Source organism: Lepisosteus oculatus, chromosome 19, assembly GCF_040954835.1.
Source record: "Lepisosteus oculatus isolate fLepOcu1 chromosome 19, fLepOcu1.hap2, whole genome shotgun sequence".
NCBI classification, from domain to species: domain Eukaryota; kingdom Metazoa; phylum Chordata; class Actinopteri; order Semionotiformes; family Lepisosteidae; genus Lepisosteus; species Lepisosteus oculatus.
Genome location: NC_090714.1, coordinates 7,640,543 through 7,784,721, shown reverse-complemented (window position 1 = coordinate 7,784,721; position 144,179 = coordinate 7,640,543). Strand labels below are relative to the sequence as shown.

Below are 144,179 nucleotides of genomic sequence, written 5' to 3'. Positions count from 1 at the left end.
AATTAATGTAGTTCACAGCTTTCAACTACAATATGGATAACAAAGGTTATCTAGAGTCTTTTCATTTAGAGCTCAGAGCTCAAAAGAAAATCAACAAGAAAGGCTTACAGATAATAGTAACCTAATTAAACTACTTGGTTACCTACGTTTTTGTCAAAATAATAGAGCTAAACAAAGTTCTTGAAGACAACAAGGAAAGGTTCTAAACAAAAACTGTTTATTTTGCCCATTCAACTTGTTCCCATTACATCATCAAGTCATTATGTATTACTTTTGGGAACCTAAAAACCTAAGAACAAGTTGGCACTTTAGCTTTCACTGAAACAGTTCCAAATCTTGCACACAAATAGAAATCCACTGAAAAAAAGTTAGCAATTCCTACCAATTGTATTAAGACCAGAGAATACAATCTGGCCCCGAAAGTTTTTCTCTGAATATCCCGATTAATAATTTTTGAGATCTTAGCCATCATGCTCACACTAAGTTAATACATGTAGGTCTGACAAAATCACTTCCAGCTTTGATCTTTCTCTGCTCATCCCAAACATCTACAAGGAAGAGCCAACTTCAAGAATTTTCACAACTGATGGCTCTTCCAAGTCTCATCTTCTCAAACACTAGGTTGTGTTCAAGCTATGGGACTATTTTTTGCTGACAGATCATCTTAAAAACAAAAATGCACTAGATAAAAAAACACAATGTACTGTACAAAAGCATAAAACAGCCTGTTTTTTTTTATCTTGTGTGCACTGCACTGTTGTGTGAGTAATACACTGTGATTGTACTCCAGTTCGCCTTGAGGCAAAATTTAATTGCTTCACACAGCTGTCAATAACTCCTTCTTTAACTGTCACATGGCAACTGGCATCTCACCCAAACAGGCCTTGACAGCAACCTTTTACCTCCACTTCTGTACTAACTTTCATCGAAGCAGACACTACAAATTCCTAAAGATATACAAAAAAAGGGTTCTTTAACAATGAAATAAACTAGCAATTACTGAACCGCCACCAGATAAATATATTTATAAATTGAGTCAAAGAACTGCTTGCTAGATCAGCTTTTTTTGCAGTGTACTCTGACATTTCCTGGGATCGTTAATGCAATACATTTACAAGCATCGGGTGTCAGGATAGAAGACATCCGCTCCTGGATGTCTCAAGCCAGAACCCGTTTTAAATAAGATCGGTCAGCTTGACTTTAATATTCTTGTATTTTTTTAGTACATGTCCACAATACGATTGTCTTGTTATGGAAAATGAGTAATTAAGTGGTCAGTAAACACAACCATATCTGAACTGATCCTGCCAGGAACGTGTTTTGCTTTCAACCCACTGCTTAAGACAAGTGTGAAAAGGCCTTGTTTTTAAAGCAGATAAAAACTTTGAAGGAAAGAGCCACAGTACTATTTAAAAGTACCGTGATGAACCTCGAGAAAGGACTATCGTTTGTTCTACAATCCTTGCTTGCCCATCACTGAATACTGAAGCAAAGGTGTCTGTTTGAATGTTGCAGGTGTGCAGGAAGGATGCTTCCAAGAATTAATGACAATCCATTTTTTAATCGCATAATTTAATACTATATTGATATATAATTGTATGTTAACTAATGTTAAGTGATGGCTTATGACTTCCAATAAAAATTTAATAAATGACAAGATCAATGGGAGTGCAACAAAATTAATTTCAATATTAGATGAAAAAACTCAACTTACTGTATAATATATCCTACATTTACTGTGATAGGATGTGGTTCTAAACATACTCGAGGAGACATGTCACTTCATAAAAGTAAATAATTGGAAAGAAACTGAGATCGCCTTTTCACCTTAAAATTAAAAGCAAGTTTATTTTTTGTTAAACATTAATTGATAGTAATCACGTAATAAGGAATTATGTAGGAAATCAATGCTAATTTCTACTAGCAATTTATTGTAATTCTTAAACATGTCCCAAAGAATTGTACATTTTTCCCAAAACAAAAAGTTTCATACATGTGCTCATGCAATTGTCTTAAAGATGCATCCTCCTCATAAATTAAATAGTAATAAGAACATTTTTCTTTCTTTCTTGGAAAACATTCTACCTTCCTCCTTCTCTTGAGTTTTCATTATTTTATGTTTGATAGGTCAATTATATTATTAATTTATATTAATTTTATTGTAATTATTTCACTCTCAAACATGCATTCAACAAACATTCTGGCTGTTTTGCCCACAAAATATCTGTCGCATTTGCTTCATATTCACAGTCATTGACAGAGAGAATATTAAGCATTTCACTGGTGTTATTGTTTTCTGTCTGGTGATTTCTCTTTCATCCCTTCAGATTATGCTCAAACTATTTTATTTTGGAAACATTGAAGGAAATAAAACACATACTGTATACACATACATTGCTCACTTTTCTTTTTAACTTCTATAAAGCTTTTCAGTAATCAAATTCTTAATGTAATAATTTAATAAATGTTTGAAGGCATATTTAAGACCTGTTAAAGAGGCTCCTAAGTCAAAGGCAAATGCTATATCAGGAAACCTTAAAGACTCTCCAAAGCATAATTCTATCCAGGCGTGCCTGAGTAAAAGCAATTTGAGTCTCTTAGTTGAGGTTCAGAATTTTTCTAATGATAATTGACTTTATTGCTTGGAGTTTGTTCTTATCACAGCTTTGCTAGTAATTATCAGAAAATGCTTTTTAATACCTAGGGACCCGTAATCGACTGCAGTAATGACTTAGAGTGGCAATGATGGCCTTATAAACAGGAGAGGCATTATAACTAAGGACACCACTAATATACTGTACAAGGACAGATAAGGCATCAAGGACAGCAGAGAGATTTATTTCAGTTTTCTCCGGACATGTTTTCATTAGCAGATTGGAAATATTATGGAGGAGTTCGGGCAATGTTTCCACACCAGCTAGACGGGTTCCAAGTTCAGAGTTTTATTTTTGGGAAATTACCTTAACTTTATTGCTCCTTATGCATTAAGGATGGCAGTTTTAGGCTGTTTCAGTGCACACAGCATCTCAGTGGTAGGAGAGCTGTCAGGACCTACGTCTGGCTTTGAGCAAGAGAAAACTCTCAGTGATGACAAGTAAGGCACATTTACCATCTAATGAAACTAGTGGGATCTACAGGTACTTAACTGGAAGATCTGTTACCTGACAGAAACAGCCATTGTGATAGCTGTGTTTTTTACAATAAGATTTAAGGACAAAGAAAAGCAGGTCATTCATGTAGAAACAAAAAGCAAGGTATATATTTTTTAGAAATTCTGCTTTTGTGTTAGGTGTGTTGATCGCAGCTATCACAGCTTACAATGACGTGACTTGTTTTTGTCTTCCCTGAGCTGTAAGTGGAATTTAAGCCACATAGGGGCCAGCACTGCTCCTGTTTTGAGATACAGTATACGAGTGAAAAAAGGCTCAGATGGTGCACTCCCTCTGTGTATAGTGGTGCTGGGGAGCTTTCTCCACTCAGAAGGTACTGTACTGCACATTCAATCTAGGACTGATCTTTTTAGAAGAAGTCAAGAGCAGATAAGTGACTGAATCCCAGCACTGAGCGTTAAGACAGTGTTGGACACTTACCACAACCTATACAATATTAATGTATCCAACATTCATGCAAATGCTAATGTAAAATGCGGAACATTTACTTATTTGTGATTTTTAGAATATTTCATTGATAAAGCAAAGCGTTTTAGAAACTTTCATTAAAAAGGGTAATCAATAATTTAATTCTACACTTTATCATTCCAAATAACTGAAAATGACTTTATTTTGCAGAAATGTAACTGTAAACAAACTAGAGCGCCCTTTGAGAGATGTTCGTTGGGAACTTTGGAAGCGCTTTCCCAGCAGTGCTTCTGACTTGTCTAAGCCCATTGTTTTAGGATGGAAGGAAAATTTGCCTGTGGCAGACATAACCTAATTAGCAAATCATAACCATATCTCTGTCTTCAGATAGTCAGTCTGAAAACTAAATTCCCTTTAATTAAGGTGTTATTATACTATCTGACAGGATTATTAAATCCCAATAAGATTGAAAGATAAAAATTATGTAATTAAGAGCCAATTAAACGCTAACCACCAACATCATTAATTATGAAAAACCGTCTAAGATAAATGTTTCATATAGTTTCGGATGTTTGGATGCAATTTGGAGTTTTAATATTGTTTCGACCGGTCCTACTTCCTGAGGCATTTTTCATGTGTACATGGCAGATCTAATATTGGTTTGGAATTTCTTTTAATGTTATTAATTTTCACTGTGCTTGTGAGCCAAGAAAATCTAAGCAATCTTAGCCATGTGCTGTCCTTTCACAGCTCATATTTGTGAACTGCACATGCCTTGACCAGTATGTGTTAGGGACCCTTAGGCATATTTTAATGTACACCTGTCTTTTTTAATTCCTTCCTAGTTTTATTAGCATTCCAAACTCATGGGAGTCCGGTGTGTTTTCTAACATTGTCTAGTAATTTCTCAAGCATCCTGCTTTGGATGTGAATCAGGCAGAATTGCTGCAGCTAGAGCTCTAAAACCTGGAGATTACCATCACAGATGGAACGGGAGATTAGAAAAATAAAAAGCATGAATTAGCTCTTGTGATTTTTAGCATTAGGATTTCGAACAAAAGTGTTTTTTTTCAACAGATGCAGCAGTAACTATATTTTGGAACTGGTAAGTTCAGACATCACCCTAGCAATCCATCTTAATAAACTTGGAACCCTCTCTACTGGCAGTTTCTGAATTTAGTTTCAAAGGAAAGATACCTCCAAACCGTACTTTGAACTAGAAAAGGTCATTTAGTTCCGACAAGATGTCAGTAAAATATCTGTCTTGTGTCTTGTTTTCAAGACAGTATTACCATGGAATTAAAGTAAATAGTGATGACTGCTGTTTTTCTGTTAGGTATTTGAGGAGTTAGTGTGTTCATTCACTTATCTCTTGTTTTGAAAGTGTATAAATATACAAGTGTATATTTTAAAACATACAATACTAAGATACACTACTAGTCAATACTATTAAAATACACATTTACTAAAGTCGAGATGGGATATTAGAGTCCAGTTACCATAGCCTGCATTGTTTCCAAAATGATAACCTTAGAACACCTTCTAAGTGTAAACAATGTTTTCCACCACAATCAGCACTAAGAAACCATAATAAATTAAACTGCCTATTTCCTGTGTCCAGTTTAAGGTAGGTTTGGGTGAGGCTGTAATCTAAAGCATATCCTGTATGGATCTCCCAGGAAATAGAACCCTAGTAAAGAAAACACATTTTATGCAGAGAAAGAACTAGGCATTTTAAGTGGGGCTGTTAATACGGCGGACAAGGGCATCGGGAGATGGTATCTGTTTCCTGAAAATGGGGTGGTTGCATGAAAATCCATACCTGCTGCTGACAGCTGTAACATGTGTCCAATGTTCCCCTTATTTCACATTGTCTCAGGCTATTATCTGTGTACTCTTGCACACAGATTCAATAATGTCTAACCTTTACATGATGAAAGACAATTTTCTGGCTGTATTCCGCTTTGTCCTTAAAATCTATCACGTGTTGCTGGCTCAGTTCTCCCCATTATGGGAGAGTTGTTATTAATCTTATTGCTCTCCATTGCTTATTTGAACTGCACGCTCCCTTCCTATTTGATGACCTGATGGTGCTCTAGGACCAATGTTAAGAGGTTGCATCTCCACACTTGCACCCCCTGTCTGGCCTTTCTGCAATGAAGTTTAGCCATTCTCAGCTGGGGTTGAATCAGGCATTTTGTGACTTAAGATATTACCTTGGCCGTACTTAAAAGTCTGTTTGTGCTCACTTCATGAAAACATGTTCCCTACAGCTTACTGACATTGATGTTTATATATTAAGACAAACTGTCTTTTTCCAGGGTCTACACTGACAGGTTGAGTCCCTACAGAGACTGACATTAGAACCCCATTAAGTCAGACATGGCGGATTTGGCAGATCCTGTCCATTAGAACCAAAACCTCTTTTAGAGTAACCACGACTAAATCAGGTTCAGTGTGAATCCTTACAATTTTAGCCTCTAGAAAAAAAGAAGTAGGTGTTTTAAAGAGATGTGTGCTGTAGCTCTACATCGTCCAGAGGTCACAAAGCTAGTGTGAAACATTTTCCTCTCTTCAGGTGCTTGCCAAGAATTCAATTCCATTTTAGTCATTTTAATAATGTGTAAATGTACCCTGTACTTCTCTCTAGCACCTCTCTGTGCCTTTATCACATGAGGCCTGTGTTTCTGCCAGCAAATGTAATGATATGTCAGAGCAGTGATCCAGCTTCCCAACAGCCTGCTTCAATCATTTTCTAGGGTTATACCTCAGTCATAAATACCGCATGTCAAGTGGCTCCAAATGTAATATAACATGCAGAAATGGCAAAGGGTTCACTGGGTAATCAATTCATGATCACTGATGATAAATTGGTAATTAATTTAATCTTTATTAAACTATTTATACAACTTAAACTAATGCATGAAAAGAAACACATGGACTTTAAGGTACTCACTCCTAGCAGGGTATGTCACCCCTATACAGATAATTATAAAGGTAAATAATTTAACAATGCTTAACTTCTCTTCAGAGATCCCCTAATATCTGAACATGTGGAGGGTATACTGTAGCTTTCACAGAGTCCCATTACTTTTTAAACTGAAAATCTGAGAAGTTTTCCTTCAAGAAAACTTTTCATTGTCTGCCACTGAGAGACTTCATTCATTCAACAGAATGATTCTACATTTTTAGATATAACATGTACCACATGTGAGCAGCAGGTGACGCAGTGGTCAGCATTTCTGCCTGGCAGTGCTGGTGCCCTGGGTTCAATCCCTGGGATGCTATCTGAGTGGAGTTTGTATCTTTTCCCCATGTTTGTCTGGGGTCACCAGGTACTCCTACTTCCCCCCATAGTCTAAACACATGCTGGTTAATTGGCTTCTGTAAAAAATGAACCTGATGTTTGAGTCTGTGTGTGCCCTGCAATGGATTGGCATCCTGTACAGGGTATTTCCTGGCTTATGCCTGTTGCTTGCCAGGTTAGGTTTCCAGCTCCCCCCAAGAGCCTGAACTGGATAAAGCTGTTTAGAAAATGGATGTATCTTCTTAATGTAACTCTGGTTTATTTTACATTAAAAAGAAGGGTCCATACAATCCCTATAATCATACAAGCAAAAAAAAATACAAAATGCATTTTCAGAGGTATCAGAGCCTTGGATCATAGGGGATGCACAACATTGTTCAGTTTTCTTCATAGCTCTGTTTGCTGTCTGTCCAAAGCTCAGCCCTGCTGAGTCTCGAAACAATACTTTCCAGTCAACACAGTGTTAATGTAAATACATTTGCACTAATTACTCATTTTTATATTTTTGTGTTCAATTAGGTCTTCATGTTAAAACAGACAATTGTAAAACAAATTAATAGTGTGTATTAGGGAAATACATACAATCATCCTTAATGAACAACTCAGCTACATCCAATTATCTTTAATTTACTTGGTATACATAGAATTCTGAAGTCCCAGTACAATTGCAATGAGCAGATTTACTGATGTGACCAACTCAATTATTTCTGTCCCCTACTGCAAATGCCTGTCATTCAAGGCTAGATAATTGAATATTAGCTATTTTTATCATTCAATCAATAATGTAAAATGATCCTATTTATACCATAGATTGTCTTAAAATAGCAGCTCAATGCTATCATGTAGTCCAGGCTCACTCATTATGAGGTTTTGTTAAGCTTTGTAATAATGGGAGTGTATTATTGGTAAAATAGGAAAATATCCTGACAGGGTAACAAAGATGGTAAGTAAGAATCATATGCACTGTTGCTACTGTTGAATCCGTCAGAAAAAGAAGTCTTTATTGTGTACACAAGGAGCAAACACTTAGTGGGATAACTGCAGTGGATCTTTCCAGCATATACTGTACTGTATATAGTATAATGAGCAGGTTACAAAGTTCTTATCATTAAGGTTGCTAAGCAGCAGAGCTCGATCCATGAGAGTACAAGTACCGAAATGAGACAAACGAGTGCAGGTGTCATGCACTTGGGAACTAGGCAGAATGCCCAGGACCTCAAGGCCACGGTATTTACTGAACTAGAAACGTAGACTAAACTTGCTAAAAACTTTGTGAACTCTTTATGACCTCAATACCAATTTTGCCACTGTACTTTGAGACAAAAGAACTTGCTTATCTAACTTGTTTTTTTTTAAGTTGTATGGTATTGTAACGCTTACGGCCGACAGGCACTGTGTAAGAGCCGGCGTACCAGAGCAGGTGATGTCACCGCCCTTCCCTGTGATAGCAGGACTACAGCCACTGGGCTATGGAGAGATCTCTCTTTAGCTCACGGGGCTAGGTCGCTGCAGAGAGACGCGGAAGTCCCGGGTTCGAGCCTCAGTCAGGATGGGGCTGACCAGATGCGGCAAGGCCGCCCGCCTGAGCCCCTGTTGCGTTATATTAGTGTCAGAAGCGGGGTGGGATAGCCCTTCGCCGGGGACGGCAATTTAAGCGGGGTTGAGTGTTACGCTTATGGCCGACAGGCACTGTGTAAGAGCCGGCGTACCAGAGCAGGTGATGTCACCACCCTTCCCTGTGATAGCAGGACTACAGCTACTGGGCTGTGGCGAGATCTCTCTTTAGCTCATGGGGCTAGGTCGCTGCAGAGAGACGCGGAAGTCCCGGGTTCGAGCCTCAGTCAGGATGGGGCCGACCAGATGCAGCAAGGGCGCCCGCCTGAGCCCCCGTTGCGTTACAGTATTTAACTGTTAGTTGCTGCTGCTGTTCTGTATTTATGTTTTGGTGTTTCTTTAATGTGTTTGTATCGTAACATACATGTACATAAGCATTTCATTGCACTTGTGCATATGACAAATAATCTGAACTGAAAAAGTCAAACATTTTTTACCAAAAGCAGGCATTCAGTACTAAGAATTTAAAACACTCACATACTAAAGGAGCTTGCTTGGAGTGTAGGTTGAGCCCAGGTGGTAATCTGAATATTGTCTTAGGGTCTCCCTGCCCTAGATTCTCTAGGTGGTGCTGGACAATTTGGACCAGGGAGGCAGGGTCAGCACAAGCATGCTGTGCAGCAGAAACGACCACAGAGAGACACAATTTGATTATTTAAAAATCATTACTAGCATTGACAAAGAAAACCCACTGAGTTCTTCAGAATCAACAGTGAAAAACAAATCAGAAGTCACAAATGGAAACTAGAGGGAAGTGCATTCAAAACTAAAAACAGGAGGTACTGTTTTAAACAGGTTTTCTTTTAAATAAGGGCTGGCTTAGATTCTTGTATTAACTAGCTATTTGCAACCAAGTAAGATAGATGAGAGGGGCCAAATTGTCTCCTCTTGTTTGAAACATTTCTTATGTAAATTCTGTGAATTGCTTGTCTCCTATAAGTGTGCAGCTCAGTCAGTAACAGTTCCCTCATTCCTTGTATTGGTGCTAACTTTGCTGTGGACTGTGGCACTCACAATGTACATAGAGTGAAAGGATCTGAGAATACATGTTTTAGCAAAGTAAATTTATGAACCTCATCCCTCTTTTTTGGGTACAGTAGTGTTCCAGGGCTGATTAACAGCTGGTAATCCTACATCGAGGAGGAATAAAATAGAAACACACTAAAATAAACATATTCATTCACAATATTCACAATAAAATAAAGATACAGTACAGTCTTTGTATTAAACTTGATTTACTACACTTTTACTTTTTGAAAAACAAATGCAAAAGATTTCAAAGTGTTTCTTTTTTCGGCTGCAATGTTCACATCTCTTAATCTTGAAGCTTTGAAGGTGGTTTGTGCTCTGATGTGAGAGTGAAGTGTTGGAATTTGCTGAGGGGAGGAGAATTCTAATGCCCTGGTAGCAACTGGGGTTCCCCTTGGGTAGTGAGGAAATCCATAGGATAGTTTAATGCTCAAAGAAATGACAATGCGATTGTTACCAGGGTGTTAAGCACTTTAATCGACAGCGGCTTTTCAGTTTAGGACTTAAAATGTTTAAATCTGTCTTTCAGCCTTTTGTTTGGATATCTGGAAGCTATTTGCACTGCATAGATAGATAATTCATTTTCTGTTGTATAAAGATACAGAATAAATCATTATGTTCATTCATGCGTAATACTTAGACTACAAGATCTTTTCTTCAGAAAAGTTAAACGTATATCCAGACTGAACAGGGGAAAATTAAGCTGCTGTATACTAAAATGTGGTGGTTATAACAGAGATTATAGTGTATAATAAGTGTGTTATAGTGATATCACTCCACTGAGCTCTTAGTAGTGTTAACATATGGGTACTGGCATTTAAGTGTAGTGGGCTTGATGCTTCTGTGGGTTCAGGGACTCCTGAGTCTCCCAGACACTAGAGGATGGAATCAAGGATATTTTCCAAAAAATGTTTCCTGAGAAACAGCACAATGTTTGGGTCTTCTGTGAATAGCAGTAACAAATTCTACATTTTATTATCCATCACTGCTGAAGTAAATTCAATCAATAATGCTCCTATAACTTAATGCTTTGTGAGACCATACCCTTTGGAGGATGTAAAATGAGCCTCTTTTTTCATCACTTATTTTTGTGAGGAAAGAGATCTGATTGAAATGGGAATCATGTTCAAGGTGATTTAAAAGTATGTTTCTTTTGGAGGTGTTTGAAAAAGGTTAATGAGGCAGTTGGAACTGAGCTGTAACATGAATGAATGATGCAAGGCTGTCTGCTGAGGGCTGGCACATTGCAGCTGATCATGCTGAAAGAGCTGGGTGCTGACAGCTGAAAGACAGGTGCACAATTCAAGAGGATTTGGGGGTTAAGTAAAGGAACCGAGACATCATGGAGGCATGGTGATTTGTTGGGTCCTGGGTTAGATTCTGCACTGGGATACATTCTATACATTCTGTGTGGGGATTGGCAGCAGCCATATCACCCCGCAACTCACAACAGGAAACCCACTAAAGCTAAGCAGGTGTGAGCCTGGTCAGTACCTGGATGAGGGACCTTCTGGGAAAACAAAGACTCCTGCTGGAGAGGTGTTAATGAGGCGGTCTATGTGGGTCTTATAGTCCCAGTAGAGTGATCAGGACACTATACTGTAAAAAACAGGAGGCATACAAAGAAGTCCTACCTCTCTGTGGTCATTAAAATTCCAGCATGTTTAAAAAATTGTAGGGGTATTAAATTTCCCCCTGGCTTTTACCAATCACAGTCTTCTAATAATCCCTAAATAAGCTTCATCACTCTGTTCTCCTTCCCACTGATAGCTGATGTGTGGTGAGTGTACTGTCACATCATCCAGGTGGGGGCTGCACATTGGTGGCAGTGGAGGGAAGTCAACATTACCTGTAAAGCACTTTGAGTGGAGTGCAGATCTCTGCACTGTGCATGGGTTGTATCATGATTGCAACCTTTGTTTCCAGCATGGTCTCTAGTTTTCTGCAGCCCTAAGGAGGAAAATGATTTATGGATATACAGTATACTTGTATATACCATGTACTTTGTTTGCTATCTACTGTCAAGAAAAAAAAGCAAAAAGGAACTGATCAAAGTATTTAAATTCTCTTTATTCTCTTGATCTGTGGATTTTCTAACACAAAAGTGTTATGTAGTTCTAAAACAAGATTACAAACTCTTCACAATAATTTTGGCCCAGAAAGCTCTAATTCAGGTTCAGGTCTACTTCGCCTAAAAGACAATGAAATATAAAGATATGAAGATGACATATTTGAAAGACTTCCTTGTCTTTATCATATGTATTAGTATTTACATGTGAACTAAACTGAGAGTGTGGATTAGTCACTAAATTATATATTACAGCCGTGACTAGTTGTGCTGTAACTGTACAACATCAGATAACTCTCTGAAGAGAGAACCAGAGTCATCAGCAGGCGTATTGTCTTAAGGTCCCAGACACTCAGCAGAAACAAGACCAGATCAGCGCCATGACTGCTCATTGGAGATACCACTTGGCTACATGGTATCTGCTGCAGTATTCCACAGAAGAGAGAGGTACTGTCCAGAGAATATCCCGCAGCCATATCACCCTGCAACTCACAACTGGCAACCCACTTAAGATAAGCAGGCGTGAGCCTGGTCAGTACCTGGATGGGAGACCTCCTGGGAAAAACTAAGGTTGCTGCTGGAAGAGGTGTTAGTGGGGCCAGCAGGGGGTGCTCACCCTGAGGTCAGAGTGGGTCCTAATGCCCCAGTATAGTGACTGGGACACTATACTGTAAACAGGCACCATCCTTCGGATGAGATGTAAAACCGAGGTCCTGACTCTCTGTGGTCATTAAAAATCCCAGGGCTTTTCTCGAAAAGAGTAGGGGTGTAACCCTGGTGTCCTGGCCAAATTTCCCATTGGCCCTTACCAATCATGGGCTCCTAATAATTCCCAACTATGAATTGGCTTCATTACTCTGCTCTCCTCCCCACTAATAGCTGATGTTTGGTGAGCATCCTGGTGCACTATGGCTGTTGTTGCATCATCCAGGTGGATGCTGCACATTGGTGGTGGTGGAGGGGAGTCCCCATTACCTTTAAAGTGCTTTGAGCGGAGTGTCCAGAAAAGCGCTATTTAAGTGTAAGCAATTATTATTATTATTAACAGGAGCTGCACGTGGTTGACCACCAGGAGAGGTTGAGATAAATTAATTAATAATTAATTGAAATAGTTTTCATGGCTCACTTGGAGAACTATGAGGAAAAAACCCAGTCAACTGGTGAGCTGCGTGGTGTAATAGATGTGGCAATTAAAAGAGAGGGAACACCAAAGGATGGTTTAGTCTTTTTGTTGTTTTGTTTCTCTAATTGATTAGCATGACGAGGAGAATCTCCACTCCATCATGCCAGTCCAATTTTTCCAAAGTTTGTTGGTCTGGCCAAAGTAACAGTGCTGCAAAACTTTGATCACTCACTTATCATGGGCCACTATTTAAAGTGAACTCATTCAACTGGCAGCCTTGAGCCAGTAATCCCTTATTGCTGTTAGAGAAGGCTTGTGGAGAGACTGGGGTTGAGAGTTAACCCTTTGGCCTCCTGCTAACTCCTGGTGTCTGCAAACGCCTTGAGACCTACTACACAGACCTTTGAAGAGATTAAGGTGGAAAGCAGACAAGTGTCACTCAGCAGCCTCAACAATAATCACATCACTGCATTGTGTGGCCTGCAGAGCCACCAGGAATGCAGCCAGAATTATGCCAGGATGATCTTCATCTGAGGCAGAGAGGAACCAAAACAATTTGCTCTACAATCCCCTTGCATTTTCTGTAAGAAACTAGTTTTCCTTTCATTCATATATTTAAAGCAGCCTCGTTCATATAGCCACAGCTCTAAATACATTAAAGAAAGGAGTACCAGGTAAGTCCAAATTGTGTTCTACTAAGCTAAAATTTGTGGTTGAACATTTTAGGGCAGATCTGTTTGTTTAATAGCTTGGTCCTTTTCACATTAAAAAAATATCCTTACTTGGCTGATCCCATTTTCTAAAGTAGCTACTTTTATGCATGAGAAATCTCTTTAATATTATTAACAATAGTAAAGTAATTGGCTAAAATGTGGCCTTTTATTTTATAGTGACTTGACAAATGCATTGTACTACACAACAGGGTGAAACACATTGCAAATAACAATGAAAACATGTATTACAGCATCACAAGTCACCATCAGCAGGAATTTCACCAGTGCTGACCCCTTTGAAGACAGCACATCATGGTATAAACCGTCCACCAATGTTTTTAACATTTTCAAAAATTTGAATGTCTACAATAATATTTAACTATCATAGATACATATTGTACCCCTCACAGAAGGAGTAGTCTGATATTCTGAAGATTGCAGGTGCTAACATTTTGCAAAATTATATTAAAATGTATTTTTTCTCATTGTATGTATTACAGACGTTTGGGTTAATGTGGTCCGTTTCATTACACTTGTCATCTGACGGACCAGCTGTAAGATCACCAGCACTGACTTATTTACATTGTGTTTTCATTGATAATGATGTCTGGAGTTTAAGGAGTTCCTATTCATCCAAATACAACTACCAGTTCTAACAATTTGTGTTAATACCTTGTAAAGTATATTAACTTGTCAAATGCTGCATGATTAATAGTAACAACAGAGGTTCTAAAATGAGCAGTGAATGATGTCATTTGAAAGATGAATAGTCTCCATATCTCTGTGCAGAGCTGAGTTAAAGCAGATAACAGAAATATATGTTGTGATAAAAACTTCCCATCAAACAGCAGTCCTGTATATTTCTAAATATCTCATTCATAACATTGTATCAGTTGGAGTGTGGATAAGGATCTGATATGAATAATGTGAAGAAAATCCCAAGCAATTAACCTTAAAGCCACTGAAAAAAATTCTCATGAGCCTCAAGATGGTGCCAAGAAGAAAACTACTTGTTCTGTCCCCCCGTAACCCCGCCTATTCAAATGTCACTCCACTTAAGCCACGCCCTATTCACCTGTTCGCCAGGTGCTGCATCGAAGAAGGTTGTTTGGAGGTGTTTTCCCCATGTCTGTGGTAAGATTGCACGTTTTCGATCACATTTTTCACACATCACATCACACACTTTTTTGTTTTATAGACATAATTTTACTAATGATGTTATATATTCCAACTCTACGAATCCTATGGTATGAAACAAGTTGTGTTACTTTTATCCTTGGGAACTAAATGACACTTATGCAAATGTAATCCTCCCGTTTCCTTTAAAATGCTCCTACAGCATTTTATGTGAAAATGTTGCAGTATATTTGATTCAAATTACTGTCGGAATGATGACATACCACGGTTTAATCAGAATAAAGACATTGCATTTTAACTTGTCTTTAGAATCCTTCCTTATGCAATCTTTACGACATTTTGAGAAACAGAAATATTCCAAATTAAAGCACAACATAATTTCCACATTTTAATCTGTGTATGTGTGACGTGAGGTTGTATGATTTGTATGCACTTTTCATTTAATAAATTACCTGTAATTGCAAAGTGTTTTGTCTTTTTTAACTTGCTTTTTTAAGAAATTAGTAGTCCTTCCCTCTTGAAACAGCCCTGTTTTTTGCAGTTTCTAAGAAACAATGCTATATGTTGTTTTTTTCCCTTTATGTCTTTGACCGAGAGGGGGCTTCTTTTATTTTTTCTTGGAAACTGCACAGGCTAGCCCCTTTTTAACGGGGAACTGCTAGGCTATTTCTATTTCAGGGTTAGAAAGAAACGAACTGAAGAGTGCATTTCAAACCATGATGAAAGTGAAATGTACACAGTAACGTGTAAAGCCTCACATCACAAAATAGATGACATTTCCAGTTATACACAGCGCCATATTGCCGTCAATGTCTGTGATTCAGATGAAGCAACAAAACTTCTGGTAATGTAAAATGGCCTATTACATTGTAAACAAGCAGGCTTGTGAATACATCTGTTTTAAACCAATAGAAATATTGCTCTCGACTTCGAGACAGTTTTGCCAACCAATACTACTTGTTATGTTTGCATGTAGATCACATTGGGACATTTACATTGCATTACATTAGTCATTCTGGTGACTAGTGAGCAGGGAAGTCTGCTTCATGTCACAATTCACGTGAACATTCGCTCTCACCTGTGGTCATACAATCGTTAGCAATAACATGGGGCCCATAGAGTACTTTCACAAAGTTCAAGATTTTGTGCTTAATTCCTAATTTGTAAAATTTTGCGATACCATCAATTATTAGGTTCTACCAATTAAGGGTTGAAGGACAAGTCCAGAAAACTGCCAAGAGTAACCAAAGCCATCACCAACCCGTTCATCCCTAGCACTGAGTGACCCCACACGACTTTCTGTCGGGAAAATCTGGGGCCTGTTAAAAAGAGTGTGGCCTCTGCAGTTTCCAAGAAAAAAATGTGATAGGGTGCCCCTTGGCGGTCAAAGGCGTAAAGAGAAAGAACAATCTATCGCATTGTTTCTTAGAAACTGTACTGCACAGTTCAGAAGTTCAGGATTCTCCAGTCAAAAAAACTTACAGGGTTGAGACATTTCCTTGAAAAGGCAAAAGACAATTCAGGGTGAAATAACTTTTATTGCAAAACACAAAGCACTTACAGTTAACAAACATGGTAGTAATATTTATTAGTGGTATTATTGGAGTTCACTAAAACATTTCGTAAGGTAAATTAAACATTGAAAAACATAATAAATACATCATTGCTAAAACTAACTTTAAAATAAAGCATCACGCAAAGTTATGAAAAACATTCCAAGGTATGAAGAGTTCAGTCGCTGATGTCAGATTGGAAATTGTGTCTTCGGAGAGCTGATTGCTGGGAGCCAAAAGAATCGACCAAACATCTCTTTAGGTTGTATAAAATTTTAAAAATCCATGCATTTTTTACATTAAATGTTTATTAAGTGTACATATTGTGATATTTAATAACATTAGACCAAAAATTAATTCAGAAGAAACTAAAGTCACAGAAATGGCAAAGTCCACATGCGCCAATTTTTGGTTGGCACCAAATTTGACACATAGCGATTTTACACTACTGATCAATTGCCATCTGCTGTACATCTTCGATCTTTCTTCATTAGACCGAATTTATAGGCACTAAAAATTGATATTGTACTGTATATTTTAAGACCCGTCTCGAATTTTAAGTAACAATGAAAAGATAGCCGAATCATTTTAAGAATTCAGGCGAGTTACTTTCCTATTCATATTTTAGAGCTACAAATAAAACATACAAAATGTTTAGCATTACCCGTTCATACCTTAAAAATTGAGACATTGTCTAAACAAGAAATTGTTTTACGCGTTGTTTACTCTTAAATCATGTTGCTGCAATACACGAGACATGATGCATTAAGAATAACAATATATAGAATAAACATTATTTACCGATTAAAAATACAACATTCTCTTGTTCTTGCAATCCATGCAAAAAACACTGGGAAAAAAAAAACAAATATACGGTTTAGTAGGTTTTCTTGCACCATTATAGTATGGTTTACTTTGGGAGGTCAAAGTTTTAGACAAGCCTAATCAAGTTAAGACAGATCCGACTTCCGAAAACTATAAAATAAACAGCTGGGGGCAAATTAAAGCCTGTTTTAGCTAACGGAAAGTAGCCCAAAGAAACAGTAATGTTATGGTTATCAGATGAAAAGAGCCGTAAGTTTAAAAGCAATTAAGAGTAAACGAAAAATGTAATGCAAACTTTTAAAACTCGAAGTGCACGCTCAGACGGACTCAACTGCTTGCTTATTTTGGCGTCCTTAACTGCAAACTTACAAGACAAAAACAATACCAAGAGCAGAAAAACGTAAACACTCTTATATCTAATATAACTCGTTCGTGAATAATTAAAATAAGAAGTTAAAAAATGGAATCACACCTAAAGCACAAGAAACTCATCCCCCCGCCATCTTGCCGAGCGCACCTGTTGTACAAATGAACAGTGTGTGCTCGGGAAGGTCCTGGAAGCAGGCGCGTTGCTTTGATTGACAGATGTGAATTCTGCGTTTCTGATCTGAAATCGTGCCATAACATCATTACACACCAGATCGTGCTATATATCTATTATATACAATGGCAAAGTACTTCAGGTGCATCGTTCTCTCCTGTGTCTGTTCTAGCAAGTTGGCAGGGGATTAAATAAAGCATTTCAATTTTAAAATAATGTATTTATATATTCTAGCTCAGCACGCCTTCCTTCACGGAAGAATGACCCTTTTAATGTACAGTTTTAATTCTTGTCCTTCTCTACCCGACCCACTGAGTGTTTCAGCGGCCCGGTACGGGCTGCCTCTTTGTGTCTGTAGATTATACCGGTTTTTCTCCCCAGAGCGATATCAGCTCAATCCCTTTACGGTTTGCACGATCATTCCCCCATTTTGCATTATTATTAATATTTTACGATGCTTCTAAAATGACTTTATATTTGTAGCTATTTGTGGAGTTGGTATTTGTCGTGAGCAAGTGTAAAATGAAGCGAGGAGCTCACTTTAGTGAAAGAACACTTTTACAGTACTTGTGCTTGCTATTACATATTTAATATGATATATTTATCAGTTTTTTTCTCTTTGTGAAATTGCACTTCTTTCACAAATGCACTATTTTAGAATATCAGAACCCTAAATTTTAGTCTTTTGTCTCTCGTATAGCCTGACAGATACTTTTTCCCCCCATTTCCGTCCGGATGTCACCCTTGCTTCAGGGTATTTCTACTTATTCAGTTTGTGCCCTCCCTGACAAACGGGTCACAGCACACAAGGAGCGTGGCTGACGCTGACCATCAACCTGTGACACCAGCACCCGCAAGTGTTTTGCGTACGGCGAGACCAAACAGTCACCGAATGTGCTCGGCAGCTCCCGCGGGAGGGCGGCCGCGGGGGTTGCCGTGAGGGGAGGAACAGTTTCACGCTTGGGTCAGCATCTGCAGGGCCTGCCCGCGCTTCCAGTAATGAAAACACTCCTGGAGTTGTAAGCAGTGTGTAAATTTTAACATCTGTCACGATGCTTGAGCGGGGCCATGCATCATTTACAGTGTGGATGTGCAGAACGAACAAGCGAGTACATGCAGCCCCACAAGTGACATTAATGTCTATTGTGGAGTTTTTTCCCCATAGTCCTGCAGTTAATGATAATCCTCATTATACAATAAACATATAAGAAACTGTACTTATATTACAATGCAAATACAGTACTTCTCTACCATTAGATGTCTAGAATGCCCAGGAAACAATACTGATTATGAAGTTTTAATATTTCCTGGTTTGACAGTTTATTTCTGAAGAGTTTGTTGGCCATTGTAGACTAATACATTGCATTTTCATTGCTCTTCACAAGCTAATCCAAGCTAATGTTTTGTGAAAATGGGTTTTTCATATTTCTCCACGGATACCTCACTCGTCGTGAAACAGCCAGCAAATAGACAACTCTTCAGCTATAATTCCTGCATACAGTGAATGCCTTGTTTCTGAAGGTTGCTTAAATTCTTAAATCTAAATCTTCTCCTGGTGTATGTGGGGTGGAGGACCAACTCTTGTGAGTCACTAGGTGGTGCTGTCTATTAGCGATGATAATATCATGCCACCTAGTGGCACCCCAGAGTTGGTCCTCCACCCGGCATGTGTTCTAAAATGTTGTATAACGAAGAAGGTGTTATAGCGACATCACTGCCATGATGCCCAGATTCAGATGAGGATTTTATGCAGTTACATTACTGCAAGAAAATATCTGGATTGCTTTTACCGGCACAGTTTAGGTTTTGAACAGATAATAATCATTTTTACACTTATATAGATTATTATTTTTTTCCACTCATAGCGCTTTACAGGTAATGGGGACTCCTCTCCACCAACAACAATGTGTAGCCCCACCTGGATGATGAGACAGCAGGTAAAGTGCACCAGTACTCTCACCACACAGCAGCTGTGGGGAGGAGAACAAAGTATGCTATTTCATTAATGGGGATTATTAGGAGGCCATGATTAATGACTACAGAGAGTCAGGACCTTGGTTTCATGTATGAAGTACTGCATCTTTTTTTACAGTATAGTGTACCCATTACTATGAGCGGGCATCAGAACCCACACACACTGCAGGGTAAGCATCCCCTGCTGGCCCCAGTAACATCTCTTCCAGCAGCAACCTTTTTCCCAGGAGGTCTCTCATCCAGGTACTAGCCAGTCTCCCTCCTGCTGAGCATCAGTGTGTTTCCAGTTGTGAGGTACAGGGAGATATACTGTAGTTGCTAGTACAGATCGGATTAGGAATTCTGTAGATTGAAGCATATTTATCCATGTCCATAGGCATTAATGGAGACAAAGCTTTGTATTTGTATTGCTACCTGGTAGTTCTGCCATACAAATTTTACAATCCTCAGTGACCATCTGGGTGCTTCTCAGCTCTTGACAGTATGACAGTATTTGTTCCTATGCTCTGACAATATTTAAGATCTGCAGAGCCAAAAAACTGACTTTAAAAGCACTTTATAGCAATCTGCCATGCCTTCAGGGTGAGCTGATTTCTGCAGCAACATACTGTAGGTGCATTGCATGTGGTGATTAAGTACTGTCCTTAATGCAGAGCTTTCCTTCTACATCTCAGGCAGTTTCCAAGTCATTCATTCACCTTGTCTTCCTACTTCTCTCCCAGCTAGTTTACAGTCCTGTGCTGCCTGGTCATATAGGTGCCATCTGGGTGGTATCAGAAGTTGTGGGTCATTTAAGCACTGGTTTCCTCAGTATCCTAGACCAAACTGAAAATGTATATTTAATCAGAGAATGGCTTAAAGTTAAAGTTGAGCCAAAACGTTGTACCCACTGTACCAACTTTGTGTAAAAAAGCATGAAATGTGAATATTATGTCACAGAAGCATTGCTGAATGTTTCCTGACTTATTTACCCTAAAGAGAGTAACATTCAGACTTTAAAGTTTATTTCATACTGGATAATAAATTACAAGATCACATTTTGAGATGAATAATAGTACTTTTACTCTTGAGTAAGCTGACAGTAATGATTAATGTAGTGTACAGAGAAGAATGTGTTTTTGTGCCACACTGAAAGTTTTTTTTAATTTTTTTTTAAAATCATTACGGTATGTGGAAGGTAAAAAAATATCTTCAGCTGTGTAGATTCAAATATTTTACAATACCACTCAAAAGAAATGAGTTGCTTCGGATTCCCTCTTCAGCTTCAGAGCAAAAAGGAAATTTTTCACTTGAAAAAAGGGCCAAAATAGAAAGCTTATTAGAGATTCAGGGCCATTCTGCTACAGTAAATCAATGGCAGATTCACTAGAGAATATATCTTTTTCATCGCTGCTTGATGAATTATGTAAAGACAACCTGTAACCCTGTCTTGGCTATATACTCTAGCAGAAATGGTATTGCTGTCCCACATGAGATTCAGCATTAATTGATTTTCAAAGAGTTCTCTGGACAGTTGTATTTAAGTTTGCAAGCAGCTCGTTAATGAATTAATACATGCGTGGTATGGTTATCCCAGTCAATTAGTTTGAAGCTTCATTTCCTTTTATAGCTATTATTGATGCACTGCATGTAAAACATAAATCCAGCCTGCATAATCAGAAGGCAGAGATAGGAGGAATTTCAAAGATGGTCCTGACAACTCTAAATGCGAGAGCTCGACCACAGAGGAACATTCTCAGTACGGGAAATGATTTAAGGAAGAAAAGTGTATAAAAAATAAATCATCTGTAATTTAACAAGAAATGGGATTTAAATGCAGAATTCAGTAAGTGAAAAGAAGGTTGTTTTTCTCATTAATGAACTGTTGGATTGCATCACAAATTCTTCTTTTATACAAAATATAGAATTCAGTAGAAGTGAAATCACCGGGGCATCTGTATTAAATGTGCAATACAAAACTTTTAGAAAAACAGTAATTGGTTTTAAATGAATGGATCGCATTTTTTTGCTGGCCTGGATCAGTTATGGCTATTTGTTAGCACTGCAGGAAAAGTTTTTTAATGATATACTGTACCTATTCCATTAAGATCAGAATGTGCCCCTTTAGCTGGGCTGTTCCAAAAGGAATGTCATTATCAAGCCAAATAGCAGTGCAGCTGGCATGTGGCCTCATAAGAAAATGGCACAACTCTTTGTCACACCAAAGCTTTGAACTGTAATATCAGGCAATGTACACTCAATTACAAATCCTGAAAAAAAAAAAGATTTTCTTTTCAAGTGGGAACAAATACAAAAACGGAAAAAAAATCTTCCCACACTTACAGCATGTGTTTGAGAAGAGACACATACTGTATTATATGTACAGTCATGAATCATAGATTGGTGGAAACATGATTGCTCCAGTACTGGTCTTCTACTATCTATTCAAAAAACTTTGGAGTTATGGCCAGAAAACCTTGTAAATGTGAAGAATAAAACTAGGCAAAATTAAGAAAATGGAGCTGACTAATGTAAGATGAGATAAGCTGTGAGCTTGTTAACTTATCTGCATTAGTTCATAAAAACATAGTTTGAAAATGGGCTCATCTTGTCACCATTCATTGTTGTGGAGTGCTAAAAAATGGGAGCGCAATTTTATTGTTTAACAGTAAATTTTCATGAGTTTTGAGTCATAATGGAAACAACCAAGAGTCTCCAGTAATATAGGGTGTTTGTTTTCTCAAAATGCTGTTTTCTGCAGCCTTGAAAACACTACATCTACATTAATTTAACCACTATAAGTCAGAGAAGAGAAATTCTTTTCTGTGCAGAACACAATAGTATGGGTGCACATCAACTTGTCAAAAGAACTAATATCATCCTCTAGCTGTCAAGGAACATAGAGATATATTGCTGGGCAGTGTCTCTTGCATTGGCTGAAATGAAGAGTACACTGCTGATAGAAAACATTAGATTGACAAAAGTTAAAATTTCTTTCATGGCACTTTTCTTTGGATTTTTCTGTTGTTGTGGGAGGGGAAGAGGGGAAGGCATCAGAAGGAAAGAGAATAAATTGTGACAAGGCAATGAGAGCTTGTCAGCGGGTTTCATGCAAAGGGCACAGACAGGGGCACTGAAATGGATGGTAGGCGTGCCAATTCACTGCAGGCACCTCTGTCTGGGCCGTGTAGAAACCATGTGAAAGCAAGCAGTGGGCAATGCCAAGTGAAAACTAACACAAGAGAATCTGCCAGCTTGGCTCAAAAGCGTTCTCTTCATCTTCAAGTTCTTTCTGAGCTGAGTCGGTGAATAACAACAATCCTGATTCGTGCACCTTAACTGTGCAAGGTTTGTGTCAAAAACAGAGCTAAAGATACAATATAAATGCACACAGTGATGTCCAAACACCTCATTAATTCTTGAAAACCATTTTAAATAAATAAAGTACTATTGAAAGTGAGCCTGAGACGAGGGGAAAAAATCAATATGGTCTCAGAACCGTACACGGTCTGATTTTTTAAACCCATGTTTGTTGCTGTTTTCATGGTATTGGCAGCTCAAACCTAGACATGAAAAGAGTTCAGAGGGCAGCTGGCAGGGGGATATATATACAGACACAGAAGTAGTATTTTGATGATACTATTGAGCTGTAGCCACAAACATAACTAATCTGCACCCAAACCATGAATGCACATATGAGCTGTTTTTACAATTGGATTTTTCAGGACTAAATTGGCCCGGCTGTGATGACTTTGCCCTCAGAGGACAATCGGAAAGGGGATGTGGTCTTCCTCCTCTGAAACAAATGCACTCTGGTATTCGCGAAGCACCAGATGGATGGAAAGAGTTCCATTGTCACACACTGGAGAAACACACTGCACAAACATACAGCATATCATAATACTAGAGCAGTAAGAAACACTGTATAAGGACTTAGGAATGCAGAATGCGGTGAAGTTAGAATGATCACTGGTAGCACAAGAAACAAAGGAAGAAACTCATTTTTTTATCATTGCAGCATTTGAAATGTTTTTAATCATTTGGCACTAATATTCTATGTGTAAGCATACAAGTCTGAAATATAACATCCTTGAATGTCAGGCATACAGTGTATTTAACTGTTTCCCTAAGGTAGTACACAGTCTGCTTTTATAATGCCTGATTATTTGGCATACGTAGAATGCAAGCATTTTACTGTTCAAATGCAAGATTTTGAACAGTAAGGATTGACTTGTCTTTCTGTTCAAAGTCCTTATCATCAATTCTTCTTCTGTTACCGCTTTATCCTTAAAGAGGCATGATGAGCTTGAGTCTAAGCCAGCAGACACCAGGTACTAGCTGGAACTGGAGGGGTCAGACACACAAGAACAATTTATAGACACAGTATAATTAGACAGTATGTCTTCCAGCATGGAAGTGAGAGAAACCGGACCACCTGAAAAAAATCCACACCAATGCAGGAAGAACTTACACACATCACACCCCAGTATGGAATTGAACCTAGGACCCAGGAGCTGTGAAGCTGTAGCACTAACCACTGTACAACACCATCCATAATTCTTGTCAATGACATCAAATTAACTAAAGGATTGTATGATAAAGGCTGCAGGACCAAAATCAAAGGTACTATATATTATTTGTACTTGTCAAATTCCCACAGTACTCAAGCTATTCTTACAGCTTTGAACTCTCCTGTTTTGACTGAAACATGCAGAGAGATAGCAGTTTAAAATAATTCCCCACTAGATCTCCCTACGAAAGATCCAATATAGCAAAATTGATATTACAGTTTTTATTGGAAAAGAACAATTTATTCCACACTCTTAGAGCCTCGTAAGTGCACATTTCAGTGCAGTATCAGATGAGCTTCTAGAAACAGCTGAAATCACTCATTTCCCTTGCCAGTTTTCTCTTCCCTGGACTGTGGCAAAACTGCAATTCGTGGTCAATTTAGATGATTCATGGTATATACAGACTCTGGTAAAGATGAATCTGATACGATTCACTTATAAAGTTTGAAAATGAGAGAGAGGGGAAGAGGGGGGAGGGGGAGCTCGCATCTGCTATCAGCAAGGAAGAAGAGAAAGAATTATACCTCAATCTAATCCATTTTATAAATCCAACTAATTGAGAGGTGCTGTTTAAAGGCAACTATTGAATACCATTAGTTTTTAGAAATTACAACAGGGAATGACACTGAGGAAAATGATGACTATGGTAAGTAGGAATGAATCTGTGGGATCTTGTTGAAATACGCTACCCGCAAAACATTAAAAATTGCAATTGAGAAGAAATGGGCATTCTAGCAATGAGCTTTGAATGAACAGTAGCAGGGAAGTGGAGGAAAGTCAGCACCATGGACAGCAGTCTCCTTGAAACACTAGGAGAGGACTTGCTCAAAATCCAATGGGATGATAAGAACAATTATACCTTCATACCACACGGAGATTTGTAATGCCACCAAGAACTATGACTTTAAGCTATCTAATGGAAGACTTAATGTTTTGGTATGCTCCATAAATTCTTCATAAATTCGGTTTACAAATCAAGAAGAACAGTCGCTATCTACTAACATTAAATACAGTATATCTATCACAGATATCCGGTAACTATGTCAATACCAGCAGTGAAATCTAACTGGCACTGTTTGTAGATCTTGCAAGCAATACCCAGTTAGAGTGTGCAAGGTTTCGAATGAAGAAAGGGAAGGAACAGTTAAGAATGGGAAGGAACAGCTATACAGCAAATCCAGCCACCAGCTGCTCCCCATTTGCAAACAAAGTAACCTGGAGATTTTGTGCAGTAGTGTTTCCACTCCTTTAGGTTCCTGGGTTTAATTAGATATTCCTTGAGCTCCCCTTGGGGCTCACACTAAGACAAGAGCTTTGATACAATTGCTTTTCTAAGACATTTGCCTACATGTCACTGGAGACTAAAAGGAAAAGAGATGCAGCACTAGGCTTTGAAATTGGTAATTCTGGGGATCCAAGCTGCATATTTAAACATTGTGTGCCTATTAAGGTGTATTCCTTTTAACAGTGCAATGGAGGATACATATCACAACGCAAATGATTTCACTGTTGATTTCAGCACATAATCCGTCATTCTGCACTGATTAAGCAGGAAAGCAATTAAACTTTCATTGCAATATTAATTGCTTGCCTCGACATGGTAGAGGTAACATCTTACGTCAACCAAATTGTCAATAGGGGCTCCCCCTGTAATATAGTCAGTGACTTTGCTGGAGTCCAGCACAGAAGCTTAGAGATCATTATGAATCTCTGTCTGTCGCAAGTAATTCTTTGCTGCTGTTTATAAAATCTGTTTACGCATCTCTCACCAGATCCTCAGAATTTACCCCTCCTTATTTATGCTATTTCTACAGAGGCACACAATTTACTTTAGCTAACTGAACTGAAAAAAGCTGACTGAACTGGTCATCCACTCACTGTCTAAATTACAGGGAACCTCTATCAATGTGTTTGGCATAACAGTGTGGGAGACTGAATGGAACTTTCCTGGCTGCAATATTCCTGGCACTATTATCTGGCTGCACCATGTTTTAGCAGGACTGAGATCTGCATATTGATCCAGTCACAGAAGATGTAGAAGTTAGTCTTATTCACCTCAAGCTAAACATATTTCTTACCACTGAAAGACTCCATTCTTTTGGTGGAGGGTTCCTAATATTTTGATTAGTGTACATATTGTTTATCAAAGCAAAACAATTGGTCAAATTCACATATATTGCATATTTGCTTATTAAACAGATTCAGGAATTATTTGTGTTCTTAGGGTAATGATAAATAATACTCCATGCACCCTTAGCTCATTTTGGGAAGATTAATCACATGGAAATTGGTCTTAACAGGGAATCACTGTGGCAGTAATATGCATACTGTATCTAGTGTCTACCCTCCCGACATACTGTACATCCACTGAGTCAGAGGCCAGACAGAACCTCACATCCAGCATGTTCCAGCTTCTGAGACCAGTCAAGATTTCAATAGGACAGATGATGAGATGATGTTTTGGGCAGTCTGGCACTGCCAGTTCTATAAGCCTTCTCCAACAATTGTTCTTGGTCCTGTCCCTGTCCCTGTTTGGCTCCCAACAGAGCTCTTAGGCACTGAGAATAATTTATTTTGGATTACAAAATACCCTGCTCAAGTAGTCTTGCTGCAAATACATCATCTGAAAGATATCTTTAAAGTTCCATCCTTTATACCTTCAGCTTACTAATTAAAGCCACTTCCTTATTTCTAATTAAACTGATCATATTAGCTCTTGACCAATTAATTCTGTCCAGACACATTTTCACCAAACAAAGGTCTGTGTTCTTCATGTCTGAGTTCTCCAGGAACTAATATCCCACACTCTTGAATGAGGTCTGTAGGCGTGACTCTCAAAAATGTTTTTTCAGGGATGGTGCTATTTTGTAACCTCATCCAACATCTTAAGAAAAAAATCTTAATCAATTAAAGATCTATAACCCTGATTGATTAAGAGATCAATCGTAGCATAACACAAAGGGATGGGAGGCAGTCCAGGTTTGACAATCACTGCTCAGCAGAAAGGAAAAAAAGCTTTTCACTTGTCAGACTTCAAAAAATGTTTAGGAAAGCTAATGGAATCATCAGTCTGTTCAAAAGATATAGAGGTTTTTACAAGTACTGTTGATTTTTTCAAACACAGTAAGACCCAGAGCACCACTGCATATTGAAGCCTTGCTTAAGAATTCAAATTGACCGTGATTTGAGACCAAGCATGTCATTGGATATTCTTCTTAATGTCTCTATAAACTAAGGACATATACTGTATACTGCACATAGCCAGCAACCATATCACCCTGCAATTCACAACTGGCAGCCCACTGAAGCTAAACTGGTGTGGACCTGGTCAGTACCTGGATGGGAGACCTCCTGGGAAAAACTAAGGATGCTGCTTTAGGAGGTGTTAGTGGGCTAGCAGGAGGCACTCACCCTGCGGTCTACGATGGGGACAATATACCGTAAAAAGGTGCTATCCTTCAGATGAGACGTAAAATCGAGGTCTTGACTCTCTGTGATCATTAAAAATCCCAGGGTGTTTCTTGAAAAGAGTAGGGGTGTAGCCCCAGCATCCTGTCCAAATTTCTCATTGTCATTAACCAATCATGGCTCCTAATAATCCCCATCTATAAATTGGTGTCATCACTCTGTTCACCTCCCCACTGAGAGCTGATGTGTGGTGAGCGTTCTGGTGCACTATAGCTGCTGTTGCATCATCCAGGTGGAACTGCACATTGGTGGTAGTGGAGGGGAGTCCCCATTACCTGTAAAGTAATTTAAGTGGAGTGTCCAGAAAAGCGCTATATAAGTGTAAGCAATTATTATTATTACATAGTGAGACTTCAAGTTTTCTAACTCCTGGGTCTCACAGAAGACAAAAAATGGTCCAGGCCCCTGACCATACATTAAGGACCCTGTTACTGTATAGTCCAGTAACCCACACATACAGATTATCTGTTTATGATTCCACCTGAGATTCCCCAAGTGAAAGCATACAAAGAGTTGAAAAGCACTATTTCAAATGGAAGAGCTCCGCAGTCATTTGAGGACCATATGACTCTACTTTGGATAAGATGAGGAACCAGGTGTCTTGGTAGACTATTTCAGAGGAGGCCAAGCTCAGTCCTCAACTCTCTTGCTCTTCAATGAGGGTATAATGGCTTCCTTTTGAAGGAAGTCCAAAAAATACATTGTACAGGTAGGTGCTTTAGAAACAACCTAGTCCACAGCCAGAAACATAACATAAATGAAAAAAACTTTGCATCAATAAACTTGTATTTCCCTTTCACTTGACATTCAAACACCTTTCAATATCTACCTCGGACACAGAAGTAAGACCTCAGTGCTGTTATAAATATGTATGCCTTGGAGCAGGCTTCTACAGCTCTACTGTAAGCATCACTCACCTTAATAGCTCTTGTCAGTCAGAGAATTGAAAGACAGGTCAGACTACTAACATTTTGGTAGTAACACAAAAGTGTTTTGTCACTTCTTGATTGGACATACCAGGGCCATCCAGCCAAAGCAAGGAGTAAAGAGACATTGTTTAATTCAATTGCACTGGTTGGGGCTGAACTTATTAACCTTTCTTAACCCCAAGTAATTGCTACTAAACCTTATAATAGCTAAGACCATGAGTGGACAGCTATTATACAGCTACAGACCACATGAAAGCTTTCTTCAGAGACTTCTTTAATATTTATACTTTGTCTGGCTACTTGTCAGAAGCAAGATATATTTCCTCACAGAGAATCGGATTCATATATTCACATGTTATCAGGGTTCCCTTGTATAAAAGGTCTCCTTGATGATGTCCTTGGATTAACAAAGAGAAACTGGGTCCTTCAGGAAGGAAACTCCCCAAATGCTGAAGTATTTGGGGAGTTTCCTTCACTCTTCTTGCTCAATGAAAAGAAATTCTGAAACTCTGTGGTCTTCTCCTGTGTGGAAGTCCATTGTTTTGTTCCAATGGATTATGGAGGTTGAGAACAACATGCCCATAGTGTTGTCTGGGTGCATGATTTGTCCGCCCTTTTTATTTTTGTCCAAGCAAAGAAAAAAGCATCACTTGAGAAACAAATAATGCTTGAGGGGAAAACTACCTCTGAAACAGGTAACAGACTTAGAATGTACTGGAGTCATTTCAGAGCACTCTAGGCTTAGGTCACATGGGGTATGCTTAATTTTCTGTGAAATGACTGAATGAATGCAGTGGACCAAGAATCCGATTCAGATTTGAACATTTATCACTCCTGCTAGCTTTATTTTAAAGGTTGAAGGCCATTAATATTTTGAAAACTTTTTCATTCACACTAAAAATGATTTATATAATTGCAAAACAGTTGTAGTATAAGTGCTGGGTAGTAGATGTGACAACTAATTTAACACTTGTATATTTAATCATTTAACTATAGATTCATATGAGCAGACGGTTAAATTTTCCCTGTGCCACAGGCTGCATCACAAGTTGAACAGGTTCTGACCTATGCTGGACTGACCGCTCACCCTAAAACTCAATGGATGGATGGAACTATGTCTAAAAACTGGTCAAATTGTTGGAAAACTGCAGATAAAGTGCAAACATTCCAGCATATGCAATCTGCCAGATTAGTTATGACTATCAGTTATGAGCTATCAGTTCGGAATCAATGATTTAGTATGAATCCTTAGCCTGGAGAGGCAACACAACAGGTAAATTAGGGGTGAGAGAGCAAAAGGTTCATGAAGAATGTTCTCTATGTTTGTCATGTAGTGAAAAGTGTAAATTTCTCTTGAAATGTGAATACATAAGAAACGCCAGAGCCCTAGTGGTTAAATTATAAAACCTCAGTATCTCAGTGTGTAATTCAAACACAACATGCATATGAAGTGTAAAAAAGAACCTACATAACAAACAATTAGCTAGAATTAAACATTAATGTTTTACATTGGGCTTAGCTCTTCAAATTTGCTGTGAAAAATTGAATCAATATAATCCTTTCACCATGGAAAAAATGTACTGTGCATATGGCAAAGTCTAAAATCAATGGAAAAGTTCACACACCAGGAATAGCAGCTACTCAGAAGCTTTCAGACAGACAGTGTGGAAGATGCCCAAGCCAGCTTGTACAACCTGTGGGTCTATATACAAGTACATTATATTTTTTATTCATTATATTGAATTTATATTATATTGAATTTTGCATGATTGTTCCTGTGTTATTTAAAAATAAATAGGTTTGTCTGCTGACCTCAATAAGAAGAAAATCAATTTTCTGCTTTCTGCATATATGATTTATCCTTAAAGGTTCTCATTGAGGCAGATCCTAACCCAGCAGGCATTTACCTAAAGGCAGGTCATCTGTTCTTTGCAGGAAACACACTCACTTTCACAGAGGTGGGTTGCTTTTTCGTGACAAAAGCACCACAAGTCACTAAACTTAAATGTGAAACTGACATGAGGTGAAGCAAATAAATAAAGATGGTATCTTACTAGTATAAACACATTCCTTTATTCTTTATCCATTCCATTAACAAAGTTGTGTTGCTATTTAATTGTGTTGTTATTAAGACAATCTTTAATATTAATTGCATAGAGTAAGTGAACGATTGCTTTTAGACATGTTCTGTCTCACATATACTCTATCTGATTTTTGAAAGTCTAATATACTTAACATACAGTCAGCGGGTTATTAAAAAGCACACAACACCTTTGCAAAGTCAGACAGCTGCACAACATGAACTGAGGTGTAGAAATGCAGTCACTGACCTACTGTGACTGAAAATCACCTGGCAGTGGCATGCAATTTAACAAGCACTTCAGGTTTGGTGAACTTGATTTGGACAGTGGCAGCCACCCCTGCAACTCACCAGGAGCATTTTAGCATGCAGGATTGTCCACGAGAGCCAAGTCACTCACTGATGTTAACTCTCCTGCAGGCAGTGTGAAAAACAGCAGATGCCTCTCACCGTGCTCATTCCAAAGGATAGCACATTCTTACAGGCAGGTCTATTTGTTGTAACAGCTGCTGTTAGGTAGGGACCTGTGAGAGACCTGAGCCATTGGAATGGGATAAAGTCCAAAAACCTGGACCTGCTTTATTGCAGTGTTAGACTGTGGGAGACACCATTCCACTGACTGGTAAGGGAGAAACAGTTCGCAATCCCCCCCAAAAAAATTCCCAAACTTCAAGGAAATTTATGGGAATTTTGAAAACTAATTCTGAACAAAAGTTTTGAAACTAGGTGTTGGGTGATTTCAAAGTAAGAACAAACAAGTGAATATGGAGCTGTATAACAGTGGAAGCATAAATGTATTGGCTGAAAATGTTACGGTTATATTTAGTTTAAAGATAACATTTGGTACAAATAAAATTTCTGTCAAAGTTACATAAATTGTACCTTCATGGATCATTATGCTGTACATAGAGACACTGGGAAAAGTTTGGTGGCATTTGTTTGTTTGTTTGCACTGCAGTTGTATTGCAGTTGCACAACAAATAAACAAGTATGAAACTATTTATTAGTCGTAAGACTATTTGTTTCTCAAGTGATGCTTTTTTCTTTGTTTGGACAAAAATATCTTTCAAACAAAATAAGGGTGTGAATGTTTCCTGAAGTGTTAGTTATGTGTACGTAGGCTTATAGCTTCATTCTGCTCCCTGTGAGAAAGATGGCTTTATCAGGACTACTTGGCTGAGGGAAGTTTGAAACAGTTGTTGTGTTACTTGAAGCTAAATGCTGCCCTACCAAAATATTAGAAAACAACTCTTATACTGAAGTGGTTGATTACAGCTTTAACATGTCACAGTATTAATTTCACTGGATGGTCGCCAGTGTGCACAGAGAAATGGAACTGCTCAGTGGTCTTTTTGCACAGCATGAAACCTGCCATCTGTTCCTTCGGCTCAGTAGCTTATTGCACCCTAAGCTACACTTCTAGTTGGTGCCTTTTCCAACTGCCAACACTGCCTGTAGACCCTTGAGGCTGTCTGAATTGACAAATTAGTCAGGTTTGCTGTTGCCTTCAACAGTGGATCAGAGACACTTGTGAAGTAAGCTTACATTGTCCCCCTTTTCCATAGCATGTTAGACGGAAGAAAATGCCTGGTACGCTACAACTTTATAGTTTTCAGGCCACCTGCTTAGCTGCCTCCATTGCTTAGAACAGGAACAACAAGAACATGGAAGGATTGAGATTATACCTAATATGAAAGGAAAGGAAAAAATTAAAAAATAATGAACAACTCCTATAAAGTAGCATGAGCTGCTACAACTCACCCTTTTCGATATATAACAATGTTTTTTTTGTTTAGATTTTTATTTAGGGAGCTTGACTTTAGCCTTCTAAGTCTTAATATAGGCAACCTGCTTATGTGGAAATTTTCACTGAATAGCAAATACACAAACCTGTGGTTTTATAGAATCTGATTACATACTTCTCTGTTATGCTTGATATATTCTCCCTTAACAAAAAGGAAAAAAATGGTTCTGAAAATCTGCAGGTGGAAGCTTCAATGTGTTCAGAGCAGCAATGTGGTAATTTGCATGTGAATTCCAGTGATGCCATGGCAGATGCATATCAATGCAAACTCCCAGCCTTAGGAATTATTTCAGATGGGCCCAGAAATGTGATTACAGTACTGCAAAGCTGTAAACTTCCCCACCTTTAATAAATGCCATTATTACAGTTCATATTGAATTAGGAAAGTAGTTTGGAGAATTTCAATTCGTACTTTGGCATTCCAGGAAGTTAAAACCCAATTACAGTACACTTTGCCTAAGGGACTATATGAATCATTGAGCAGAGACACTTCACAGTACAAAATTAAAGGCTGAAACAGAAACAACGGGAGGATATTAAGCTAAGACACAAAGGTCAATTTGAGTAATAGAGAATCGCCACCGCTCTTACTTTTGCGCTAGAGTGCACAGATCTTGTTAAAAGGAAAAACCGAGGCCATTTTCAATTCATATCTGCACCCGCTCCACTCTGCCGGGTGTGAGCGGAGCCACTTCTGATGTTCGCCTGTGGCAGCAAATAAAACAACTTAATGTGGAAGAAAATCAATTTTGTGAGACAAAAGGAAGCCACAGTGTGTGGGCCCAGCTTCTAATGTGCAGGTGTCACTGCTTTCAGTGATTTAGGAATGCGTTACGCTAAGGGTTATGAGGCAGATTTGATTTGGAACTTTAGGGTGGGGGGGGGGATTCAGATGCTGCAATTGCATTTATCTTCTGACTTTTTGAAAAGGGTTGTATGTGAATTATAGTCCCGAGCCTGTTTAAAACCTATTTTATTCCAGCAAATAGGGCATTTGCTGGAATATGAGAGCCCCAGGAAGACGAAAACAGAACACACTGTACAAATTCAGCATACAGCTTATCGTACTTTCAGCGGCTCTGTGTGTAAAGACATTGTGATGCCCAAGCATTTGAAATGAAAAAGTCATATTTTTTGTTGTTGCTTAAAGCTGCAACTGCATTCTTTCCATCTAGGAAAAACAAATACCCAAATGAGCTCTTTGGTAAATGGTACATCAATACAATTACTTGTGTAAACTGTTGTGAAACTTTATCTTGGAAGATTCACCACAGTATATTGTGGTTTTGATTTGGATGTTTTATAGTTTCCTAGGACTTTAGCAACTACCATAATATACTGTAGAAATGTTTCTAAGAGTTCACCACAGTATTCCCATGGTTCATTGTGGGAAAGCACAATGATGCATAATTGGATGCAGTAGGAGACCACAGCACAGTTACTAACCCTAAACATCTACAGCATTTACTTGGGGAGTAATCCCTCCAGGTTGAACACTGTGAACACTAAGGTATAATTACTACATAACTTCAAATTAATTAAGGTAATAATTTAGTTTTCTTACAGTTTCCTATAAATGTTTCAGTTCCCCTTGGTTCAAACAGAATAAATATGTTCTTCCCTTGCTATCTAATAACCTTCCAAATCCACCAGGGCCTTTGGATTATAGCTTCCCCTGATATCTTCATTACAACCAGTGGAGTGTTCCCCATTAGCAAAATTTACAGCAACTCCATATGGGCTACTGTCTTTAATATCAGATCATAAATCTTCTTTATAGTAGTGAAATTCCCTCACAGACAATAAAAATAAAGTGGTTTGTTGTCATTCCACCTGTGCAAACAAATTCCTTCTTCAACTTTGTACTGTACCACTAACAATGCATTCCTCATTAATTGGCCACATCCTGCCTCTGATGCAGCTGTCACCCTGCGCAACATGGAAATCACATCCTATAAGCTGTAAGAGGCTCAGTATTTTCTATGGTGAAGTGCACTTTGTGATAAAAAAGAAAAGTTATGTAACAAATTACATGATCATGCACGTATATACACACATATACTGTACAGTATATACAATTAATGACTAAAATGAGATCACTCTCTGGTCCTCACAACGGGAGATGCATTTTAATTAGACAGCATGTTCCAAACCATCAAGTTGAGAGATTTACTGTTCTCAGTTTGAAATCCCCTTCGGCACATTGACAAACAGATCTGTTTGCTGGAGTCTTGTTTTAAAATACAAATGAACTACTGTAATGTTCTACTAGATGGAGAATACAGGTTCCTCAAGCATTGCCCTGTGCCTCTATAGTGACAAGAGTCGAGTAGGAGATGCTGGTGTAATTTTAAAATTCAGTAAAATGCTTTTAATCCATCCATTCTCTAACAGCTGTATTTTATACAGGGATGTAGGGGACACGGGGCCTATCCTAGCAAGCAATGGGCACACTGAAAAGGTAAGGTGTTAGAAATGCCAGAGATTATACGAGCTACCAATTTATTAGCATTGTGCTGTAAATGGCACTCAGATAGACTACCTTCCATTTTAACGTTAATGTACTAATTTTTTATGAGTCAGGTTTATTGGGTGTTTTCATTACAGCAAATGGGGTGAAAACAAGTTTGCGTTTGCAGTTCTGTGCTGGAATAAGGCCTTCACTTGCTTGCAAACGCTATCAGCACTTAGATGTTGTGGTGATTGAATTAACCTCATAAAGACCACAAGGCCAGAAATTTATTCCTGCTATAAATCCAAAAAGACAGGTTAACGTGTCTGTTATTGAATTTGCTAGGATTTTAAAACATTTATTTTGCAGAATGCATTGAACCCACCTTATTTAGCTATGGTAACGTCCTGTCTTCAGGGCAAATAACTCAGAAAACAGATCCGTTTTCAGCTCACACACAGCAGCTCGCTGATTACAAGCAGTCAACAAGTGATGTGCACAAAGAATTATTTTTTTTATTGTGTTGACAGGATACATTTTAACAGTAATTTTCATGTCGCTATTAAAAGCAGTCCTATTTATTTCAAAGCCCTTTTTTCTGCATACAACTTTCATGATCCTGTTCAATATTTCTTTGGCATAGTAGCCCTCTGGTTCCATGCCTTCAGCGCGACATGACACAGAGCACAGCAGTATTACAAAAACAGGCAAAAATAACAGCAAGTTGGTGCTAATGCTTTAATCAAATGCTGCATCAATTTCAGACAAGATCAAGACATTATAGCAAGATAGTAGTTCAGGTGGATAGCTGCGTCAGCACGCGTAGGCTGCAAAGGAACCAGTAATAGGTTTATTCCATGCTGAAAAAAAGAAGAAAGAAAACACAACGTCTCGGCCATGGAGTCTTCTTCAGGTGTGAGAAAGACAAGGCAGTAAGCAAAGGTAATGTAGCAGGAGAACAAAGGCTGGGAGAAAGGAGAAGCGAGAGGCGGGAGCAGGGAACAGAAAGAGAGGCCAATCAAGAGGTGTGAAGTCAGAATAGGTGTAGAGAGGTGCGAAATGAAACCTCCAGTGAATGGAGAAAATTTAGAAGAAAAGTATTCTGTCGTTAAGAGAAGGGGGAAGGTGTGATCCTAGCTGCAGGATAATTTGGGTTTCTGTAGTCTTTCTGATGTATGAGTTCAGAAAACCGTCTTTGAGAACACAGATGGAGAGATAAGAGTGGTCATGGCCGTCAGAGGTGAAATGGGAAACAATGGGCTTGGAGAGATCTTTAAACTTCACAGCCTTAACATGTTCTCTGAAGCTGTCTCCGAGTCTCCTTTCTGGTTCTCCAATGTAGTTGGCTGGGCATTTACTGCAAGAGATACAGTAAATAAGGTTGCTGGAGGTACAAGATGCCATCTGGGTGATCCGGAATTGTCCTGAGGGGCCTCAAATGAGTGTGGTGTTAGATATGTACTTGCAGGTCATACAGCAAGCTCTGTTGCAAGGGAAAGTGCCTGGTGTGGATGGTTGCTGAGTGCAGTCAAGTGAACAAGAAGGTCACACAGATTAGGTGGTCGGCGATATGAGATGATGGGATGGTCAGAAAAGAGGGCCCCAATGGAGGGATCATCCTCTAGGATGGAAAAGTTGTCATTAATAGTCCTGGGGATAGAAAATGTGTTGGGGTGGTAGGGAAGCACCAAAGGAATGCAGTTGTTACGGCGGGGTTCCTGATTGAGTTGATGGTTCGAGGGGTGTTTTTGGCTTGGTCAAGGGCCCTGTCAATAACAATGTCGTCGCTGCATAATCGTCGTAGCTGAAAGAACTGTGAAAAAGGGAGAGAGTTTTAGTGTGTTTGGGGTGAAACGAGCTATACAGGAGATAGCTGTGTGAATCCATGGGTTTGTAATAAACCGAAGTGGAGAGTCGGGGGTAGTTGAAGGAGAAGTTGATTTCTAGAAACGGAAAAGTAGTGGAAGATATGTTAACCGTATATTTGGAAGGGTGGAAGTTGGTGAAATGATGCAGAAAGCACTCAAGCTGGTCATTGGAGCATGTGGCGGCACCGACACAGTTGTCAATGTATCGCTTGTAGAGGTCAGGAACATAGCCAGTGTATATAAAGTTTTCCAGTTCTACACGTATAATACTCCAGTACTTTGAATACAGTATGCTGAACATTGGATGTTAATTCAGAGCCTATTAGTCATGGTCCAGAATGACCATTAAAACACAAACCAGAGACAACAAGTGGAAACTACGTGAAAGTGTTTTTAAAACCAAGAACAGAAGGCACTTCTTTACCCAAAGAGCTGCAGGAGTACGGAATAACCTGCCTAGCTTTCCCTGCCCTGTTTCCTTTCCAGAAACAGCTGGATGAGATCCTTGGTGCAATTTGCTACTCTCATTTGAAACTAGTAGTGTGTACTTATGGTTTGGAGAAGCACTAGAGTACAGAACAGCAAAGACAACAAAGGAAAGACACTACTACATTCATCCACTTTCTAACCACTTCTTCCAATACAGGGCTGTGGCAGAGCCAGAGTCCATCCAGACAAACAAAGGATGCAAAGCAGGATTCACCCTAGATGTGTAACAAGTCTATCGCAGGGCTAAGAGACACAGACATACACACTTACTCCAGGGACAAGTTTCCCTAAAGCCTACCATGTTTTTGGACTGTGGGAGAAAACAAGAGCACCCAGAGGAAACCCAAATTATCAGTGGGAGAATATACAAACTCCATGCAGACAGCACCCGAGGTCCATAATTGAAAACAGGACTCCAGCGCTGAGTGATGCTAACCGCTGCACCATCCTGCAGCCCCTATTCTTATTTTTCTATAGATTAGGTTTTATCAAGCGCTATGACTCAGCTTTAAAATATTCTGATGATTGAACATCGCTTGTCATCGTTGTCCACAGGGACTAAAAAGGCAGAAAACAGTGGACATGCAATGCTGTTAAAAGTCATTTAACTCCAGCAAATCGGTTCAAACCAAGAATAAAGTAAAGAGGTGAACTGTGAGTAATGTGCTTGCTGGCAGGGAAAGCTACTAGGCTTTACAACATTAAAAGGCTTTGAGAGGGTGGAAACCACAAAAAAGAGCACAACATAAACTCAAACCTGCTTGAAAGGATTGATTGAAACAGTAGCGTGACATTGCTGAATCCCACACAGAATTCTGTCTCCTTCTCCAACTGGGTTTTCTGTTACAGAAGTGAGCTGTTATACGACCAGCAGGGGTCAGTATTTTCAGCTGTCTGTAACAGATAAAGGCAAACTGACAACTGAAAGGGGTTGAGATTGTACAGTAGCCCCTGTAGGCTCTCTGGTGGGCTCTTAAGAATGAGAAAAATGAATTTAGGCTAATTTATTTCCAATGAAAAACTTTGGCTTCACCGCACCATCATCTGCAGTATACAGGAGGGTCAGAGTCTAACCATTCACTTGTGTCCCTCATCACATCACTCAAAATGACCTGTAGGAGGACACATCTTCAAATACACACTGTCTGCCCAGATAATATGGGACTCTACCCAATAACAAAGAAACAGTAACATTTGTTAATGGTCATAGTAGAACAAGAAGGTGGGGATAACAATTACACATTAATACAGAAACCTTCAGAACAGTTTACTCACAACCTATGCTCCAAAGGTAATTGGATCCCTGAAACCCAGGCTATACTTCAATCTTCCGCCTCCAGGCGTCTGTTGTTACAGAATGAACAGAATCCAAGACTGGCTATCTGTGACACTATCACCTATCTCTCTCTAACATATTCCAGCGCTACAGAAAAATAATCATTGTAATTCTAAGTGAGAAGGAGTTAAAACACCTGTGCTACCAGTTCAAGGAGGGTGGCCATGCTTGAGTGAGCTTCTCATCCAGGGTGAGTTCTGCTACCAAATTAAGAGCTTCTATTAACCCTTCTATCCATGGGTGGACTATAAAAATGTTGTTTTACTTCAAAAATAATTAAAGTTCCTACACTGATTACCATTAACCTTTTTCTGCACAGCTCTGGTACTCAAGGGCTATAGTCCTGCAGGTTATATGGGTATTTCTTAATCAACAACTGATGAAGACCTATAGAAACCGATGATTAAGATGAGAGGTGAAAAGGACCCTCAAGTCCCTGAAAACTGGAATTGCCAATCACTCGATTAGCATATGATGTTTCTATTTAATTGTGTGCCACTCAGTCTGTACCCTTCAATTGCACTGCATACCCTCATGGCCACCACTAGTGACGTCAGTACCTCTGGCATGTACTGTCTTTGCCCATGGGGATATGTTCTCATTTGTATTTCATTGTGCCACAGTGGCCACCTTTTATGGTACACTTGTTTTATAATAAGTCAGCTTACTTTACAAGCAAACTAAACAGTTGAATACATTGTTTCCTGTCTTAGTTACTTATACAGACTTCCTTTATTGTGTCAAAAACCCAGTGTTTTACTCCTGAACTGCATGTGTTCTGTAACTTCCTGTACAAGCAGAATAAATTATTTTTGGAAAATCCTGGATTATTTTTTTTCTGTTGCTTCAGTTTATTGTGTCTTAACACAGAAATACATACAAATCTATATGGGGCAAAGGAGAGGATGTTTGGAATTTATTGATCTGCTAGAAATGTCCTAGGTAACTTTTTCTAAATTGTTCAAAGAAGCCTTCACACGGTATGCACTGCCAAGTGTTGACATTTATCATCTTAATTAAGTCTTAAGATCAGAGTTTTAATATTTAAGCCTAATTATTTTTACAAGCATACAATTATTTTTACAAGCATACAAGACTCCCAACATACTTACACCCTTCAATATAATACATTGAGTGTAGGAATCATTCTTTGTGATCTGATAAAAAAGCTCAGAGCACTATTTAATAGTAATAGACTTCTCTGCCAAGCTTTGCTTTTTATTTATTATTTAATATAATTTTATTATGTTAATAAATAAAAACGATGAGCAATTCTAAATGTTTAATCTTACACAGAGATGACATATGACAGACATTTCCTTGCCAATAGCCACTTGACACCTTCCAGGAAGAACCAGTTACTAAGTTAAACTGCTAAGGTTTTGCTCCAGGAAATTTCTATTTAAATTTAGCTGTGGGCTAGTAATGTGATCTCACTCCATTCAAAGATATGATAGTGGGTATAAAAAAACATATTTGTAAGCATGTTATGTTCAACAAGTTCAGTGCATTCTTCACATATAATGTTAAATTTGAAACTAAAAATTGCTCCTTTTTTCCACACAAGACTGAGCAAACCCAAAAAGTGGTGCTATTTAAATGTGAAGCTTTTGAAATACAATATAGAGATACTTAATATTCAATTTTAATATAGTATCTATATAACAATATAATGCATATCAAGCCGTTGTATTTTTATCTTAGGTATATTTCTAGAGATTTCCAATTGGAAATTATGTTTCCTATTATTCTTCTCTCCCAATCTGGATGTATCTGATCTGCTCAGATGACTGCTACAATCCCTATAGCATTCAAGGTGAATGAGGACAGACTGGGAGCTCCAAAGTGCCTCACAGGAGAGTTTGCAGTAGCTGGAGGAGCAATGCATCTATCACTGACTCTCAGTGTTCAAAGTTTTCCCTGAGGCACTGCTGTCCAGCAAAGCAATGAGGCTCTGGTTGCCTCTTGCAACACTCAACAGTGCTGCTTCTTAACCAAAAGAGTGCAGCCACTTGTGGGATTCTGTTCATCTTTAATTTTCCTTTCTAAAAAACACAGAACATAATGCATTACTGTACATCAGTTAAAGCTACACCATGACCACAGTCTTCCTAACCCAGCCCCTGTAGTTGAATGTCCTTCAAAGTGGTCTATAGCTTCTTGAAATCCAACATTAAGGGTTTCCTATAGTTCAATTGAAATATCAATAGACAAGTAAGCTGCCCTGTGCTGGATAAAGAAGTTGGAAAATGTGTGGATGGAATTGTCTAAGTCTCATTGATGAAAAGACCCCCTTCCTATTTTTCTATACAAAGATCTCTCATGCAGTAAACAATACAAAGAATGACATGTGAAAACACTGAGAAAATGACACCCCCAAACAGGGAGATGAAGCAGTATTGGTCCTGGTCTTAATTAACAGATTCTACGGTCCCAGGACTTTTCTGTACTAAGGTTTAGTTCAATCAATGCAATGGTGCAATAGAATTATAATGATTTTAATGGTCTTATGCAAATACAAATAGGTATTTTACATATTTAGTTATACATGTAACGAACATCATTATAATTTCATTAAACAAGAGCTAATGGTCTTTTTTAAGCATGGGTGAGTACATTAAAGAATCTAGAATAACTAGATGAAGCTGTAACCCGGTCATCAAAGTTCTGCAATAAAATGATAAATTACAATAGTAATTTGCCTCAGGCATGTTTTCTAATATATAAGAGGAAGAAGATACACCTCAGCAGTATATTAATAAGCTGCATCATGATCAATGCATGGTACACAGAGCTCATTTGTTACATTAGTAGGATGCATTTTAAATAAATTAGCCAAGTTCTATTACTTTTTCCCTTTGCCTGAAAGTAGGACAATGTGGATTTTATCATATCTACACCCCAGCATTAGAAAGACTCAAATGTAACTTGTGAATCCCAAGTGGATTTGTTGTTCGGGTCACATTGCATTTATAATCAAAAAGATTTTACACCTGCTTTCTGCCAGTAAACTAAATGATGTGAGCTTACCAAGGGTCACCAGTGTGACTATTATCCCTAATCTATCAAGAATGCACAATTATTCCGGTTTAAAAATTAACATTGCAGGTCACTAGGAAAGAAATGCTAATTTATCGGTGTCACCTAGTACAAGGAGAGCTACACCCCAGCTTTTATTACACAGCGTGCAATAAATTACGTTTTACATTCAATTATGAAGTGCAATTTCGGCAATGAGCTGGGTCAGGACCCACAGTTTTAGTCTGATTGCTCAGCGACGTTTGGAAGATTGCTGCAAATAACAGAGTTAAATAGTTCAGCTCCATGGAGTTTAATTAGAAGGTTTTTTTTTTCTGACTTGAGACAATGTTTTCACTGCTTGACTAGCCAACCCCACGTTTACCAAAATAAAATCACAGCTTTAAATACTCTAGGGAGGGAAGTGTTTGGTAAACCTTTGCTTGCAGCCAATGTCTAATGAACAAGCATAATGCAGAACATGACTGTCATACCCATAAGCTACAGAGCGTCTGGCTACCGCTTCCCTCTATGGTGCAGCTGGTCTGTCACACGAGAAATTATTATACTCTTACTGGGTCCGAGTCCCTGTTGCAGACAAGGGGACAAATACCTCTTGAGTGAGGTGCTTTACCACAGTGGCTCCAGCTGTATGAATAGGGACCAGTGTTGGCAAAGGATAGGCTCTGTGATAGACTGTCTTCCCATCTGGGGGGGAAATCTTGTGCCTTCTGCTCGCTTAACACCAATGAACAACGGATCAAGTTTGGACCACTGGGCCGTTGTGGCTCTAATACACAACTACTGTACCTACCTATACTTTCTTAAAGGTAGATCTCCATGAATGAAAAACTTCTTTCAAACATTGGTTGGTGGATCAGAACATGTACAGTAAGTGCTGATCCCTGAGTATTTCAAGTGTTTGGGGCTGGACTAGGACAAAATAGAGTTTATTATAGCCCTTCTACGTTAAATAGAGTATAATTCACAGTGTGAACAGGTCTGTGTCAAAACTAGGCAGACACAAGCTCATTCATATGAGTTTGTTAATGCACGAGTATTAAGAAGAACCTAAAGCTACTGTAACTAGGCTTTAGTTAGCTTTGCACAGTGGCATGAATTAATCGATTTTAGCCTGGAGTGCTTTCAGTATGGAGTTTGCATGCTATCTGCTAATAATGGTGGTGCTATGTCTAGTTTGTGCATCCTGCTAATAATGGTGGTTTGTCTCAATTTGTATTTTAATGACTACGGATTAGGTATGATATTTTTATACCATTTGTGCCAACAATAGGCTTATGGACATGAATGTAATAAAATAAACAAGAATCCCCTGTTTTCTGACCTTCTGTCTCACTGCCTGTTGCCATCCTATCTGGCCCCTGTAGGGAAGAATTCCTACAGCTCTAAACACTTTGGGTTTCCAGGAAAGACAGACTCCATTACACACAGTTTCAATACACCACTATAACTCTGGAAGAGTGTTTGCCAGGCACTTCATCTACAGTTCGTGTCAATGCCAGTGACTACTCATTCCCATTGACAGTGCAAGGACAGCTGCAACAGCATAAGAGCAAGAGGCACGTTACACCAATTGAATGGCTCAGAAGCACATCGTATTTAATGCCTTAACTGTATTTATCTTCACATATGAATTATCTCTTGTGTTAACGGTATGATCACCTTTTTATAAAAATTTAATTAAAAAATTAAAAACTAGTTTGTACCTGCAGTTCCCGCATAGGAAAAACCTAGGGTAATGTATCACTCTCCAGCTGTGGGCACTGCATTACTGCTCCTGTGAGCTCTGAAAAAACAACATTTAGCAGGGCTCTGATCTGGTTACAGCTGTGTTGTCTGCAGCAGACTGAAGATGCGGCTGTAAACCTGTGTAATGTATAAAATGGAGGCTGACTTTAAGGAAGCATTTTTGCTGAATAAAATATTGAAAATTATTTAGTCTTTGTCAACTGATCAAGTATTGTTTATTTCTTAGATCTGATTTGTGTACTTTATCTAAGAGAAAATTCTACTTTTTTAAAGGCCGGTTAGAGGAAAAGTGGAGTTACTGTGAAAAGTAAAATTGTAAAAAAAAAACACATATCAAGAAAGTTTTTTGAAGGAACTGGGTTAAGTAACGTATACTTCTCCCAGGACAACAGTACCTGTACATCTACAGTACTGTATATGCCTACCAGGACAATACTGACTTTTGAGAGCAAACATATCCTGACACCTAGTGGCTAGTTTGTGAAATGTGTTGCTGTTATAAACAGAAAGGTGATGTATATATGATATGTGAGTAATTTCATGCAAAAGCCAAATGAAAATAGCCAGCCTAACCCCAGGTTAGAGTTTGGAATCATTAATCACTACAATGTTTCTACAAAAGGACATTAGTAGGCCTAGTTCTTGTGTATGTATATATCTCACAATGGCAGAGGGACACATTAGTTCTCACCCTTGAGTTAAGTAGTTTGAAGAACAGATACTTTCATTTAATGCTCGATGATCCTGCATGCCAACAAGTTGCAAAGGTAAATGAGTTTTCGTGGGATTTAAACTACTGCGAGAGTCAAATGGGGCTTGTGTGCAACATACGAATCACCTGGAATGAACAAATTGACAAGCCCAGTAAATCTGGAGTTAGTGCTTGCTAATTAGGAGACTTGAGGTTAGCCCTGTGGGGAGGCCCATTTTTGGGATTTGGCAGCTTTCAAATGCTCAATAAAAAAATCACCTTTCCAAAACATCCATATTAGTCTTGGTCTTCAGGCGGTTTCTTCTTTCCTCCTTCACTGGCACATCTGAGAAGCGGCCAGCCAACCCTTCAGCTGTTGCCCTGATGTTTCTTCTGATGGATAGTGTGTTTTCTAACCTCTCCATAAAAGCAAACATGGATTTTGTTTCAAACTATTGAATGTTACAAATTACCCATCTTGCTTGTCTGAGCTTAGTAGCTAATATATCCCCAAATTGTACCCAGTGCAGCCAAGAACGACCTATTCAACCATGTTGTTGATACTGAAACACTGACTGCTTTCAAGAAATATCTGAATAGGATCCTCCAATCAATTAGCTACTAAAAGTCTAGATGGACTAAATAGTCTCCTATTGTATGTTACTTTTCTTAGGTATCCTAGTTCATTATGGATCACTGAGACTTTCTTGCTGTTTTCTCTACTTTTCAACCCTAATTTTGTAAGAAGTAGTTGAAGCAGGGGAAGGGGAGACTACAATGTACCTGACCCTGCTAACTAGTTACTGCAGTTTTGGAGGAAGTGATTGCCTTCATTTTCCCTGGCAGTCCAGCAGGATGTCTGTAAAGGTGTTGGGGGAGGGGATCCTTTCTCCTTCTACATGTTCTACATGAATCACAATTCATTTCCCATGAACGTTTGCGTTCTGCATCACAGAAACAGAAAGGTCATCATGATGGGCAAACAAGCTAAAGCACAGATAAGCTGTTAGTATTCACTGCAGCTGTTATTATAAAAAATGAGAAAATAGCAATAATATACCTCGCTGTGTAACAAAACAAATAAGGAAAATGACTGCTGAGGGGATGCAGTTGTTTAAGGAGGCCTTTGTTAACGCAGAAGGGGATGCAAACAGACAGGTAAGACAAGGTGGTAATGTCAGGTTTGTCTCGGGGCCCAGAACTTGGCGTTATGAATTATTAATGGACGCAGCAGTATCATCATTAGAGGGCCCTGCTTAACTCAGTGAGTTAGTCGAGACTTGCGGAAACCTCCTGAAACTCAATAACTACCACAGCCTACCCCCTAATTAGAGCTTCCAGCTGCAACAAAGGATATCGAGAGGCCTTTTGTACCCAGACTGACTAAGGCAGCACACACCAGTCCATCCTGATCCTCTTCAGAGCACAGCACGACACCTTCTCTAGCAAACAGTAGGTCTAGCATCACACAGCCTGGGCGTTGATTAATTATTACAGTTGCTCAGTGGTTATTTGACCTGCTGGGACTGATACTGAAAGTGCAACATCCCTTGTCAGATGCACTCCCAGTACTACGAAGTTATATCCAGCTATGGGAGGCCCTGAATGAAACAATTATTCACTCCTGCTGTTATCAAATATCAATGTGCGGTATTCAAAATTCAGGTGTTTAATACAAATTACAAACCCCAAGCTTACAAATATAGAAATCTACAAACTCTGCCAGATGCAGAGGACATCGTGCCTGCATATAAAAGAAATATCATGGTGATTTTTCTATTTCTTGATTGGTATCACTAAGTGATAAAAACCTGTAGGGATTAGTACAAAATAGGAATTCACCTTGAAAGGCTAGCAAGCACCACTGGCTGTTGCTTTCAGCAAAAATTGGTTTCCATTCTTTTCAGACACTCTTACAGCTAAATCTAAGGGATTTTGTAGATTAGTACTGTATATTATTAGCTAATTAAAACCACAAGTCACCAAACTATGGCAAAAGGTCCAGCAATTAACGACAAAATAGATTTTGCAGTGGTGCAAAAAAAGGAAGAAAAAAGACAGGAAAAGTATTCATTATTAATCAAACCAGAGCAATTATATCATGGCTTATTTACAGTTAGTTAGTAACTAAAGCTATCACTGGCCCCGGGTGGCAGCGTCTCACATCCCTCACTGTCCAGTTATGTCAGCACTATCCAGATCACGCTCACTGGCTACAGAGCTCAATGCTTTCATTAGGCACTGAGCCAGGCCCTGAGGAAGAGTGGGTAATGGACCTTTATTTGATTAATAAAGGCTGCTAACCACAACATTTGATTTACAAGAGCATTAAGGCACCTGGGATTCACTGAACACAGAAGGTGCCAACTTGGGTCTAACATAAAAAAAGTGTTTGATAATTTTACCCAAAACAGAAACCGCCGTGGCTCAAAGAAAAACTTCAGCTGAGTGAAAGTTAATCCATGGTGTTTTGAAAAAATAGCATGAAGCTGCCACTTGAAACTTAAGATTCTTGTCTGAGTTCTCTCTTCTTCAGTCCGCCCCCTACTAAGTTCAATCTCTCATCTCTCTTTCCTCCCTCTCTCATGCTTTCCTCTCAACACCTGCTGGTTGCTTAGCTGTTTCCCCTGCCACACTTCTTAGCTGCCATCTCTTTTCAGGCCTGTGGTGGGCCCATCATGTCTGTATCGTGCCTCATTGCCTTCAGGCACCTCCCTGAGATCACACCATTTCAGGGTGAATCAACAGATCCTACGAACCCTGCCTTGTATTTACTGTAAGTACTCTATTTCATCTTGCCTGTTACTGTACTGTGTTGAATGTTAAACCTTCTTCTTGTACATCCCCATATTTCATTCTTTCTTCTCTATGCTAATTTTTATAGTTTGGTTTATGAATGCACACACATTTGAATGAAAGCATCTGCTAAATAAACTCATGAAGATGAGATGTTGTATGAGTTCAACACATGTCCTACAAAACTCATAACAGTAGAAGCAAAGGTCTTTGAAAATGTTATAGCACTAAAGTGTCAATGCACCTACTGTGTATTTACTTACAAAGGGATACTGTTCATGCATCATATCAAAACTTCATGCCAGTGGAATATCATTCTCATGGCTATGAACCTCAGTGAGTACACTAGTCTTTTTATATTTCTTTTCACCCTTTTATGTACTGTACATTAAACAGCTGACATGACAGCAGCTGACATGCTCAAGTAGTGAAAGCTTAAATTGCTCCTAACCACAACGTGCTAAAACCACAGCTTTTTAATTTTTCACAGCTAGTGGATATCTCTGTGTTCTATGTAAAACAGTGGGTTTTACTGGTGTAACGAATTTTGTGACTATGAAAGTGGACAGCGTGATTGCATAAAGCACTAAGAATTTTAATAAGCTTTTTATAAAAGTAGCGGTCTATGTTAAAATGTTCCATAGGCCAAACAGTCATTTTTAGACAGATACCTTTCAATGTAAATAGGATGACAGGTCGGACTGTTATTTTATTTTTTGGAATAAATTTGCACTCCGGAGAGATCTCTAGCAAATCCTCCTCGGTGTTTCTTGATATTAAAATAAGTGCTTTAATGCCTTTTAAACTAAACATTTTTATCAGGAACAATACTTCAAATCACAATTTACAGTCTGAATCAAAAACAGAAACATAACGAACACTATCAGGCAAAACACAAAGATTTCAGTCTGAACAGTCAGAAACATACATCAAAAATCGGCATCACTACTATCTTTGATTTTGGTGTTGATGTAGGATTTCATACCCACAACATTTTGTTTGTACACTCTTTTCACATAAAAAAATCTGTCATCAAATATAGGTTTACCAGCCTATATGAGGCTGCAAAAGTGAATATTTTAATATAATACAAAGCACTGAAGAGTTCAGTTACACTGCAGCGAGGTTTTTTTATTGTGTGATGAGGGAAGCCATGCACAAATCTCACAATCAACACTTTTGATGGAACAGTAACTAGGGTTACCAGTGAAAATTACTTTTTGGTGGCTATGTGACATGTGAATTAAGAACTGACAAGAAATTTTGAAACCTGAGTGGCTGGTCTCAGGACTCTTACCTTTTTAAACTCTGGCTTCAGTCTGAAATCCACAGAATGCTATATTAATTACTATTATTACTAATAATGTATTTGTTTGGCAACAATTACCTGCTCTGTACACATGGATTTTAGGTACCATTTCTGCAGCTGACTTTTCTGTCACAATGAAGCTTTGGTACTTTGCTAAGGATATAGCAGCAGAATCATCTTCTAAGAGTTAAAACCACACCCCTCTGGTCAGAAGGCCAGGGCCTTAAGCACTCTGCTTCAAAATGCTGCCCCTTAAGCCTTTAGAAGACAAGGTGTGTCTATTTCATACCTGCATTTTAGTATTAAATTGCTTCTAGCTAGAGTCTGGTGGGTGAATCGCAGATTCCAGTCTGCTGTTTACTTTTTAATCATCAGCATTGTACCCAACATATGTTAGAGCAGTTCCCCATATCTATAAGATTCATGATTCTTAAATGAGCTTTTCAAGCCTACTTATTGATGCCAATCAATCAGTGTCTCAGCCACTTTCCTGCTATTTCTGGTAATGTTTTCTTAAAAAATAAAACACTAATTTAACACTAAGAAAAAACAGTATAATCATGAAATTAGCTTTGCAGCTGAAATAGAAATTAAAAGTATGGCTTACAGGAACAGAAATAAGTCAAACCAAACGCTATTTTTTATATTCCTAAAATATATGTCTGATTTCTGGCATTCTCATCAATATCCAGAGGAATCATGGGAAGCTCCCTGCACATCAGTTTTCTGTATTGCTCATCTGGAAAAGGATATATTCTACTGTAAAAATAAGTTTTGCCTTTAAAGTCATTAAATGTCATTCTTTTGATGTGTTCAAAATGAATTCTAAGGCAAAGCCACAATCACCTCACTGTGTTCTATGGAAGTCACTGCCAGGAGACAGCATTCACTTTCCTCGGGTGTTGCCTCTGAAGCAGGCTAAGCAGACACAATGATAGGCACTGAGGTTTCATATCTGACAAGACTGGTGGTAAAAATCAAATATAATTGTTGTTTCCCAACTAATTTTCCTGAGCCATAAAGCTGCTACATCAATCCCAAACAGCAACGGCAAATGCATAGTTCCTCTATCCCTGTGGTAAAGCTCATTTAATTATTTCAGTTGGTTGTTGTTCCTTTAATGGGGGCACCCTGGCTGTGAAGAAAATGTGATGTTCATTGTTTGATGTGCAATATGGGAACAGTGAAAAACACTTATAAATCTTGCATAACCGTCCATAAATCAAAGAAAAAAGGCCTTTCTCCAGGCCTCAGGCTCTTGCTAGGATGTATTATCGAGCAGATAAAAGTCCTACCCCAACCCCTCCCAACTCCTTAAGTCAGCCGGGGGACTCTGCAATACTAATTTAGCACACGCTTGTGGGTTATTTAGCTCCCTGAATTATTAAGCAGTCACTTAAACTGAACTTTCTTTATGAAGGGGAAAATGGATCGAAAGAGCGTCTATAGTGATGGCAGATGCCTGCAAATAGGCAGCAGGAACTCCTGCCAATGCACCAGAAAACTAAAAAAAATTGTATGACCTCACCCTGCATCCAATACCATTTCCAATTATATCATCAGTGTCAATCAAGCAAATCCACAGTGTTAAAAAATCCTGGCTGTTGTTCCCATTTATTAAAATCTGAATTCCCTCGCCACTCTGCTCTTTTCCTCTTAAACCACACAAAGTTCAAGGTAACACGGTTCTCCAGGGGACTGCATTTTTTTGTTTGTTTTTTCTACACACTTAACCAATAGCCCAGATTCCCTCAGAATCATGTTTGCCATGTAACAATATTTTAGTTTTGCTCCAACACCCTGCTGAAGGTACAATTGTATTCTGATTACCTATGTGATCAGTCTAAGGGACAACAGATTCCTGAAAAGTATAGAATTCATCATGGCTTCCCACTATTAGTATGCTGCCATTGACCTTGTTTCTGCACTGATTCAAAAACCTAGCTTCTCAATCCATTTAAAATATTGTTTATTTTAAAAAGTACATGGCATAAATGTAACTACTGGTTGCAGTCAATGAGTTCTTCATTTTCTCTTCTGAAAGCAGTGTTTATGCACTACTTGTCAGTTGCTCACCCACCTCGTATGTCCCCAGTGAAAGAAACTGGCTGTGAGACACCAGCATCCCTCACTCTGTGAGGTTTACTTGCTGGCAGCTCCATTCCTGATTCCGCGGATGCAGCTGGAGAACCATGGGAGTCACGCCTGTGGCCTTTTCGCTCTTCATTAATCAACACTTCGTCTTTTTGATAAAAATTGTCTCTCCTGTATTAGCCTGTATGTACTGTAGCAGCATACACAGAGAAGAGGCTCAATATTCTGAGTTTAGACCTCAAAGTTTCAGCTACTTTCTGAAGAAAGGATGATGATAAGAGAATCTGAGTATGATACTTTACTATTTACCTAATGTAAACAAAATAGACTTTCCAAACCAAGGCCCTAGTATGGAGACCAGGGACACTGTACTGTAGCGATGTGCCCTTGTTCAACAGAGATGTTAAATTACAGTTATTAATTATTAAGATTAATAAAACATTATTAATGTTTTAATCACGCTTCGTTATTTGTCAAACAGTCTGTCTCTAAAACAGGTACTCATTACCAAGCCAGCTGTGTCTTCAGCACTGGGATTGAGCTCCTGGCAGGTCAGGTCACAGGAGCTTCCAATAAACATGCCTGCAACTCACACCTGGCAACCTACTGAAGTTCAGCAGGTGTGAGTCTGATCAGTACCTGGATGGGAGACCTCCTGGGAAAAACTGAGGTTGCTGCTGGAAGAGGTGTTAGTGGGGCAGCAGGGGGTGCTCACTCACCCTGCAGTTTGTGTGTGTCCAAATGCCCCAGCATAGTGACAGGGACACATACTGTAAAAAGGTGCTGTCCTTAAAACCGTGGTCCTGATTCTCTGTGGTCATTAAAGATCCCAGGGTGTTTCTCGAGAGGTAAGGGGGTGTTACCCTGGTGTCCTGGCCAAATTTCTCCTTGGCCTTTGCCAATCATGTAATAGGTTTATTCCATGCTGAAAAAAAGAAGAAAGAGAACACAACGTTTCGGCCGTGGAGCCTTCTTCAGGTGTGAGAGAGACAGGGCAGTAGGCAAAGGTAAAGTAGCGGGAGAACAAAGGTTGGGAGGGAGGAGGAGTGAGAGGCGGGAGCAGGGGACAGAAAGAGAGGCCAATCAAGAGGTGTGAAGTCAGAATGGGTGCAGAGAGGTGTGAAATGAAACTTCCAATGAATGGAGAAAATTTAAAAGAACAGTAATCTGTCGTTAAGGGAAGGGAGAATGTGTGATCCTAACTGCAGAATAATTTTAGCTTCGGTGGTCTTTCTGATGTATGAGTTCGGAAAACCGTCTTTGAGAACACAGACAGAGAGATAAGTGTGGTCGTGGCCGTCAGAGGTGAAATGAGAAACAATGGGTTTGGAGAGATCTTTAATCTTCACAGCCCTGACGTGTTCTCTGAAGCGGTCTCCGAGTCTCCTTCCTGTTTCTCCAATGTAGATGGCTGGGCATTTACTGCAAGAGATACAGTAAATAAGGTTGCTGGAGGTACAAGATGCTGTCTGGGTGATCCGGAATTGTCCTGAGGGGCCTTGAATGAGTGTGGTGGTGGCTGTGTACTTGCAGGTGATACAGCGAGCTCTGTTGCAAGGGAAAGTGCCTGGTGTGGATGGTTGTTGAGGGCGGTCAAGGGAGCTGTGAACAAGGAGGTTACGCAGATTAGGTGGTCGGCGATATGAGATGATAGGGCGATCAGAAAAGAGCGCCCCAATGGAGGGATCATCCTGTAGGATGGAAAAGTTCTGGTTAATGGTCCTGGGGATAGGAAGTGTGTTAGGGTGGTAAGGAAGCACCAAGGGAATGCGATTGTTACGGTGGGAGTTCCTGATCGGGTTGATGGTCCGGGGGGTGTTTTTGGCTCGGGCAAGGGTCCTGTCAATCACACTGCTGGGATATCCTCTGTTGATAAAAAATGAGTACATTTCGAGGGCTTGGTTCTCGAAGTCGATGTCATCGCTGCATAGTCGTCGTAACCTAAGGAACTGTGAAAAAGGAAGAGAGTTTTTAGTGTGGTTGGGGTGAAATGAGCTGTACAGGAGGTAGCTGTGTGAATCCGTGGGTTTGTAATAAACTGAAGTGGACAGTTGCGGGTAGTTGATAGACAACTGGATGTCTAGAAACGGAAGAGTGGTGGAAGATATGTTAACCGTATATTTGAGGGACGGGTGGAAGTTGGTGAAATGGTGCAGGAAGAACTCAAGCTGATCGTTGGAGCATGTGGCGGCACCGATGCAGTCATCAATATATCGTTTGTAGAGGTCAGGGACATAGCCAGTGTAGGAGGCGAAGAAGCGTTCTTCTACCCAGCTGACAAAAATGTTGGCATAGCTGGGTCCCATGGGTCCCATTCTGGTGCCCATGGCAACTCCACTGACCTGTTGGTAAAAAAGATTATTGAAAATCATGGCCTACTAATAATCTCCATCTACAGTATGAATTGGCCACCACTCTGTTCTCCTCCCCACTGATTGTCACAGAAATTACTTTTCCTTTTTCTATATATAACCACTTCAATATATTACATTGCTTTGTAGTAATTCTATGTCCACCTTGCAGATCACAATGTGACAAATAATAATATGGATTAAAAGAATCAGCAGATGAATTACCACAGCACATTGCCAGTACTCTACACTTTGTTTTCTACCCTGCTTTATATTCTGATGGCCGAGTGTTAACGGTTAAAAATCCAATTAACTTCAAGTGCCACCAGATCAATGCTCTCGTAAAAGTGGTGAATCCCTCCCGTCCCTAAATGCTTGTTCTACAAGATTTTAAGGATTTCAAGAAGTAAATCAATCAGATTTCCAATAAGGACATATTTAAATTCACTAACTTGTAATGGCAGTCAGGTTATCAGCGAAGATTAATTCCACTGCCAAACAAAGCAATTCTTCTTCATAAATGGAGGGCACATTTAAAACACACCCTTTGTTAGGGCTGGAAGGCTTTCTTAAAGTTATGGTGGTGCTGTTCTTTCCCTTAATCACTTTTGATGCACAATATTCTGTTTTCAAAATTGTATGCCCTCCAGCAATTTTACTGGACCTCATATCAGAATAAGACACCTGTTTTTCAGGAAAGCAGGTAAACAAAGATTATTTTATCTTTTCTTTTCAGGTACTATTTGTTAGGAGACAGATGCCTTTTCTTTCTTCTTTGTTACTGCCTGCAAATACTGTATCAGATAAACAATGAAAATCCATTAAATATAATTTCTGTTTTTTTTACACTTCATTTGGATCCAGTTACAAGCATTTGTGACTTAACTCTTTTCACAAAGCTAAAGCAATATTGGCATACAGTATGAACTACAACAGAGATCTCCATTCCTAATCTTGCAAAGCCCCAGGATAATATAACCAATGTGTTTTATAGGCTGCCTTTAAATCATCAGTTTCTACATGCCTGGAACAATTTGACTGTGATAAGTTCAACAGGTGGAGTGAATTAATTAAGTAATTTGGAGATGATTTGGAAAACAATTCATAATACCTTTCAGGGTTACAGGGTCACCAAGAGTCTATCTTGGCAAGCAACAGGCACAAGGCAGGTGACACCCTGGGCAGGACGGCAGTACCTGACAGGAAACACATTAACACACATTAACACCAGGGCCAATTTTCCCAGAATCCAATCAACCTACCAGTATGTCCTTGGTCTGTGGGTGGAAACCAGACCTTCACTGACACATCACTTGCATAATTGATCAATTCCTTAAACAAGTGTTCATAATCTTTAAGTAATATGTGGTTCAGGGACAATTATAAGCATAACTTGATCAAGGTTCTCCAGGGCAAGAAATTGGAGACTCCTGAACTAGACTCTTGTTACATTATCTTATGCTACCTTATACCTGCTGCTTAAGGAGGAACTAAACAGCAGCTGTGAGAGGTATGATGAACTCACATGCAGGTCAAGAGAAAGATAAGCCAGGAAAGCTGCAGGCATTGTGGTGTGAACTAGGACACAGCACAGCAGTGCTGAGTACAGAGGCAGATATGTAGTAGCAGACTAGGAACTCAGGTAGAGTGTTGAGGAGATTGCAGGCAAGTGTAGTGCAATAGCAAGCTAGGGAATTGGGCAGAAACACAGTCAAGGTTCTGTGGTCCAGTGAAACAGGGGACAGAGCCAGGAAGACATAGTAATGAAGCACAAAGGGAATACAAAGCTGAGGTCATGAAATACAAAACAGTATCCGAAGCTGAGTGGAACACAGTTTGTAGCACCAAGGGAGCCACCCAGCAGAGTTAAGTCAAGGGGAAGCTTAGGCCGTGAATCCAGAGAGAAACATAAGCGAGACACATGATCAGAGGTTTCAAAGGTTAGTCAGGAATTCTAGAACAAAGCTGGGGACCAAAGCTAGGATCAGAGAAGAATCCTCTCAAGTATTGTCCAAGCAGACCTTAAATATTCTGCACCACCTGATGTGGGCGTGGATGCAAACTGTCCCCAGGTGATACAGAGCACGTTTCTGTGTCAACCAACACTGACTGACAGGCGAGTGGAGGTGTGGTTGGCTGTCATGGAACACGCTAGCTCATCTGCAGCACTCCAGCAAGAATGAGCCTGACACATTATCAATTGTCTGGATACTTTTCTGACAAGGCTTATACCACATTCAACAGAGGAATGGGAGGTGCACCGTCCTAAAGAATGTATAAGCATAAATAAACATGAAATAAAATGCACTTAGCATTGTCTGATACTTACAGTAAAAATAGAAAGAGTAAAAATGGGTGTCCATGCATTATGCATGCAACATGCATTAAGAACCAAGGAAACCATGCTTGGAAATCCATGCAGGTCATTACTTTTACAAACTTGAAGCCAATGGAAAGTTCCATCCTAATTGCACTGGGATTCTAAAAACAGATATACAGTATAAGAAATGTCAAGATTGTGGTATGCAAGACTCAAAAAACATTCCATCATACTATATTTGAGGCACAGCCAAGAAACACAAGAAGATGGAGACAGATCATACAGTACCTTCATGCCTGCCTTGTCAGAAGGTAAAGCTGCTCAATCTGTCTCCACCTGTCAGTCTTCAGGAACCAGCAGAGCTCTGGAGCCTTTCATCAGATTGGTCTGCGTGAACCACATGAGCTGAGTATTTAAAACAGCACAATTATACGAGAACACTGTGTCAGAGAGGCACCCAGGCTGCAAAGTACAACTCTAAAAAGGGATATATCCATGAATTTCTTGCCACTTGCAACAGATTATTGTTCCAAGGTCCATTAATTGTACCACATGCTCTTTGAAGATACCTGACACACAGTCTTTCACTCAGTGTGTTTCACCGGGTCTCAGTGCAGTTAACTTCAGAATACATTCTTACCATGGATCCTGTTGTCAGAATTTAGCAAACTAAAGCTTTTTATAAACAAATGGACTGGACCTGGACAATAAGCCATGTAACTGTTATTAGAACATGCTCAACACAGAAGTGAAAACCTTTAGTTCAAGGACAAGCTAAAGGGCCAGGATTATTTAAATATGGATAATGGAAAGTTAAATAAGTACTAGATTCACTTTCTTTATATCCTGAAAAGAAATGACAAAGTCAATCCTGGAGGCATCTTCGAAATCAATGCAGCAACAACTGGACAGTTCAGGACAGAAAACAGAAGACACCTTTTAACTCAGAGGGTAGCATTATTTGGAAAAAAACTCGCTTTATTGTTCTTCTGAAAATAATATCTCTTAATTAAGTTCCTAGCAACTAAATGTGCTAAATCATTCTTCTCATTTGAAACCTTTCTTATATTCTGTGCAATGCCAAGTACAAAAGATCTCTTTCTGAACTAATGTTTCTGTCTCCAGTAGAGACAGAACCACAGTATAAGGGATCTTTGAAGAGGACTATGGCTGCAGTCCAAGTAAATGCCCATTAGTTATAGACTTCTTCTGTACCTCAGGTTAATATATACAGTGAAATTCTTGCACAATTTTGGAAAATTAAACACATGCATAATCTTGCCCCTAGCCCCTGAGCACACATCTTCATTTCCTCCTTAGCTGTATATAGGCTTTTTGCTAATAATTTCTTGCCATGGAAAACTTTGGTTGTCAGTTGTAGCATTATTATAAATAACCTACAGTACAAGCCAATGAACCGCATGTCATTAAAAAATAATGAGGTCCAGTAAAGATTCATAAGTTGCATAAGTTTCTCATTGTTGCAATGGATATGTTTAAAATTGTATGTCACTTGCAGCTGACAGCAGCACTCATCATTCTGATGATGAATATATTACAATATTTTACAGTTCTTAAAAAATACCCATTTATCATCATTGAAATCAAAATGGATAGAAGAGATCAGACAGTTGGGCAAATATGGAACAAAACTGATACTCCCTGATGTGTTCACCACAGTCACAGATGTGAAATTGCAGAGATGCATGAGAAGAGGAAACTGTTTGGTGTTGGAAGAAACAGAAGAATGCTTTACTGGTGATTGGCAGAGTTTAAAAAGACAAATCACCTGCAAGGTGACAGGTGTCTGTTTTGCCAAAACTGTGGGAAATTAATTCAGACAGACCAAACCAGCAAGCACAATTATTGTTGTCACATCACATTTGAACTGCAAGTCACAGACTATAATTATTAAAGATGGCGTGTTTTGGCACTGTAGTAAATTGATGAGCCAGCTCATTTTTCTAGCCTCTAGGTGTAATGAATAGTCAATAATGTCCACAGCACACCATTAGAACAGGGAGATGTAGATACTGTATACAGAAACTTTTCTGAATTGCCAAGCCAGATATCATGTGTCAGACTTTTGGAGCCAAAATGAAGGACTGTTTTTTATGTAAGAAATACTGTATGTGGGTCTTAATTGTCCCTATACATGAGTGCTCTGTGATGGAGTGACATAGCATCCAGGGTGTAGTCCTGCCTAGTGTCCTGTGTTTCTGGGATAGGTTTCAGACCAGGTTCAGGTTGATGTGACCCCTAGATCTCCTTAGTAACAGAACACAACCATTTGGTGCTTATTGAAGATACAAGAAAGAAGGAAGCAGCAATGACCAGTGACATAGAAGATAATTTAATCCTTTCTGGCAGACGTATCTCCATTGTATATTATGCTCCCTAAACTGCCATCTTCATTTTAGCAAACACTTTGTAGCACTTAGTACATTAAAGATTGATCTGCATGTCAGTGGACTTTATGTAGCAGTTTTTATGCTGTTAGCGAAAGCAAAAAGCAAATGCATCAGATGTGGTCTTAAAAACACAACCCCTCCCCAAAAATTCATTTTTATGATCTTTTTCCTGGGCCAGAAATGAAGAAAAAACAATGAGAGAAAATAATGGTGTATCAAGCAATCCATACTCCTGAGTTAAAGTGGCAGTCCCTCTAGGGTCGTAGCAATAAATGGGTAATAAATGGCCAAACAGTGTTATCCCCAGCAACATTTTAGAAGGGCTTATTTATTTCCCACAGGTAAATTGCCAAAAACAGCACAGAGGGAGAAAAGCCCTGGACACCAATATAAAATACAGCCTCAGTCATCTTTCAGTGACCATCTAACCAAGAGGTATATTACATTTACACACACCATGCATTATTAAAGAGCAAACAGAAATAATATTTCTGCGTGGTTTTAGGAGCCCTGTTGTGGCATCAGGAAAGATATTCAAACGCCTGCTTCACAGACAGCTGAGGAAGTGTGTATGAGGTATTATCACCTTCTTAAACAACTGACTATTCGCAAATTACAAAGTGCATGTGTTAAGATCTCAAAAATAACTTCAAATATTGCATTTGTCTATGTTTACTAAACACACAAGAACTAGAAGGCTTGTGAACAGGAGGTTACAACTGATACAAGTTTTGTGTTTATTTAAAGATATTACAGCAGTGTCATAATGAAAGCTTGGGAAAAGACAATAACCCAGCCCATGTCAATAACCTACTCATTGGGGGTGTGAACTGGGGGGGTCAGAAGGCACGGGTGTCTAATCCTGAGTTCAATCCCAAATTGAGGTAAGTAATGTAGCTTGCTTTGATTCCTTCAGGTCTGCTTTCCAAATGAGTACTGGGGGTTAATCCTTCCCGGTGTAATAGGCTGGCTGGAGTGTGACCCTACCCGGGGTGTGAATACAGCTTCAGACTCTCCTTTCCAAGGAAAAACTGCCTACCGATAGTGCAGCAGCTCTTTGGGTAAACTGGAAAGTTTAGGACATTGTCACTGTCATCTGAACAAATAGAGTAATTATTGATTTAACAATAAGCAAACATTTTTTTTAAAAGAAGTTGGAATCCACCTCCTTCTTTAACACTATAGCACCCTGTTATTTTAATAGTTTTACTGTGAATCGGGGTCTAGAGAGATGCATCTGACCAGCAGCATGAGCTTGGCAAGGCCAGACTCCCTATGCAGTAAGTATTAAATTACTACAAGGAGCCACCTGCTGTTCTTTTTATCTGGTTAACAGCAAAAAAGACTATTCCCCACACACCACTAACACAGTGAGACATGGACACAGGTGAAAATGGTGTGGAAGTGCATTTAAAATCAAGAACAGGAAGCTCTTCTTTATACAAAGGGTTATGCAAGTCTGGAACAAGCTGCCCAACCAAGGTGAAGCTGATATCATGATTTCTTTTAAAAAGTGGTTGGATGAGATCCTCAGACCAGTAAGCTTCCAATTATATAATGGGGCAGAAACATCTAGCAGCCCCCTGTTGCTTGGAAATATCAAATTCTTCATCAAATTCAAATTCACATCTTGGCTTTTGTATTCTTATGCAGACAGAAGCAAAGACTTTTATACAACCAGTCACTTTCATGAAACCAGTCATGAAAGGATTTCCACTTGCCAGTACAGAATTGCACTTAGAGGGAGAAGCCAGGCTGGACAAACAACAAGAACTCATTTACACAGAGAGCTGTTGCAGTTTCCTTGTGTTTGCTCTCTGTTCTTGTGGTTCCAGTAAGAAGGAGAGAAGAAATCGTCAATGGGTTCGACTCCAATCTGTTAACATGACACATGGCAGGATCAAAACCGATGAGCTGCCCTCCGCTTAATAAACTGAGAGCTTACTCTGCAGTATAACTTTAACTATGATTCATTATCGCTGCTGCCTCATCTACAAGAATAAAGGAAGCAACACAAGGCAATGCAAATTCCCTCTCCAAGAAATTGCTGAGTCTTATTGGATTGCACATTAATCATTTCGGTTTGAGCTGAGTGTTCAGTCTGAAATGTTTACTTGCAGTTAAATACATATATAATATATACATTATGTATGTATCTCTGGAGGAGTTTGACTCCAGATTGGCAGTTTATGCAGGTAATTTGCAATGATCTTGCAAAAGACTGTGACTGGATCCATTCGCTAATGAAAACTGTTTTCAAGATAGAAAAGACAAAGTGCTAAATAAGAACTGGACTCTTTATAGTGATTAAAGGAAACAAAAGCTTACAGAGTTTTAGAAGCTCCCATAATGTCAGATGACACATTATATAACAGGCTGATCTTGTACTTAGACTATAGTCAACTCCCTAAGACATATTTGGACTAACAAGACTTTCAAACATAAGGAATGTGATGCTTCTCAATGGGCTATTCACAGCAAGATGCAATAAATTATCCTGTACACCAGGACACTTTGTTTACTGGATACATTTAAATAACCATGAAATTATAAAAAAGAAAGCTAAATAGCTTAGCATAGCAATTCACAAAATACTTAGAACATTTTGAATATTACAGTACCAAGACTTTCAGGAGTACTGTGATCTGATGCAAAGCCTACTGAGAAAGTTGCATCTGAGCATGACTTTATGTCTGAGGTATTATCATAATTGTTTAATATGGTTATTTAGAAGCAAAGTTTATTCAAAGCAATTAACAGACAAGGAGGTGAATAGTTTCAATAACAGCACCTGCTGGACCACTTCCGACATGACCTTGTTTTGATCTAGTTTCAAGGACAGAGCACAGACAGATTCTGAAACCTTCTCAAGATCAGGTACAGCCATAAAATCAAAGTTCAAACAGGTACCCTCCTTGTAAGAACCCCTTTTAGTTTATAGTTTGCCTTCTATATCCACTCCAAACTTTTTATTTTTCAAAATAAAGTGTTTATAGTACAGGTCAGAACATCAACAAACACAGGGATTCACTCTGTCTATGGAGAGGTTATGTGCGATCTGCCCCTTTTTCTGGATGTGGTATTCAACAGGTAAAGAAGAGCTGAAGTTATCCTCTGATGCATTAAAGACAGTGATGTAAAAAAGTAAACATTCCAATCCAACAATGAAGACCAGTAAGTCTATAGCTGCCTTATTGACCTTTTCCCAGGGACAGAGCTTTGGATTAATGTACTAAAACAGTATGGACAGAAACATTAACTTTCAATTATTAATAGAGAAACAAAGGAGGGACTTTTCAGGGTCATTTTCTGCAACATTGAAAGGTCATCAGAAACATAAACAGATGTGTTTTCATACAGTAAAGGCTTCAATTTAATTTCATGTTCTAAAACAGGTATTTGCTCTTGCTGTTAGTACAAATACACATTAGCGTCAACCACTTGCAAAATTTACCAATTAGACAAAGCGGCTTTGGAACGCTGCTGGCATTTAGGCATTTAATGGTTTGTTGGAATAGGAGAAGAAAAAGGAGGTAAACTCATTAACATTTCTAAAAAGCAAACATGAAGCTTATCACATACAAAGCAGGACCGATGTCAGGGGTATGGTTAGGAAAAGCACATTAGCAGGAGGATGATTGCTTGGAAAATTCAGTCTGTGTACAGTTTTGATTCCAGGGACTGTTTGCCAATTGTTGAAAAAGCTGCTGAAGGCAAGATATCGTACAGCTGCCTCCAGCTGGAGTTTTCTCAACGAATCCCATGTGTCTATCACTCTGTTCCCTGGAGAAGTTGATAAAACTACATTGATCAAAAAAGAGAATTGTGGCTTAATTTATTCTTCAGGTTAAGCAAACACCTTTTCCAACAACACAAAGAGTTCCAACAATACAAGTGCTTTTCCTACCGGGTTAAAAAAAAACAAAAATAGTCCCACTTAACATCACCTTAAATATTCCATCCAACCAACACTGCAAATGTCCTGTACAGGTTCAAAATATACAGTATTCAAACAGAAACAGACATGCTCTGTGTACTGTGGAAAAAATAAAAGCAGGTTAAAAAATGCACAAACACATAATTTTTGTTTGCAAATGAGAAAAGTTCAGGCTAAAGTGCCTCGTTCAAACATTTCAATCACATAGCGACTATCCACAGGGCTACAAAGTTAATAAAGTACAATACATATAAATATTCATTACTAAATATACATAAGAACCTGTGTCTTTGAAAATGACGATTACTCGACAGGCTTTAACCTGTAGCTGTACTGCAGAGGATTTTGTTCTCTGGAGACGGGCTTGGGGGGAAACCAAAATAGTAGGTTTCTGGGCCCCTTTGAATGAACAGAACCCCAAGAAAAATGTGCTCTGAACATTCTAGCTCCTGCTGTTTCAATCACCATTCCCCTTCAACTAGCCCAAAGACTCCAAATTAGTCTGAATTATTTATTTGTTGTGCACGTGGCCTCATGAGAACTGAGGACTACTATGTTTATTCATGACCAGGAGACAAATACCAGATTGCTCGCTTCTCCTACCCCCTGGAAGCAACAGCCAAGCTTCTCTCCTGCTGGTGTTGTTGTCAGAGGTTTTTAAATCTGCTGTGTATACATTGGAAAACAAAAGAACTTCTTGCTTTTCTAAGGAATGATCTTATAAGCTCCATATCCCAACAGCATTGCACTTAAATACTGCATGAGTGCTTAACACCGGTAAAATCTCATGACACAGAGTTTTTTTAAAAGATACAGAAAGTTTAAATGGGAATTAGATGCTATCTATTTCCTACATGAGATAAGAGGTGATATGCTTTTATTATTCATTATGTTCAATAGGCATTTCCAATTTACATATTGAGTGTCGATCTGCACCAGTTCAAGAATTGTTTGACATGAAAATGGATTGGAGTTACACTCTTCACACTCATATAACAGTGGCTCGCACCGACATAAGTTACCAAGATAAGCCAAGATTTTGGTTCAGACCTAAACATGAACCTGGGCCTCTGCTTCCATCTATTACCTTCCTCTGGCCCTTGTAGAGGCTGAAGGGGAGTGATGAGTCTCGCTGGAACATGGCACATCTACAACTTCTTCCCAGGGGTTGAGAAGGGTGCTTCACCTGTTGTGTGCCATGAAAAGTGAATGAGAAGGCTGTAGATGATTTGTAGATGATTCCTGTAGCATCATGGAATCATAGAATCAATCGTGGTCGGGAGCAGTGAAAGTACTGTATGATAAAGAGATACAGTATGATAGTGAAAGAGAGAAGAGGTATGTAAAACATGATGTATAAACCAAGAACCCAAGGAGGATCAAAGAAAATGCATGGTGTGAATGTGGCCATTATCTGCATTGATCAAGGACTTGAAACCTCAGAATGGGGTGCTGGAATTGCAGATGAATTCTCCCCATTAATTCAGTAAATTATGGTAAAATGTGAATCAAAAAACCTGTGAAGGGGACATGAAAATAGAATGACAACATTTTTTGTAGGGTTTGACCAAAATTGCTCACTATGCCCCTCTGTTGTCTGTAGATTGGACAGATCAAACCGAAACGTCACTGTTTTTAGCTGCCCAGCTTCTCTCTGTGTTGGATGGTGAAACGTTTGCAGAACGCACCATTAAAGCCAAACACTGTGCTTCCTTCCACTGTCAAGCAGCGTCAAAACCACCCTAACAGCACCTCATTATAAAAACGGAGATCATCTCAGTCCTAATGAGACAACGACTCTTGATATGTGTTCTTACAAAATCTAGTCTTTGAAAACGAATGGCTTCTTGCTTGCCCTGCTGAGTTTCCTAATGGCGCCTCTGTGTGTGATCACTCATTCTTAATTGTTTGTGGAATTGCATTTAGAGGACACCGTGAAAAAAAGGAATAAAGAAGCAGTGTTAAAAACCATATAATAATAGGACTGTAGTGGGCAGACAGGTCACTGGACAGTCATGCTCTGTGCTGGCTTTCAACCACAAAATTTTCCTGAGAGATGCGTCAGCACATTTTCTGATGCTGGGCTTTGCTATGAGAAATTCAAGTTTTATGTTACTATAAATCGCTCAAATTTGAACCAGTCTCTACTGAAAGAGGATCAATATGTACAAGAAGAGGTAAAACGCTGATAAAGGGAAACAAAATGTCCTAATTAGAAGAAGGTCTTTTTTTCAAGGGACCAAGGAGTAAAGATGACAGTGTCAATATATTTTGATTTATTTTAAGTCTCTATAGGACACTTTATTTTGGCTGTTACGACTTTAAGACACACAGCAGCTGCATCTTAATAAAGAGTAATACAAAAACCCACTTGCTGACAAATCACTTATGCTGCCAATTTACTTTCCATTACATGATTTCCTGAGCTGCCATAAATATTGTTTATGATACAAATATCATGGGCGTTTCAACAGCAGCTAGCTCATTAACAACACATTTGCATTTTGAGTGTTTAGGAGGATTAGGGGCTGAAATCAGGACAAGACAAACGTTCCCTCCTTTTTTTTCTCTCCCTCCCTCTCCTCCCCTAAGAAATTACCAAAATGGCCCAGAGGCAAATACAGAAATGTTTCATAATGCAGCTCATAAGCTGCAGTTATTGTTATTCTGTCTTGAGGCTGAAATAGTAAATGGCAGTCAAGAAAGATCCTACTGCAATTTAAAAGAATATGCGGTGCTATTCCAACAGTGTGGGAGTTCTGTTCTCATAGCCTTTCCTGTTAAGACTACAGACAATTTTGTCAGTCTGGGTGTAACAGCCATTCATACACTCTTTCTCAGTTGGACCTGTCTTGGTCTTTTGATTGCCAGCAGATAATTGATTCTGGTTCTAACAGATATTTCCTGAACTATCCTAGGAAATCTGCCTCATCATTATGGCTTGGAAGCTTTCTTAAAGACATCCAAAACCCTTTGTGTAAAGGACTCCTAATCTGCGTCATGAATTAACAGTCTAAACACACAAAGAGGTCCATGAAATGTATCGATTAGCACCAGTTTTTACCCATGAAAACCAGCAAAAACAGGAGTACCTCAGGACCAAAGTTGGGAACCAATTAGATTATAGTAGTGATGCATCTCTCAAGAAAGCTTCTAGGATGCTAATGGAAAGTCCCAGGGCTCACTGTTGCACAGTAACCTGAAGACAGTAGCTGTCTCCTCTGACACTTCCTGTTTCACATAAGGCAAAGCCTGGATGCTGTCAGGGAACCAGTAGGTAGACTGGGAGGATCCTTATGCGTAGCCGTGAGTCATATTGAATGTAGAGTAGCACAGGGACAATATCCAAAACACATAATCCAGGGGATTGGTCAATTGGAGAAGCAATGAGTCCAGTAACCAGGGAAATCCAAGAAAGACAATCCAAAAAATGAAATCCAAAGAGCATGGTCGAAAAAGGCAGGAGCAAAGATAAGGAACCAGGAGTCAAAAAGGTTGAAATGAGTACATGAGAATACTATGAGAGACTTCTCAATAGTGAGCATGAGTTGGTGCGTCAGGGAACTTAAAATACTGAAGGAAAAGGAACGTGGTTGGATAATTGGTCATGGAGTGAGAATCTGGTGCACGTGAGAATGTGATGGGTTCAATTAGGAATTAAATCATGAAACACTGGGTTTGGGAATGTAACGGTGTGTGCGAGGGAGAGCGTAGGGCGTGACAGATGCCAGTGCAGCCTGGAGTATGGGCACACCAAAACAAGCATTGTGGGTGGTTAGAACCAGAATTTGATCAGCTGTCTTTCAGGCACCTCTTAGAGCCCAGCCTACACAAATGGCAGTAGCTGTCTCCACTGACACTACCTGTTCCCCAAAAGACAAAGCCTGGACGTCAGGCTTTTTACAACTCTCCATTCTTTTAAAAGAAATAGATTCTTACAGAACTTTGATGAGATTTGAAACACTGACCTTGAAGGATCTACATGTTAAAAGGCTAAATCTAAGACTGCAATCAGTTCTGAGAAGAATGAATAAATACAGCCACAGGTTTAGTATAGACACTGTCCTATACTGTCAGGCTAGAAGATTCCAATCTTTTTAATCCTGATCAAGCATTCAAAAATCTTTGAAGGTACTGACAAAGCGAACCCAGAAAGACGAACCAGAGGACACAAGTGAATTCTATTTGGACGTGCTTTTAAAACCAAGAAGAGGGGGCAGTTCTTTACACAAAATGGTTTTGGAATAACGAACAAGCTACCCAGTCATGTTGCTGAAGCCAAAAATATTTTTAAAACTTTCACAGGGGTGGAAGTGGTGTATTCTAGAACAAAACCATTGATCGATTGGTTGACCAATTAGAAAATGCTCATTTGTAAGCATTTGTAATTTCTTTTCTTGCTCATCAAACACCATTACCACTCATGCAGTGCCCTGGATTTATATTGTATGTCTCTTTGAAATCCCAAGTGATCCAGGCCTGATGCGTATTTGCATTTATAGGGGTTAAACAGAGGTAATATCTGAGCAGCACTGCTTATTGTAAATGTAATTTACTGCAGACTAATCGCAGTCATTAGTTCCCAAATGTGTTAGATTTTAATGTGACAAACCCAGCACTCAGTTATTTGTGGTTTTTGTTATGCATGAGGGCAAGTTTTAGTTGTAATTACAGTAGATAGCAGGCTGAAAATCTTACAGCGCTTCTTGGTAGACTGCAATGTAAATTTACACAAAATTAAGAATAATTTTACAGACAGCAGCACAAGTCTTTATAAAGGAAATCACTTGAAATACGTTTCCACATCATCTGAAACCTTCCACAAATTAGGATTTACTGTTCTACAGGCTTGATTCTTCCTGAAATGCTTAAGAAATATATATAAATAGTAATATATGTGATATACAGTTTATACTCACACATAACTCCTAACTACTTAAATTCCTTCAAGATCATCATATTGATAGATTATGACCAGAAAGCAGGGGGCCTTGTAAATTTCACACAATGCCATTATAGAAAAAGGCCAGAGCAGAAAAATGCTAATGAAACAATGTATGCTTTCATCAAACCTTTTCCAATTGTATAGTACAAATAAAAGCTGTGGGGTTCATTCATTATTTAGGGATGAAAATACCATTACCTTAATACTAAGTATTGCAACCTGTCAGGTTAATTTGGGAGCACTTTCAGTCCACGATATTTGATACTTTTGAACTTCAATGTCAAAGTTAATTCCATCTCAAGCTGTACTGTACAAATAAGTAAAACTCTCTAGACTCTAGATGTGTCCTGCATTCTTACAGGAATAACTGTAAGAAATAGTAATATTATAAAACTTCAACAGGTGACACAAGAAAAAGGAACAAGATATAGAGAAGTCTCTGAATCTGTCTACAGCAGTACAGATCCTGTCAGGGAGGACCGGACTTCGGAGGATTGGGATTCTATGCAAGCCTTTTCAGATTTGGAAGGTTAGGAGTAGAGATGGGAGGCGAAGACGTGGTTGAGTAAAAATGCTGGGGTCAAAATCCGGGAAGGAGTCAAGGGTTCGACAGTACCAAATCGGGAGGTGAAGATGTGGTCGAAGGGAAGTGTTGAGTCGAAATGCCAGGAGTCTAATTACTAGTTTTGCAGGTTAGGAAATGTACAAATATGCCGGTCAGGGAGGATACCTCAATCGTGAGTAAGGAAAGGAAGACTAGTGAGGGTTTAAATAGTGCTGAGAAGATTGGTGCGTGAACATTTAGGGAGAGAAGAGCTTGTGGGAATCCCCGAGTGTGATTCGTGACAGTTTCATGTTTCCTGGAATAGATTTGATAATTTTTAATTAGGAAAAAAATATTTATTTTTTTATGATATACCTACCCAATATGGAATTGACGATTAAGACTCCGCTCTCTGGCAATGACTCCTGTGCACACCTCAGGAGAAGGAAGACCTGTGGACACTGTCACAGCCACCCTTCATTCCTGTAACGTGTTGTACGCTCCCCAGGTCCTTACAGGAGTCAGCTCTGAATGGAGGAGTGGCATGTCTCTCACTGACATCACGGCAGGCCAGCAGGATGATGGAAGATGCTCAGAATGACTCTGCAATGCCCACCCTACCACAGCTGCAGTCGTAGAATCATGAAGAATCCTGGACACACTTGGATAAGGGACACTGCAGGTACAAACTAGCAATGTCTGAGACACAGATTGGGCATCTTTACTGCTTGAGCCTAAAACAGGAGCCGGTCCTGACTCCCATGAAGCAAGTAGTTTAGGACCCTGTGTAGACGGTATAATCCAGAAGTGACTGGAGAAGGGCTACAGGGAAAGCACAGTGAGGAATAGAAGGGATGGCAAACAGGGGGCGGTGTTGACTGTGATCCAGGTGCATGGGGGGAGCGCAGGCAAACAAGTCCAAAACAGTCCAAAGGGCAAATCAGGGCTCAGTCTGAAATCCAAAATCAGGTGATCCATCCAAGACAAGATAAGAATAAAAACATGAACAGGATCAGGGACAAGGAAGTTATAAAACGGAGTGACGAGGCCAGGCACTTTGAGCCCCGGACTCAGCTGGTCAGGATGCCATTCGGAAGCTTATGCCTTCAAGCCTGCTTTCAGGTGTTCGTATTCCAATGCAGAGCCATGAGCTTCAGAGGCACAAGGTTTAAATACTATACGGTGAAATTAGGGACAGGTGTAAGTGATAATGAAACTAAAACACAAAAAGGGTCGGAGCGCCCTCAAGGGGAGGGATGACGATCGTGTCAGAGCCATGCAGAGCCACTACTTCATAACACTTAATAAGATATATTTTCAGGTAAATGCTGATAGTTGTGATGCTTTAGTTATTTCCAGGAAATGTGATTGAAAAAGAAAATCAGAAGTTCAATGCATTCAAAGTCTACCACTGCTGAGAACTCAATCCACTCTAGGTACCAAAATTAGTCCTAATTCCTCCTTTCATGATTAACAATTTGACACGCAGCTCAGGAAGGGATAAGCCAGTTTTTGATCATTATTAACCCGATGGAAAGAAAATTCTGAGAAGTTCATATTTGTATTGTTTACCAGTCTGTTCATTGTATTGACTTGATAAATGAAAATGAAGACTGCACTGCAAGATTTGAACATGTTTGGTTTTTTTAATTGTTGTGATTTGCTATTGCTTTATGAGGATCATGCACTCGCATCCTACTGGAATGATTCACAAATATCTAAAGGGATTCGAGGGATTGTTTTCATAAATCCCCAAAAAACCTGAGCAGAACACAATATATGCAGGCAAACCTCTGTTAACTGTTGTGGGAAATAAAACAAAATCTAGGTATTTTGCCTGACTGCTAACAAGCTTGTTTACTTTGAAATATATAGAAAGTTGAAAATAATATATAAAGTTGGTCTGATTCCCGTCATAAGAAGTACAAGCAGTTTTCAGAAAATGTGACCACTATAGTGTGTGAATATACAAAAAAGCATTAAACTGCTGGAGCAAAGTGGTGCATTTGGCTCATGTGTTTGTTAATACAAAAGTGACCCACAGCCAGGAGAGGTTTTGCAGAAAGATTTTGGTCTGAGGAAGAAATTGCTCCCCATTTCCTGAACAGAAAGAACCAATCAAGAAAGAGATAATGTGGCTGTAGATAGATTATTTTTCTGTTTAAACGGAGTTTCAGATAATCAACTGGAGTTGGGATAAAGGAGAGAAATATTTCACTAGGTCAACCAAAGTTTGAAAGCTGTCTGCGCAGCGCATCTCAAGAGATTTGTAAGAATGCCATTATCATCTCTCTGGGACTTTCAGCACATTATGAATTTCTGAAATCCCTGAAAATGTGTTTGTCAGCAAACACATTCCTCCTCAACCATTAATACTGGGAAAACAATGTTTCTCATTCTAACTAGGTGCCTAAAATCCATCCACTGTCAGCCATAGGTTATAGTATGAATGACATTCCAAACCAATTGGATTACTTTATTCCTTCCTTGCAATACACCAGGGAAGCTGTGTTTGCATCTAGTAAACTGCGCTGTGGGTGAATATCCAGGATTCTCCTGACCTTCTGTCAGCTGATGTAGATGAGTGCTTTATGGCTCCAGACAGCATTGCCTGAGGAAGATGATGTTTTATTAGTTTACAGACTGTGAATTTCTGTGGCTAACTCTCTTTATTCTCATGACCTACACCAATCTTATTAATGCACTCTACCCAGAATCCAGTGCACTCATTCTTACAGGCATGTAGCAATAATTCCCTAATGTCACAGGCACCACATAGAGATGTGGTAGAATAACTGTATGTTTTACATTATGTTTTCATTTTCTCCTCATTGTTTGCTCTTCCTAAGCCTCAAGATTTCAGCGAGGCCAAAGCAATGAGTGCAGCCATTAGTATACACAATCTGTATCTCAAAGGAGTACATTTTGAATTGGTTAGAAAACCATAATAACTTGCTAAGATGAATGAGTGTTCAATAACTGTTGCAGAAGTATCACTGTCCAGAACATTATGAACAGACTCTCTTTGTGCAGGCATTATATGGTTGACTTGAGAGCATGAGTTAGTAGAAGGGATGGCAGTGACAGCCAGCAAATCAGAGAGGTCTAGAGTGTTGTTCAAGGAGGGATCCCTAATTTTGTGGCCATTAAATGTAATTTAAGGAACTATTTATTACACTTCATAAATTGGTGAATAACTTCTACAGTATTCCAGTGTCTATGTAATTGTAAGTACATTTCTCTCCACCTCTTTGCCTGGAGTGCCTGTGGAACCTAAACAAAATATTTATAATAAGAATTATCCTCTGTTTCATGTCATCCTTTATTTGCTGTTTTTGTCTGTGCCAAAAGAGCACCAAAACTCCCTTTTATTCAATGTAACACCTGATCCTCTCAAATGTTAAAGGATCTTTGCAACATCTGGGCTCTTGTGAAAGCAGATGCACATTGAAATGAAAAAAGAAAACAGTTTAATTTAAGAAAACAATTTTCTAAAATAAATAACAATGTCTAATGATAATGTGCATGCAGCCCTAAGTCTTATCCCCTGTTCAAGAAGCTCTCTGTGATCAGAAAGAAACAAAAGGTCATTTGTTTCTACTGATTAAATACTTCCTGCTCTGCGTGCCTGAATGGAGCTTTGTTTAGCAATGGAAATGACACATCTGGCAGCAGCTGGCAGGACAGCACAGTCTGATTCCGTGAGCTTTGCACAAGGCGCACAGCCTGCATGCGTCAATCCTGAAGCATCTCTGCTGTTTGATATTCCTCTGCTGCAATTCTGCATGAAACATTCCTTCATGGGGAACAACAGGGATTTCAGGGAAGCTAAACTCAGCTTATTTGAGTGCTTCAGCTCTCTGTGCCTCACGTTCATTTTTCACAGCTTCGTTTTGTCAGCTGAAGCAAGCCTGACAGCAGGAGGAAGAGACAATGTCCTCAAAAAGATGCCCAGATTTGGCTTTTAGTCTCGTAGACAGTTTGTTGGAGATTGCTGTGAAACACACTTCTCCCACAGTGAGGGCGATGTATAGAATAGCATGATACTCTGCAGTCTAGATTACTGTGTATGTGTTTGAGTGAAGGAGGCAAAATACAGCACTGAGGTCTACCTCTCAAAATGAAGTGTATTGGGCAGGAGAAATGTATCTTTTGATTCAACTCTCAACTAAGTAACTTGACTATTGTGATGATTGACATATCATAGTGCCCACCCTAGTCTTCAGCCTGCTTAGGGGTAAATAAAGCAAAAGGCACAGTTCTTTACTTGAAGATTAACATGTCATATTCTAATGATAACATGGATAAAATAAATACAGTCCAAATGTAATATTTTTCAGCTTCATCATTCCACAATAAAATTGGAATCCCAAAGCTGAAACTGTTGAGAATTAATCGCCAGGATTAAAGTGAATGGAAGAGAACTTCATTAAGTTCATTAAGCGTTGAAAAAGTAACTCTCCAGACAATCAAACCAAGACAGTCTAGCATTGGCACAAACACATATAGGCAGTCCCAGACACCAAAACAGTTAAGACAAAGGTCAAAATATATACTCTAACTGCATTCATCTGCTTTTCTCTGACAGCATATTTAGGTGTTTCAGCATTCTTTGTTTTTCAGAGTTTTCTTTCCTTAAACATTTTGCTGTCTCAGTAGCAGTAAAGCTATTGAAAATAATTAAGTAAATATTTATTTCTACAGAAAAAGGAAAATGTTCCTTTTCTAGAAACGATGTCCTGCTAAAAAACAGAAGGTTATATTTTTCAATCAAAGAACAGTAAAAGAGACTCTCCTTAGGCTACTGCATGGTATCAACAGTTGTTAAATACTAACAAGCTTCACTTAAAAAGAATGGTTAATTTCCTTTTGTTTAGTACAGACGGTTCTGAACATAACCTCAGTTCAGCTTAGTTCACATCCTTAAAATGTATTTAAATTTAATTTATCTTGGGTGGCACAGCGGTGCAGTGGTTAACATTGCTGCATTGTAGCACTGGGGTCCTAACTCAGCACTTGTGTTGCTGTCTGTGTGGAGTCTGTGCGTTCTCACTAGGCTCGCATGGGTTTCCTCCCACAGTCCAAAGACACACTGGTGGGTCAGTTGCTCCTGGTGTGAGTATGTCCGTTTCTGTGTGTGGGCCCTGTGATGTACTGACATCCATCCAGGATGCACCTGATGGTTGGACAACTTATCTTTCCTGTTCAAACATTAACATTATTTATTTCCACTTAACTTTCCTAACAAATGGGGAGTACTGGATTAGATCTGGAGTACTCCATTCCAGAAAATATTACACTAATGCCAGGGTATATAAAGTGACAACAGTTGTGTCATCCCCACACACACAAATAGATACCAATAGAGAAATAGGCAACACTGGTATATGATCATGGGGGCTGAAGGAATTCAAAGCAATAGTAATTCTTAATTTTGAGAACTGGAAAGTGCTAAATCCTGGATTTCCCCAGAGAACCCCTTCCACAGGCCAGTCCATCTTAAGGACCAACTTTTTACATTGTGGGGATCCTCATATTTTATAAGTAATATCATAAAAGAAAATTATATTAACTCATAATTCCCCTCAGCCTCAGGCAATATTAATATAATCTTAATATAATCACCCATAAATAAATTATGTCCCTATAGTTTAATAATCTGCCATCTGAACTCAACATTATCATCAGGTTTGACAGGATCATATGTCTTAATAAAGATGGCTTGCTTTTTTAGGAAATGTTTATATTAGATGTTCTGTATATTAAAGACATGATTCTTAAATATGGCCTCCCTATTGTTTTATAACATACTGTATATTAACAAAAACAGGGATAGAGTTTGAATGCTACGGTTTCCGGCTTTGACCTGCATGTGTGTATGTAGATTTAAAAATGCTCCAAACTACAAGACAACACAGAAATGCAGAAGTAAGGTTACTTCTTTTAAAATGCTATTTTACTACTCTATTCATTTTCTATATCTGAATTTTTTACTGCATCTAGCACAATTTCTGATAAAAGAGAACCAATCTGCTTCTTTTATGAGCCACTGATGCTCTCCTATTCTCTTTTATTTCTGGACTCATTGGAATAACAGTAAATGCTGTCTTTATCATGAGATTCAGTAGAAGTAGCAGCACTATTTAAGAACAATGGCTCTAACTAATTGATGACTGATTGCATAAGACACATCAAAATGACATAACAAAAGATTGGATGTCCACATTCTTCAAACATAACACAAAAAACAACTGAAAATGAATTTGCCTTTTTCAAACATACCCCTCTCACCCTTCAGAATGTCCCTACAACTTTTAAACAATAAAGCTTCTGGTTTGGTCCACACCTTGTGTTTTTTTTTTACAAAACTTCTTCCTTCTTCCCCTGTAGTGGAGGAACACCAATGCATTTCACTTTCATCTTTTGTTATGACAATAACTAGCACTGGACACAAGACTCCCAAAGGGAATACAAACAATGCATTGGAGCATCATCAGCTTGCATATTGATCGACACTTCTGTCAGTACATTCATAAAACCAGCAATGGTGAAAGATAGTAGCAAACAACAGTTCATCATTCATGGTATCAAATATTTCTAATCACTGTTCAGGAATAATGGGATTGAACGTCATCTACTCTGTCACATACAGTCATTATTCTCATATTAAACTGTTCTTACTTGGCAAAATCCTTAAACATTTCTGAGTATAACATTTTTTGTAATTTGTAGATCACAAAGCAAGCCTTTTGCTGTTTTTTTAATTAAATATTTCTAATATATTAGTGAATACAAAATATGCAAGTTAATGAAAAATCAATAACTTGCCCTTCTATGTATGCATACTATGTAATCAAATATCTATTTATTATAGAAAGCCAGCTGGTTTATCTAAAGAAGAAATGTGGTGCTGGCTTGGACAAAGGCTCTCAGAAACAGTGATCAACAGATGCTCAAAATGTCGGTTCTCCTGAATGAAACTCTGTTTACAAATATCTTTCCTCTTCTTTGGAATATGGCTTTGGATATGGATATGATTCTTTGAAATATTTGTTCTCCCTCTTCTCTCATAGGTAGAGGTTGCTGTTCCTGTGGATAACAGAGAGCTTATTTATAGCTTTGTCCTTCAAGTACATTACGAGAGAAACACACAATACACAAAAACAAATGAACAACTGCACCAGTTTTCAAGGTTTGGTTTAGTTTGTCCCTTTGTGATATTAGTAAAAAATATAAAAAACATGACCATGACTCAGTGTTGTATGAAGGACATTTCAAGCCCAAAATAGATTTATTTTATATAAGCAACTAGGACCAAAAGCACATGGAATTAAATTTTGTTTTTGTGGAACTTTACAGAGGTTGAGTTTTCTAATGAATGCCTGGTCCTTGTGCAGTTATTCCTGTTATTCTTGTTTTTACTTAATCTTCCATTGTCTTTACGCAAAAATATACATGCATTATTCTGGATGTCTTTTTCCCCTCTGGCCATCATTGAAAACATTCAAGTGTGAAGACAGGAAAACAGATTTTCTCATTTAACTGGAAAGGGTAAAGCACACCTTTAGAGCCTGTCATCACAGAATCCAGTGCAACAGCTGTTATACAGGGAAGAGCCCAACCGCAAGGGTGAGACCTGCTCATTGTGAAAGACTCTGAGCTGTGTCCCTTTGTGATGACACTCTAACAGCCCTCTGCATGAAAAGCAAGACACTTGAGTTTGTTCAAACCCGGTTCCTGAGTTACTTGGGCACCTGTAGCACCTACCTTCACCTGTAGGAATGCCTGATAAGTCAATGTCCCCCCAAAACTACCCCCCACTTTACTGAGCATTTAAAGACAGTAAATGAGGAGCCCATTTATTGACCTTCCCTTGCAATGTGGAAAACGATGGCTGTACATTGGGACAATGTGACTGAATGTACAAGAGGATTTGAAACACATTTTCAAATAGGCTATACATTTCCATTTTGTAAGAACACTATATCTGCAAATTTTCTGCAGTATACATAAATCATTAAAACAAGATTAACTTCTATATCACACAAATACAAGCGTACCATCTATTTTCTAGCTATCACCACACAGTTTGCTTTCTTTACGCAACACTAGGCACCTGTACAGTACTAAACAGCATCCTGAAAAGCAAATGTGTGTTGCCGTAGAAACAATGCAAATGTGACTGTGACCAAAAAATAAAAGAAGTGAGATTGAGGTTCCCACTCGGCTTTGACTGAAAAGACACACAAAACTCGTGTCAGCCATCAGATTTCTTGTCAAATGAAATGCGTATTGTGTCTCATTGGCTATACTAACCTGTATGAGCAAATGCATAACAATTGGCTGAATGAAGTCACTGCTCTAAACAGCTCTTCCTCCTGCTGCAGGAAGGTACGGTTACACAGAATTAACTGCAGCTTCACAGAATCAATAATCACACAGCTCCTCCTGCTATGTGATGGACGTGACTTTCGATCTTCTTTCCAGTACATGCTGTCAAGCTGGCCTACCATACAAATTAACAGAGCTGCTCTTTAGCTCCTCGACAGAGTTATCTGAAAACTGTGGCACCAGGGTCTGCCAGCTTTGATTACAAAAGGTTCATTGCAACACCAGGAGATTTTACTTCATTAATGCTGAACAAACCAAACGCATGGTCTGCTCCAGTCATTTTGTCAATAACTAACTGATGTTATTAAAGATACAGAATTAAGAAAAGATTTTGCTCCCTTTGTGTGGTTTACCACACTCAAATAACACTGAGGTGTAGCACAGCAAAGTGAAAGCGGGGTCAAACAATACAAAAGATGGAAAGCAATGATGTGAAAGTTCACAGCATGATGAGCATTTACAGATTTAGCCTGGGGTAATAAAAAGAATTTTTAAAGACATGACATACCTCCTTTACATAAAATCATAAAATCTATGATTTCACTTCTGGCTTGGTTGATTTGCCCCATTATTAGATACTCAGATATTGTTTTCACCTGTTAAATTAAATCTGGAATTCAAAACCTTCAGTGCCCTGCAAACCAGCAGCAAGCATTAAAAATCCACAGAAGGTCAAGTTAGAACTGGGAGTCCTTTCAAACTTCATAGGGATATGTCTCCCATGACATTCCCATTTGCTGTTGAGCTTGAAGGTGTTTTGATCTAAAACGCCTTGCTTAGATATTCTTCACCTTATTGTAGACTGTTCATTCCTTCTGGCTTTACAGGCCTTAGCTTACATGTGCTTGAATTACTAGCTTTAATTTTTTGCCTTCAGATTGCCTCGGCAAATTCAACAGCACAGAACCATATAAATTCATGTAACATCTTTATGCAGAAATTGCTCTCAAGGCACTTTGCAAAATAAGAAAAGCCAGCTTCAGGAAATAAGACTTTGTGGGCAATGTTGGGCACAGACTGGGAGTCAGGATCTAAATGATCTAGTAAGTGCTGTCACAGTATCTGGGCATGCTCCTGAGATTGTTAAGTGCAGGTATAGATATATAGTAGACGGTGTTATTTATTCAGTCAGAATTGTGTATTTTTACAAAACAATTAATTGTTGTTTTGCCATGTTCAGGACTCTGTTTAGGCTGATTATTTGAAAGCAAACTGGTTGAACAGCTATACAGAGGCTCATTAAGAGGAGATGGCAAGATTTTACAATCACCCTGCATGTGTTACAGAACAGTGTTTATTTCAGAGAAAGCTGAGGGAAAGTTAGTCTTAGCAGTCCAGAGTCACGCTTATCAGCAGATACCAGACACAGCATGTTGTTGCATGGCTCACTTGATTTCAGCAGTGCTCACTGATGGGGCAGAGATATTGCTTCCCTAGCAAGAAAATATTCTCCTTCTTTATTAGTAGTATCCCCATCAAGTTCAGAATTTAGTCTTTTGAATCTGAATACATTGGTCAGTAAACCACATTAACTTTTCACAGAACAGAACAGCTCTAATTCTAAATCTTCTTGCCTATAGGTTATGTTTTCACATCCTGTTTTTTTCCCGGGTCTCTGAAACCTGAGGCCATCATTGACAGAGAAAGATTTGCAATAATGTAAGAGCTACTATAATTTGAATAATTCCAACACCACCATTTATTAAACTTCGATGTTTTAAGACAATTTGGATCAGACAAGATAATATGAAACCTAGGTGACCTTAACTTTTGTTTGTGTTTTTTGGCCACAGCTGTGTTGATCTGCTTGCAAATCTACAGTATGTTAAAATCAAGGATGTACTAGTCTAGTCAGATGAGAATCAACAGAAAATGCTGCAGATTGTCTGATTTCTGTCCAGCTGTTAGTAATGTGATCTGTCCCTTCTGTTCTGATAATGTGCAAAACAAAAGCAAAACAGTCCAGAGGGAACTGAGAACCAGATCTCCTCTTCATTGTGCTTTTGTAATAAAATGTCGAGCTCTCTCATAAAAAATGCTCTGGGTTTGAAAGCCATTGATTCACAAATCAGGGGCTACAGCATTGCATCTTCCCTACAAAGCCATTTCTTATTAATGAGGGATGTTGTATTACATGCAATGCAGATAATTCTGAGCATCAGCAAGCATCTTTGATCATTTAATATCCCTTTTCATTTTGCTGTCTACTACAGTTTGTCTTGTGTGTGAAACATAGGCCATGTGTTGTTTAAAATATAAAGTGCTGTGGGTCACAGGTGCTGGCCCCTGTTTTACATATTTCAGAATCACAACATTGTCAGCACCTGGCCTGCTATCAGAACAATAAAATTCCAGCCAATGTTTATCAGTAACAGGTAAAAGTAGTGGGCAGATGAAACTTCCACCCATGATTTCCAAATCCCAAATCCCAATTTACTTTTTTTGGCACAGAGAGCAAACCATATTTAGTCATTCTAAAGACAGTTCCATGAAAATAAAGCATTTGTGGCTCAGATAGTAAAAAGCACATTTTCAGAACTCGGGTTGAGCCAGTCAGCACTGGATTGACCTATGTTACTATGTGACTGCACCTACAATTAACTTAAAATGAACTGAACTGATGTATCCTTGGTTTGCTGTGCAACAATGCCCTCTTGAGGGGTGTCTTAGAGTTCACAGTCATTATAAGCGAGAGCTGCATCACTCTTCCAATTGATGGCAACTGCACTGCAGGTGATGCATGGCTGTTAGTGTGAACCACAGTGCTCAAATGTCCATCTTTTGGTGCTTTTCACACTCTCCGCAACAGTACAAAGGTCCCAGTGGTGCAGAAACAAGTTGACTAACAATTTAAAAATCCATATCGAGCTGCTATGAAATTGGGGACAATTCCAAACTGGAAAAAAAGAACAAAATTCATATATATATGTATTTTATTTTTAGTTTTAGATTACTTTTCAGAAGGTAGCGATACAGTAGATTAAAAGAGAACTCTAGTGAAGAAAGTAAAGATAGCCTGAAGATTCAGAATAGAAGTAAATAAAAATAAACAGAATAAGAATGATTGATTATGACTTCATCAGGAGTAAAATGGTTTTCCAAACACAAAGAGCTGAATTACTGACATCTAAAAAGACTATTCACTACGAACCACGCTTACCGGTAACTGGGTGGCACTTGCTTATGATAGTTACATTTCTCAGCTATCAGACAGTCAAACAGTTTTCCTTTCCTTATTGTCCCCAGATCAGTCAGTAACCAATTTCCTGAGGTAGGAAGAATGCAGATAGAGCCTGGGAATGATCCAAAACTTAACAGCCACTTCAGCAAAAAGTGAAGCACAGTCCAGAGCCACATTCACAGAAATGCAAAGTTCCAAAACGGGATGACACTAGCAGAGGCACACAGGGGACATCCAAAGACAAAGTCAAGGTAACACGCAAAGCTGGGAAATCCAAACAAACCAACATAGGAGAACAAAACACAGAGATTTGTAGCAAAGCACAAAGACTGAGCAGGGAGGTACTGTTGTGGCAGATCCTACATATCCAGTTAGACAAGGGAAGTGATAATTTAACAGCGCACAGGTGGGATCGATCTGCTCAATTGAGTCATCACAGCAATTGGTTGGTTGGTGGAATCTCTTGGAACTCGAACAGTTGCCATGACGTTTCGAGTGCGCTGCCTTGCGGGTGTGAGACCCATTAATAGATCAGGACCACCAGTTCAGGCCAACTGAGTGGGTGTCTCAGTGCGGACAAAGGGAAGGACAATATTCACATGACACTGGGGTGAACATTTTCTAGAAGCACAAAAGTAAGCTGGTAGACTATACTGCTCTTAAAAACACCTGAATGCTTCAGCACGAAAATCATAGATGCAACAACTGCACAAACACAGTTGATGGAAGTGGTTGTGTTTTTTCTGCTGAGTCCAAAAACTTTGTGTCCAAACAAAACACAGCACTGAGACACCACAGACTTTCTGCTCCAGGTCAGGAAGTGAGGTAGCAAGACTAAAATAACTAATTTGCAGTATCCTGTGAATCAAACCCATATGTAACTGATAGGAGGAGGCTGGAGCATTGAGTGAAAACACACACAAATGCTAGCAACATGCAAACTCCTCACAGACTGAAGCTGAATTCCATAATCAAACACAGAAGCTAACCCCCACACCATTAAAAGCGACTGCTGTAGATAAAATAGGAATAGCATTTATAATAACAATAACAACCGTAATACCTTTGGAGCACACATATTACCTTCTATCTGAAAGCATATTTTTATCACAACCTGAAGAGCTGGAGTGTTTTGTATGTAGATCCTCACATAAAACATTTTTATTTTCTCCTCCACTAAATGTGCTGCTGCATAATTCATTTCACTGAACCCACAGGATAAAAAACAGAAATAGACCTTTTATTTTCAAATGTGTTTTGAGTAAAGATGGTTCATTTTCCCCTGAGAGCTGACTTTGTGTCAGAATTACAAATGGAACAAGAAAGTGTTTCAATATACACACCGAACATTGAATCATTTTACATTTAATGTTTTTTCCATATTGTGTTCTCTATGTGTGGAAGACCTCTTCTAGACATCTCATAAATTAAACTGGAAGGGATTGTAGTTTGACATCTATTCAAAGTGGACCAGTATGTGGCATGTCACATGGCCCACGAACACTGTAAAGCTGATCAGACCTTAGTGTGCTTTGCTAAGGGAAATACTGATGTACAGTAAGACCTGGCTAGAGGAAAGCATGTATATTGTGTAAGACAACAGCACACCTGGCTTATGTGGTGTTCTCAAAGTCTTTAAGGTAGTAACTGGTAGATAAACAAAATACACACAGGAAACACAATATTGGTCTCAAGAAGCTGTTGTACTGCCAGCTATGTCTCGTTCAGATCTGCATCAACCCGTTTTGGTTGAGAGGTCCCATCTCTCCAATGGTATCTACTGAAAAATATTTCAAAATACTGTGAATTTAATCACCTCTGCAGGTAGGTCAACCTGTTGTTAGAGGTATTCTCTACTATGTTTGGTAGAGCAGTATATATTGTTATATGCATTTAAAGCGTTGTGGGAGTCTGGAACATGCTACACAACCACATTATTGAAGCCTATATCCTGGTTTCTTATAAGAAACAACTAGATGTGATTCTTCAATCAATCTAACTACAATCTGCCAAAGGGGCTAGATGGCACAAATAGCCTGCTCTCATTTATAGTTTTTTCTTATGTCCTTACTACAGTTTACAGGCCACCATTCCTTTCTGGCAGGGCTTGTCTCACAGGAATTAAGGCATTACCCAATCAAGCTAGCCTTAGTAGTGCTCTGGGAGAGTGAACGGCTGCTGAACTTCATTTGGAAACAGAGATAATGGTCTAGTGTGACTAGAATGCCTTTTTCCTAGGAGACGCATGGCTCAGCTATGCAGCTCTGGTAATCCAATCATATAAACAGCGGAGGAACGATTTTTGTCTAGCATCCCTGCCAAATGACACAGCAACAACTAATATCTACAAAACAGCTTTTCAATTTCAGACCCAAACTTACTGAAAGCATGCGATCATTTGCTTACTTATAACAAAATGATAGAAAATCCAAGACTTTCTCTGATAACCTTTCCAGACAGAAACATCTTCAGTGGGTTGCAATGCATTTTTGCTAGAAGTGTCTTCTGAGGGGCTTGAGATCCAGCACATTAATTCAAGCTACTGGAGTAGGGCTTGATCCAGCCAACATCTTTAATCAATAGGGAAAAATTATTTCCCAGACTGGTCTATGGGGAATATCGGAGACTATTTAAAGAATGCCTGTATCGGGTTCACTTAATAGGAAGGTCATTAGAACTGACTGTACCAGTGTGTGTGTGAGACTGAAGACTGAAGATGGGTGGAGTGGTATCTTAGCACACCAGGAATTGCTCAGAAGAAACATATAGGGAGACTGCAGGATCTGGGCTGATAAGAGGTTAACCCACCATTGCAGGATCATGACCATCACCATCATGACCATCAGGATCATGTTTTATTCATTTGAATGTGAAGAGCTGCAAAATAATGTACTGAAACTGACTTTTGTAGTTCAATCAAATTCTAATTAAAGCTAAGCAAGCTGATGAATATAAAAGGACAGTGGACATACTGTATAAACGTGTTTCGTGTTAACACACCTGGCTGAGGGAAAAAAAAAACAGCACCGTGACAACCCACCTCACTTGTGAGGAACGAGCCAGGGAGGCAGCTGCAAGAGTGAAGACGGGGTAAAGGGAAGGGGGGGCTTGACAAGATGTGCAGTTGTGGAGAGCAGGCTAGTATTTATATGTAGGAGTGTGTCTCCTAGGAGAAGAAGAGCAGAAGTGTAAGTATTTAACAATATGTTTCAGTTTCATACCCAAGGCCTTTGGAAATTTTTCATTTCCAAGGTTTTAACAATTTTAAGATCAGTGGGTCGCATCCTGGATCGTTTTCTTCCTGTTTCGGTAAATAATGATCATTTTTGTTTTTACTTAAAAGTCTGAAAGTACAAACAAAAGGCAACACAAGCGTACCATTTTGCTAATGTCAAAGTGCACAAAATCACGTTTGTGCATGCACAGGCAGGTGTCTCACACCTCTTTATTAACACCTCCTTACCAGAGTCAGATTCAAGGTCTACACACAAGTCCTAAATTACATTGTTAAGAAGGCTCGGTTACTTCAGCCTTGAGGAATCAATTACTATCGATTTTGTTATAAAGTTCGTGATGGCCACTCTCAGATTATGTCAAAAGGGGACCAAAGAGATAAAACCACAGGTAAATTGCTTTGAGTTGTCCCCTGTTTACTACTTGAGCTAAAATTATGGAGTATAAAAATCACTGACTTCTATTGTGGGGAGATGAGTTTGACAGCATCTATACAATATGTAGATAACAGTTAAAACAATCAGATTCCTCGGAATTCAGAAATCAGACTAATCAATCCAGGCTGCATTTCTGAGATCTTTACTGGAAGTTATGATCTGGGGAAATATCTAATGGGGTTGCATGTTCTCCTGTCCTACAGGGGGTGACTAGTTGGACTGAAACTGGATGTTTTAAAACACCTCATTGAAAAACCAAGGCAGTTATAGAAAATACATCACATGGCAACTGGTGAAACAGGAATCTGACAGATATAGATTGTGCAAGAAAGCAAAAAAAGAAAGAATTACAGGAGACATGTAAATGAAATTGTTGTCACCATTTCATAATGCAAGAATCAGAACCACCTCAAAAGCCTTTTTCTTAAATTCTATTGCAGATACCTTTTGTTAAGGCAAACATCCACAGGCAGCTGTTTCACCCTAATTAGTCAAGGTACTATAACACAATGAATTCTAAACAGATCTAAACAGATGTCTGTAGTTGGTCATCTAGACTACATAAAGTATATGTGTAACAAAATTAAAAGTATTTTTAGACTAGCAATTTCATTTTCATATAATTCAGGATTAATAGATAGAATATGTCTATATAAATATATGTCAGATCCATTTTTTAATCTTTTGCCATGTAGCAGAAAGTCTTTCATTGATCACAGAGCCTAATCATTTGGCCAACAGGTGTTTCTTTGTTTAGGTTATTTATTAATGCAATGATTTTTTTCATCCTATTTTAATTTTTCTCTTTTGTGGATAGGCCTCTAAATGTGTTAACATTTGATTAATCTTACCCTGGGAAAGTTAACAGAGCGTGTTCAATTTCCTTGCATTTCGATGAATGGCAAATGGCTCAATTAATGAAACCTGACTTGGAGCTAAACTGTACAGAATTAAATTCTCCCAACTGCTATTCTCTATAGACGTGTTCTTCTGAACGCTTAAAGGGTTCAGTTAGAGATCTACAGAGACTTTGCTCGCATGGTACATTGAGAAGCCACATCAATGGCACAATATAATGACAAATAAAGGGCTGCTATCCTGGGTGATTTCAAAGGGATTCAGAGCTGGTATGACTTTGGTAAAACGTGTTATCTTTATTATAACTGAATTTCTACTGTAAAAAATAATTCAAAGGCCATCCTTGTCATTTTCTTAACAAATCACCATTTAATATCATGTTAACTGTACTGAAACATTTTAGAAATGTTGCCCCACGTTCAAGGTCAACATTAGGAACGTTAGGCGAAATAAACAGATTAATTCCATAGATTTTGGTGGTAGCAGCATTCCATCATGTTAACAACCAGATTCAGAGGAAAAAAACAAAGTTGAGAAATCATGGCAACATGGGTCACACATTGCTTTCAGGTCAGACATGGGCTCCTGGGGGTGCTCCTCTCTCCAATCTGTAAAGACAAGGCAACATCAGTGAAGGTATTTTTCATATTCAGGTATTATCAGATACAAAACAAGTGGACCAAGGATGGAACCCTGAGAAACACCATACCCAACAGTACCCACCTCAGAATTACAATTGCCACATGTCATTCTCTTATACTGACCTCAGCAAACCTGTTTCTCTTGTATACAGGGTCTCTGCAGTCACCTAATTAATCCTCTACACAAAACCTTTTGTACCTACACAGGGTCTACTTTAGTATTGCAGAGCAGGGAGTTTAAGCCAAAACGATACTAAGGGCAACCCAGTATGTATGGGCACCAAATGATGGTCGTACCATTTTTTAATCTTCCTTAAAAAATCGGCCAGTTGTTTTTGTAGTAACTGCAGTGCATAAATAAGGTGCTTCCGAGTCTAGCATTTTCTTGTACGGAGTTAACCAGGTTTGGAAAAAGAACAAGTGCTTATTTAAAGTCAGGGGCACAGCTGGAGTCTCATGATATAGGTTAACAGGTTAGCATGGCACAAGTCATAATTAGGGGTAAAACTGTTACGTGTTAAGTGTTTAAGTAAAGCTCAGAAAGTTCCATTCAGATAACTGTGGATCTCACCTTTTACGAGGAACCATTTTGATTCCTTTGATTGTATTAGTGCTATTGTATTAGAGCTACTGTAGTGTCTGGATATTTAGAAGACTAATTCTGAATATCCAGACAATGATTCATTCACATGCTGAGAAATCACAATTTGCCAAAATGCTTTAGTGAATTACTGTACTAAACAAAGGAACAGCAAATAGTTTCTTTGTACTTAATGTTCATATTAACAAATTAATCAAATTAACATAATAATAAACATAATTAGCATAATTACACACACCCACACGTTTTGCTCTATTGCAACCTAACTTATTGTTCTGTTGTCAAACTTGTTATATTGCTCTGCAATGTAGAAGTTTGGCATTATGTTAAGCTTTCAAAAATATCTTTGTACCAGATAAAAACATAATCTAAACAAATTAAGAATAATGGAGATATTTAAGACTGAAGAAAGAAAAACGGTGATATTTAAAAATTTGATTATGACCATCTAGTGCCAGAATTGTAAGTGATCTACCTCATTTCTAAATACTGTAGGTGTATCCATTTGGATATCAACATAATTTTCTGTTAATGAAAGAAATACAAGAAATGTCAAATTCTGTTATTCTTTAACTCCAATGGAACAAAATGTCCATGGTAAGATATCTTCCAATAATAATGTAAAATAATAAAATAAATTGTATGCCCTCTGAAGTAATATATGATTTTGATGAGAGGGACAGTACCTCACCTGACAATAGATAATGTATCTCTGTAGTGGTTGTTTGTGGTACCTACATTCAAACCACTCTGCAAACTAAGACCAAAAAGCTCTGCATTTAAACACCATAAGACAAATAATACACTACAACATACATCTCTCCAGCAAATCCTTATATTGAGTTTTTACACAGTTCAGGAAGTCTTAAGATTGGCCAGTCATTCTCTGAATTAGACGTGCATTCCTTATTTTCTCTGAAATCTTAGAAGATTAACGCAGTTCAAAGCAAACTTTAAAAGCAGCATTATATTATTAATTAAAAAGTAGTGTTCTCTTAGTGTTGTTTTCCTCTGTTCAAAACTGTAAGAGACATGTGCAAGAATCATACATAAACAGAACTACAGTAGTTCCATGCTCATCCTTTTAGAAATTAAAAAACAATGCAAGTTAGGGAATATTTTAAGATGTGTTTTAAAATTGAGGGTTTTCAGTGAGAACTCAATGTTACTGAATCACTGCGAAGCAGAAATGTTACTGCGACATTATTTGTGAAAAGGGTTAATGTTGATTTGCTCTCTGAGGAAAATTTCTAATGGATGGCATTGGTATCTACAGGTACAGGTACTTGAGCCAAGAAAAAAAATCCATAGCTGTAACTCCACAGATGCAATTGGCAGTTGGCTACCCCTACAGAATCAGAAATAGGTTGATTTTTGTTTTCAAAGAACTGTCTTTCACAGAAAATTTTAGGTCACAGCCTAATCTGTGCCTTCGGTTAAATGTAAACCGCCGTCAATAAGAAGCCAGGTAAAATCAAGAAGTCAGTGTGGACTATTTACAGCACCCTGAAGTGACTAAAGACCAGGGATTGAAATTGCCCTGAGTGGCCAAGTATGAAGGAAGATTATAGCTCCAGAGCAGAACAACATTATTACTGTTCTCTGCAGGAGTAATCACTGCCTAATAGCTAGCACTATCACAGAGCAATCTGTATTGCATCACCTGCTGTTACGGCCTGCCTTCAGCCCAGCTGCACTGCTAGACTGGACACAAGGAAGACATAATAGGATTGGTATTGTATGTTGTAGGAGAGCAAAAATAAGGAATATCAGCACGAGCAGTACATTTCAGGTGTCTGTAGGATGCTCTCTGTGTCTATATTAAACACAGCATTTAGAAAACATCTTTATGGGAGTCATGTTGCTTGGGCTGTGGCACAAGCTGCAGGTGAAGGAGATCAGCTATTATCCCCTTCCAGGACTGAACAATCCTCAAATCTCAATCCCATTTCAAACTGGTGGTAACAGTAGAGCTCAGTCCCTCACACTATCCCCTCACCATAATCTTAGCTGAAGAATGAGGTGGGTCCTGCACTGCAACTGTTTCAAACACCTCCTGACACACAGGAGACATTCTGTTGAGTCACACTTGAGGGTCACAGAAGCCATCTCTTCTGGGGTTCCTAATATTTCAGACAGTGTGTATTCACATATGGTGCACGCACATTTAAGAACCGGCACAGTGAATGCAGATATCTTAAGACAGAAGCAGGGGAGGCCTTTATCCAGGAGCAGCTTGATCAAAGTTGATGACAATAATAATGACTTATTTTGAGGAGATAGGAAGTAATTTGGTACTGACGGGATGGAAGCAATGGAGCTTTGGAAGTGTTTTAATATTGTGGCAATGCAACTACGTATACAGCCATTCATTCTTGCCCAATTTCAAGCCTATTAAAATGTTTGTGTTCATCAAGGGATGATATTTTTGGTGTCTGTACTTTGTCTAACTTTTTAGCAAGGGGTTAATATTTAGTTATTTACTATCTGCCAAATACATATTAGTGGTACAGACTGTGAGTGGGATTCAAGCCCAGTAGCCTTACATCCTTTTGTACTGATGTCCCTTTTCCTCTACTATAGCCACCTCCTGCCATCACTGTTGCTTAATGTTTCATACCTCCTTCAGGTTCCTTCTGGACGGCCCATAACCCTGCCAGCTGTACGGTCCAGTTCCCCTGCATTGCCACACTACCCCTTCCCTTTAGCCTGAAATCCATACTCATCTTTAACGCTCAGATATGTCTCCTTACAGTGAAGTCAGATTATTTTATTTTTGTATTTAGAGAGAAAGAGGCTTTGCAAATGTTCCCTGAACCATATACAGAGAAAAAAAATAAAATCCATCACAATATTCTTATTTCCTACCAGAGTCTGTACCTTTTTTCATAGGTCAGTTGGATTTGCAGTGGGCAACCGTGGAACTGGAATCGGCCAGTTCACACAGCTCTAGCATTGTGGTCACCCCACATTGTATAGTATGTACAGTTTGCAGCCTTCTCTCTAGGGTGGCTACTGAAGGGTTCAATCAGTATTCTTGAGAGCACAAGCCAACGTATGGAGATCAGTCACTCCGGTGAAGCATGATCAGTTATTCAGTGGCACGCCAATTCCCAGAAGGGGTCCGTCGGAACAGGACAAGTATTACTGGAGGTCTTCTCATCTTGAGACGCCACAGCAATTCCTCAGTCTTACAAAGCACCTGGAGACTTGCGGTGAGGTCAGCAGGATGTGCCACTCTTCCTGTCAGTGCTAACTGTACTGCCAGGTACAGTGGAGCCTGCAGCATTTTGAAAGATGTACAGAGTGGACAGGTAGAGGGCATCTTCCTTCCTTCCACCCAATACAAGCATTGCAGTGATGAACTGAACAGCTGAAGAACCAGTGCAATTCCAGGGACATCTAATTGGGTTGGGGGTGTACAACAGGCTAAATTTAATAAGAAATTTAATTTTTAGAAGCTGCCAGATGCAGTACATGTGTCCAAGAAACTGTGAAAATTCACAAATATTCCGATACAGAGTGCAGATCTGACTATCACTTAATTTGCACCATCTGACACCACAAGAAATTTATGATTCCTGTTAAAAGCAATTTGCAAATCATCTCTGGTGTTACCCCATTGCTGCTACCCTAAAACGGCCCTACAACACTGGCGGCACTCACAACTGTGAATAACTTCAGGCAAGAGCAATATCTTGCAATTGTACTTGTCCAAAAGTTAAAGGAGGACATTACAAATAACTCCTGATCTCACCATGGGATTGAAATTTTCAGGTAGGGGGCGAATATTCAAAAACAATTTACGAAGGCTGATTATTTTTAAATTCTTTCCAGCCATGTTTGAGACTGCCTCATGCAGCTCACTGATAAGCTCCTGCATGGAAATGCTTCAGCTATGATGGGTTGCTTTGTTTAAATGTAAATTCTGATGGGCAGGTTGATACAGTGAAACCCATTGATGTCAGTGTGGTAGTTGGTGTTTTTGACTAAAATCGAGCCCATTCCATTCTCATTTCTTGTACAGCATTCAAATTAAGAAACTACATTAGGAGAAGGCGGCCTTCAAACAAGGCTAAAATTCAGAACTGTAAATCTCTTAAGTATTCCAACAATATTGAAGTGAAAGTGTGCCAAGAAGTACATATAGCACAATCTGCAGGCACCAAGAGAAGAAGTCCACTTGAACTGTGAACTCAATACCAGGACACTGGATAAGGCAAGGACAACTTCAATACTGGTCTTGATTAATGACCCCACTAAGGAAGATAAGCAGCCATTAAAAACATTTTAGTAAGATAAAACAGAATTTTATGATTATCTATGAGCCATTCATTTGATTTGTAAAAAATAAATTTAAGGGTGTCCTACTGTCTACTAAGTACAAATCACTGAAAGTGATCAAACAATTGAAATGTTCTCCATCACTGGTCCAGTTTTCCTTTCCAGTTGATTGTTTTCCACTCCAACACTTTAAAAGTTAAAAGTTTAAGTTAAACATTTTAGTGGATACATCTTAGTTATGTCTCATCTATTCTGAAAGGCAAATAGCTTAACCCAAGGTCATCCCAAGGAAACTAAACAACAGCTCATTTCCTGGTTGTGGAACTTGTCACCATCAGTTCCTCTTGATGACACAAAGCTACAACAGCAAACCGGTGAGCATTACACACAGCAGGATCAAGGGTGAAGACTCCTGTGAGATAATGACAAGAATGGTGCCCATCTTTAGAACTGACATTTTTGGGTACCCATCACAAGAGAATGGGGACAGAAAAGACTTCTCTTCAGGGCTTGGGTGTGGGTGTTGGGTCACCCAAGAAGAGGTGCTCCTGAGTCAAATCAGCTTCATGTGGGAGCTGACTCACTCCCACTAGAGTTGGCCTTCTTGCTAACTGACAATGTGGGGCTCCATCACCATATAGAATCCACCCTCCTTGTGCAAAAAAACTGATGACAGCTCACTTCACTTTACCAGCTGCTCTCCAGCCAGGAAAAGAATCAGCAAGTTATTTTTTAAAAGAACACAATAAAATGAACAAGATTTCAACCGAGTTAGGAACCAAAGTGCTGTGATTAACTTCGTGTTACGACCTTACCCATTCTTACTTTACAATGTCGAACTAATTGTTCCTGTAAAATAAAAACAAGACAACTGCGCCCTCTAGTGGATACAAATAAAAAAGGATATGGTTTATGAAAAAAGCGCCCACAATATAAGAAACAATCCACGATTAAAATAAATAAAATGAAGAGATCAACGTTCTGCATTTTATTGTGTTGTTCATTGTTTCTTGCATTGGTAAACCATGTATACAAACTTTTTTTCTCTTCCAAACAAATGCATTCTTTCAGACATAAAAAACAAAAATAAAAAAATTGCATATTAAAAGTGCATACTCTTCAGTTATTAAAACACACGAATAAATTAACAAAAAATGAAAAAGGCATTAACAGTCTCATGCATTTACTCCAAAATAAGTTAAAATTTACATTTACATTTTTTATTTAACTTTTATTAGTAATATTAATGCATTTTTAAACAACCTTGTGGAAGACCTGCTTTTTCGTACTACTACTGTACAGGTTTAATGACAGTAAAATATAACCTAGAAAAAGACTACAACAAATAAGTGACCCAAATCATTTTATGTACTACTGTCTTTATTTAAAACTCAGGATTTAAAGTCCAGTGTGTTCACCCCTAAAAACTGACATAAAAAGCATTTCCTTTGAAAACGATATCAATTAGGTCTGGGTCAAATTTCTTTTAAAAAGTTTGCAAAACAAATTACCTAATCGGCAATAGTCACCTTTCGATATTAAACACCCTCCAATTTTCAAGGTTACAATTTGTACATAGGGAAAAAAGAACATTTGCAAACCCTCGTCAAGAACACATGAAAAAGCAAATAACTTCTTAAAAATGACCAGAACTGATCGGCTCTGAAGCCTACACGCAGGTGCAACGCCATCACAGCGCACCGATCGCGCAGGCTGCGAGACGGTTCCACGCGTGCTGCTCCCAGAGCTTCATTCTGAGAACAAGATCATCGCAGACACCTACCAGCTCGCCCCGGGCTCATCGGGAAGCTACTGTCTGATCTTTTCACACGTCGAGTGCAGTAAACACAGGAGCAGAGACGCAAGGGGAAGATATTACACGGATGTACAGGAAACACTGAAAACACTAATGTGGACCCGATGTGCCAAGTTTTGCGTTTCAAATATGGAGTACACTTTTGATTCTAAAATCAAGAGGATGTCGATGTCGATGTGGTGGAAGTGTTAATCATTCAGACAGCAAAGGGCTGCTCTAATGCTCCGCAGGCTGCCGGTTTTAGTGGGTAGTGGTCATGGTTTTGTACAAGAGATCAATCAGTAAAAGAAATCCCGATATGTATGCATTATTACAGGATTAAAAATGCAAGGAAAACCTCCACGATAAAAGGATTAAAAATGAGCCTATCTCTTGCAAACAAAAAAGAAATAACACTGTTTTCCCAGGAATTCTTTTTTCCTGTGCTTGCACGCAGATTAGCAATACCCCCAGACTCACGTGACAATCTTACAGCAAAGGTCTCCCTTCAAGAATGTGCAAATAAAGCATTAGACAGAAAAAAAGGCGCTATACATGCACTCCCTCACTTGGATTTTAAAAAAATACAGTAAAAATATAGTCTAGACTTCTACATTAGCAGTTTCATAATTCAGTGCAGCCAGTATTAGCAACAGACACTTGCATAGTTAAGTACTGTACATGCAACAGCAGCCTACATGCAGTTTCCCCTCCATTAATTCTCCCACGTGAATTTGTTCCGCGTTGAAGTCGGTGCAGTGCCAAGCGGACAGCTCTGCTGTTGAAATGCCAAACCCAAAACAGTGGTCTGCAAAGATTTCCTACTTCCAGGAATACAAATAACTTTCTGGAGATGTGAGCCGAAAGCAGTCTTCGTGTGTGAACGCAACTTTAAAGATGGCATTGCAGCGCGTGGAGTTTATGATGGGGATCTCTGACCAGCATGACCGGCCTGCAGCAAATCGACATGTTGTAAGCTGGCATCTTGGGTCGGGGGGGGCTTAAATTCAGCAACGCCTGTGGAACATATTAATGGTTGGCCACTGGCAACACTGAGGTTATCAACTTGTTAAACCCTGATCTGTTTTTTTTTTTTTTGTATTCCAGCATTGTTGTCGACCCAAAAACATTTCTAAGTAGATCATGGCTATGATTTGTAAAACTCACTTTGTGCAAGACTGCCAAAGGAAATCACTAAGGAACAGTGCGTGGCAGAGCAGTTAAAATGCAGTTCAAAGGGCAATACTTCACAATTGGCTGTGCTTACAATGATAACAATGAATGGATACTTAAGCCTTCCAAGTGGGGTGTCACTGGCATCCAGCAAATTCAACTATCACTGCTTGCGTCCTGTCTGCTTTTCTGACTCTTTTCTGACCAGATAAACAGGAGATAAGTGGATTATTTTTTCTGCAATGAAAGGAAAGAGTACAGGTTTTGAATGCACTGACAAATTGTGCATGGTGATCAGAACAACTAAGACAAAATTAGCTTTTTTCTTAAGAACTGGGGCTCCTCCATCATCTTTCTCCCTCATTACCTGCCGCCTCGGGCAGTGGCCACCATCACTACCCTTGCCCTCTGTGGAGACGTGAGCTTTCTTGATGTCTACGGTCAAGTTGCACGGGTCTCACGTGGCATGCGAGCCCCTGCCGGCCTTGAAGGAGGAAAAGCATCATCCAGAGGAAAGACTCCTCTCTCTATAGCAATGCTGCAAGCTTGCAGGAGTGGGTCAAGTGCACAGGACCACCTCTTGTGCCCTGAGGGCGTTCGGCCCACCTGTATGCCACCACATGGGGAATTCCCTGCCATAGCGGGCTGATGCCACAGCAGGATGAACCGGCTTAACTGCCTAACAATTGTTTTCGCTGAAAAGACAGGCAAAGAATCCTTTGAACATTTATTAAAATATTTGATGCAGATTCATTTTAAGACAACAACATAAAAGACAAAATAAGGTCCCTCGGTTACAACTTTTATATTTTAACTGCTGTATGTTGGATCTCAGCATCTGGAATGTGTAATTTCGGACGATTTTGGACAAAGTGCTCTCTTCTGACCCTGAACTATTTAAAACTGCAAGTGAAACCAAAACAAAAAATTGCCATCTGCAGCAGAACTTGATACAGAATGTATAGGATAGTGTCTGCTTTAGAGAATAATGTCAATGCATCCACACATGAGAGTCTGGTGTTTCGCAGTTCTTCCTATACCCTGTGCATTTGAGACCTTGTTCTCATCACTTCAGTACAGTTCTGCTGGGCTCATGTGTGGCTGGAGCATGCATCCCCTAACTCTGTCCAGAGGGAGTCGTTTATCTGGCTGCAGGGTTACAGAGACACTCCCTTAGCTGCCCAGTCCCTCTTCATTAACCGATAGTTCAGTAAAGTGCTGGGAGACCTGCAATACTGTTGCCTATGAGAATACACAAGAAAGCACAAATGGAGCATTGGAACATCTAATACCAAGGCACACTTGGGAGCAGTTTATGAAAGAAGCCACATGTATAGCACTGCCAGTTGTCAGAGCAAGAGAGCTATAATGACACGCGTAGTGCTTCCAGTCTATAAAAAGTGTCTGCAAGCATTTCAGCGGAAGCACTGGTGATCTCACCTACACCCCTTGCCAAAATATTGGGAACTCCACTCCCTCTTGTAGGGGTTCTGCTAATCCTATCAGCAGGCAATGCAAATCTGTCACATGACAGAGTTGAGTAATCACTGCTAAGGATAACTAGGAAAATTGTAATCGAATGATATTAGGAGGGAAAAGACTAAATCTGTGCAAGATGACGACCCCTGTTTCAAACAAAGTATCCACCTGCATGGAACCACATGGTTAGAAAGACCAGTTGCAGGACAGGGACAAGTGACCCTTGGCTCACCAGGTGCAAAAGAACAGGCAGCCTACAGTTTAGCAACAGGAGGAGGCCAGGTGTAGTCCTTTTCCACCCATTCCAACATCAGCCCTGCATAAGGCATAGCAGTACACAGGGGTTCCCAATAATTTGGCCAGTCAGTGTAAAATCCATCTGAGAAATTGAAAGTCAGACTCTTCCAAAAAAAACCCTGTTCAACATGTTTTACGCAAAGAAGGACTGGCTTCTTGCTCTGAAAGAAGCTGGCATTACATGGAGCAAGAGGCTGCTGTGCATTTCTGCGTTACCTAGCAAAGCCACCTTGTTTATTCACAGATCAGCAGCAGGCACAGCATGCACCAGGTACATAGGAATAGAAACCTCACCCACCTGACACAGTTCACAGGAATGAACAGGAGGTGGGTCATTGCAAAACAAAATTAGGGATACAGACACATTAGGAAATAATTTTGATTAGATGAGTATCACCATTTTTTCTGTACAGATTAAAATAATTAAAATACAGAATATTACATTAAAATATGTTATCTATATCAATACTTTTAAGGCAATACTCCCAGAAGTAGTACAAAAACGTAGCAAAATAACACTTTATACTAAATGTAAGAGAACCATAGTGTCCAAAAGCTAAAACTAGTAACATTTAGAAAATGCTGAAAGCTTTAGTGTTTTATTAAACTGATGTAAGTTAAAAAATTCAGGCTCTGAATGGTTTTGCTTTGAAGTCCAAAGTTACAGTAATATACATAATACCTTATCTATACTAATGTTTTTGTGTTGTAGGATAACATTTGCTCACTGCTGTTAACACTTTACTGAAGCTAAATCTGCAAATTCCTTAAAAGGCAGATAAGACCACAGGTACAAAAATAACCAAGTGTTATCTCTGGAAAAAAGAGAGAGAAGGACATTAGTGACATTAGTAAACTGAGACTACACTCTGGAATGCAGGGTTCATAAGAACCTATATCGGCCCAAGACAAGGGCAGGTCATTTAGCCACTGTGCTCCTTGTTTTCCTGCACACTAAATCAGTGGCTTCCAACCCTGGTCCAGGAGGAACATGATGTCTGCTGGTTTTCAGTCCATCTACATCTCCAAGGCTCATTGATGACTTAATTGATCTGCCTCCTGGTTTAGAGTTGTATTTAACTTTTTTCTTTGATCAGTCTTCAGGAACATCAATACCCCGGTTGAAGGGTTCTGTTTCCAACAGCTCAGCACACTGGATTTATACCTCTGCTCAACCTGCTTGCTATTATTCCTGGTTAATCAGTTAAAAAGGAACTGACACAGGTGGGAAAAACACTGTATGTGACATTCTCACTGTGGGAGTGACACCGTCAGACATGCCTACAAAGAATGTTTTTTTTTTTCCTTTTGCAGAGATCCAATGGGTTACTTTTCAGGCAACACGCCCGAATGAGGGCAGTTCAGAAATTCAGAAATCAGTATAGCATTTATACCAACCCTATCACAACTGTCATTTGATCTTCTAAGAGCTGAAAGCAATTTCATAAAAGTACCCCCAGACAAAAAAATGGAAATCAGTTACCATGTGATTAAGAACATGACTCGTGCAAAATCTTAGAAGAGACAGTGTTTCTCCAGGACCAGGATTGGGAGCCACTGCACTAAGTGGTTCTATCCTAGAACCATGCCTGGACATGAGAGCTCTCCTTGTATCTGCCCTCACCATGTGCCCTTGTATTGTATTGGTGCAAAACTGTCCCTTAACAAGTTTCAAGTTAACATCAATTGACATAATGCCCAGAAGACTAGGAGCTGCTTATAGCTTTCAAAGCAAAATCAACTTCGCAATAAAAGCACAGCAAGAATGTGATGTATTTAAAGAATATAATTTCAAACTCTACCATCCTCCTTGTTAAGCAGGCTTAAGAACATGAAATCAAGGTGCAGAACGAGAAGATTTACAAATGGAGTTGGAGAAAAAAAACTTGCAGATAAAAACACTGAGAGTCTAAATTAATCACAAAAGTAACCAACATCTAACCCAAGCTGGCATTTTAAAAGGTTTTTGTTTTGACCAAAATGGAAACTTTCAAGCACTCTTTTTGTAATTTGTGACAGACGGGAGTGTTGTGTTTTTGATTTATACATAGCTTTGTCTGCTGACGAGTGAATTTTGTAAAAAAGCATTCTCTATATAAGGAGAGGACTGCTGAAGTGAAGAGTAAAATGCAAAAGTAATAGTGGCAGTTTAAAAGCTTTACAATAACAATTAATCAGCATAGAGTAATTCCAATACAGAATCCTCTTGCATAACTTCAACATTTTATGAAGTAGTATGAAAACAAAAAAAAATAAATGTAAAAAAAAACAAAATAAAAGCTCTATTTAGATTTACATACTGAGCTGCACATTTGGTCACTTAAACAAATAGGTGGCATAAATAACAATGACAATTTACCTACTTGCTCCTTTTAAATGTAATATCACAGTGCAAATGAGTGGCTCTCCATCTGAAGTTCATTTTGAACAGTTTGTGCACTATCCCGTGTCATTTTTTTTTTTTTGGGGGGGGGGTTCTGGAGAAAATGAGCTATTTTCAGTTTTCAGGGAGGACTGTTTTTAGTTGGTATGAAATAACATTTGAGACCCATGTTAGTCATTAGCTGAACCTCTAACTAATGTGTCATCTTTAAAAAACACAGCTGTAAGATATTGCCCTTTAAACTGCACCTATCAGAAAGTAAAAGTGACTTCTCAGTAAGTTAGATTGCACTGTAAAATGTACTGTACAAATGTGACACCTTCATACAAACATATTTCCCTCGCCTACTAATGTTAGAAACTGGCCCCAAAACTTACCTCATCCAAGCATGCTACTGTAACAGGAGTTTAAAAATGACTTTGTAATCAAATATATCATTCAGTACATTATATAGCATTCTCTTGCAAAAAAACAACTAAATTCAATATATACAAAGTGCTCTGTTAAGACACAATCCTATACAACAATTCAGTTTTGTGTACAGTAGTAGACTTTTGTACCACACTTTGCCATTAAAATAATGGCAAATATTTGGTTCGATGGCAGGGTAAAAGGCGCTTAATTTACAGTAAGTTTTCTTTAAGAAAAGGAAAATATATGTAATATATTAGGCACATCAAAAAAAAAAGGTAGCTGCATTACAAGAAACTAAAACTGCTAGGTCAAATATCATTGAGGCTTCTGTGTGGAACGTGCAGACTTTTGCATGCTGGAAGAAAGCTTTCTGGAGGAGGATGTCTTTTCAAGTGGCTTTTTCCCATTTGCAGGAGATTGAGCACCTATATCGGATGTGGAAGACTTAGATTTGCCTGTGGATAATATTGAGCGTTTGACTGGGGTGGAGGTCTTAGAAGACTCCTTGTCTTTCACAGCAGTCTTGCTGGTTTTAGGCTCAGGAGACACTTGCCGAAGAGGCTTACCTGTCCCCTCGGTTGGCCCCGTGTCACTGCCTTTATTCCCGCTACCCGACCTCAAAGTTCCCTCAGAGGCCTTCTTGGCCAGCATCGTGGTCTTCCCAAAATCAGCTGACCTGCGCGTCTCCTTTTGCCGCAGCGCCGACTTGAAGAAGGACAGCCCCTTGTCTTCGGACTTGCTGTTTCGCCTGAGGTCCATCTTTGAAGACACGCTGGGAGATCTCAGGCTGGTCACGGAGGAGCTACTGCTGGAGCTCCTCACCGTCCGTCCCTCCACTCGGCCTCCCTCGCTTGTTTTGGGCAGAGGTGACCTGGCAGGGGTGCCGGTTCTGGAGGGGGCAGATCCAGCGGGCTTGTCCGTGAGTGGGCTGGTCCGAGTGGACTCCCTGCTCACGCTCTTCTCGGCCAGCTTGCTCTTCCCGCTGGACGAGCTCCTCTCTATCCCTGTGGAGGTCTTCCTCCCGGTTGGAGAGGGAGAGGTAGAGGACTGTGGTGTGGAGGATATCCTTTGCTTCTGTTGAGCCGCTCCTGAAAGAGTCCCCTCCTGAGCTTGAGATGGTTCCTTCTTGGGCTGCGTTGTGGATGAGGACATTTTGCTGCTTCCAGGCTTGGTAGAGCTGACCTTCTCCTTTGAGCTGGACGCCTTTGAGGAGCTCTTAACCTGAGGGCTAGAGGTAACCTGAGAGGCAGGAGGCTCGTGAGCAGACGAGATGGTTTGCCTTTTCTTGGAGCTCTTCTCCGGCTCCAAGACTGCCTTTGTGGAGCTCCTCTTTGTCGCCATGCTCTCGAGCTTCTGCGCCGACGCTCCAGAGCCACTCCTGTTCTTAACGTCCTTCGTCGAAGAGCTGCAGCCAAAGCCGCCCTGGTCAGCAGAGGAGATCTGGTTGTTATTGTCGGTGGACTCAGCTTTAGAGCTCCTCTTTTCCGTCTGGCCTGGGATTTTGCAGTACGGCTCCTCCAGACTCACCACGGACCTCTTGTGACCGTTTTCATCACTTGTTACGCCCTCCATTACCGCCAGGGGAGCTTTTCCGCTTGGCTTGTGTTCGTGTTTGCTGTAGCTTCCAAAACAGGACGTCGATACTTTGTCATCGGACGCCTCACCTATCCTTTCTAAAGTAGGAGAGGAGTGTGAATCTAAGGAGAAATGCGAGGGAGAATTGGATCTTCTCTGCAGTTTAGCCGAGAGGGACCAGGAGGGCTTTATCCCATTTTCGATCACAGCCAGGGGGCTGGCAATGGATGATCTGGAAGATAAACTCTGCCGTTGGACACTTCTTACAAAGGGCCGAGTTGAGAATCCTCCTTAACAAAAAAAGAGAAACATTAAACTAATGCACTGACACAGGGTAGAATGGGTTACCCGCTTTACCAATTAGATAAAGTTTCGAGTCATTCACTGCATTCATTCACAGAGTGGTATTAATGCAGTAAGGGGTCCTCTTATTCTTATCCAGCAATAAGTATCCAGTTTAGTTTACTCATCATGCATTTTAAAATAAAACACGTGTTTTCACTAAATAATACTTTTAAAGACAAGTTGGCAGCACGTGTATCTCACCCAGGTCCTGGTCTGGAAGCAAGCAAAAAAGTCCGTACTTGGATGTCCACATGACAGTACATGAAGCAGTTCTGCTCTAAAAGGATATTTAATAAGCTTCTGATGAATTAAAGCATTCAAAAACACACTGGTGCGCAGTCCTTTCAATTTTACTTGATAATTATGAATACCACTTATGCTCTGAGAGTTTTTGAGATTTTTTCTCAAGAAATATCACCTTCAGTATTTCCCCAAACTCAGTCTGAAACCAAAGCTATACTGCTGATTGTGTGCCTGTGTATCTTTCTCATCCCACGCATCAGGCACCAACACCCATTGGTTCAGGCAGAACTACTGAGCCTGAAAGCACAACAGAACAGAGCTTCTGCTTTCTGCTTCACAGATGGGCTTCTGTGTGACAAGAGTTTTCCCCTCTCTTGGTCAAAATGGCGAAAAGATCACAGAGGTCCTTCCTGTGACAACAAACACAGCACAGTGCACCCTCTTACCGAGAATGACCAAGTGAGGATTTTGTTAGGTTCCATGGGGTTTTCATTTGAACAAAATATTTGTCATGATCTAACCTTTCAGAATTGGGGAGTATTACTGCAATAACACTCACACTAAATAGAAATCAGGTCAATGCTGGATGTATATAGAAAATAACAGCACTGTATTTACATTAACAGTGAAAACATAGTTTCTAATATTTGTTAGGAGATGTCAGGCCATAGACACCACACTACACAAATATTCTGTCTCTAACCTTCAGATCTTAAGATGTTAATACACTGCAAAGATCAAATAAAGATATTGCACAAGGAGTTAGTCAGCTTGATATGTCAGACGTTGTGCAGCATGAACCTAGATTATGAATTAAAATGACCAAGAATATTACAAGCATCTGTCTGAAAAACAATTTTTAAATGAAGAGATGAAGTCATGGGCCGCAGTTAAGGGCGCATTTCAAACCACTGAAAAGACACACAATGCTGGGATAAATAACATGCTTGTAAAAACCTCACCATCATCTTCGCTGCGGTCCCCAGTGAACTCCACCGACTCGGACAGAGACGCCAGGGACGTGCGCCTTGAGGACGCAGCCGAGGCCACGCTGGGCTGCTTGCTGCCTGAAAGCCTATTGACCCAGTGCTCGCACAGAGAAGAGCTGGTGGAGCCTGCAGGGGGCGACACAGAACACACTCAGACAAGGAGGGCTGCTTTGGTAAAACAAGACACTGCAGTCGCTCTGTATGAGGAGAGGAGAGGCAAGAGAAAGAGGGCGAATGGGACCCTGATCATCAGCCAAGTAACAATTAGAGGGAAGGAAAAGTCCAGAGCGCTCAAAACTAAATCCAGTTCTAAGGAGGATGGACTGAAAAGATTTACATCTTTTAAGTCTCAGCAAAAGAGACAGATTTGACGAAGGTTTTCAATTTTTTTTAAAACGTAAAGATTAACAACAGTAATTATTCCACATTAAGTTACAAAAAAGAAAACGGGCATAACTCGTTAAAAGAAGTTACATTTTGTATCTTCTCTGACATAGAGAATCATCAGAGCTTGGAAAGGGTTATCAGGGCACAACGGGGAAGCAGAATTGCTAAGATCTTTAAAAAAAAATACTATAGAAATACTTGGTTGCAGATTGACATTTACACTGGAATTAACATTTCTTCCATTCTCCCATTCATTTTGTAGAGTACATTAACCTTCAAAAGAAAGCGTAAATGTGCATGCAATTGGCCATTTTCTTTTTAGTTAAGTATTACTGTAGATTACAGCCAACCAATTTCTGCTACATCTGCGACAATATACAGCTAGGAAAGTTGCCGAGCAAGGGGCTGTACGCTTCAGGTGCTACCTGCCAAAAGTGCAGACAGCTAACATGACACTCCCAGCATTTGGTTCACAGCATCTTATTATTGCTCGTGCTGTTGGTGCAACAACTGTGATTGTTTTCAAGCCTCTTGATGACTGCCTAGGGAAATTAATCCGCTTAGTATCTCCCTGAACTCCACAACATGGCATCACATTGGTCCTGGATAACAACCGAGACTTTGCAACTTTACAAATCCAAATATGAGCTACATTTCCTTTCCTCAATCCAGTGCAGAGAATTGGGAAGTGTCATTTATTTGCAGTATATCATTCAGATGATCTAATGCCACACACAGAAGAGCAATCTGCTTGTAGAGTACACTAGCCTTCACATGAAAGCATAAATATGCATGCACTTGGCCATTTTCTTTTTAAACAGATATTACTGGAGGTTATAGCACTCCAATACTTAATCCAAAATCAACGAGGTGCTGTACACAGCAAGAGAACTGTTGCCCACTGTTACCAAAAACGTTAGCAAAGAGGAGGGTTACATAATACGACACAACCAGCTACTTAAGACACAGTTGTACCTACCAGCAACTGAGCTATTAGCAGACCAAGATGGAATTGTGGTCCTCCTCTGATAAAACAGAATGTAAGCTGTCTGTTTGCAGACTTCGTCTTCAGATATGGGCTGAACATCGCTGTCATCAAAACAGTACCACTGTCCATCTACTGAATTCTTACAATAGGCTGCAAAAAACAAAAAGTCTTAGTCTCAAACAGAATATCAGACTCACACTGAAAATAGTAATGAATTACATATTTCTTGTAAATAACTGCAACACAGAGAGGGGTATCTGTCTCACTTCCTACTGCTTCTGAGAAAAACCGCGGGTTCTAGCCTTGGCAGGACAAAACATCAGTCACTTAGAATATAATGAAATAATGCCGAAAAAGAAAGTGAAATAATAAATGGATCAGGTACATTTTTGTTCTAAAAAAGCAAACAAATTACATTATTAAAAGGTCGTTCTTAAGCTCTATGTTTCAGAGCATTGTCTTGCTGTAAAAAAAAAACTGTATTAATGATTATTCAAATACTGTCTAGCGACCATGAATTTAAATGCTTTAAAATCACAATTTTGCAGTACAATGTTACTCACAAGGGTGTAGCACAATCTTTCCCACAGAGACATGAAATATATTGAAACCACAGCACAGTTAAGGACTTCTGTCAGCAAAACTGCAAATAAAAGCAGCAAAATGCTGTAGCTTATACTACTTAATTATTTAATTCAAAACAAACAAAATATTACTAAAATCTTATTATAAAGAATTTGTACTCTAGCCCAGTTTATGTTTTTACATACAGTAGCTGATTTTTCAAGTAATGCATTTCCGAAACGAATTTGTGAAACATATGTCCTTTTAACACACAATTCTGCACAGAATGCAGAATGTTTTGTACCCGTGCAGGGAACCCCGAGATGCTCCGTACCTGCGCAAGGGAACCCCGAGACGCCCCGTACCCGCGCATGGGAGGGAACCCCATGACGCTCCGTACCTGTGTAGTGGCCCCCATGCATGGTTCCATGGTGATTGCACACAGCATACAGGTCATACAGGTAGTCTTCAGGATCCCTCCCAAGTCCATATGGCCGACGCCAAGGAGACCAGTGGGAAGGCAAACTCCAGCTGCTCTGACTCCTCTTCACCACATGGGGCGTCATGTCCAAACCCATCAGGGGAAACTTCACCATGTTCTGCATCTTCATCCGCCTGTCACCTTCCTGTGCATGGACACAGCAGCAGTGAACCTGATTCATGCCTCCAGTAATGTAGCAGCCTCAGTCCTGCTTGCAGTTAACCAACAGCAGTACGCAGGCACAGCGCAGTATATTCATCCATCTTTTTAAAGTCATCCTTCCAGCAAATTCATAAACCTGTTTTTAAGCTAATGTACAATATTATGTATGTTTAACACGTTACCACTTCAAAAGCCTTTAATTAAAGCATGTAGTATTCAAGGTTGCTGATGTGACAAAACAGTAAAGCAAGCAGTAAATACACTCCAGCCAAAATATTAGGAACCCCAACCTAATATCGTGTTGCAAGCAGAAGAAATGTCTGGAAAGGAACACAGAATGTGTTTCACAGGGTTTTCAATTCATGCATTCACCAAGCGCCTTTAGCTAAAGATGCAGTAAGGAAATAATAAAGGGGACTGAACTATACAATCCATTAGCCTGCTACAGGATTGAGACCTGAGAGCTTTCCACAGTGGAAGTCTATCATAGCCTCCTGCCACAGACAGTCTATTCCTTTTGCAAGGTGGTCCTAACAATACTGGGTGGTGAATGTAAAAACATTTTCTCTTGTATTACCTGTCTGAACCTCTTCAGGTGTATGATGAGGACGTCGGGGAGGGTCCAGAGAGACAGCTTGATGCTGCCTTGCTGAAGCTGTTTACAGTGAGGGCACCGCCAGGCGTCATCAGGAGCTAGCTGCAGTGCACCCGGAAAAGATCCAACAACTAATTTAGTCCTACAGTATGCGTTAATAAATTATTAATACAGTAAGCAACTTTCTTTGCTTCTTGACTGTTTTAACACCGAGGTCATGTCATTGGATTCCTTCCATCAGTTATGGAAAACTAATGCTGTAACCTTGTCAGTTCATTAAACAATGACTAATTTTTCATCTTCATGTCCAGAACATTTAAAATATACATTTATTACAATTACTGTACTACAAATATACAATAACAATCCAACTGAATAACTGAAACAAACCTGAATGTAGATCAACAGAAATATAAAGTAATAAATTAAGCATTTATTAAATTCATGAAACATCTTAAACAGGCTGCTGCTGTGGGTGGGTGACCAGTAGGTGGTGCTCATCACCCCAGTATTTACAAACCATTGCTTAATTACAGAGACCAGAGACCAGAGACACTTTGATGCAGGAGACTCTCATGAGACATGAAAATTGGAGTGCTGATTACTTTGCCGTTGAAAGTCCCAAGGCACCAAGTGACAAGGCACCAAGTAACAGCAGGGGTATAATCCTGGAGCTCTGCTTAAATTTCACTCTTAGCCTCAGTGCCTACAGAAATACATGAAGTGGTTCCGCTTTTACAGAAATGCTTTTAAGACATAATTAATATCTAGGGCTACGAATCAGTTCCGAGTTCAAATCTAAGTGCTCATGATAAAGCATTCCAAAGCGTTAATGTCAGTGCTGCAGCAAATGAAATTCAGCCCATTGTTTTTTTAGTCACACAGCGAGCACTGCTCATTGCAGAAAGTCACCACCCCACAAGGATGAGAACCCCCTGCAGACACCTCTTGTTAGAAAGAATTCCATACAGAAAATCAAACCAGCAAGTGTCTGGGAAGTGGGCAGAAACCCACACGAGCACAGGGCCAATATCCCAATATCAGACTCGAACCCAGGGCCTTGGGAGCTGTGAGGGAAGTATGCCAACCAGCATGCCATCATGCTAAACTGTACACGTGACCCGTCCCAAAAAAGGTTGCAACATAATCTGAGAAATGGGCATGATGAACAAGATGTTCTTTAAAGTTTCTGTATGCTTAGAGCATCAAGTAAAAGATACAAGTCCTTACTACAAATAAAGTCAATCCTTCATGGACTAATAACTAAAATCACTACCTGGAAAGACAGATCTAACTTAAAAGGCTGCCATACATCCTCTACAGTGAAGAAAAGAGCTTAGCACGCTGCCTAACAGTGGGAGCTATTTTCAAACAGAAGCTTTTTATCAAGTCAATAAAATGTTGCTCAGCAACCAACAAATTTCAAATAAGGAACAACAAACACTGAATAAACTTCAACAAGGCAAAAAATAAATTAAAAGAAAGTTTATATTTTTTGCAATACTATTATAATATTAGAATATGTTCTCAGTTCCAAAGGTCTCAGGTATCATGAAATGGGGGGACTATGTATAAAAAGGGCTGTGATTCCTATATGGTTCACCCAATATACACGTAAATACCCCCGAATTAAAGCTGACTTTCTGCACTTTAACCTCATAGTCATTGTTTTTATTCAAATCCATTGTGCTGGAGTACTGAGCCAAAACAGAATTGTGTCACTGTCCAAATATGGGCATTCTATTCTAATTTCCCACTGGCCTTTACCAATCATGGCTTACTAATAATCCCCATCTATGGACTGGCTTTATCACTATAGTGTCCTCCCCACCGATAGCTGGTGTGTTGCGAGTATACTTGTCCTCTATAGATGTCGTCACATCATCCAAGTGGGGGCTACACATTGGTGATGGTGGAGGGGATCTTATTACCTGTAAAGTGTTTTGAGCAAAGTGTCCAGAAAAGCGTTATTTAAGTGTAAGGAACTTATTACTATTACTATTATTCTTATTCTTATGTATTTTGTACATTTTGTCCCATGCATGTGGGACAGAGAAAAAGGTAATTCAGACAGTGGATTTGTTGCCTTAGGAATGCACCCTTGAAGAGAGAATTTGCCCCGATTGCTCCAGCCCATTCAGCTGCTTAACCAGACACAAGCACTTTCATGTGATAATGGACTACAGATTCTTTCCAAGCAAAGGTTTTGGACTGTCCGTCTGTTTAATATTATCAAAAGCCAGGATTATCTCGGCTCACTCATGATCATCTTTAACCAATAGAGAACCTGTGCCTTCACAGAGGTGAGATCAGTAGCCTCACTGGCCTCCATCTGCCCGTGTGATCCTACCTGTTCCTCTTTGGTGTACAGCTGGAAACACTGTGTTAGGGTGCAGGCCTGCGGATGGTGGTGCTGTTCCCTCTGTATCCGCACACTCTCCGCGTCAGGGATGTACTCGTCTTCCGTGTGTCCAAACAGACTGAGGGAAAGCATACATTGCCAAACCTTGAGTATACATGCAATCTAGAAAAAACCTAAACTGATCAATTTTTTCTCCCATCAATAACGCTTTTAAGAACCTGAAAGGCCACAACACTCTACATACAAAAATAGAGCCGGAACCCTTTACAGGCATGTCAACCAAGTTCAACTTCTGGCTAATTAATGTTATTGGAAGACAATCTGAGCAAACAGGAACATTTGCCATTAGGTGAAAGTATGGACATCTTAGAAATATGGATGTCCTTCTACACGACTTCACGCTGTAGTCTGTTTTTCAGTGTTTTAAGTGGCACATCTGTCATAAAGATATTACGCGCAAAGAGGTATATGCAGGCACACAAACAAACAGAATTTAGTTTCATACTGAAAATAACAAGCAGTAAATCGCACAACATTCTGGTTACAGAACCTTCTACACCCTAAATGTATTTCGACAGATGAAATGTTGCATTTATCATCAGCATGGATTGCAACTCCTACTTGTTCCATTTCTAAGAAGAAAGGTTACAATCAAGAGGCCATCATCCAGGTAAATCATAACTGATTAGGTATTGCTCCTAACTAACCCTATGACCAGCCATTTTCTGAAGAAAACCAAGGTGTCAGCTTCAACATGCCTTGGAAAGTTTCTTCCAGACACGCACAGTCCTTCGTGTAAGGAAAGGTCTTATATTCTCATTCATGACCGACCTTCTGCAAATCAGACATTTATTGCACACTCTAATTCAATGTGTACTGTTTGCTACATCTATACTGCAGGGATCTGAGACAAAAAGATGTTAATTAAAAGTAAGAGCATGAGAAAGGACACAAACGAGGGGAGATCATTCTGCCAGTTTGACAGCCAGTAGTTAACTGACCTCATCCAGCCTTCAGGAAAGGAAAGGCTTCAACCACTGGCTGGTAGCTTATACCATTCTCCCCCACCCCAAAAATGTAAACCTGAAACACTGCCAATAGGACTGAAGCATTTTTATTTTTATTTATTTTATTGTATTTTTGTTCTAACAAACACGATTTTGGAGACAGTGTCACTTACTAATCCTTGGTCTCCTTGTCCCATTCCACAACTATCTTGATGTGTGGAGGTCCCCCTTGTCCACAGGATTTGTACGCCCTGTATGCAGGAGAGATGAGAGAGTTTTGAGCCTCTTGCTCCAGCAGCAGGATGCCTGCTACCAGGAAATACATATCAATCAGCCACACCAGTGACATGACTGGAGTGCCATTGGGCACTTAAGAACAATTACAGGGGAGAGGGTACCTAGCGGCACTCTTAACAGCTAGCCAGTAGAACTCAGCCTTGATCTTCTCGCAATAAATATGTTTTGCAAAACGCTCAACAGAGCGCACATTAGCAATTCACATAGGGTCTTATGTCTTGTCAGACTCTTCAAGAGCCACAGCCAAATTAAAAAATCCTAAAAGTAAGAAAAATGGGTAAAGGATACCTTTCCACAGTAGGGTGACACAGAGGCTGCTCCTCTTGAGGTAGAAGATATGTAATCCCGACCACACCAACCACACGCAGGCTAAAAGGACCAACCTTTAAATAAATAAACAGTTACAGGTGCATATAAAGATTCTTTTTAGTACATACTAGAGAATCACAATTAAAAAAGGTGCAAATTTCACAACTTAACAAAGTGAAAAAAGACCAAAATGTACACTTTCTTTCATTTAAATACAGACATTATCGTGCGCAACCACTTTTGAACACATTTGCCTAATTTTTGCAAAGAAAAATTCAAGTTCAACTAACTTCCTCAAAAGGCAAATGCTTTTTATAGACTCCATAAACAGCGCAAATAAAATGTCAACTGAAACCACCTTTAAAAAGCTAGTAAATATTATTTGAAGGTTCAACTAAAATATAACGTGAGCTTATTTCAACCATAATTCTCAAGAAAATTTCCTACACGTAATGCAGATGTTGGAATGCCGGCTTACCTGAATGTACACTCCTGGCCTTAACAAGTGTCGCATCTTTTCCAAAATTTCTTTCTGGAGGACATCCCAGGTCACGGTTCGCTCCAGATAGAGTACAAAAGGATGGCCAAACCTGGCAAATAATTATATCACAGGGATTTATGTCATCACAATGACACTGTACCCCACAAAAACCTTACTTCTTAATAGCTGTAGTCTGTTGTCTGTCTAATCACTTTTAGAAATCTGAGTAGGTAACTGCGTCAGCATGCAAAAGTTATGCATTTCCTAAAAGTTAATTCCATGCTGAAAGGGAAAAAAAAGAAATGCAATATTCTGGCTGCGGAGCCTTCTTCAACTCTTCTACTTTCAGCATGGAATAAACCTTAACATACTTTATCCATGCTGATGCAGCTATTCCGAGATTAATTCTGCAATTTCCCTCATGGGATTAATAAAGTATCTATTAAGGATTAAGAAAGATCTTTTCCTAAAGGTTTATTCTATGTCGAAAGGAAAAGAAAAGAAACGCAACATTTCAGATGTAGGGCTTTCTTCATGTCTTTCTTAATCCTTAATCTTTGATTCAGCTGAGTAAAACACGTGGCAAGAGACCTCCAGCGTTCCTTTCTCCCTTCTCCCTTCTCCAGGCCCAGCTACACAAGTGCAGCTCACACACCAGCAGGCAGGTCAAGTTTTAACAACCAGCTAGTCAACAGGAGGCCCAGCAGAAGACAGGGCAACTGTACCAGTCTCTGAAGGCAGCCGCTGTCTAAATTAACAAGATCACCTACAACTTGATCCACAGGAAAGAGTTTTTTTTTTTACTTTTAGTTATCTGAATAATTCAACTTTTGCATTTTTTTAGGAAGAGGCACTCTGAGACTGATATTTAGATGCCGAATAATTTATTTTGTGGTAAGAGAGGATCTAAAGCTTCATATACATATGTTATCATCAACTGAGAGTTACAAACAATTTGCAGGACAATGTGTAGATCTTTACCAGATTTACAAGAGGTTAAGTGCTGCAAAAGCACAGTATAGACTACTCTATGAAGTAACTATCTAGCAATGTTAGACTAAACAAATTACTACAGATACTGAGATGTAAGAGTAGGACACATGCTTTTCATTAAAGCTGATTCAGTAAATTATTCTCCACATTCAGCAGTATGTAATTACAATGTTATAAATTCTATCTCTCACCACTTAATATATTCTTAAGTTCAAGCATATGGTTTTAATGTAACTAAAAACTGCTCTGAGGCATGGACTTGTCACCATCATCGAAAAGGAGCCAAGAAAGCAAAAAACATTAAAGGATTAAATTCAAAGGTTGAATGAAATTCTGAGTGAATCGCCCAAAATACTCAGGAATTGCTGTCCAAAGAACAAAATGTCTTCAGTAAACAGTTTCTTTGAGAAGCAATCCTTTGTTTTTTGTAAAACCACATTAAAAGATGCATTTTGAACACTGGCCAGTATTCCTCATAATACAAATCCTCCTTTGAATCTTTCTGACTTAAACACAAGGAATCGTATGTTAAAATTGATTATTTTGAATGTGTTTTCTAAAAGATATAACATCTACGATAGTTCAGAATACACAAAAACAGCACGGTGCTAGTGTATTTCTTTGAAGCTTGACTATGATGTGTTACCCAACTCAAATTGTACCTGATGTAAAAAACCTGTGTCAAATGCCACAGATGGCTACTTTAAAAGTTATTATTCTTAATTTATTTGGCTGACACGTTAATCCACCGTTTACATTTATACTCTATACAGCTGGGCATTTCCCTTAGGGAAATCCGAGTGCATCTCCTTTCTCAAGGGTACAGTGGCAGTGTCTCACCTGGAATTCAAACCTACAACCTTCAAGGTTTGAGTCCAGAGCTCTACCCACTACTCTGTACTGGTGCAATGAAATTAACAAAATTATGTAACTAAGCGCAGTACTAAATTTCTGATCTGTTATTATGTAACCAAACTCTGACAAACTATCAGAAACTGACAGAAATCCTTTGACTCACCCTAAAAAATCATGTTATTTAGATTTACCAGTAGACCCCCCTAGTGATTTAAAAAAAAATAATTTCCTGACAGGTTACTTATGCTCAACAGCACCAGAAAACTGCTATGTGCATTAATTTTATAAAACTGATTGCCTGAATGTTACTTTTATTATAAATTCAGAATTTAATTAAATTGTTATACAATTGTTGCGGAATATTCTGTTTATTCCCTGGTAAAAATTGAATAATATACACAAAAAAAGAGTGGAATAAAAGAGCAGATTACTGATCACTTAAGTTCTTCAAACTTCAGCAAAGAAAACAGATGACCAGACCCATGGAGCAGCAGTCCCCAATCAGGGGGGATATTCATGTTAGAATCCCGAGCTCCACTCGCACATGGTGTTACCTTCTGCCCTGGTGTCCTGTGCACGCTCTGTTGCAGACCAGCAGGATGATCTTGTCACTGCTGGCATTCTTATTTGATGGTAAGACCGGCTTCACTGCTCCTTGCATGAATGAAGACGTTCTGCTGTTGTCGGTGCCAAACTTCAAGTTGTTCTGGTTTAAATTTCCATGTAGGCCTTGAAAACAGTCATAACTCATCACTTGAACTGGAACTGAAGTGAAATACTCATTCTACTTATTGTTTACATCCAGACAAAGATTTGCTTGAGTTCTCTCAACATAAATGGAAAATAAAAACTATTCCTATGCGTCACTGCTTAATAGTTTCTTCACTGTATTCATAAATAATACAGAGTGTTTTTTTAGGTACTCAGCATGATTCATTGAATTACTTAATGCTACAAAACAACGGTGTAACAGAACATTTTGAATCAAACTGGAGGACAAGCCTGGTCATTCACTCATCAGCTGATCAATACATCTTACGGTTTATAGAGGTATGCAGCACTTGGAAAGGTGAAGCACAGTAGGGGAGAACTTAAAAGGTGTACCTCTTTGAGAAAGAATGGTTTCTGGTCTAAAGATTTCAGGGGTTTCAAATGCGAATATGGAATCACTTTCTTGGATAATCTCAAGATCGTCATCGTCGTCGCAAAATGAGCGATGAAATCCATCATAGTACATCTCTGTCAGAACAATCTGCCAAGTAAAAAATATACAATGTTGGGTGGCAGTGCCAGATTTCAGAACACCGATGTTAATATGATAATATGTAAACAATGTTGGTGGTTTCCGGCTGGAAGGTTTACAAACGAAAGGCCATTCACTCAGCCTTGTTTTGTTGCTCACAGCTCATCTGTCTTCCTTCCAAAAAATGAGAAAGAAAATACATAAAATAGGGCTGAACACTAAAATTCACCAGAGTGATCTCAAATAATGGACGTTTATGACAAGCATCAATGACAAACAACTAAGCAGATAAAAATAACTTTCTTTCTTTCATCGCAAACCTATTGTTATCCCATGACACCACAAGAGCCCAGTGCTGTGACGAACAGGAACATCAGACACTGAGCTGAATTGTTCATTTCCCACAATGGGCGCCAGAGAACAAAAGGCTCTCTTCATCCAAGTGATCAGAGTGATACTGGCACACATGCCCACAGTACAGGAGAGACCTGTGTCGGTGTTGCAAGAGCAACAGGCCCATGGTGAAAACCTTGCATCATCCCTCTGAGATGATAATACCTTAAAATAGACACAAGAATCGTCATGTTTTAATTAGCCTTACGAGGTGCCCAAGTTACTTGCAGCAAAAAAAACAAACTTATGAACTTTTGTGGTTCGAGAATGTCATCATCGTGATCATTGTTGTTGTAATCATTATTACGTCAGTGTACTGGTGCATACCCCCAAAACAGTCAACTGAATGTAAACGTACCTGGTCAGTGGGGATCTTGGTTTCACGTGAAACAGCCTCTCGCAGTCTAGAGACCGTGCTGGACAGAGGCACGGCCACACCGATTCTCATACAGTGGGAACACTTTCCTTGGTAAACTACAGTGACATACAGAGGCCTGAATGGGAAGAAGAAACTGATGTTAGCAAACTACAGGCTCCTGTCAAGCTGAGAGGTTTCCAAATAAATCCATTATTATAAAGTATTACTCCACACGTAGTTGTTAAGCAAAGGGCAAGTTTTAAAAACATTGCAGACATTCAGATGCCTGTACTAGAAGATACAATTTTTTAACTAATTTAATTTGTCATTTTTAATGCAAACCCTTTGGGTACAAGCATTATACTTTAATGTTTAGCGAGAAAACTGAATTTAAAAAGCGCTGTCCACATTGTTGAACCAGTACCACAGCAACAGCTCTTCACGCACAGAAAAGCCCAAGCACTTCCTGTGGGTGAAAAGTCACCAAGGACAAAGGTCATATCCCGATCACCAGGCAGAAAGGTACTGAAACAGAAACTCGAGAACTGTGGACTAACTTATTCAATTAAAACTATTAAATTAGTTACGGAATGAAAAAATGACAAGTTCCACAAAATAAAGGAAGAAAAAATGTGGGAACATGCAGCAATTTATAAGAAACATACTTAATTCTTAATTCAGACTTAATTCATCCCCTCTGTTTCTGCATGCCTGAACGAATATCAATTTTCATTTCATCAGATTAACAGCTGTGTGCGATAGGGGAAGGTGAGCTTTCTGAGAATGATGCTAGTTGAGTCAGACTGAACTGTAACAAACACAGCACTTCTGGAATCAGGCAGAGATTGGGCGACAACTCCCAGAGACAATAAGATACAGACAGCAGCACTTCAAGCAATCTTTTGCGCTCATTAGGCCAGTCGTAGAAAAAGAAAACAGGGATTTCCACAACTTCAAATGGGAGTTAGGATTACTGGTTATAAATAATTCAAAACTAGAGCTAGAGTTAGCAAAAATTAAGGACAGAAGGAGAAAAATTCACGAAAACTATGAAGAGTGCCCACCTCAGTTCACAATTTACTGCAAGATATCCACAGGTGGCTGATGTTAAAGGGGAACTGCAGTCCCACTTTCTCTAACGTTGGTAAATGTTGGTAACAAAATTATTTAATTGTACATATAGAGAAATTTTACCAATTTTGAATAAAGCACAAAATAGTGAACTTTGTGAGAGTACTATATTATCTAAATTTTATCGCAAGCTTCTTGTCTCGCTACAGGCGAGAGCCAGAGTTCCCATGAATTGTGACTTAAACTTGCCCTTCCTGTTCACTAGTCACTGTAATGACTAATGTGATGTATGTGCAAATAAGCACAGGTTGTACAGCAGACATTTCATCGCAGAATCGTTCCAACATGATCTGCAAGCAGAGTTAACAAGTAGTATTTGTCGGCCAAACCATCTGAAATTCGAGAGCAATATTTCTATTCGGTTGAAAAAGCCGTATTCACAAGCCTGTTTGTTTACAATGTAATAGTGACGCTTCATGGTACCGGATGTTTTGTTGCCACGTTCTGAATCACAGAACATGGTGCTGCTGAACATACCTGGGAAATTCATCTATTTTGTGATGTGAATTAGAGGTTTACAAGTTACTGTGTACATTTTATTTTTAACGTGGTTTGAAATGCACTCCTCAACGCTGATTCTTCCTAACCCTGAAATATAAAAAAATCGCATGGCACTTCTTTAAACAAAGAAAACATTGAAGACATACAGTTACAGGGCATGAGCTTCCAGTCACATCCATCCATCTACCACCTTCATTCGACTTCAGAAACACTTCAGTCTCGGGAATCTGGCACTGGAACAGCCACACACACACAACCAATTCCACGTCCCAAGAGATACAAGTGCGGGAGGAATAAACTGAACGTTCAGAAAATCAACTGTTGGTTTGGAGACAATTTTACCTAACACTTTCACCTCCGAGAACTCTGATTTACCCTTGCAAGATTCCTGTTATTCCAATATTCAGTATTCCACGCAGAATCAGCAACTGCTGGAGCTATCTACTACAGACAGGAGGGTGAAATCGGGAGGCCCTAATGAGGACCCTGACGGCATTCTTCGTGAGCTTGTGAGTTTTCACCCAGTTGCCACCCTTGATTCGCCCTCCAAGATGCTCCCACCACTGCCAGCGACAGCAAAGTGGGTGACCGAAAACCTGACCACTTTTCCACTGCATGAGAATGGCGAGGTCTTTGGAGCGGCGAAATATATGAAAAAAATTAAACAAAAAAAGCAGATTGTTAAATATAATAGTTTTAAATTAAAATGTTTCTCCAGGCTTGAGCAAGATTACCCGCATACTATGTGTAACTGAACTACAAGTACCGGTGCGAACATAACATGCAACACAACTAAGTAATTCAATTCCTTTGCTCCATTTGGGGCTCAATATCTCAACCACACTCCGAACCAATTTTATTGCAACTGGTATTCATTTTTTCCAGATTGCTTCTAAAATTTGAGCGCTAGTCATTTAGACAGATGATTTAATGCCTTGAAAGTGGGAGCCTTACAGCAATTTCTCTTCATATCTAATTTTCCAACCCAACGCTTAAGAAGAGGAATTTGATTAAAGAGCATTCTGAGGATCTTTATTACTACAGAATAAAAGGAGCAGATATGACATTTTTCCTTCAACTGAACAAGTCATCTGCTCATAGCCAAATATGTTGCTGAGATCATAGGAACCCGATTCTGACTTTTAACTTGTAGCACTGCTTACTATGTACTATGGGTCTGGCAGTCTTATTAGATATTAGATAATGCCCACAAACATGTAATAAATTCTAACTGACCCTCAAAGAAAAGGTGCCAGAATACCTCACATTGAACTCTTTTCAGAGTTACCCGTATTTTAAAAGCAAAAAATAATCACAGCTGTCTGATGAGAAGCTTATTTCTCGCAAGTCCAGGACTATATGGAAGATCCTGTGCAAATGGGGAACAAAGATACCAAGCCTCGCACACATTTCTAATGGTTGTCACCTGCAGGAAAAGCTTCACACTCTATAAAATTACACATTTTTAACCACAGCTTCTCTCTTTTGTCCATGTAGAGTTACTTCATGTAGTACTGGGTTTGATTACAAGTGAAAGACTGAGGAGGCCAACACCAGAGCTCCAATGCTGCTATGAAGGAAAAAATAAAAACAACCAGGAACAATGGAAGCTTACAGCATTTACAGCTTACAGCTTTTCCCAAAGAACACACAAAATTGAACTGGAAAACCACTGCCTTCCACATACACTTAATCAAGCCGAATTGAGGGCTTAAACTTTAGAGTCAAGGAATTGAATGTAATCTAAGTAATTTAATATCAAAACAATGGAATCTAAATCTATTTGATTTGATATTAAAATAAAGCTTCACAGAATAATTCCACTCACTATGGGTTTGATTATATACGCACACAACAGACAGGCAATTTGATCTTTGCAAATGCTCTTCAGATGTGCTCCAGTTCTGTCACTTTCTGTGGTTTCAATGCTACTTGCAGACAGAAGGGTGGTCACAAATTGCTGACCTTTCTGGAGAGCACTGCGTTCAACATCTCTGTAATGTGCCTTTCTAGCTTGGAATGCTGAATTAAATGCTGCAGCGCCAGTTTGAAAAAATGCTTGACTATGCAAAACGGGGTTTGGATCTCCTGGTGCTCACTGAATTGAGGTTAAACAAATCTAGCCACGTCTACTTAAGGGAAAACAAAACATACTAACGAATGTTAAAATGTTTCATAGCATAGCTCAGACTGCACACAGTGAATAAAAGTTATTACTATTAAAGTACAACAATTCCAAGGTCTATTTGCAGGCATTTTGCAAAGAAATCTGTCATGAACAGTCTTTAATGACTGTGCATTAGTAAACTGTATAATTTAATGCTGTAGCACTGAGGGTCACACTGTGACAAACAGAGAGGTGGCTGTGTGCGCTGACTCGGCCTCAAGTGGCAGGGAAACAACCAGAGGTTAATTAAACACTGTAAAGCAAAAACAATAAAAAACAACTTTTCAGCTGTGGAGCCAACTCACATCCAAAGAATGCTCCACTGCTGAGACTTGGTGCATTTCTTCTTCCTTGAGAGCAAACGCACATTCTCAAGGAACATTACCACTTGACAGTGGGTGAAAGCAAACTTTTGATTTCTTCCTGGTCTTATTTATTTTGCGTTATGGTGAAAACATTAAAAAGTACTTGTAAAAAGTATATCTATACTAGTAGTTTAAATGTTAAACTACTTTGTTTTCTGTACTCCTGATGTGCTGTGATTTATAATAATCTAGATAAATAAAAACTCCCATTAGGTTTTAAGTAGTGCAGATTCCCTATTTATTAGCATAATGGTGGTCTGTCTCGCATGAATGCCAGCCAGCCCCACATGCCCCTTTTTTAACCAATTGGTCACTACAACATCACTGTTCTTCCATCCAAGCTATGTGAACACCAGATGCCATTTACTGAGGTTACCGTAATATCAGCGATAAATGCATGCTTGTGCATACGAAAGGTTACAACAAAAGTTACCATAATATCAGGGATAGATGCAAGCTTGTACATAAGAACAGACGAAAAGGTTACAATGGATATTGTAATGTCAGGGATTCATGCGTGCTTCAGAAACACTACACAGACACCCCCACACCCTCTTCTCTGCATGAAGATGCCAAACAAACACACACCAATGCCACATTCTCTTGTCCGGCCTGGCAAGAACAAGTTTGAGACATAACCCAGAACTAAAGAGCTCACAGGTGTCACGCATGCATTCTGGTATCAAAACAGGCTTTAGAAAATGCACTATTATCACACACACACACGCACACACACTAGTCACATGCAACAGATGGAGAATATGACTTTTTTTAAAGGTACTTTACACCTCTAAAACTAAAATGAAAGCAACAGATATCAAGCAGCCACAGCAATTCCCTCCAATACTGGTAACACTTGAGGGCCTCTACATAAAATTGACATAAGAGCAGCATTATAAACTGACATCTTCCAAAATGCAAAGAAACGCGAGATATCTATTTGTACCACCTCTGTTCTGCCTGTTCTGTATTTTTTTTAAATCTGTATTTCTGAACTTAATTAATTCTTCCTTTTCATAATTATTCATGAATGATAACAAATTCAGTGGCTTGTCAACATCCCTTTGTTCTCTACCTGAGAAACATTCAAACCTCAGACATTTGAGGCAACTTCCCAAAATAGAATCCAAGACAGTTAGAAACACAGCACAGCAAGTAAAGCCAGTCAGAGATAATCTCATTCATGTAAAAAGAAAGAGACATTTAAGGATACATTCACAGAACACAAAAAATAACCAAATATGCAGAAAATAAAGACATTTTAATCGGAGCTGAAGAGAAGAAAGTTTTTGCAAACTTTCAAAATATAACACTGCAGACTAAACCTATTCAATGCATTTTATCCATTGATTTATTTATTTTATGAGGGCTAATAAGCAGGCTGTCCAATACAAGTCTCTACTCATTGGGAGGTAAATGTACTACTTTTGGAGGACAAGTATCATGGAGCTCTGCTGGTTTGAATCCAGGCTATGCCACTGTTGGAGTGCACATTGCAGGGGATGGCTAAATATCACCCTGGTGGGTAAGGCTGAAGCCAGCATGGAATTCTGATTTCACAGCACAGTAGTGGGGGTGGTTGGGCCGTAAGAGCTTGTAGCAAGATCAATAAAGACAGAGTGAGTCCTCCATGTGACACAACAACTCCAGTATTTGCAGTTCAAAACTCACAGTGTGAAAAGGGGCAGGCAGCTTGGTTCAGTAACCCAGTTCAGTAGAGGCATCTAAGACACCTTCATCTCTTCTGGGCTTGGATGTTGCAGTGACCAAGGCTGAATAAAACTAGTGCATCCCTTTTTTAAATACTACTTTATATATAAACAACACAATACATATATACACTAAATGGCCACAGTGCCTATTAAATACTTAAATCTACAGCCACCGTGGCCTGGCTTTAATTGAAAAAGGTCTTTTAGGTGTTTTTTTCCTTAGGAGATACAGTTGGCATTTACTGCATGTCATGAGCAATAACTGAGAAACAAAAGTAAAACGTACAAAGTATGTCCAGCACACTGTATAATGTCAGTCCAAGGACACTTAGCTTCACTTCCAGTGCTTCCCACTTTGCCTCAGCACTAATTAAGTTTGTAGTGTGACTGGCAGATGAGAAAGTGATCTGCTTCTGTACAAAGCCAAGCTGACACCAGAGCTGCGCAAACCTCTGCCAATCACACACACACACAGAGAGAGAGACACGGGTGGGGATCAGTGTGAAGGCTATTATCCCAGTCTGGTCAGCTGAACAGCAGAATCCTTCCAAGTAGACACAGATCCGGCCTCGGGCCAGGGCTAAAAGCAGATTCTCCTTCAGCCTCACACAATCCAATTCATTCCAAGACTTACTCACCGAGTGTGAGGCAAGGGGATGGGCAGGGAGATGCAGAGGAAGGGGTCGAACGTGTTGCTCTGCTTCTGGCAATGAGGGCAGGTTAGCGAAGATCTGCATAAAAACAAATGAGTTCAAGCTCCCATACAGGGACTGAAACAACAAAAGGAAAACTACAATAAACTGCTTTGTCACCATGTTATAAATATATGTTTCACATTTATAATTATATAACTTCCAACAGCCAACAATTGTTCTGAAAATGAATTGATCCTTTGCACCTATAACATTGATCTGCCTATCATAGCAGATTTTACCGCAATCTACCACCCCAGTATCTGCTAGAAAATATATTTCTTTATTTTTCATTCTTTGTTTTAGTTTGGCTGGGGGGATTCGACAATCTTATAAAGGATTATTTCATGTTCCACGCTGACCAAGAGTGGCCACAAACATACTTGAACGCAGCACAAAGGGAGAAGATACATTAAGATACAAAAGTTCAATATAGAAAATGAAGTTGAGAGGGTGAAAATTCACAAGGTGAGCCAGTGAACCCTGGTACCTGTACTGGGCTTGAAACAGCTCCTGGATAAAAGAACCGGCCAGAGGCAGAGATGGGCCCTCAGGGGCGGCGTCGTCATCCTCTAACGGAGGCTGAAACAGCGGGGATAAACCACACTTACACATCACAGGACTCCAAGACAAACTGGGCTGATGGAAAGCCACACACCACTTCGTCAGAACTGCCTCACATTCCTTTCACCTTGTACTTCTGACCTCATCTCAAACTGCTGTCCTGCAGGCTCTGTTTAAAGTCAATAACTTAAAAAAATAACACACTTTTGCACTATATTAAACTCACAGGGGATCCAACGTTCGACTTTGGAAGCCTGTAGCTCTTTAGGTCCTGTGTTCCAGCAGTTTACTCCAAGAGGACATGATGCTAAATTAGGCACACTACTGACAAGGTTCTGCCTGAACTAGCTCTGCGTGCTCTGAATACCTTCAATGCAGCCCCTTGCAGTGCAAGCATGAGAACGTACAAATAAGAAAATTTCTATCTGCAGGACATACATTTGGTCATCATGTGTGATGTTCAAGTGGACCAGTGTCACCATCACACTCCACTCCTGCTGCCAGGCAGAGACATTTCCCACAGTAAACTATAAAGGCTGTTTTGCCAGTGAAAGTAAATCTAACAGTAAATCAGCAATCATTCAAGAGCAGGCCTTTCACATACAGTAGTCCGGCATTAATGTTCATAGCATTTACCAACTGGACAGCTGTTGCCAACATTATGTCATGGCACACTGTCCCCAGAACAAATGTGAAGACTAAAAATAATTAAAATAAAGCTTTATTTCCCCTTTCAGCTTAAAAGGGGAGTAGCAGTCCCAATTTCTCCGAATGGTTATTAAATTTCAGTAAGAAAATTTTACAAATTCAGAATTAAGCACAAAATCATGAACTTTGTGAAAGTACTGTAGCCTCACCATGTTGTCGCAAATTGGTAGTCTCACCACGGGTGAGAGCTAGAGTTCATGACAATTGTGACTTAAACCGGCCCTTCATTCTCAATAGTCATTGTAATGACTAATGTAACATGATGTACGAGTGAATAAGTACATGTTGCGCAGCAGACATTTCACCACAGAAATGTTCAAACGGAATCTGTATGCAGTTAACAAGTAGTATTTGTCAGCAAAGCAGTCGAGAGCAATATTTCTATTTGACTGAAAGAGATATACATTCGCAATTCTGCCTATTTACGATATAATAGGCCACTTCACCTCACCGGATGTTTTGTTGCCTCGTTCTGAATCGCAGAAAATAAAGGCACTATAGTGCTGAGCTGGAAATTTAATCTGTTTTGTGATGGTTTTGTGTGAGGTTCACACTTTACTGTGGACATTTTAATTTAATTGTGGTTTCAAATGATCTCATCGATCTTGATTTTTTCTCACCTCGAAATGTAAAAATAGCGCTGCAGTGCTAATAATAATAATAAAATTAATAATAATTCCTTACACTTATATAGCACTTTTCTGGACACTCCACTCAAAGCACTTTACAGATAATGGGGACTCCCCTCCACCGCTACCAATGTGCAGCCCCCCCAAATGATGTGACAATACGCTCACCACAAAGCAGCTATCAGTGGGGAGGAAAAGAGAATAATGAAGCCAATTCAGAGATGGGGATTATTAGGAGGCCATGACTGGTGAAGGACAATGGTCCTTTAAAATACTCTTTTAATTAAGAATCTGGGATTCTTAATGACCACAGAGAACAAGGACCCTCATCCTCATCCTTCTCATCCGAAGGACGGCGCCTTTTTACAATATAGTGTCCCCGGCACTATACTGGGGCATTAGGACCCACAGACCGCAGACAGAGCTCTTCCTGCAGGTCCCACTAACACCTCTTGAAGCAGAAACCTTAGCTTTCCCAGGAGGTCTCCCATCCAGGTACTGGCAAGGCTCACACCTGCTGAGCTTCAGTGGGCTGCCATGTGTCGAGATGCAGCACGATATAGCTGCTGGCATGTAAGAAGGGTATTTCTACTCCTTGTAAACATATTTGTCCTAAAATGTTACATTGAATTAAAAATCATTATGGTTCTGGATCCATAACTGAGGGGTTGTGGCTTTGAATCTGTGGGTACTGCTGTTGTGCCCCTTCAGCAAGGTACTTCAACCAAACAGCTTCAATAAAATACCCAGCCGTATAAATGGGTGCAAATATAAGTCATTTTGTATGAAAGTGTCAGCCAGTAAGTAAAAAAAAAAGTGATCTCTCTACCATTAAAGGTCAATTACATTTTTGAATTGTGCACAGAGGAGGGCTATGAAACTTAAAGTTGAATACTTTCGAGTTCATTTTTTTCCATCAGCCAGAATTCAACTCCAGGTCAATACGAGAACAGAGAAGCAACAGCAGGGCAGACACTGGTGGGATCAGCCCCCATCGGAGCAGGCTTACCTTGATGGAGGACCTGGTGCTGGGGTTTACGATGTTGTTCAGGTCTTCATGCACCCTGTCCAGCAGCCACAAGAGGAACTCCTGGGCATCGTGCTGAGCATTCCCCCTGTACTGCAGAGCATTCTTCGACACCACATTCTGCAACACAAACAACTCCTCTTACACCAGCAGCATGCGCGAGCAACGTCCGCTTATGGGATCTTAACTCCAATCAGGAAAACCCACTGTGATTGAGAGCTGTTTGGGATGAAATTAGGAAGGTTGAAACACAAAGAACTGAAATTATCCCTGTCCCGTGCTTTTATATGAAACATGCAGGACAAAAAAGAAGATTCCCCTAGCATACCACTCTGCTCTATGCATGTGATTTACAGGTGTTGACATGTAACTTAAGACCAGCTCTTGAACAATTCCAAACAATATTAAGTTACTGTGACAAACCAGCAGATGTACTATGTATAATATACTTCACATTGCATTTTTTACAGTGTTCTGCAGCTCTTAATATCTTAAATGGCCCAAACTGTTTTACAATCAGTCTTATTTTCCCATATCGTAGTGATACCTGCTTAACAAATCTACCACAGATGAAAGACAGTGGAGACAATAGTTAATGACAAAGATAGAAACAAATCTGTAAAGATTAAGGGTCCCATGTACCCATGATTGCAGAGCAAAGGAATCTCTACTTTAGAATGAGCAATTCCATTCCTGCAAATCATTTAATCAAGCATCTGAAAGCTTAGTTTGAATATGCACATCTTAAAAACTCATTATGCCTTTAAAACCATTTTTTCAGGAATTTAAATATTTCAGAAATGCATTTTTACCACAAAACCTGTAATTAAATGAGCCAATAGCAGAGCAGTGGCTCTGTGGCTCAGGATCTGCGCCTGTGGCTGGAAGGTTGCCGGTTCAAATCCTGCGGCTGACAGAGGAATCCTACTCCGTTGGGCCCCTGAGCAAGGCCCTTAACCCCAACTGCTCCAGGGGCACCATATAAATGACCCTGCGCTCTGACCCCAAGCTTCTCTCCCTGTCTGTGTGTCTGTGTCTCAAGGAGAAAAGTTGGGGTATGCGAAAAGACTAATTCCTAATGCAAGAAATTGTATAGAGCTAATAAAGAAACATTATCATTATCATCATTATCAATAACTCCAAATAAAAGCAGACTTACTTGACAGTATATACTACTAAAGCAGACACTGCATCCTGCAAACATCAGCAATTCTGTCCTTAAATACACAGGGAGAAAACTTAATCAAATGGAGCACCTTAAAAGTGGAACCAAACCTTATGAACCACTGATACTCCTCTGTCAAATAATCAAAACCAATAGCATACTCGGCAACATGGACACCGATTCTAATACTGTACATCAAAACAAGAAAATTGTGACCATAAGTCACTGTCAAGCTGAAAGACCTTCAGGAGAGTTACAAAATGCGATGGTCTGACGCTGCTGGGGTTGACACAGCTGTGCACAAGGAGTGGTGGCTCTGACCTGTTATGACGGGTCACCCAGAAACCGCAAAGCTTTGATAAAAAAGGTCCCAAAAAGTATCCAGCAACAATGCCAAGACTGGTTTGTTCACGTTTCAGCAGTTTCCAGATGTCAGAGCAAACAAACATAGAAACTGGATTTGCATCGCAGCCTTTAGCATTTTCAAGCCCCTGTCTAACATAAGATCTGTGCTAGAAAGCATAGCTTACCTTGCACTGAACCTATTAACGTGTTTGATTAAGCACATCTAAAGGTGAACACCTTGCAATGTAATATATAGAGTACATACACAGGCAGCCTTATTGCCTTATCTAGCTGTAGGGAAAAGAATAAAACAAAACTGTGCACAAACACATGCTGGCTAACCACCAGGGACAGTTACAGCCCGGCGCCCTGCAGCTGGTGAACGGTCACAAGCAGAAGCAGCTCTTTTACTGAGAAACACTGGGGTGTGAATTCCCTGCAGAAGGGTCATGATTGACACTAATCCTTTAATCCACAGAATGCCAACACAAGGTTCTTTGAAGATAATGAAGGGAAAAGGGTGTCTGACAAGGAAAAGAAACAGCACTTAGGATGGGTGTGTTTCTTAAAAGGGCCATCCATCTGAAGATAAGGAAACTAATGATTTGCAATAATATATATTATTCTACGTTTGAGATGTTTAAATGGTTTTTCTTCTCTAGCACTAAGGTGAAGATCTTGAAGATCGATACAAAGAAAAGTAACTATAATTGCACATAATTTGCATGCTGGAAACCCATAAGGATTTATACACTCTTATCTGTTTACTGTTACCTGAAGACACTATACAGATCTTAAAAAGTGTGTTTTACTTAGCCTCTTTTGGCTGTCAAAGAATTAGCTGCACGGTTAATTTTATTTTGCACAATTAAAACCGATATATCAAACACAGATGGTTCCTGACTTTCCTTCCTTGAGGCTTTGATTATTCACACATCAAAGAAAATGGTTTTTACAAAGGTCTGGCCATTTATTAATTAGGCTAATAATTTTAAGACTTGATTGTGGCTGGAACAACCATCAATATCACACCTTGAAGCACATACTCTTCTTTTCCTTAAACTGGTAAGAGGGGAGCGGTGGCACTGTGGCTAAGGATCTGCGCCAGTGGCTGGAAGGTTGCCGGTTCAAATCCCACGGCTGGCAGAGGAATCCTACTCCGTTGGGCCCCTGAGCAAGGCCCTTAACCCCAACTGCTGGCCCCTTAACCCCACTTGCTCCAGGGGTGCTGTATAAATGGCTGACCCTGCACTCTGACCCCAAGCTTCTCTCTCCCTGTCTGTGTGTCTCATGGAGACCAAGCTGGGGTATGTGACAAATTCAAATCCCTAATGCAAGAAATTGCATATGGCTAATAAAGTGATCTTATCAGACCAAAATCCAGAACCAGCAGAAAAACTCAGTTTCAAAAATAGATCATTTCAATTCATCCTATATCAAACAAGCAAAAGGGAGAATGAACATTCAAATGTCTTTTGAAAAAGACACACAATTTCCACCAGTTTGTCTCAAACCTTAACCACATCAGTGCTACTGGAAATCCCAACAGCAAAAACATATCCAGCGGCTGTATACTGAAAAATATAATGCTTGCATTTTGAATGCATTACAAAGAACCTTGCATTTGTTAGTTAAAAAAATATAATTGCACCCTTGTAAGACTATGTACACTAGAGTCAGAACCGTCAAAGGACAGAGAGAGAACAGAGGTTACTTTTGTATGACGCTGGTCTTTATTTTTCTCCCAACAGTATTTTATAACATTAAGCACCAAAGTTAGTTGGTGAACGGAAAGAGACAGAACAGAAACAGAAAAAACAACACACATTTCATTTTTTCAAATGAAAAGAAAGTCGTAGCACATGAAGAACAACAAAATAATTTCAAGGCTTCTCCAATATGTCCAATCTGGATTAAAATTGAAGGCTAATGGAACAAAGACAAAAAGCCACCATGACCAGCAGCTATATCATCCTGGAACTCACAAATGCCAACCCGCTGAAGCTAAACAGGTTTAAGCCAGGCCAGTACCTGGATGGGATACATCCTGGAAAAATCTGAGGTTGCTGCTGGAAGGGGTGTTAATGTGGGTCCTAATGCCCCAGTATATTGACGGGGACACTACAATGTAAAGAGGTGCCGTCCTTCAGATGAGACGTAAAACTGAGGTCCTGACTCTCTGTGTTACCCTGGCATCCTGGCCAAATTTCCCATTGCCTTTACCAATCATGGCCTTCGTATAATCCCCATCTATGAACTGGCTTCATCGCTGTGTTCTCCTCCCCACTGATAGCTGGTGTGTGGTAAATGTACTGGCTCACTATGGCATTATCCAGGTGGGGCTGCAAACTGGTGGTGGTGGTGGAGGGGAGTCCCCATTACCTGTGAAGCACTTTTAGTGGGGTGTCCAAAAAAGTTTGCTATATAAGTGGAAGGAATTTTATTATTATTATTATTATTATTATTATTATTATTATTATTATTATTATGGCTACGCTACATAAACTGTTCAGGCTGCAAAAATAACCAGTCTAGACAAGCAAAGGGAAACTGAGTGAGAGCTATCCATCTATTAGAACAGCTAAATTCACTGCAAAAAAGAAGCACTTCAGTGCCATTGACAAAATCTTTGTAGTTACACAGTAAGGTCATTGGTTATTGCTATTTTGTGATTTGGCAATGTTTTGCTTTTGAAAAAATATATTTTTACTGTAACAATGGGAAATAATTAGTTTGTGGTCTTTGATTATAGTGCATATTTTTATTCTACATCATCAGGATAACAGTCTTCTAAAAAATGAGTTGCCAAACAGGAATTTGAAATGCACTAGACAGAAGACTTCATCTTGTTTCTTATGATATATTTTGTGGTGCTGTGTTATGATTTTGCTGCTAAGTTTTGATGAAAACTACTGGTAGGGCTTGACATTTTTTATTTCTGAAGCCAGCGAAAGGTCACATTTTTTCATCTAGCAAAAAAGTTTCACCACTGTAAAAACAAATTTGATGATTGCACTTAGAAGATATAAGATGTCACTTGCGTGTGCAATACATCGTGAAACATTTTTAAAATTTTGTTAATGAAAGTGTAAAGTGTAAGGCATTGTATAATTCACTGCTTGTCACGCCCGTGTCCACGATGAACGGAAAAGGTCAAATCAGTTTATTACCGGCTTCACTGGAAAGATAATAGTTCCACATAGCTCAGGAGCTGCTAGGTTAAAGAGACCAGAAATCATGCAGGCAAACTGGCCCCCCCAACACCAAGTACAAGGATGTCTAATCTAAGAGAATGAAGGTAACAGAATTCAGCTACCAACTTCCTGACAAACCCAAAGGAGATTCTGCATTCTCCCCTCAGTTCTACACCTTCAGACAACACCACCACAATACAGGAAGTAGGAACATGGCCAAACTTGCACTGGCGAGCGTATAATCTATATTAAAAAAGACAGTTCCAACTCTGGCTGGCACCCAGGGCAGTAAAGAGCACAAAATTAAAGCAAGAGCAAAGTGTAGTAGCAGGCTTGCACTCTTACGACAGGTCCCACAGGAATGAAAGCTGAGAAATGGCACTGGGTCAGGAGGAGTATCCTCAACACAGAGGCAGTTAAAAATTAGTCCTTTTTTATTTTGTTAGCTTGTCTGACATTTGGCTCGCACTGTGAGCCCAATACCAGGTCATCGATACATCAAGCTCATTTTCTTACATTAAGGAAAGAAGAATATTCATTTTCTGCCTTATGTTTTTAACAACAGCCTGTGTATCTCACAGCCAGAAATGGATCTTTTTTAGATTTTTGGATTGGACATCTCATTTACTAACCTCGGACTTGGAAGACCACTAGAAAGCAAGCTGAGCTCTTTTTTGACACAGCAGAAATCAGATTTCAATAAGCACGCCCCTAAGGCTTAAGTATGTGATGGGGCAGCAACAGAATTAAGTTTCTTAGTACTTTCGGTATGAAGATAACAAGCAAAATAAAATGAAAGATGGCTCAGAGACAAGACAGTTACCAAAACTGTGGAAAAGGGACAGCTCTGTCTGTGCACAGCTGAATAGCATAGTCCAATCCAGTGCTCAAAAAAGAAAAACACAGAGAAACAGGCAGTACCATCAACCATGCAGTTGTGAGGCACCGCAAACTTTAGCCTTAATACACAACTAACTGAATAACCCTAATATACAGAGAGATTGAAGAGTTAACAGAAGTATTTATTAAGTTGGATCTTCAAGGAAAAACATTCAGAGAATCATTCCATCCATTTTAGAATTTATTTCCCCAAACCTGAAGATGATTAGTATGTTTAATTAACTTGTTTTTATATATATTTATATTATCCATTCTTTCAAAATTACTTGGAATACCTCAAAGAGCCCATGACGTAAATCTGGTGGTTAAAAAAAGATTTTTGGCGATGTTTTCATGCAGTAGCCAGTTCCTGTCCCTCACACTAGTTTTCCACTTGGGAAGAAGCAGATTTTCAACCAATGGGCCAGGCACATGGGAGGAAAAAGCCAGGAATGGAATAAAAAGGACAAGAGATAAAAATGGTTTCCTGCCAGAAATCTCAGTGATATTCAGAATCTACTACAGAATTACACTAAACCATACAATTCATGCTTTAGTACTTTTTTTACTAAAGAGAAGAGTCTTTTGAGGGGGAAAAAGCAATCAGTCCACTTTATACTTCGAATCACTATGAGGGATTGACTACAGTTTTGATTGATTTTCAAAGGATTAAAAACACACAGCTTAATTCCTGCTCTCATCTGATAACATGCTTTATCAGCTTTGGAAAATGAGAATATGATGCCCCATTGTACTACCCAGGCATGTCAGGAAGAAAGCTATAACACTAAACGCCTATGTCAGCAGTTCTTCATATATCACACTGCCTTGTTCTGACAGATATGATGTAAAAGTTAAGTATTAGTTAGTTTCATCCCCATGATGATGCAAGTACAATGATACGATGATGATAAAATTAGAGGCTAATGTGATATGAAGGTTTGCAATTTTCAATAGAGGGGGAGCTGCTAAGCCTATTAGCAAAGCTTTCCAAAAAATACAGGTGCATTAATAAATATTATAAAAGAGCAAAATAATATTTTAAATAGAGCTGTGAATTACAATCTACCATTGCTAGCAGATGACCACTGTATGATAAACATACTAAACTACAAGAAACAATGAAACAGAAAACTGCTTGTTTATAGACACAGCAACTCAAACAAGGGATTTATTCACAATCACAGGCAGGGTCATGAGTCAAACCGGAAGACAGCAGAGAATATCCATGCATGAGACTTAGGCTTAGGATTTTTACATTTGAAAAGACACCAAAAAACAAATTCTTCAATACAGATCCAAGGATGCATTATACTAGATCATTGTGGAATCTCTGAATTTAACTGCTCCTCAACCTCTTCCACTCACTAAAACAAAGTCTGAAAACTCCTTGTGACACAGCCCACTACTATGGTCTGTCCTAACACGCAATACAGGTATTTGGGATTAAATATTTACAATAGTCATTGCAAACTTCACTGTAAATTTAATTGTATCCCTTTAGTTAGAAAGACAAACTCAACTGGTTTTCTCTTGCATCAACACACATCCTGCACTTATGCTGAAATTCCCAACCTGGAAACCAAAACATCTCCTAAAGGAATTTGGAAAAGCCTGAGTGTGCAACTTTACACCTGCAGCCAGCCTCCACCCCAACCCTGCTGATGGCTTCCACTCATGTGAGGGGCCACGTGTTCCAGCGAGCCTCCCCTGCGGAAGTGCCTGGCATTGTGCCATCTCTTCGCTCTCCCTTGGGCCATTCATCCAGCAACCAAATCACCCTGCAACTCAGAGCTGGCAGCCCACTGAAGCTCAGCAGGTGTGAGCCTGGTCAGTACCTGGATGGGAGACGTCCTGGGAAAAACTAAGGCTGCTGCTGGAAGAGGTGTTAGTGGGACCAGCAGGGGGCGTTCACCCTGTGGTCCATATGGGTCCTAATGCCCCAGTATTGTGGGGACACTATACTATAAAAATGTGCCGTCCTTCAGATGAGACGTAAAACCGTGGTCCTGATGCTCTGTGATGATTAAAAATTCCAGGGTGCTTCTTGAAGAGAGTAGGGGTGTAACCCCAGCATCCTGGCCAAACTGCCCATTGGCCTTTACCAATAATGCCCTCCTTATTATCCCCATCCATTAACTGGCTTCATCACTCCCCACTGATATCATCATCATCATCCAGGCTGCTCTGTCCCTGTGAGCAGGGCAGGAGGGGGGCAGGGAGGCACTTAGTCCTGCAAAGCACAAACCAGCTGACTCAGGCAGGGAGGTAGAGAAAGAGGCAGAGAGGGAAAGTGGGACATTGACCAGGGGAAGAGAGAACACAGAGACCATTCTAGGCCTGGCATTTTACTCAGATTTCTGCTTTTCTGATTACACAGGCCTGGAGGCAAACAGTTACAACTGCAAGGTAGTATTTGGCAGCGTATAGCTGAGATTAATCTACTTTGGGCGCAAGTGAGTGAACTGTATACATCAGCTGCTCTGACCGGAGAAATCCTACAGAATTTTTGCATCCAGATATATGCACACCTATGATAAATTCCATATACAAAATATGTGTTCATTCCAACAAAAAGTGTAAGACATATGTCTTGGGTGTTCAGCAAAGCTACAATGTTGCTATTTCCTCTGAAAGTAATTAGATTTCATGCATAAGGCCTTTGATTTGGCAGACAAATTACAACTATTTTTATCACCTTACATGACAGTTCAAAGACAATTCCAGCTCAATGTGATCTAAAGCAAATCTGCCTCCTTTCTGTGTTTGTATAATAACACTCCTTACTCCTTCAGCATAGGTCAGCCAAAGGTCAAGTTTCAGAAGTAGCATGCAACTGCACACAGCACAGCCTCCACTGGTTATTTCTGAGAACTGGATTAAGAAGCAGAAGGCACCAAGGATAGATATTTGTGTGTAAAATATTAACACTCCTAATTATTCCTTCTGTCTGTAACAGCTCAACACAGATCTTTCTCTAGAAACTGAAATACCTTATAGGCCAGCACTCTGAATGAAATGATAAAAATGTTGGCAGTCTTGATGGTGTTTATTTCCCAAACATATTGGCTTGACAGTTTTAAAGACCAGAACTACAGCACACAAGGAAGCAATATGTTAAAGAAGTCAGAGTGCGATTAATGGGGGTGTGAATTGCAGACACAGTCTGTCTTCTCCCAGAAATTCAGGCTAGAAAAATCTACTGTTTATTTTCAAAACCAGGGAAAGTTGTTGTGAGTTTGCTCCTAACTTACGCCATTAAAAGGAGCTGCACCAAACTCTAAAAGAAGCCCGCACAAGGAGACACAGGAGTTCTCTGTGTCAGTTCAAACTCAACTGGCATAGAATGAGATGAACTTTCAGTGAACCCAGTCGGCAAATGAAAATTGGAACTTACCAAAAATTAAAACAAAAAAATAGGTTTCTTAAAATCCAAACTCAGAAGAACATACTGACATTTTAGCATAAGGCAAGTGATTTTTCTAAATATCAGTGTGGAAGTGTAGAAAAAAACAACTTTTCAGAAGTAACACGATCCACAGCACAACGTATTGCTCAGCTGCACAAAAGATCTGAAGTAAGTCAACGCTATGTGATATGATCTGGCACTAAACCGTGCAGCGCAGTTGTTTGTTCACTCAACAACCAGCAAGATCTGCAAAACCGTGTAAAAGAAAATCCTGCATGAAGAGTGACGCAGCCCGGAATCTGGCGACCAGCAGGTTCCTGTCCTGAGGAAAAGAGCTCAAAGTCAGACAGCCCAAACGTTTGAAAGGAAACTCCTGATTTGCACATTATTTACTGTTCTGGAATCATGACAGTGGAAACCATGTGCCAGACAAACACAGTAAAAACAGCTGTGAAAAGCCCAAGGGTCTTTGCAGCCTACTCAGGACACTGAAAACATGCTCCACAGCTGGCATCAGTGGGCAACAGTTCCACCCACTGCTACTGCTATTCAAGGCAAAGAGAACATACATTATCAGGGTTTGCCAGAATCGGGCCTCATGCATAAACAGAATAATTTGTGAGAAACCCATCTTTCTCTACAAAGTGTATTCTCATGAAAATATTTTTTCTCCATTTTCTTAAACCAGATATTTTCATTCTACAATATTCATATCAGAAAATGAGTAACAGAAGCAATGGGGACCGCCAAGCCTGGTGGCCCATCAAGTCAGAGCTTATCCTCATCTCTCTAGCCTTAGGTGTAGTGAGAGCAGACGGGAGAGCATCCTCCTGCAGGGGAGGACAATTCATCACAGCAGTAGAGTTGGGAGGACTGCAGCAACTGGGACTAGGAACCTAATTTGAGACTACCACAGTACACACCAGGGGACTGATTGATCCTATGCCTACCCAATCAGTCCAAAGCAATTAGAGATTTTTTTTCCTTGTTGGCGTTACATTTGCTTTCGAATGTTACGGGATTTGATTTTTTTTTAATGGTATGTCATTTGCTATTGGCTTGCTGTATCTTTTGTGACCAATAAAAAAAAAATGTAATTGCAGTGGGGCGGTGAACGCGTAGCCCAATTGGCTATCGTCGGTGTCAGACGCTCTTAGAGCTCAGATCGTCTGAACAGCTTGTCTATACTATCATTTGAACGGGAACGTGCCGACTCTCCAGACAGCGACGAGATTATCGCAATATTCAATTCCAAGTCCCGACACCTATGTCTGGTCTAGGCGGCCAAAATCGCACAACAAAAGTAGGCACTGGAACAAGTAATAGGTTTATTCCACGCTGAAAAGAGAAGAAAGAGTCCCTGTCTGAGGCGGGACAGGCATCAGGTGTGTCAACCTGACACACCTGAAGAAGGCTCCAAGTCCCAAATGTTGTGTTTTCTTTCTTCCCTTTTCAGCATGGAATTAACCTATTGCTTGTTCCTTTGCAGCTTACGTATGCTGACACAACTACCCACCTGAAAAAGGAGGCTCTGATTGTTTTGTTTCTGTGTTTCCACCATGGCACAGCAGCATTTGGCAGCCTACGTAATTGTTGCTTAACCTGTGTGAGTGAGTGTGTGAGTGTGTGAGAGAGAAAGAGAGGGAGAGAGTCAGTATGTATATATTGTGGCACCTTTGCTTGCCACTGCGACCGAAGAGCGTTCGGCTACGGTGCGTGGTGAAGGGCAGGACGGGAGCCACTGGCTAGTGCTGCTGACCATCCGGAAGAGGTGTACACCGTCTAAAGGTTGCCCAGATCCCTGTAAATCGTTACCCCTGGTTTTTCACCCCCTTTTATACCTGTACACACTTACCACCCTATATCTACATACCTGTACCCCAAATGACCCTAGTGTGTTGTACCCTGCTTTGTCTGTTGTTGTTGCTGCGCCTGGCGCACGTACAACTAATAAGGCACCAAGTTCTTAAATAAAACAGTTTAAGTTCCTGATTCCATTCTCGCCGACCCCGTCGTACTACAATATATATAAGGTTCTGCTAATTTTGCCGTTTTGATTATACCGCATGAGGATTGGATTGTAAATAGTTGGAGGGTTGTCCCTGTGTTGGCAGGACAGTCAGTTACAGCTCAGATCACCTATGTTTGCACAGGCTCACCCAAAAATCAATTCCTGGCTACACCCCTGGTGCCCACAGCCTTTCACTGGAGAGTCCAGCATCCTGACCGCTACTCTACACTGATTGCCACAGACAAAGAGACAGGAACTGCTTCAAGCCAGCACAACTAATAATTAATGACTTGGCATTCCTCTCATATTCTAGCAATGAATTTGAATCAACCTGCGTCTTCACAGGCTGCTTCTTATACAGATATAAGCTTTCCAAGAACCCCTCTACAGCAAGCGTGCTCTTCCAAAACAAGTAAAAGTGAATGAAATGCACCGTGCGCCAACAGAAAAAAAAAGACCATCGACTTCAATTGATTTCGTAAAGGAGTCAGAGGAAAGAATCTAAAACATTTTGGCCAAAATCAAAAAGCTGGACGCTGTCCCAGAAAAGTCCGGATGTTCATTAGATCACACTCCACAATGCTTAAGATCAAAGAAAGGTCAGTTTTATTTTCTCGCTCATCTTTTCTGCTTTTTTTCTTCAGCACAACACACCAGAGCACAATGACCAAACAAAAGAAATCAGGTAATACTCCCCAGCTGTTGCTCACGTCCTGGTTTTGTTGGGGTTTTTTTGTAACGGGCGGAAGGTGTGTTGCCGACTGTGCGCAGAGGTGGTGAAGGCAGAGAAGCAGCGCAGAGCAACAGGTGGCTCCGAGCTGGCGGCAGCCATGTGCACAGACACAGCAATGAGCAAAGAGGCAGGCGGGACAGTCTGAGACAACCTAAAGACCGGCCCGATGGATTGCAAAACGGTAATTTAATCCCACCCTACAATTAAGGCCCACATGACATGGCCAGGACTACTACCAGACGCCGCAGTCTTGAATATCTTTGTGTTCCAGCAATCTCGCAGCCTTCTCTGTCATTGTATAGCTGATCATCGCCCACAAACAGCAAAAAGACAAATGCCTTCCAGTGCTGTCAAATCTTCAGGCAGAAGAGCAAAACACCCAGCACTGGCAGAAGACAAGATGCTTTTGCAGTAACACAACCCGGTGCTTGCTGTGCTGAATAGTGCAAACTCCTCAAATTTTAATTGGCCTACTGGCTGAATCTTCAATTGGTTGCTGGTAGGAAATTCCAACCATGTGAGACCTCTAACTGCACTGACAATCTCAAAGGACTGCAGGGAAACCAAAAATATTTGTCACAAAGCAGTTCAAGTCAATCATGGTTTGAAGATCTCTGTCCGAGCCAATAAAACAAAACAGCAATGTGTTGAATTTTAACTGCACGTTTACTTGGATATATAAATAACTAAATAAGCTAAAGTACCCACCAGCTGGTGTTGGCTTCTACACTAGAACCTAGGAATGATGCCCGCTGAGGGATAAATCCATTTTCCCGGGACAGTCTGAGATCTCAAACCCCTCCCAGCATTCTGAACACTAAAAAGCCAAAAGATACTTGTAAACTGCTTATCAATGCAAACCTACAGTAAATAAGAAGATTCTCAGATACATGGATACAACTATCCAGGGTGACCAATGTGGAGTCATATTTAGCCTTTGAACTCCTGGTAGCAAACTTCTTTGGTGCTCATCTTCTTCAACTTCAGATCAGAAGTTTAAAAAGCATTTTGGCAAAACGGTTCAGCCTTGGAGAAGCACTGCAGTCAGTCAAACTCCTCAATGTGAAGATTAAAAATTGGAATAAAGAAAGTCCATTAAATTAGGATAGGTTACAACATCCTAATTTCCTCTTGCACATGATTCATCAAAGTTGTCAGACACAGATGCATCACGTTAATAAGGTATCCGACGTCCATCAGACATCCCAAACGAATGTGGGCTGCTACAGAAGGCGGCATGAGTTAGCTGTACTGCACAGTTTTGAGTGAATCTGAAAGTTATGTATACTAAGATCTCAGATTCTAAATGCACTTTGATATTTTCTTAACATTAAAATGTAAGACTTGATCCAAGAGGATATTCACATTGGTATGGAATGTCCCTCTAGTGCCATATTGCTCCAGAGCTCTGCCTATCTTTTCAAGAGCGTTTCATTTCCCAACCCAAAACAGTGAGAGACCCCGAAAACAAGATCCAGGACGCTCCAATACAATTTTACACCCTTTAGAGTGAGGACAGAACATACAACCCCAACGGCGGCCAGGACGAGACACTGCGAGCCCGCATGTGAAGCTCAGCCGGTCTGTAACAAGCCGGGCCTCCGCAGTATCCACCTGTGTAACCCCCGACTCATCAAGGACAGCCCGGGCCACACACCTCGTGTTTCTCCCCTCTCTGCAATTACGGCAAACGCGAAACACGTGCCAAAACAAATGAAAAGGAGCGAGATTTGGGGGGGAGAGAATGTAGCAAGTCGGTTGGGAGGAGGCGGCAGTGTTCGCTTACCTTAAAGTCCCGGCTATGCTGCGGGGTGTACTCGAAGGTCCACAGCGCCCTGACCAGTCCGGACAGCTGCTCCGTGACCTCCCCTCTCTCCTGAGGGCCCTTTTTCTGGAGCAGGACGCTGTTGGCCTTCGGCTGGTCGTCGGCGTCCTCGTCCCCACGGTACTGCTCCAGAGCCAGGTACTCCGCGAACAGCTCCGTGTTGCTCAGGCACTGCAGCACGGCGTTCATGAAGCAGGTGTTCCCGTGGTTTTTCAGCCCCGCCACCCCGGGGACCCTGTCTCCGATAAGGAACCCGCCGCAGTCGCTCTCGTCCGACTGGGTGGAGCTCTTGCCCCCCGACTTAAAGGTCGCGAAGCCCCCGTCGTCTTTCTCGTCCTCCACCGGGTGCTCATCGGTGCCGAAGTGGGACAGGGTGGACAGGGTCTTGAGGACCCTGCTCATGAAACTCCCCACGGACCGCACCGAGCCCCGGCGGAACAGCTTCTTGCTGAAGGATTTCTTCTCTTTTGTCGCCGCTTTAGACATCGTACCGCGTCTCTAAGGGCATGCCCGTGTATCTATCCTTTTTTTTTAAAAAAAAAAAGAAGAAACAGGTTCGGTAAGGCTCACTGAAACTGGCTGGGGAGACTTTCAGAGTGCCATTGCGTCCGATTTGAGCTCATCCACGCTGATGGCAATGGGAACTCCACGAACTTATATTATCGATCACGAGAGCTGTTATTATGGCCATTTTTAAATGCCCTGAGCTTGTGCCAGGTCGGAATAAATATTCCCTTTTCAGTTTGCACTCATGTCTACGCCAGTTAAGAAGAGTTTAAGGTCCCATTCACTTCACCTTTACTTTAGCACTACAGTAGGCAGCGTCAATCCTCTTCTGGACGCCACTGTTTCTAGATCCTAAGATAACAATATGTACAAATACAACCCCACTGTAATTACCTCAGTTAAAAGCTAATGCCGTCCCCTCCTTTTACCGAATGTCATTTATATTCTTCGGTGCCATCTTCGGTTTGTTCATTCCAGTTGACTCAAAAAAGGACTTAAAATTGAATCACAAATCGCCGACCCATGACGGAAAACCATGCTGAAAACCAAAAAAATGCAAACCCGGTGGGGGGGGGGATCGAACTTCGTCCCCACACTGCTTTCCCGATCTTCACACGGCTCATGTATAATTAAATAAACCGCAGCTCCACCCCACCGAATACATTCCCGGCGATTTCAGGTTGCAGGCAAGGAATTCCCCCTTTCGCAGTGAAATGAAGCAACTTTTGCTAGCTGCTACTTTGCCGTTTTCCCAGAGAGTAATTGCTTCCAATGTCTCCCAGCGCCGGCGCTCTGCACTCTAGCCTCTGCCTGCAGGAAAGCCCCCCGAAAGCCCACAGGAGACGCAGAAGTGCCCCTTCCCCCGAAAAAAACTCCGTCTGCAATCCGGGCATCGGAAGATCATGTTTCCTGAGGCTTCGGCCGCTTCTTTTTCCAAGCTTTCGTCGTCTCAGACCAGGAATCTGCCGAACAGATCCAGCTCCATTGCAACGAAGGCCGCTGCTCCCTTCTCCATCAGCAGAAATCACAGACACTGCAGGGCGGTGGTGACGGCTGACGTCACGGCCAAACAAAAAGGGTGTCCACGGCGCGCAGGTAGCGGCTGATCATGCCTGCGAGGAGCGGGGTGGGCTGGCACAATGCGGTGCAGATCTAAATATAACCTTTATTAATCCATTTCTCTTTCAGCGACGAGAAAGCCCACTGCCGTGCCTTAAAACAGACGTTGTCTGTTACAGGAACTTATAAAAATAAAGTCTGGTTGTTGTATAATAAATTGTTGGTGTTCAGAAGTCGGGGTGCTAATATGGTTTTCGCCTTTAGCGTGCCAAGGGCTTACAAACCGCACACACGGCAGATATTTCTAGTGCGATTTAGTGTTCTTTCTTTTTTTGCGGAGGCACACTGGATAAAATGCACATTTTAAGTGAACTCTTGTTTTTTCAGTGTTTATATCACCTGGGTATTAATCAGTGCCTTTAATGCCAGCCGATTAATGCCGTCGAACTGAAATGTCCTGACCTGAACCTAATTGGAGTCAATAGCAACAGATGTCTGCTACAAACACGTTGGATACTGTCACACTGCTTTTATTTTCAACCACTTTTATCAAAATCACACAACTGACTTCTGTTCTTTCACTTCTAGTTCTGTTTTTACTGTTTTGAGTGTTATCTAGTGTTGTGCTCTTTAAACCACTGACAAAGTATTTTAAGCCATTCACGGATCTTAAATAACTTAGATCACATGGTATAATGTTGCTCAAGTTTTTTCTTCACACCTGTAAAAATTGTTAGAGAACAATTATAATCACTTTATACGGTCCCTCTTCATAGCTGAATGACGACACAGGGTCTTCAATCGGCTTGTTGAACACGTTTAAATATTTGCTTTTTGAAATAGTTGCATCAGATTCATCTGAATTGTGATTGAATATTGCAAAAAAAATCTTAGTCACATCCTCTGGATAAAACGATTTCGATTTGTAATAGCGCTGCTATGTGCATTACCAATAAAGTCATTACCTTAGAACGTCACTAGTCCTTTGAAGCAACATTCAGAGGACTACATTATGGTGAAACTTACAGTACCTTACACTGTTGTGAAATCAACGTTGTAAAGTGTGCGACTTGGCAGGAATCGATTCTGAAGCACAGTAGTCCGTAACTGCTTTAACATTTAACATTAAAAATACTACGTTATTTTATGGGTTCAATACATATATTTAAAGATGTGCATGGAAACTGAATAATACACATGTACAAATAAGCACACATATTTACTTTGAGAAATAAATATATATCCGAAAAAAATAAAATGTTCCAAAATGCATACTCGTGCACACGTTCTACAGACAAATCCATATTATTCTCGTTATTAATTGCGAACAGTCCTTTAGTGATTCTGTATATTTTATTCAGTGGAGTGTCTGCTACCTTTGGTAAATGATTACTCTTATGCTTGCGTGCCTTTCCGCGAGTGAACGCGGACTCTTCAGACCAATCTGTGTAAACCGGAGTCCCTTGCAGTACCGTGAGGAAATGTTGTTTTGAGTGGATCAACGTAATGTGGGTGTTTGACTGGCTTTGAGTCGGTTTTGAGTTTTGGAAAGAGCGAGACGGTTAACATGGATGTGTTAAAGAGAAGTGCATCGGAATTTTACCTTTTGTGTTCCCAGAATTGTTCCTTCTTTAAACCTACGTTATTAGCACGTTTAGAAGTAATCCACGGCCAACAATGACTCAAATGGTTCAAAAGTTTCACAGGAATTTATTGAATTCTCTCTTTTAAGTGGAACTTTAACAAGAAATATGTTTTTCTGTGTGTATTTTCTACTGTTTTCTTCCCTCTGCCCCCTTGTTTATTCCTGTTTGAATGAACTGTCTCTGCCCAAACCTACTACACAAGACTAGCAAGAATTGGATTAATCTTGGGCTGCAGCTCGGGGAGTCGAAACAAGTCCCTGCATGACGACCACAGAAGGATAACGTCCTTACTGCACAGCCCAGGTAGAAGACTAATGAAGGCGAATCAACAAGACAGCACATACTCTTCACCTAAAACTCTCTTTGCTCTTTTCTGTTTATAATGCTTTACATCTAAGGTGGACACTTAATGCCTAGAAGCTGGATCTGTATGTATTACAATGTCATATAATTTACATGTAATTATACTTTTATTTTGTGTGGTCAGCTGATCCCCTATTCAGCTGTTTTATGATTGTATAATTGCTTTTACTATGAAAGCTTTTAGCCTCTTTACCTACAATGGGGAATTGAATTGATGTCTTTGAGTTATTTCTGAAGTAGGTGGCTTCTGCTTCATGTAGCAAAAGCAAGAAAACAGAATTTTTCCATTCCAGTTAATGTTGTTTGTTTGGGTTTTTTTTTTTCATCTGAACAATTTCTTGCTTTTCCAGATTGGGCAGTTACAGGAACTATCCATTCATGTAGCTCAAGAACGGAAGAGAGTCAAGACTGACACACAGTAGGAGAGAGAAGGAGTGTAACGAAAAACTAAGTAGTAGTCTTTTTTTTCTAAATCCAATATCAAGCTTAGGTGTTCCAAATTCTCATTTCTTTGAGCACCACAGAAATTGCAACTTTCTCTTTACTGTCCTACCTTGTATACCTTTGCTTTGTTATTTTAGGGACACCCATGTTGGAAAAGCAACATTTCTTCCATTCAGTTCTACTCCACTATGCACATTTCGCTACAGTAGTTCTACTTTTGATTTTTACCACCAGGAGAAAATCAGGAGATCAAAGATCACAGTCACAGGCCTTTCTGGAATGCAGACGGCAAATGTTGAGTCCATTCTGACAACATAGTTTGTAGACGTTAAAAAGCAATGCGGCAGCATGTTTTGAATTACACAGCTGCTGAAACTGAAATTCCTCCAAAAGTTCAGCACTGGAGAATCTTGCTCACACTAAATCGGACCTTTCTTCAATTACAATTACAGACTACTGTACGACTTCTTCCAGTGTTTTTTTTTGTCACTGTAAATATTTTAACAAAATGTAAGGTATCTCCATATGCGTAAGTGACAAAGGAGAGGAGGCCATTCAGCTATTTTGGTCTTTTCATTGTCACTAGTTTGATTTTGTCCAGTTGCTTTTTGGGAAAATTGCTTCAAAAACCCAGTCTCCCATAACCCTTCTTGTAATTCCCTGCTACTGTTTCTGGACATGTGTGCATATGCACTAAGCCCGTAGTTGAAAAATGTCCAAAAAACTTACACCTGATAAGAGTATTGTGAGTAATACTAGTTTAGTCCTTCAAACAAATGCTAATCCAGAAGATAATGGACTGTGTACCAATCTGTACATATAGTACAGCCCTGAAGGGTGGATCTGTAATTACCAGATTCTACAATTACATTGACAGTACATTGGTCTGACAAATATTAAAGGGATTAATGAAATTAATGACCAGGAGAGGGTGCACAGCTGCATTTACAAGTTTCTGGTTCCAGTCTGACTGGTTTTTCCACACAGACTCATGACATTGCACTTCTGAACTTTTCTAATCAAACTATCTGTGATGCTTCTAGTGATTCAGTAATGTAAAAAATTTTAATTTGAACAACACCTTATCTTTGAACCTGGTTTGAAGTAATGATAAATTATTTATTGTATTTTATTTTTTTCCTGAAATATATATTGGTTTTCAGTTCCTTCAATTGTTTTTGAATTTCCATAAAATGTATTGCAATATACTATATCTTGCAAGTTACCTTTGTAGCATGCCTTGGACAAAGGCTTCCATAATGTAAGTTCCTGTCAATAAAAAACACAATTCATTCTGAAACCCAGGATCTCTACACGAGGAGGAGGAGCTCATTGTTAGAAAAACATTTTTTATTTCTTTAGTTTAAAAATACTTTGGTGTTGTGAATCTCATAACATCAGGTATCACACTACCTGATCCCAGTGATAAATATTCCCTTATAATCAATTAAGACAGAGTAGTTTTGAATTGCAAGAGGCGACTGACAGGTCGTGATGAAGAGAACGTGGTTGGATAATAATCCTTAAGTAATGTCCAATTCCTGATCCTTGAGGACCAGTGACCACAGCTGAGCAGGTTATGCGAGTCTTCTTGAACTATCAACAGTGTAAAAACCTGAGCAAAAGGGTTAAAACTGTCCATTTATGTTTTAACGTGTCTATGTTAACCCTCTTCCACAGTTTCAAAGCTTTTGATAATTTAAAGATACATTCTGGACTGTAGCCCTTGACAGAACCAAGAATGTAAACTCCTGATTCTGCCATCCTGATGCCATTCATTCCTTATTGATTTTCTCTCTGGAGCTCTGTGTATTCTCTATAAGCCTGCTGACAGAACCCAAATGATATAAAGTTTTCAGAAGCCTAAGGAAAGACATATTCATTCAAGGGTGTAAGTCTGCAAAGTCATTCAATTAAACTAATGTGAAGGCGGGATGGGTTGATTTGTACAAAACCCTAAGACCATTAAAAACTGTGGGGCATTCCAGGAAACCTGCTGCCTTGAGTCTTGGTTTTGTCTCAGGACATGATCATTATCTCAGGGTGCAGCAAGTGACAAGGGACTGCTCATTCAGAACTGCATAGAGGAAGGACTGTAATGGTGTACATCAGGGACAGTGGCCAACTCTGGTCCATGGGTGGCATCATTGATCGTCAGCTTTAAAGACTGACAACATACAGAAATTTCTGATCCATTTATTTACTATAGTAGAATTCCAGTCTGTTGCGCATTCTATGGAGTATTGCGGGGCTACAGCCCAAGCCTATGTGTTTTTTGCTGGTTATAATTGACAGAATGACAATGCAGTTTCTATTTGCAGACATTCAGACAAGGCCAACATAGTGCATCTGCTGGAAGACTTTGCCATTCTAAGAAGTCAATGGATTCAGTGGACTCATTCCAAAAAGATAGCGCGGCTTTCCTTCTGTAATGTTTTATTTGTCTGCGGTGACATTTAGCATAGGTGCTAAAAACAGAGTGCACAATTAAGTTCTTAATAAGTATTAAGTATTAATAAGCCAACTATGCTGCCAAGTCAGTGAAAGGCAACACAGAACAGAGGAGGCGCACTAGATGAAGTGTAAGACACTGGCAGACAACAGAAGGAAATGTTTCTGCAAATTCAGACTTACGGTTTCATACCAGGATAAGCCCCAATACCACCAAACCTAAACCCACCCTCTTTTTGATACTTTATCTTATTCCCATGTCATCATGAAACAGTTGTGAATCTTTGGTTGACTCAGCCATGGTTTCTTATGAGAAAAACAATTTACAGAAAACACACTGAGCCATCTGCAGGGTTTCAGTTAACTGCTCTTCACACCACTTTGACATTTCAGAACAATTTCTAAAAACTGCTCCAAGCTATTAATAGAAGAACACAGAATTACTCAAATCTATTAACACAGTTAACACTTGTTAATTATTGTTAATTAGCAGTATTCTGTGCAGTCAGTTACCATTTTATGTAGATCCTTTCACGTTAAAATAAAAATCACCTCTAGTAAAAGTTAAGGTGCATAAATGTCTTTCAATCTAAACTTAAAAATACAAAATGCTGTATGTATCCTTGCATATATTGGGAACTGACTGGAACATGGGTCTCCCAGCTCAGACAGTCTTGAAACCCATTTCTCAGTGAAAGCAACTTCAGTCAACAGGAAAGTGCCCTCTGAGCAGAGTCAGGCCGTCTCTGTGAAAGCAGATGGTAAGCGTGTAAATGTCCTTATTTTGGGTGGTGCTCTAATTGGTGGTTTGGGATGCTGGGAACTCTCATTGGATATAATAACTGACTTCAAATTTAAGAGGTAAATGTTTCAGACTTTATTTTAATAGTCCTTTAAAAATCCCTTCATCTTTTTACAGTGCTTTCAATTGCAAGAGGTGGTGTGGCTTGAACACGCAGCATGGGAGTCTGCTTCGTCAGAAGCTGCGAAAAGCTCATAGCCCTTTGAGAACAAGAGAGTCAGCTTGATAATCTACATTTTCTGGCATTTTCTTGTCCTCACATAATTATATCTAATGTTAAAAAACATCAGCACCAAGGGGTACAAAAACCAACACCAACATATTCTAGTTGTATTCACACTTAAGATACAATACATGCAATTCTTCACTTTAAAAGAAAACCATAGTGATGATTAAAATCTTCTCTGGATAGGTTATTAATGTGTTAACAACCCCTTCACCCATTATCGCATCACAATTTCAAAAATCACTCTGTTGATTTTCCTTAATGCTGCAAGATGTATAAAATGTGTAAATGTAACAACATGTTCATGCTCCTGCAATATTAAAACAACTGTTGCCTGTGTTTACGGTACATGTTTCTATTCAGACAGCCCAGGATGTTTACCCTAAACATCCTGAAACAAATAAATTTGTAATTATTTAAACCCTATATACAATATAAGATTCCTCCATATCAGTTAATTACATGAGTGGGTTCCTCCCTGCCTATGAAACAATGTAAGAATAATAGCAGGCTGCAACAGTCAGAATCCTCAAATTTGAAACAGGATTTATTAGTCCTCAATAATTACGTGTAAGTCCTACTTCCTAGAAGGCTCTCAAGCTGTTTTTTTTTCAATGGGAGAAAAATAATATAAAATAGTCTAGATCAGAGCTACTTAACACACCCTTCTCAATCCACTCAACTGTAGGACTTTAGTACAACTAGCATCTTAATTGTAATAATCTGAATCTTGCTAATCAGCAATTAAATTATTAACAAATTGTGTACAGTACAATTGCACAGTTGGATGCAAAGAGCCAAAGTTGGGATATCTTCTGTTCTGGACTTTGGCCTAGAAACAACTAAAGATGCAAACATAAAAATAGATGTTTAGGAAGCAAGGGCGTTCAGCATTTGAAATATTGTACAAAAAAAACTGCAATCTGTTTTTCCCTCACACCAGCAAGGAAAGGATCAATCCAGTCCAAAAAGTAGCCAGGGAAGGTTAGAGACAAAACCATTTTCCCTTAAGAGGCCAGCGTAATTGGAGAGCGAGAGCTAGCACAGCAGTCTGTGGTCCTCAGCTTCCCCCTCCATCCCCTCCTCTGTGGCTGTAGACTGGCTGATGCACCGCCTCTCCTCATGTGTGGAATACACACCCCCAGGGCCCAACGCTCTATGGCATCAGCAGTGAGCTGGGCAGCAGGGGAAAGTGGTCCCAGACAGCGTTACATCACAGAGTGGTTACATAAAGGCCCTAGGCTTAAGCAGTACTTGAGTGGGAGCCAGCAGTGTCAGCAACTCCAGCATCAAGGCTGCTGTAAATTGAATTGCTGCCTTTTTTTTGTCTCGCTGCCCATCGTGCGGTTTGAGAACAAAATGTTCTCAGAAAGCTTTCTATTCAGGGACCAGAATTCTGCTTTTATGTTGGCTGTGAGGGCACCACGTATCCGCAGTCAATTTATATAAACAGAGGGCTTTTGAAGGAGAGAAATGACTTTGTCATCAGGTCCCTGCATCTGGAACTGCAGCCTTTGCAGTGACCAGAGAAGGACAGGTTTCACTGACATGTCAGCCGACTGTTTGCAAGCATAGCCTGCAGCAGTCAAATTCAATTCCGTGACTGTTTCCATCACAGAATATCAAACAGTTGGCATTCATCTGACACTCCACGGTAGTGACAAAGAAAGCATGAAGAATGTTGAAACATGCAACCATAATGACAAGTGCAGTCAACTGTCAATTTGGTTCTATTCTAACTAAAAACTTAGATCAGCATTAGGCATTACCAGTTCCATTAGTACATGTGAACTTGCCACAGTTCTAACCGTGAAATACCATTCAGATGGAAATACACCAGCAAAAATACAATTAAGATGGAATTTAAGTGCTTTTATTTAGGCTAATCATGTTACAATTGAAACAAACTGCTAACTAATTTTAAGAGTAACTTAATTATTAATTTCTGTGAGTGATACTTTCTTCTAAAGCAACTCACATTTGTACTCATTTATACAGATGGATATTTTACTAGAACAGTCACTGAAATATCTTGCTGAAGGATGCAACAGCAGTGCCAGGATTTCTGAGCCTAGAGCCCTAATAGGTCCTCCACACTGCTGCCTCATAAAATACATTTAAGACTGTATAATAACCCTCAGCTAGGGCTAGGGTTAGAGTTTCTCTAACCCTATCCTTTAGAGTTTCTAAAGTTTTTTTAGCATAGGACAAGTCATTTTCTAATGCCTTTCCTTGACACTTGAACAAAAAAGTTAGATTAAGGGCCTTGTAGCCGGTTGTTTTTGGAGAACCAGTTATTCAAGTTCCTGCTCAAGAACACAAAATAAGTCCTGTCAGGAGTGCTTTATTTAAATTCTAGTTTCCCCCAATCCCCCAGTTGCAATGTCAGAGCCACACTGACAGCAGTGTCATCCAATCAGCGGAGAGAAATGAAAGTCCTTCATATTCTGATTTGTCATTCCAAAGTGTCTCTTAGTTACCTGCAGCACAAACAAGTCACAATACAATGCTAAAGCAATGGGGATAAGGTGAATATCTAAGCACCATTTTACACCCAATGTTCTTAGAAAAATGCTTTTCAAAACATCTGAATTCAAGAAAGTATTCCTTTAACTACAAATGATTAAGTAGTAAGTAGGGATTAAGGAAATACAGTATTTATCATTTTGATACTACAAATTGTAAAAAATCCTCTCCCACAAGATAGTCACTACAGACTAAAATATTTCCCTTTTATTTTACACTTCTTAAAGAAAAGATTTTAACAATTTATATGATCCGAACTGTACACAGCAAGGAGGTGATGGCCCAGGAAATGTTATGGGGTTTCAGCTGCAAAGCAGCACCAAGCTCCTATAGTTCAGTAATCCAGATTCCTCATGGCTGCAACAGCGGATGACAGTCTTCGGGGAAGGGGTTTGGCTGTCTGTCTGAAGTCCTCGGGTTTGGCCTTTAGGAGGGTCACTATCTGCTGCAGCGTGCGAGATGCCTGCAGTCCCAGGGCGTCCATCACATTGCTCAGGTAATCTACAGAGAAACAAACACCCCCTAAGGAAGACTGATATGCAAAGCAGCACAACTACAGCACTTTTCACACACCTCTAAACCTAAAGCAGTGCTAAGTGCTACACAAGATACATAATAAAGACTATGTGGCAGAAATAACAGGATCCTGGATTGGCTAAAATGGCGGGCCTCTGGGAGC

At 39.7% G+C, this 144,179-nt stretch overlaps 2 protein-coding genes across 6 annotated transcripts in view; both read right to left on the bottom strand.

The window, feature by feature from the left end:
- Nucleotides 1–83,094: 83,094 nt before the first annotated feature.
- usp31 (ubiquitin specific peptidase 31) lies at nucleotides 83,095–135,051 on the bottom strand. 3 transcript variants are annotated; one of them, XM_069180704.1, is made up of 17 exons: nucleotides 133,438–135,051; nucleotides 119,898–120,035; nucleotides 117,478–117,569; nucleotides 116,934–117,026; nucleotides 110,420–110,555; nucleotides 109,530–109,677; nucleotides 108,980–109,154; nucleotides 106,575–106,686; nucleotides 106,076–106,170; nucleotides 105,664–105,741; nucleotides 104,472–104,601; nucleotides 102,104–102,223; nucleotides 101,284–101,509; nucleotides 100,311–100,469; nucleotides 98,918–99,070; nucleotides 96,359–97,657; nucleotides 83,095–83,333 (listed from the first exon to the last, which is right to left on the bottom strand). In XM_069180704.1, the coding sequence occupies exons 1-17, from the start codon at nucleotides 133,960–133,962 to the stop codon at nucleotides 83,224–83,226; spliced, it is 3,789 nt and encodes a 1,262-aa protein (XP_069036805.1). In that variant the 5' UTR covers nucleotides 133,963–135,051; the 3' UTR covers nucleotides 83,095–83,223. The 3 variants fall into 3 exon arrangements, with proteins under 3 accessions (XP_069036805.1, XP_069036803.1, XP_069036804.1); XM_069180702.1 differs by lacking the exon at nucleotides 83,095–83,333 and having other exon boundaries at nucleotides 89,225–97,657; nucleotides 133,438–133,999; nucleotides 134,377–135,051; XM_069180703.1 differs by lacking the exon at nucleotides 83,095–83,333 and having other exon boundaries at nucleotides 89,225–97,654.
- A 5,748-nt stretch (nucleotides 135,052–140,799) lies between these two features.
- The window catches only part of cog7 (component of oligomeric golgi complex 7), a 22,900-nt gene continuing 19,520 nt past the window's right edge, over nucleotides 140,800–144,179 (bottom strand). For 2 of the 3 annotated variants that reach the window (XM_069180782.1, XM_069180783.1), the window contains exon 18: nucleotides 140,800–144,001. In XM_069180782.1, coding sequence (XP_069036883.1) covers nucleotides 143,835–144,001 — 167 coding nt within the window. In that variant the 3' untranslated portion in view covers nucleotides 140,800–143,834. The remainder of the gene's footprint in view (nucleotides 144,002–144,179) is intronic. The other variant, XR_011182619.1, reaches the window with a different exon arrangement.

What these genes read in the sequence shown, in the direction of transcription:
- usp31 (XM_069180702.1), bottom strand. Translation starts at nt 133,962, where the DNA reads ATGTCTAAAGCGGCGACAAAAGAGAAGAAATCCTTCAGCAAGAAGCTG. An exon ending in CCAAGATCCCCACTGACCAG is followed by an intron (nt 109,678 to 110,419) that starts GTACGTTTACAT and finishes TTTACTTGGCAG; the next exon opens with ATTGTTCTGACAGAGATGTA. An exon ending in GCATGGGGGCCACTACACAG is followed by an intron (nt 100,470 to 101,283) that starts GTACGGAGCGTC and finishes TGTTTTTTGCAG; the next exon opens with CCTATTGTAAGAATTCAGTA.